The sequence below is a fragment of the Cnephaeus nilssonii genome (genome assembly GCF_951640355.1).
Source record: "Cnephaeus nilssonii genome assembly, chromosome: 8".
NCBI classification, from domain to species: domain Eukaryota; kingdom Metazoa; phylum Chordata; class Mammalia; order Chiroptera; family Vespertilionidae; genus Cnephaeus; species Cnephaeus nilssonii.
Genome location: NC_137079.1, coordinates 40618559 through 40762737, shown reverse-complemented (window position 1 = coordinate 40762737; position 144179 = coordinate 40618559). Strand labels below are relative to the sequence as shown.

Genomic DNA, 144179 nt, shown 5'->3' with positions numbered 1-144179 from the left:
AGGAACTAGGGAAAAGGGACATAATTCTGGAGATATTTTGAAGGCAAAGACAATAGGACCCATTGAAGGAGATGTGGAGTGTAAGAAAAATAGAAGGATCAAGAATAATTCCAAGAATTCTGGTCTGAGAAATTAAGAGAATTGAGAAGCAACATTTATTGAAATGGTGATAGTCTTTTAAAAAATATATATTTTCATTAATTTCAGAGAGGAAGGGAAGGGAGAGGAGAAAGGGATAAAAACATCAATGATGAGAGAGAATCATCGATCAGCTGCCTCTTGCACGCCCCCTACTGGGGATCGAGCCCACAACCCAGGCATGTGCCCTGATGAGGAATCCAACCTTGACCTCCTGGTTCATAGGTTGATGCTCACCACTGAGCCAGTCGGCCCAGCGAAATGGTTGTCTTGAGAAATGCAGTTTGGAACTATAGCACCAGAATCAACTTACTGTTCTGTTACCACAAAGGAGGCAGCAACTAAAAAGACTGAGTTAGGCAGGTAACCCTTCAGAATGGATGAAAAGAACCATTCTCACATTTCATAGTGCTTTCGAAAATTTTGCACACCAGAGTTTACAATGCTAATAATTTAAAAACAACTATTTGCTATTAATATTTTCAAATTGCTCTTTTTTTCCAATTGTTTGAATAGGATCATAATTAAAGCAAACGTAACATTCACTCCTGGGGCCATCTGAACGCCTACACATCCTCAATCGCCATCCTCAAGTGTGGCCCTTCCTAGGAAACTTCTGTAGATTTCCATACAACTCAAGGATTCTTTTGTCATATTTCTTTAGCACATACACTGTATTATCATCACCTATATTTCTAACAGATCAAATGGGCAGGTCCAATTATCTTTGAATACCCCATAGCAAACTCAGGACTTGGCACTCAATAAAAAATGGGGGGAAAGGTAGAGAAGGAAAGTGGAAGGGGTCTGGAATGTATTGTCTCTCCACTACCTGGAGATTATTTTATTGTAACAGGTCCACTTTGGTTAAGCTCAATTAAAAAAAAAAAATCCTCTCCTGTGGATATTTTTCCATTGATTTTTAGAGAGCTTGGAAGGGAGGGGAAAGACAGAGAGAGAAACATCAATTTGAGAGAGACACATCAACAATGTTGCCTCCCACACTTGCCCCGCCCTGACCAGGGCTAGGGATCAAGATTGCAACCAAGGTATGTGCCCTTGACCAGAATTGAATCCGGGACCCTTCAGTCCAAGGGCCGATGCTCTATCCACTGAGCAAAACCAGCTACGGCACTTAAGTTCAATCTTGAGCCATTGGACCAAGTGAGATGTAGGTGTACTCCAGAAATGTTGTCTAGTGTGATCAACTGGGAAGTCAGAACATGATGACTTCTGGAACTATCTTAACATCTTCCCTCTGTTGCAGTTGTATTGAGACTAGCATTACAGACTAGAGCTGCTCAATAGAACTTTCTCTAATGATGGAAAGGTTCTGCATCTGTGTTGTCAATAGAGTAGCCACAAGCTACATACAGCTATCGAACATTGAAATGTGACTTGTGTGACCGAGGAACAGATTTATAATTTAATTAATTTAAATTTAAGTAGCCACACGTCACTAGTGACTGGATAGTGCAGACTCTTAAATTGAAAGTCATATTTTTTAATTTCCTCACTTTACAGATGAAGAAACTCAGCCTTATAGAAGCAATGTTATTTCCCCAACTTCCTAATTCCTTGTATGAAACATGTTTTTGATTTTGTCATTAGTCATTCTCAATATGACCTTTGTGTTGAAACCGACTTTTTCCATAGAAACTTTAAATTTTCAGATAGACCAAATGCAACCCTTACAGACTAGCAACAATAATAAACCACTTAAAAGGGGGGAAAAAACTTTAAGTGCCACTATATTTAGAAAAATGTGATTTTTTTCTCAATAGGGAATTTAAAAAATTATTATGATTATAAAAAAGTACGTACTATGGCACATCTGATGAACACTTTTCTTAAGTGGTATCATTTGTTGAAACTCAGAATTAGCTGCATATACCACTACTCCAGGAGTAAACTGAATAATTGAGCAGAGAACTCAGTTTCTGATACTTTACATAGATAATAATGAAGTGGGGACATATAGAATAACTGAAAAATGACTGACTATATAAAATATCACATCTACCTCCAAAAGCACCTCCACGTTCTGTACAAATATTGTGGGGAGGACAAAGGGTTTGAGTTGTGTGAATAGGTGATGGTGATTGGGCAGGAGTGGTAGAGGGCTGGCTGGAAGTTGGGAATTATGTCTCTTCTCCTGTAATAATAAACACAATTCTTGTGAACCTACTGAGTGCCAGGCCCTATAGCCTATAGAACAGTCTTTTTAATAGTGTAAACCAAAGTCTATTCCTCTTTGGACTTTTCTCACATATTCACCTGACAAATCTCCAACCCTAGATGAACATCTACCTTCTCTCTCTTGCAGCTGGGATGCTGCACCCCCGGGGGAAATCTCACTGGGGGAAGACTGGCTCCAGATGTAAGAACACCAGTCCCAAATCACCACCTGCTACTCTGGGGAGTTTTCTTCCTACTCTCCTCACAGTCCAGCACCCTACCTCTGCCCATCACTCTTTATAAATGACCTCTTCTCCAGTCTTGCTGAGAGCAGAATTTAAAGTGCTTCCAGTATTTACTAGTGAAGGTTAGGTAAAATAGATTAAACCCACTGGGATTTCTCATCAGATGAGAAACTTCTCAGTAGACACTCCATGTTGACAAACCTGTTGACATTGGCCCCAATTTTCTCTTCCTGTTACAATTGGGACATGACTTTCCCCACATCTAAGTCCATTTCCTCTACCCTTTTCAGTGACCTTATGCTCTTTCTTATTCTCTGTCACTTCTCTCTTTTTTAACTTGATCTTTCCCATCAGCATTTAAACATCCTCATGCCTCTAATTTGTTTGAAAAGATACAAAAACGACCTTGCCTCCATTCCACATACTCCCCAGCTACCATCCCAACTATCTTTCTCTCCACAAACTTTTTGGAGGTGTGTTTACTTTCTTTCCTTTATCCTCCTGTCTCAGATCCCTCCAATCTGGTGTATACCCACCACTCCACAGCAATGGTGCTAAATTCACCAATGACCTAGATGGGTAACCTCATAGGCCATTGGCAGTCTCATGTCTTTTTATTCAGCATCCGGCATGGTTGACTGTGCCGCCTTTTTGAAACATTACTTCTGTTGGCACCTATATCACACATTGTCCTGGTTTCCTCTTATCCTTTAGGTTTCTCCTTCTTTGTCTCCCCAGTGGGTTCAATCTATTTTTATCCAACCTTTAAATACTGGAAGCTCTTATGGCTCAGTTCCAGGGCCTCTCCTACTCGCACTCCTCTTTGCTCTCTTGGGTCCATTATACCATTTGGTTATCCTGATGACTCTCAAATTTATATTTCTAGGCCTCTCTTTTGAGTTCAAGACTTATACATGCAACTATCTACCTGCCATCTCCATTTGGATGTTTCCAAAGGTTGAGATCTTCTCTGACAATCTTGCCTCTCTTCCTGTGTTCTCAACACTGACTAATCAGACCACAAGACCGAGTCACTCAAAATCATGGGAATCATCCTTGGCCTTGCATCTACCTCTCCTTATTAATCAGTTAATCCTATTAGTCTACCCTCCACCTGGCTCTGAAATCCAGCTAATTCTTCCATCTGTGCTATTACTGCCCTACTCTAATCCCTTGCTACTCAAGTGTGGTCCATAACCAGGAGTACCACATTCACCTTGGAGCTGGTTAGAAACACAGTGTCTCAGGCCCCACCCCAGACCTACTGAATCAAAATCTACATTTAGTAAGAACCCCAGGTGGTTTGTGTGCACGTGAAAGAATGTTACCCCCCCACCAGAATTCCTTGCTTCGACTTTTGCCTCTTCCAACAGATTCTCCACACAGTGAACCAAATCATGTCACTCAGATACTAAAAGCCTCTCAATAGCTTCCCATTTTTCTTACAGTAGAATATAGCCTGTCTAGTTTTCCTTTTATCTGCTATGATTCAAGATACTGTTGTCCTTGCATTGTCTAACTTTCATCTTTATTGTATCTCCTCTAAGACAAGAAATATTTGTCAGCTTTAGTTTTTAAAAAGAAACTTAAATCAAGAAATGTTTTATCTAATTTTGTTCTTTTGTTTGAATGTTATGTTTGCATTGCAAATGGGACTATTTCTCAGTTCATGTAGTTAGATAATTTATATACTAAATGCACATAAAGAGCCCTCAAGTAGTAAAGAAGTGGTTTTCTTTGCAAAATGCCATATATTATGCTCTGAAAGCTTGAGATAAATCCTATTGGGTGAACAAGATTAAAATCTGAAGGTCATAAGCATGGAAAATAAAACTCATTAATTGTATTTATTTTTTTATGAGGAAGGCAGCATCCTGGTCACGAGGGCCACTTCTTTGAAAGAACATCATCTGATTTATCCAAATATGTTAAAAACAGGTTCTGCCCTCTGTTTCAATTCCCATGTCAAATGCCACTGTGGAAAAAGTTTTTGTTGTCACGGGTAACCTTCAGACCTCTGAAAACAAAAGCACTACTGTTGAGTCATAAAATGCAATTAAAAAAGTATCCCTCTTACTTGTTCAAATATAAGAGAGGAGTTTAGGAATAGAAACATTTCACAAGGCTATGGATTCTAACCCATAATATACATAAAATGCAGTGTGTATTCCGTTTGAAAGCTCTCTACACCTCATAACATGCAATGGGGAATGAGATGCTGCTGATAAACTTGAACTGAGCTGTCTGAAATGTTGGCTGCAGTCCTCAGGCAGCCCTGCTTGCAGGTAGCAGAATCCCAGATGCTGCCAGGAAGACAGAGGGGAACTTTTCTGAATCGTTTGAAGAGCTGGACGGCGATCGTTGGGGTTGATACAGGGAGAGCCACGAGCAAAAGCAGGGTTTCTTAAGGACACCTTCGGGAGGGGTGACAGCAAGGCTTCCGCAGAGCAGGGACTGCAGAACCTGGAGCTTGGAGGTGGGCTTGAAAGGACCAAACCTGGGGGAGAGAAGGAGGAGGACCACAAAACCCAAAGCAGCTAAATGGAAGAAGCCAGCTACACGGGACCACATGTTGCACGATTCCATTTGTATGAAACATTCATAAGGAGCAAGTCCATAGAGACGGGAAGTAGATTATATGCCAAGGCTGGGGGAGAGGGCTGGAGAGGTTGTAAGTCAAAGGCTAAGGGGTCCAGGGTTCCCTTTTGGCATAATGAAAATACTCTAAAATTGTAGTAATGATTGCACAAGGTACTGAATTATACACTTCAAATGTATAATTATTATACACTTCAAATGGCTGAATTGTATAGTATGTGAATTGTATCTCAAGAGAGCTGTTAAAAAATAAATTAAAATAAATTCTAAAAAATACTTCCCTCCCCCGCAAAAAAGATGAAGAAAATGGGTAAGGCATTGAGCAATAATAGTGATGATTATTTCATATGATTATATATAACTATTTCTAGATTTTTTTTCTAAGTTAGCTATCAACCAATGACTCCCAGCTATATAAAATGAACATTTCACTTCTTATATACCACCCCCAACATGCGCGCACATACTTTTTTCTCCCACCTTTCTCCCATTATAGCTGTATTGCAATTTTTGGTAAGATCAATATTTAGCACTGACGACTCTCAAAGTTGTATCTCCAACAGAGTTCTTTCCAGAGTATGAACAATATCCAAGTGCATAATAAACACCTATACTTTACTATTTAATACACACCTCAAACTTAATTTGTCCCAAACCGAGCTCTTAATACTGTCCAAAACGTTCTCCTCTCACTGCCTTTTCCTTCCTAGTAAGTGGCATGCTATGGTCACAGTTGCTCAAGCCACCAACCCCAGAGGCATCTTTGCCTTCACTCTAACTCTCCCATCTTTAACTCTGCCTTCAATATACAGCCACAATCTGACACCTTCTCACCATCTCCTTAATACCCCTGGTCCATCATTTCTTCCTTGAATTGTTGCAGTGGCCTCGCAGTTGTTTTCCCCACTTCTGTCCTTGGTCCTTACAGTGTGCTCTCAACAGAGTGATCCATTTAAAATAAAAGCAAATCACGCCACTCTTCTGCTCCCAAGCCTCCAGTGGCTCCCTTGCACTGCAGGGACATCAGTGGTTATGAGGTTGCTGAACCAGTAAATGCAACTGGCCTCTGGCTGGTCTCTTACCCTTGCACACAAGTCTAATGCCTAGGATCCATAGTTTTCTGGAAGGGTCAGGAAAGTTAAAACTCCACTTGAAACATCAACCACAAAAAACAACTCAGCCTGTGCCTGTTAAGCTTATATTACTCTCCAACGAAGCATTTTCCACGCTGGTAAACAGAAGTCCTCGCCATTGCCCTGCGCGTGGGATGGGGACTCCATTTTTTCTACCCAGTCTAACCTCCTCTAAAGCAAACCTATTTCTGATTTCCTTCATGGGGAAGGGTGGGCATACCCGCCCATTCTTCCTGAACTGCTTTTCATATATACAACCCTCTCTGGTTCCTTACACAAAGCACATGCAGCCTTTTCAGGGTCAAACAAGACTTTTCAAGAACACACTGAGACATCTATTGGGGCCAATCTTGGAATGCCTTAACAATGTTTCTTTCTGTTTTCAAATGGCCCTCTCCTTTATTAGCGTGCCATTCTTGATCCTGTGTTTGTTTTATTCATCCACAACAATCGTCTTAATCTGTGAAATTCAAGCATGTTATCTGGGAAGCAGTGTCACTAGGAATTGAGAAATAGAATTTCCTCCGTGGATGACAGATGCAACACTGGAAGGATTTATAGAAAATTTGCCATAAGCTGGTTTAGGAAGCATGCTTAGTAAAATACTCATTTTTGAGCCTATTGTTTCTCTGAAATGCTGGGAAGGGCGTAGTGGCTAAACCATTTCCTTTTGCTGAGCCTATTAGAGACTCTCCTTGCAGGGAAGGAGGGTCTACAGGGGAAGCCCTCCTCTCTAGGTCTCTTGCTAGTTAAGCTTTCTCAGTCCTGGCCCTACTCACCCATCTCTATTGATTCATTCAGGCTCCTGGGGATTCGATCTGATTTCCTTTTCTCCTCAAGTCTTTTACCACATATCTATCTCTTAGAGCTCTTCTTCCAAGCCCACTTCAGTTTCTTCAGCTTTCTTTTTCCTCGCTGTCCATCATTCTCTTACTTACAAATATTTACTGAACACCTGCTATGCTTTTATCAGACTCCATCCCTGCACTGGTGAAAATCACAAGAGCAAGGCAAACACATGGAAAATGCCAAGACAACCCTGTATACTCACACACAGATGCATGAGCTTTTGTACTTCAACATTGCTGCAATTGAAATGTATCTTACAGGGAGAGGGGGGGAATGGGAGTTTCCAGTCCCCAAGTTAGAGAACACCACAGTATAGTTATCCTTGAATACTTTTGGTTTTTATCTCTCCTATTTGCCTGTGTGCTTCTAAATAACATGTGGAAGTTCCACTCTGATGGTTCATTCGCCTGGGAAGCAGAGCCTGGGGCAAGGGCTTGCATCTGAGCAATTTACTGGGGCCCATGCCAGTGAACAGGAGCGAGGGGCAGGCAGAGTGCAACAGGGGAGGAGCGAGAGCCAGTACAGGTGCACCATGATGGCCAGCACTGTGAGCAACTGGGGTTCAATTCTTTGGAGGAGCCATGTAGAACATGCCTCAGGATTGCCTACCCACGGATAGAATGGGGAGCATTTTCACACCAGCTCCCCATTTCCCAGTGCGTGAGTGCCACAGTGCATGCTGGAGAAGTCCCAGATGTGTGGCGCAGCTGAGGCGAGATGCTGTCAGATGATAAGGGCTAAAAACAGGTTGCTGAAGCAATGCAATGGTTAGAGAAAAAGGTGGGCAGCAAAAATGCCCAATACAACTACTATTTTTTCTCTTTTTAAACAAGAATGTTTATAGCAGTTTTATTATAATAGCCAAAAACTCAAAGCAACCCAAAAGTCCATCAACAGGAGAATGGGTAAACAAATCATGGCATATTCATCCAACACAATCCTACTCAGTGACAAGAAAGAATGGATCATTGATAACAGGCAACATGAGCGAAACCAATCTATGGGTGTGGACCAGAACACTGGCTGTCTCTGGTGAGAAATGAAGATTAATTGCAAAAAGCCCTAGAGAATTTCTAAAATAATAGAAATGGTCTATATCTTGATAAGCGTAGGATTGCATGGATTTATGCATTCATCAAAAATCATTGCATTTGTGCCCTGACCAGCATGCTCAGTGGTTAGAGCATCGGCCCACATACTTGAGGGTCATGGGTTTGATTCCTGATCAAGGGCACATACCTGGGTTGTAAGTTCAATCCCTGGCCCCAGCTGGGGCACATGCAGAGGCAACGAATTGATGTGTCTCTTTCACATCGATGTTTCTCTCTCCCTCCGTCCCTTCCACTCTCTCTAAAAGTTAATGGAAAATTATCCTCAGGTGAGGATTAACAACAACCAAAAAAACCCCAAAACTTATTGCATTGTACATTTACGATGTGTACATTTCACTGCATGTAAATTTTACCTAAAAAAAAAAAAACCCTACAAAGAAATATTTAACTCTCTCTGGTAGATTTACCTCTCACAGTGGTATAGGTTAGTAATTCTAAAATTGCTTTCTGTATACTCAGGTCTTGAGCAAATGAATTGGATATGTTTAGGATAATGAGAGCTAGGCTTCTCACTGTTGGAGAAAGGAATTATAAATATGGACAGAAGGAAGACAAGAATGTGTGCCCTGTGGTGTAGGTTTGGAACTGGAGGTTTCCATGCAGACTCATGGTTTTAGACAGATAGATAGATAGATAGATAGATAGATAGATAGATAGATAGATAGATAGAAATATACCTTCATGTATGTGTGTGTGGTATGTGAGGTTGCATACACATATACACACACAAATACACACACTCACACACATTTCCTAACTCTGTCTGCTTAGAGGGCCCGGAAGCAATGATGCACCAGGAATAATGAGCACATGGAGAGCCCAGATCTTGGTTTCCAAACATCACTCTCTAATAAAAGGAACCAAGACTCTTTGGAGAAAGGGCTGACGCCAGGGCTAGGGCAGTGAAAGTACAAAACGACCCTGAAACATCTTGTGCCATTAAGTAAGAAAATGGCTTAAATACTAATGGGGAGATATCAAGGGAACAGAGGGACCAAGCTGAAGGCGTTCCCAGTGGTCAAATGTGGGGCAATCTGAGCATCAAGATAAATAATGATTGTGATGGAAGCTTGTTGTCATGGAACCCATGACAAACTAAATTGAAAAGGATGTTGATAAACTAACCGAATTAACAAGTGAAGCAGGGAAGGCAGCAGTTGGAGACCATGTCCAACTCAAGACAGTACTGTTAATGCCCTGATAAATAGCATCCTTCCGCTGGACTGCAGGAATGCCAACTATCCAAGTATGCGCAAGTGCTGCCAACTTACCAAGAGCTTCAGGGCGGCCAGCCAGACTTCTGCATAGCACCTGACTTAGAATCTTGTGTCAGTTCTCATCAGACGAAATCTTTCAACCCTCCAGTCTGCCAGGCTGGAGGAAACTTATAATTCCATTGTTATTGAGGTCTCGCTCCTTCCCAGATTCTCAACAGGAGTGGTGCAGAAAGCTTGCAAGTCCACTCTCCTGGGTTTTGTGCCCTCATCTCCTTTTTCTAATCTCATCATGATCTCTTGAAGCCTCTGCTTCCTGGAGCCTTGTAGCTAGGGCCCGGCTTCCCTAACCCTTCCCAAATCTCAACACTTGCGTCAGGGAAGCAGGGAGCAAAGTCCAAAGGCTGAAAGACCCCCCTGCTTCCCTGCCTTTGCCTCTAAGATGCTCCTCTCCCCATGGGTGTCTTCAAAGGAAGAGAGCACGATTTCTCTAATGAGCTCTGGTTTGGGGAAAATAAAGGCCAAGAGGAAAAGCACCTGTTGAGTAATTTTATTTTTAGCACAGTAACCTCCAACTTCCTCTGAGGCACAGGGTTAATGGCAGAGGTGAGGGGGCACAAAGGTCCTACCCAGCTTGGGGGGCTGGGGGAGGATGTGTCGGAAGAGACACCCCAATAAATCATCTTGTCACCTACGTTATGTAGAAGTGACCAGACCCTGTGTTGTGGGTAAAATGAAAACCAATGACTTGTGCTTTAATCACGCCTAAGAATCAGGAGAGAATTTGTATTTTAAGATGAGTTTTTAAGTTCATCGGGGGGAATTTGTGGTCTACCAGTCTTTCATCAAGAATCCTGACTTGGTCCAAACTCCTGTCATGTAGGACACCCAGCACCACCTTGTCAAGGGCGGTCACCCAGCTCCTGCTCCCTGTGTCCAGGAGACACAGCTGCCTCCCAGGGCAAATGATGTCTTTTCTGAACAGCCCTCATTTAAGGGCACATTCTGCCTCTTGAGCTTCTTTTCTCTGATCTTCCACCCTTTGGTGCTACCCTGGATTTGTCTGGTTTACTAGCAGTGGTTCCAGGGACATAATTTTAAAGTTTTTGCAGGACTTTGGGGAATAATCTGCTCGGGCCTGGAGTCTTCAACTCATTTTAAACATCTAGATCTTCTCTTAACTCATCCTCTATCTAGGACTTTATATTCTCTTAAGGATATCTGTTTTCCCAACTCCAGTTGAAAAATTTCTCATTAGAAAAAGCTAAATTAAAATTAAGTAGCTCTTTTCTTTTTTTTCAATTTAACATTATTTTCATTATAAAGACAATGGAAGTTCAGAATTTTAAAAAAAATTTAAAAATATATTTTTATTGATTTCAGAGAGAAAGGGAGAGGGAAAGAGAAACATCAATGATGAGAGAGAATCACTGATAGGCTGCCTCCTGCACGTCCCCTACTGGGGATCGAGCCCGCAACCTGGGCATGTGCCCTTGACTGGAATTGAACCTGGGACCCCTTAGTCCACAAGCCAATGTTCTATCCACTGAACCAAACCAGCTAGAGTGGAAGTTCATATATTTTTTTTTTAATGGGGAAAAAAAGATGGAAGAAAAAGAAAAGAGAAGAAAAAGTTGCCTATTACTCAATACCCAGATCTCCCTCTCTTTTAAATTGATAAATATAAGCCTCATTATACATTTACCAAATATCCCACTGGCTGTACTGTTTTGAACTTGCTTTCTCCACTTGCAAAGGCCTGCGTTCTCACACTATTCATTTGCCATTAAAACCCAGTCTCAAGCAGTGAGTTACACGTTTGTGATTCTTTTTATTTCAAATACATCTATTTTTAAGCTTCTGAATACTTTATTCTTTGGGTTCCTGGAGCTGCTTTTTTGTTCCATAACTTTCATGGACTTGATTCCATATGCATCCTGTTGTCTTGTGTACACAATGACTTACAATCTGCCCATATTGGTGTCACTCATGTACAACCTGACTTTCTTTAGATGGTCTCCCATTTCTTCCTCAAGAAAAGGATATCACTGGTCATTGCTTGTTCGGAATTTTGCTTTTGGTAAGCCCTCATCTCTCTTGAACCAACTAGGCTTTTAGAGCCTCTGGCTGTGGAGTCAGATCTATATTGTCCATCCGGACATTTTTGATATCAGCTTTCCTTAAATCTAGGATATGAGGGTGACTGAGCCCAGAGCAGGGGATCCAAAGCAGAGAACTTGTTGCTCTGTCTACCCTTCTGCCCCAACATCACACACACACACACACACACACACACACACACACACACACACGTGTGCACTAAGGCTCTCTACTCAGTGGTTGACCTATGGACCATCCTTGGCTTTGTGACCACAGTCAGTTGGACTTGGGTAGAGACGCCTGGCCAAACACACCTATAGATTCTCTTTCCTGGGAAGATGGAACCAGGAAGCAGAGACTATCAGTCTCATACAGGCACTTGCATGGGAAGCGGTAGGAAGCAGAGCCTGGAACAGCCACCTCTGGCTCAGATGCACACAGATGGCAGAGAAAGCTGGCTTTGAGAGAGAGAGAGAGAGAGAGAGAGAGAGAGAGAGAGAGAGAGAGAGAGAGAGAATATAGAGCAGGCACAGGGAAGGGAGCAGAGATGCTACAGCAGACATAGTTGTTTCCCTGCCCAAATCCCCTTGAGTTCCCCTTACTAGCCCTGTGCATGCCCATTGCCAGCCTCTGCAAGCTTGTTGCTCACCACCTTCACTAGTGACTTTTTGAGGACTGCCTGGGGTGCTGAAGCCTTCCCATCCGTGTGGAGAGTTAGAAGCCCCTGGGGGGTTGTTTCTTCTTATGCCCCTCCTCCTCTCTACCCACGGACTATAATCATCAACTAATCAGTGTCCAGGTATAGAAGTCCAACTTCATTGATTGAGGCAGAACAAATCTGAGGTCTAATTTGCAATCCTGAGCTCCCCATTCCCCAGCCCTAACTAACACCCGAACCCTTGGTGGTTGGAAGACCCTGATGCACAATAAATGGAAACCAGGCAGCCCAGAGAAACAGATTGGGGCCTCAGGCCTAAGAGATTGCTAGTTCCTGCTTTGGGTCCCTCTTGAATCCCAAAGATTTCCCCTCTGTTGGTTCTGTCCTGCTCCTGAATCTTTGACTCACTTCCCCTTTAAGCTTGAACCAGCCAGTTTCTCTGACTTGTTACCCTAAAGATCCTCCCCAGGTACCCAGCATTCCCTCCCTGGCAGAGGCACTGTCCTCCAGATCAATTTGATTGATTATTTATTTCCAATTTGTCAGCATCTGGGAGATGAAATTGTCAGCAAGACAAATTTAGAATTTATCAGAGGCTCTGCTTTTACTGAAAAGTGGATGCTGGCAGAATTTCTAGACCTTTAAGTCAATCACTGTTATTTTTGGCCATGCTTATGCTTTTAGATATATTTCTAGACCTTGAAAGGCTAAATATACATTATATTATTAAAGAAATATATACTTTTAATATATGTAAATATTATAAATATTTGTATATGTGTCACATTTGTCCTAAAACAAAACTTTTACTGTAACTAACAGCTGTAAAAATATTATTTTAATGGAAAGTTCGTGTCCTTTGCCCTGTTATCCAAAAGTCTATTTCTAGAGTGGAAAAAACAAGCTCATGTTCCTTATTTGGTGTTTGTGTTTCTTCTACTATAGTCTGCCTCACAAAGATATTTTTGTTGCTGACACAGAGTTTCTTTTACTTTTTTTCTTTAAGGTTCTTTCATAAAAGCCATGGACTTCTTTACATATTAGTTATCAAGTTCCTCCTCACTGTGATGAAACTAATATTGACTAATAGACGTTTCTGTCAATGGATTGCTTCCATTGCATTGAGAACACAAACAACAATTTAAAAATAAAAAGTCAGGAAGAAGAGAGAGAAATAACTATGCATCTTCTAGAAGTCATGTCTCCACCAGGTCACCAACACACCCGCTTCACCCTGGTGAAATAATAACCTGGATATAAAATATCTCTACGGTTCCTTTTAATACTCAAAAGGGAGATGTTGGAAGGAAATGGTAGCCACACATTGGTTTGGAGAAGCACAGAACTGAAACTTAGTGCTCATTCATTGTTCAATGCTTTTCTTTTTTCATCATCTTTAAGGCCGTTTTGTGTGTGTGTGTGTGTGTGTGTGTGTGTGTGTGTGTGTGTTCTCCCCAAACTGCTCCTTGGTTGCTTCTTTTGATTCTCTGATCGCCTTCCACCTTTAGACACACCTGAGCAATGCTTAGGGACTCCAAACATTTCCAGCCAGCACTTCCACAGGTCACTGGACTTGATTTGGTTGAATGCTGATCACAAATCTAGAGGGCCCTTTGCATAGCACCGCATATAATATTTCAGTAAATGCCTGCTAAGTGGCTGGGTCAAAGAAGGCAGAGAAGGTAAGGGAAGGACCTAGAGTTCAACTTAATAATCACACATACTGGGGGTGTTTTGGTTTTTTTTTGAGCCCATTTTTGGATCTAAACCTCAGGACCTCTGCCCTTCGGAAGGTCTGGGATTATGTAATAACTATATGTGTAATGAAATAATAACTGCTAACATTTAGTGATGCTTAATACGTGCCAGGCATAATTGAATTTAATCATCACAAAGCTCCAAGACAGAGGTAACACTGATATCATTATATCAATGGGGTTTTTGTTTGTTTTTCCCACTAACATCTCAGAGTCCAGACTGATCTTACAAATGATGGTATTTTACAATCAGTATTGACTGGCAGTGTACATAGACTTGGTCATTGCTGTTAATATTTGCATTTCAACTGGGTTATATGCATTGTTGGGACTACATGAACACAGAAAAGCATGGAGATAGATGGAAATGTGTTGTTGGAGAAATGATTGCCCTTCTGTATTTTCTTGCAAAAGCAACAACCAAGAGCTTCTGGTATAGATGAAAGAAATTTTAAAGCCATTAGAGGTCAGTATGACCAATTTATGTACTCCATAGAGCTAGTTTTTAAACTAAGGCAACATTCCAAAGTTTAATTGGCAGTATTTGTCTTGCTTAGAAGTAAATAAATGATGTCTTTTATCAAAAGCATCTTAGATTTGATTGAGTATATTATCTCCATTTTGCAGATTTAAAAACTGAGGGATGAAGAAAGTAGGTGATTTGCTCATTTACAGTGCTAGGAAATTATAGAGCCAGGGTTCAAATCCCATTGGATTCTAGATCTCGTGGTCCAAACCACATAACTACACTGCCCCTCACAGCACTTAGCGTGGTGTCTGGTAAAATAAATATTTGTCAATACCAACTGAACTATTTATATCCTTGGTGAGAAAATAACCAGCCCGACTGGCATGGCTCAGTGGTTGAGTGTCGACCTATAAACCAGGAGGTCATGGTTCGATTCTCTGTCAGGGCACATTCCTGGGTTGTGGGCTCAATGCCCAGTAAGGGATGTGCAGGAGGCAGCTGGTCGATATTTCTCGCTCATCATTGATGTTTCTACCTCTCCCTCTCCTTTCCTCTCTGAAATCAATTAAAATATATTCAAAAACGAAAAGAAAAGAAATCAAATACATAGAGAATGTCACCAGGCATAGAAACATCATCAGTCTGGTGAGAGCAAACTTAGAGCATAGTTGCTTTCAGAGTGCCAGCCCAAGGATAATGGGAACCTCAGAGGACTGCATTCTCCACGTAGTGTCCTGTCCAGATCCCTGAGTGGGGGGCACGGGGCTGGGAGCTAACCGCCAGGGGCCTGGGTCTGAGGCAGCAGCATGCTCTTGGACCTCTGGCTTGGAGTTTGTAAGAGCCACTCCCCAAGAGGCTAATGTCAACCTTGACACTTCAAAGTTTTATTATAACATTAATTTTTTTTCCTGATTTCTAAAGTTAAGTCATGCAAAAAATTTTTTGAAAAATTCATGAGAAAATAGTAGCCACTATTAATGCTCTGGTACACAAACATTTTCAAGTTTTGAATTAGGTGGCTTTGTAACTTTTATCTTTAGACTTAGTATATTTCATAAATACCTTTCCATATATTAAACATCTAAAATATAGTATTCTATCATGCAAATATTGTCCTTTTGAAACACTTAAAACTTGTAGAAAGGCAAAAGTTGCTTTAATATATATATATATATATATATATATATATATATATATATATATATATATATATTAAAAAATATATATATTAAGTCCTAAATAGAAAAAGGGATTTCCTTAGATAAAATTTAAACGTAGCTGATTTTTTTAAATGAGAAGATGGAGCATTATTTTCTGAGCATCCCCTTGAGACCCTCCTTACCTGTCCCTTCCCAACTTCCCTATCAAAGGCCTCTTTTTTATATTTTATTACTTGAAATATGCTGTAGCGTCCTACGCCCGATGAAACCAAGTTCACAAATTGGGTGGCTTAGAACAACAGAAACTTATTCTCTCACAGCTCTGGAAGCTAGAAGTTCAAAGTCATGGTGTCGGCAGGGCCTGTCCACTCTGAAGACTCTAGGGGAGATGCTGCCTTCCCTCTCTGAGCTTCTGGGGGCTGCATAAGCCCTTGGTGCCCTTTGGCTCATAGAGGCATCACTCCCATGCCTGCCTCCGTCTTACCAATGCCGGCTTCCCCAGGTGTCTCTCTGGACCTTCACAGGGCCTTCTCCCCACTGTGTCTTTTCTTCTTTTAAAATCAGCAGTCATGTTGGATTAAGGGCCCACCCTACTTCAGTAAGACTTCTCCTTTTCTTTCTTTTACTATTATTACTTCTTATTGTGGTTAAACTATGACTAATATAAAATTCACCATTTTAACCATTTTTTGTGTGTGTACAATAGCACCAAGTATATTCACATTGTTGTATCATCATCTCCATGTTCTATTTTCAGAACTCTCCATTAATTTAGGTATTCATTAGTTGCTTTCAAGTTTTTGATTGTTTTTAAATATTTTATTGATTTCAGAGAGGAAGGGAGAGGGAGAAAGAGAGAAACATCAGTGATGCGAGAGAATCATCCATCGGCTGCCTCCTACATGGCCCATACTGGGGATCAAGCTGGAAACCCGGGCATGTGCCCTGACTAGGAATCGAACCGTGACCTCCTGGTTCATAAGTTGATGCTCAACCACTGAGCCACACCAGCTGGGCTATGCTATTTATTTCTATGTTTTGACTTATTGCACTGACTAGGACTTCTGGTGAAATATTAAAGAAGATGCAGAGCTTTTGTGATTTTTGCTATATTTTTTGAGGTTGCATTTATCAATCTCATATGAATTTGGATTTTAAGAAATGATAGAAAAGAGTTTCTCACTGAAAACTATTTTACAACTCTCCTTTTTAATGCTTTTTTGGGGAAAAAAAGATGCTAGGGAAGCTCTGAGTCAGAGATAAGGGAGAAAAAGAGATGTAAAGAGACATTACAGTAGTCTATGTATTTCTTTTTATAATGTTTGAGAATTGTAATGCAAAAACTTGAGTTATTTTGAAATTAATTTTTTATTAGTGGACTCTAATCACACACCACTCTTGAGACAGGACTATGTGGGTGAGAGCTGTTTAAGTGTCATATTACCAAGGACACAAAAGGTATCCACACTCAATTTTAACACATGGGTCTGTTTATTGATGCAAAGTGAGATAAAATTCAAGTGGCCTGACAACTTTAAGTATGATTTCAAGAATGACTGGAGGGCCCTGGCTGGTTTGGCTTAGTGGATAGAGCGTCGGCCTTTGGACTGAAGGGTCCCGGGTTTGACTCCGGTCAAGGGCATGTACCTTGGTTGTGGGCACATTCCATCTAGTAGGGGGTGTGCAGGAGGCAGCTGATTGATGTTTCTCTCTTATCGATGTTTCTAACTCTCTATCCCTCTCCCTTCCTCTCTGTAAAAAAATCAATAAAATATATTTTAAAAAAAAGAATGACTGGAGGGGTGGAAGGAGGTGGCACAAGGTATAAGGGGGATAAATGATGATGGAAAAATTTTTAATTTAATTTAATTTAAAATTACTGGTCATTTCTTCTACCATGCAAGGGACGTGCCCCTCTTCTTTAATTCCTCTCCTCCCAGGTTATGATTTCCGTCCATTTTTTGGAGAAAATTGTTAGATATCCTTTTCCTTGTCTTATAAGATTTAAGCTAAGCCTTGTGGACTTTAAGTTTATAATAAAACATGTCTATTTAGAGATATTGCTAAATAAAAGTGGTTTCTCCTTGAGAAAAATTCTGTAATACACTACTTTTTCCTCTTTTACTCTGAATTGAGAACATAAATCAGAATTAATTGTGAAAACTGTAAAATGTTACCACTTTATATCTGTGTGTATGAGGATTGTGGGTGATCATTGCTTTCTTTTTTTTAGGACTTTATATTTTCAAAAATTTCTATAATGAACATATATTTATAACTAGATAAAAAGTAAATAAACCACTTGAATCTAAAAAATACAAATAAAATTCTTAAATTGAAAGAAAAAAGAATGATTAATAAATATATGACAAGATTCTCATTCTTATTAGACATCATGAATGCAAATTAAAGCTCTAATTTGACACTGTTACATACTCAACACAATGGTTAAAATGGAAAAAGACAAAAATATATTGAGGATTAGTCAGGCTATGGAACAACCAGAACATTCATGTACTGATGTTGGGAGTATAAATTGGCACAATCACTTTGAAAAATTGGTAATGTTTACCAAACACTACCATGCATTTGGGCCGTGCATACCCAAGACCCACTAATTACAGTCTTAAGTAGACGTCCAAGATAAGTGTATACATATGTTTGACAAAAGACATGTACAAGACTTCATAGCAGCACTATTGAAATTGTCCCAAATTGGAAGCTATCCAACTCTCCACTAACAGTAACATGGACCATGAAATTATGGTATATTCACACTGATATATGGTATATGGTATAGTCACACTGATTCCCAATAATATAATGAATCTCAAAAACATAATATCTACCAGATATCAAGCTGTATTACAAAGCCACTGTTCTTAAAACAGCCTGGTACTGGCACAAGAACAGACATATAGATCAACGGAATAGGATAGAGAACCCAGAAATCGACCCAAACCACTATGCCCAATTAATATTTGACAAAGGAGGCATGAACATAAAATGGAGTCAAGATAGTCTCTTCAATAAATGGTGTTGGGAAAATTGGAAAGATACATGCAAAAAAAATGAAACTAGACCACCAACTTACACCATACACAAAAGTAATCTCAAAAATGGATAAAGTACTTAAACATAAGATGGGAAACCATAAAAATACTAGAGGAATTCACAGGCAGAAAAATCTCAGACATATGCCGAAGGAACTTCTTCACTGATACTGCTCCTAGGGCAATGGAAACTAAAGAGAAAATAAACAAATGGGACTATATCAAAATAAAAAGCTTTTGCACAGCAAAAGAAACCATCAACAAAACAATAAGAAAGCCCACTGCATGGGAGAACATATTTGCCAATGACATCACCGATAAGGGTTTAATCTCCAACATTTACAGGGAACTCATACAACTTAACAATAGGAAGATAAACAATCCAATAAAAAAAATGGGCAACAGACCTAAAAAACATAATGTCAAGTGAAAGAAGCTAGACACAAATTAATACATACTATATTCATTTATATAAAGTTCAGAAGTAAACTAAACTGATCTATGGTGCTAGGAATCAAGATAGTAGATACCCGAGGAGAGTAAGAGTGAAAGGGGGCCTGAGAGGGCTTCTGGGATTCTGATAATGCTCTATTTCTTTTTTTTTTTATTTTATTTAATAATGGCACCAAAGGACAAAAGTAGTGATGCTGGCAATTTGGATATCCCAAAGAGTAGTCATCAAGTGTATGTATATATATAATGCTCTATTTCTTAACATGCGCACTACACATGGGTTTGCTCAATTGGTGAAAAATTACCAACTAGTACACTTATGACTGAGACACATTCTTACGTATTTAACACACTTTAAAAAATTCAGTATATTCTTATTTAGGCAGTATGGTAGCTAACGGGTGGAGTAAGATACGACTGGCACATACAACCTTATGGACTTTAAGTTTATAAAGGGTCTGTTTATTGATGCAAAGTGAGATCAAATTCACTTTGCATCAATAAAGTGAATGATGCATTACTTTTAATGTGCTGTTGCTAATATTTTATTTAAGATTGTTACATTGCTATTCATGAGTAAAATTGGTCTATAGGTTTCTTTCTTGGTGCCATCTTTATCAAATACTGGGATCAAAATGACACTTGTTTCATAAAATGGCCTTGGAAATTTTCCTTCTTTTTCCATGCTCTAGACTATGCTAAAGAGCGCCGGGATTATCTGATCTTTAAAGGTAGATAGAAGATAGAACTCCCCTGTGAAAGCTGGACCTGGTGCATTGTTTAGTCCCGTGGTCGGCAAACTGCAGCTCGCGAGCCACATGCGGCTCTTTGGCCCCTTGAGTGTGGCTCTTCCACAAAATACCATGGCCTGGGCGAGTCTATTTTGAAGAAGTGGTGTTAGAAGAAGTTTAAGTTTAAAAAATTTGGCTCTCAAAAGAAATTTCAATTGTTGTACTGTTGATATTTGGCTCTGTTGACTAATGAGTTTGCCGACCCCTAGTAGAACTCTTCACTTATTATTATTATTATTATTATTATTATTATTATTATTATTTATTCACTGGTAATTAGTCTGTTTAGACAGGTTAATTTTGATAAGTAGTGCTTTTTTTTAAAAAAATTATGCCTTAGATCACTACGTTATTGTAGGCTAGTTTCCTAATAACTGGAAGCCTCAGTTTCTCTGTCTGAGGAAAGGAGAGAATGGCAGAACCCCTTCACATGTGAAAAACTCCTGTCTGGTAAGTAGTAGGTGCTTGGTAAATATTAGCCAGTGCGCTAGCAAACCTCAGCTTTCAGAGCACAGTTACTCTGCCTTGGTATTTGAAGAACCAGTGGCACCTCAATCCACTGCCTTGCTAGTAATGTCCATTCTTTAGATAATTTGACACATTGAAAATTTTTGCTTTTTCAATTTTCCTTATAGTTTTCAAAGCAATTTCACCTATACTATATTCATTGTTTTCACATAAGAATTGACACGAAGATGGTTTATAAATATCTTTTAAAAATTTCTGAACATCAAATTCATAGATGCTCATCAAAGAAACTTTACACATTTTGGAAAACAATTTTTTAAAAGTGTAGAAACTTACTATCCTAACACCAAAAACAGGCACTCACATAATGGTGTTTTCCCCAAAAACATTTCCTGTGCATTTAAGAATAAAAGTTGTGATTCAACTTTATATGCAATCTTGTGTCCTGGTTCTTAAGCTTACTATACTGAAAACAACAACTTTATCATCTCCAGTCCAGTCTCAGCACAGCGTCCCACCCAATAACAACTCAGATGTGACTCTAAGAAGCCTGGAGAGATAAGGTAGGACTTTACTCAATGTCTCTTAAGGAGATGGAGATCGAAGCAGGTGAAATAAGAAGAACTCCATAAAAAGTAGAGCAGTGCAAAATGGATTTGGGGATGTTTTGGTGTTTTCATGAGTAGCACTTCTCTGACAACTTCTACATATGGTAACAGGATAACAACTCTTTTCTTGTTTGTCTTCCTTTTGGGCTAATTGTCCATCCACATAGACTCCCCTAATTTGGTAGCAATGGGATCATCAGTTGGGCATACAGTGGCTCTGCTAAACACTACATTTCCCACACTCCCTTGAATGTGGTATTGTGATCAAGTTCTAGCCAATGGGGTGTGCGTAAACTGATTCTCAGACCGTCCAAATTGTAGCCCCAAAGGGTAAGGGTGTTTCCATTCCTTCCCCTTTCATCCATCTCCTGGACTGGGATATAGGAACTGGAACAGTCATCTTGACTGAGGAGATGGAAACTGTGCTGTGAATGGCAGTGGCACATAATAGAAGGAAGGGGTCTCTGGACTGGAAATCCAGTTCCGGACCACCTGCCTGGATTTCCCTGCAAGAAAATTCTACTTCAGTCATGTTAAGTAGAAGGTTCTCTGCTAGAGCACCCAGACCTAACTCCTAACAATACATCTCACATGAGTTTATAGTCGGTTCTCATTGGCTTTACGCTTATGCTGTCCTCTGGCCCACTGGCCTGGCGTCTCTGTGAATGCCTTATACAAGGTGGCTGGTGTCCGTCCCTGCTGCCACCCTCCTCCACCCAAGCTCGTCTGTTCCCATCCTTTCCTTCGACACGGGTGCCTCTCCATCTCTATTAGGGAGGAGACTCTATTAAGCACTTTAATAAAAGTGATTGAAAACTTAAAAGAAACAGGATTTTAATGGCTGAAAATGTTCCATTGTAAAATTTTAAAGTCAATCCTTATCATTGGCTATTTAGGTTGTTTCCAAACGGTTGCTATTACTAACAAGAACAAGGCACAGTGGAAGGAAAATGGGCTGCGAGAAAGCGAGAAAGGTGGTGGGAGTTTGACTTCAGTCCCCCCACCTACCATGTGTAACCTGGGGCAGGCCTTTCTCCTCTCTGGCCTGCAGTTTTCTCATTTGTACGTTAAACACTGCAATACCCACCTCGCTGGCTTGTTATGACGACTAGATAAATCAGTTAGCACAGCAGCACTCACGCACAGCAGCCTTAACAAACGGTAGTTATGAACAAAGGGGTGATAGTATTTTTTGTACATAATGCTATTTCTGCATACCAAAATTTTCCTTAAATGATAAAATTTCTGAAGTGGGGGATTATTTGCTCAAATGACAGACTGTTCTTTAGATTTCCAATACATAGTTGGTAGGACTTACTGACATTTCTCAAATTCAGAAACCAAAGCTCAGAGAAGTTAAGTGATTCAGCTAGGGTTTTAGCAGTCCAGATTAAACCCATATTTCCTAACTTCTGTCTTGGACAATTTCTACTAATTGTTACAGACCCCAAACCTTAATCCTTGCAGCGTGGGAAACTAAATTAAAACCCATTGTGGAAACCAGCTGTGTATGTGCTTCCTCGTAGACATATTGTTTCATTCTGATTGTCCTTCCCTCAGAAAACGTTATGGGCGTGCAATAAGGAAGGGGGTGTGGTGAAAGGCCATTAGCTCTGGTCAGGGGACCAGGAGGCCTGATGTTTCTTCCCAGCCCTGTCATCGGCTCTTCGGGTTATCTTGGCAGACCAGTCAGCATATCTGGATGACAGTCAACGTATCTGTACAGTGAGAGCTCAGTATCTGTACATGTTTCCTAAGGTCACTTGTTTAAAGTCCTATGATTAAGTGGAGTGCTGTGGACCCATCTGGGTCATCAAAAGGAAGCTGCCTTCCTAAATGCCTTCTACTAAAGGTTCTGCCGCCGCTGAATCAATGGTTGCAAATTAGTCCACCTTTTCTTTCTAAATATCTTTAGACACGGAAAGAACAACCCATGCCTGCGTATTCCATAAATGTTCATTAGAAGGTAGTACTGAGAATATGAAGTTGGGTCTACTCAAGAGTTTAATGTGCGAGAAAAACATGTATTCATATGGTTACGGATTAGAAGGAAAATGAAAAAATGAAAGCTATTGGGTTTGATGACTAGCGTAAGAGTAGAATTTTTCTTTTCCATTATCCTCAACGTTGTTCATGCAATGCCAACATCAACAACAAGAATACTTCCTAAGATGCTGGGGGTACATTTTAGCTTTGAGAACTTTAAAAAAGTAAAAGTCTTATTCTTTAAAACATTTTTTTCCACCCTGCTGGTGTGCTCAGTGGTTAGAGTATTGGCCTGCACAATGAAGAGTCCAGAGTTCAATTCCTGGTCAAGGGCACATACCTGGGTTACAGGTTTGATCTCCAGCCCCGGTCAGTCAAGGTTCGTGTGGGAGATAACCAATTGCTGTCTCTCTCTCACATCCTGTAAATAAATTACATCTAGAAAATTTTTACTTTAGAAAATTAACTTTCATTTGTAATGCTAACAGCAAGACACCCAGGTAAAACATACATGGTGTCAAAACAAGCCAAAGGAAAATCGTTTGGGCAAAAAAATGAAAAAGGATCGCAAGTCAAATTTATAGAAAATATTCCTTTATTAACTTTTGGTCGAGAATATGTTTGTATATTTTCAGAAAACAACTCCCGAGACCATGTGGATTCCTGCAACAGAGAGGAATTGACAGGAGTGCTCCAGCCATGAAGTCAGAAGAGAAACAGTCCAGAGATGGAAGACGCTGACCATGCCTTGCCATACTAGCAGTCAGCAGATGTGCGTCACTGCAGATTGCCCAGGACCAAACCAGAGAGGGTCCGACCTGCATTACCACCATTTGTCCACCATCCAGAACTGAAATATCATTGCTGTTATGAACACATAAACAACTGTTGGACATAGAAACTGGGACTCAAAAGAACTGTTGGCCCAGAAAGAAACTCACTATAGACTGATTCATTTGCCTCTCAGCATAACTATTATTGCTTGTCTCATTTTCGGTTCCTATAAGTGTATTCCTAGTATCACATGAGCTCACTCATCTAGGGGAAAAGATGAACAACATAGACTGAAGAACAAGAACAGCATTGATCAGACTGTCAGACCTCAGAGGGAAGGTAGGGGAGGGAGGGGACAAGGGAGATAGATCAACCAAAGGACTTGTGTGCTTGCATATGAGCCTAACCAGTGATCACGGACAACAGGGGGAGGGGGGCATGCGTGTGGGGGGGGGGGTTGGGAAGGGAATGGGGGGGGGTTGATGACAAATATGTGATACCTTAATCAATAAAGTAATTAAAAAAAAGTAAAAGTCTTGTTCTTTAAAACATTTTTTCCACCCTGCTGGTGTGCTCAGTGGTTAGAGTATTGGCCTGCACAACGAAGAGTCCAGAGTTCAATTCCTGGTCAAGGGCACATACCTGGGTTACAGGTTTGATCTCCAGCCCCGGTCAGTCAAGGTTCGTGTGGGAGATAACCAATTGCTGTCTCTCTCACATCGATGTTTCTCTCTCTCTCTCTCTCTCTCTCTCTCTCTCTCTCTCTCTCTCTCTCTCTCTCTCTCCTCCCTTCTCTCCTCCTCCATCCCTCCCTTCCACTCTAGAAATCAACGAGGAAAATATCCTCAGGTGAGGATTAACAAAAAAAAAAATTCTTTTTTCAAAATCCTGTTTAGTTTGAGTCACAATGAGTAAACATAATAGATGTGGGTAGCCTTCAGGGTGGTCTCTAAAACTGGCCAGAATCTATGAAAAGGCAGATTTCTGCACAAAGCTTATTTAATGGGTTTTGAGATAGAGGCAAGGGCCCATCTGAGTCCTCTGAGTCAGGACACACCTGCTTACTCCAACACTTCCCTCACGCCAGTCTCTCTGCAACTACCTGAAATGAGAGGCGCTGCTTTCCCTCCCGGCCTCTTCCCTGTGATTTTGAAAGCACAGGGTCCCCATTACATCTGTGCTTCTCAACCAGGAGTGGTTGGGTCCCCTCCCCCCATACCCAGGATCTTGATCCATGTCTGGAGGTATTTCTGGTTGTCATAAACTAGGAAGTTGTTTGCTGTCTAGACTGGGTAGAGGCCAGGGATGCTGTTAAGCCTCCTACAATGCACAGGACAGTTTCCCACAGCAAAGAAGAATCCAGCCCCAAATGTCACTAGTGCTGGTTGAGAAACCCTGCGGTAGAGATAAGAGAAGTGAAGGCAGGGTGGGGGCTCCTGGCCTAGTCCCCGTGGCAGGCTGTCATTTGCAAAGGGCACGGAAAGTAAGTAAAGGGTCACGGCCAGTCCTGCAGTTCCGCCCGGTGACCTCATCAGCCCCGGGAAATCGGGACCAGGAAGCTTTGTCTGGATGAAGACCGGCCTCACCGGAGTCTAACCACATGTGGACGCAGGAAGCTGGACTTTGACATACACTCCTACACACTCAAGGCTTCTTCGTGCCAATTGCCCTTTCTGTGGAGCCTGTTTCTCACCCAGCAAGCTTCCTGCAAAACCAGTTTCGCAAGCTTGACAGCCTATCCCTGACACGTCCAAACCTCCTCTCCCTTGATTACGTGAACTCAAAGGGCATGTAGGCAAGGAGGCCAAGTACGAGGTGAAGGGGAAATTGGCCTAAAAAGAGAAGCTATCAGAAACTATCACAAAGCCAGCAAGTCCTAGTGAGGAAGTGCATGGAAAGTTGGCACAGACTCCACGCGAAGGATGACGGTGGAGCAAGAGCTGGCGAGTTCAGTTCTGAGAGCTGGCTTGCGGCGTTGAAAAGGGAAAGGAACTGGTCAGAGACCCTGAGCCAGAGAGGAAGAGGGCTCACAGACAGGATAAAATAATACCCAGGCCTCAAGAGTGAGGAACAGGAACTTATCCCCTGCCTGGGTGAAAATGTTCCTTACAGCCTCTGGCTTTTTACTTTAATTCTGTATTCACTGTGCAACTCTGACCTCAGTGTGGTTTTCTAAGATCATGGTTTTCTGTTGATCAGCTGAAATGAAGACGTGACTGCTTTTGCCGTAAGTTAATAAATGAGCATTTGGGCTTGCTGAGCGCTGCCCGCTCACCCTCAGTGAGTCTGAATGGCAGGACCTGCAATGCCAAGGAGCCTGGGAACAGCAGGAGGCCTTTGGCGACTTCCATGGCAACGAGACGAGAGCCCATCTTGCTTCTGGGGGAGTCTTCCTGTATGAGTGGGTCCCTGTGACAGATATGCACAGCACAGCCAAGGCCCTTCCCATCTTTAGTGGTTGACAACATTGAGGGAGGGAAGATGGAAAATAAGGCCTCTGGGGCACCAGGTTACTTGGCTATCCCTCTCCCTTGGAAGGAGTTTGTCCTCCCATCAGTCCAGCCAAGGATATAATCGCATCAATTAACCAAGACAATACGTGGCAAGGGAAAGGAAGGGCCTTTTAAATCCAGAGGAGTGGGCCAGATGGATGAGCCTGAGCAGGTCATTTAGCATAAAAGGTTTTTCCAGCGTGAAGCTCAGAAGAATCCCTTGAACAGTTGTCCAGGCCAATGTGGTTAAGAGAGAAGGGACCAGGCCAGGCAAGCAGGGCCCTCTCTCCCAGGGCCTCCTGACATTCTGAGCCCCGGGCACTTACTCCTGGTGGTTTAGGCCTTCTCCCAGCTGCTCCGCCCACCAGCTCTGGAATTTCTGCAGAAATATCTAGGTCTCCAGTCCCAGTTCTGCATTTGAAGTTAGAGCCCAGGAATCTTAACTGTAACCAAGTTTCCCTGGTGGCTCTTATGACTTTAAAGAATGAGCGCCATGATGGAAAGAACTGTGTGCTTAGGACATAACCGTGCAGTAAGGCCTTATGTCAGATGCAGTGGGATTCTTTTTTATTCTCACCCGAGGGTATTTTTCCGTTGATTTTTAGAGAGTGGAAGAGAGAGGGAAAGACAGAGAGAAATATCATTGTGAGAGAAACACATTGATTGGTTGCCTCCTGCATGAGCCCTGACCAGGGCCTGGGCCAGGGAGGAGCCTGCAACCCAGGTACATGCCCTTGACCGGAATCAAACCTGGGATCCTTCGGTCCGCAGGCCAGTGCTCTATCCACTGAGCCAAACCACCTAGGGCTGTGTATTTTTATTGATTTGAGAGAGAGAGGAAGGAGGGGGGAGAGAAACAGAAAAACATTGATGTGAGAGAGAAACATTGATCTGTTGCCTCCCATACAAACAGGCTCAAGCCCACAACCCTTTGGTGTATGGGACAATGCTCCAACCAACTGAGCCACCCAGCCGGGCCAGTTGTAGTGAGATTCTTGATGGATTTTTCTTACCCCACAATTTTCACTACTGCTGTTTTACCTTTATAGTGTAAAGTGAAGTACTTTACTTTTGCAATCACAGATAAAGACAAAAACAAATATATAACAGGCAGGAAGAAGGCATTAGATGGAGAAGGACCAACAGACAGGGACCCAGGTAGGCATCCCTGAAGAGCCCAGGTGAGAGATGGCAAAGACAGGACCTATGAGATGAGGGTCTAGAAGGGAGGACCTTTAGACCTACTGGAAAACTTGGGTTTGACACCAGCTCTGCATCACCAGCTGTTAGCTTGGGTAAAACATTGAGCCCAGGTTTTTGTGAAGTCTGAATTTAATAACTGCTGACATCGTGGCACACTTTCTATATGCCAGTCCCTGTTCTCGGTGTTTTACATACATGATCTCATCCAATCATCAGGGAAACACTTTGGGACAGAAATTATTATCATCCCATTTTTTTTTGGAGTAGGAAAGTGAGAAACAGAGAGGTTAAGTAACTTGCCCAAAGACACTCAGCTAGAAAGGGGCAGAGCTGAGAAAAAAAGTATGAACGTGCTTTGTGACTCACACAGCTCACTTTGTAAGGCCAGGAGGCAGTGTTTTGTGTTTTTTTTGTTTTTGTTACCTTTGTTTGCTTTTGTTTTTTTAAGTGGCAGAGTAATCCTTTTAATCAGAAGGCAACCTTTTGATCCTTCTCTGTGACTTCACACTTGGTCCACTCTATTCCCCCAGGGTCCCTCTCGTTGAGATCAGCACTACCTGAGACAGACGCTTACCTGGATCTGCTGGGAAATACCATCCTTCCCGTGACAAGTATTAAGTATTGTCACACGGAAGTCCGGTGGAGGCCAGCATCTTCGCACTACACCTGCCTTGCGCCTCAGAGGTGTTACTTACACGACGAGCTCCATGAATTGGCTCTGCAGCAGGGCTTGGGTTTCAGTGTCAGTAGACCTGGGCTCAAGTCCCAGCCCTGCCACCTGCTGGCTGTGCAATGGCGGGCAACTCATTTAGCCCACTGGTTTCGATACAACCTGCTGTACTTGGGGATTACTGGGTTCTTAAAAAGCCCTTCAGGAGATTTGAATGTGCAACCAGCATTGAGAACCTCTGATACATCTCTCCAAGATTTTTGTTCCTTATGTGTAAAATGGGAGTTACCAGTCATAACCAAAACTTACTTTTTTTAATTTTTTAAATATTTTATTGATTTTTCACAGAGAGGAAGGGAGAGGGATAGAGAGCCAGAAACATCGATGAGAGAGAGACATCGACCAGCCGCCTCCTGCACCCCCCCCACCGGGGGATGTGCCCACAACCAATGTACATGCCCTTGACCGGAATTGAACCTGGGACCTTCCAGTCCGCAGGCTGACGCTCTATCCACTGAGCCAAACCGGTTTCGGCCAAAACTTACTTTTCGAGTAGCTATAAACATTTTCTCATTTATCCATTATGAAGAAAACAAAAAACAAAAACACACCCAAAACAGGAATCCAGCACTATTTATCCCTTATTTCACAGTTAGTTTGTGGTTAGTGTCAGAACTGAGCCTCCAACCCAAGTGCCCCGACTCTGGTTCCTTCCACTACCTGACATCGCTCTGTCAACACATTGTTCACACACAGTTGTTCTGAGGAGCAACCAAGAAACTCCTAGCACAATGTCTGGTACATAAGTCACTAACTGAAAACTAATAATAAGTATTTATTGATTTCAGAGAGGAAGGGAGAGGGAGAGATAGAAACATCAATGATGAGAATCATTGATTGGATGCCTCCTGCATGCCCCCTACTGGGGATCGAGCCCACAACCCAGGACTGGAATCAAAGCCAGGACCCTTCAGTCCGCAGGCCAATGCTCTATCCACTGAGCAAACCAGCTAGGACTGAAAAATAATTATTAACTTGAGATTGGAATCTATTGTAATCTATATCTTTCAAGATGTCTTGGAGCACTTCTCTCTCTCTCTCTCTCTCTCTCTCTCTCTCTCTCTCTATATATATATATATATATATATATATATTATTGATTTCAGAGAGGAAAGGAGAGAGAAAAGAGAGAGAGATAGAAACATCAATGATGAGAGAGAATCATTGATTGGCTGCCTCCTGCACGTCTCCTACTGGGGATCAAGCCCGCAAGCTGGGCACGTACCCTGACCAGGAATCGAACCAGTGACCTCCTGATTCATAGGTTGACGCTCAACCACCGAGCCACGCTGGCTGGGCTTCTTTATATTTTTTAAAGGCAAGGCAATGGGTTCCTTCTCAGTGATTACTGGATACATAAGATTAAACATCAGGGCCTTGCCCCAGTCCTGGATTTCTCAGGCTAACTTTGCTCAGCCACCGTCTGCATCTGGTGGTCCTCTGCAGCCACTCCCACGTGGTCTGTTTCCTGGAACAGAGGAGGCGGTGCCTTCCAGCCAGGGGGGGAAGTGTTGGTGACATAATGAAGCTGGTGCTGTAGCACCTTTGTCTTCGTGAGGGTCCTGTTTCAGGAAATCTCTGACTGTTGTCTTTGGGTATCTGGATGACTTACTGATCCAGTCCAGAAATACCAGGGTTGTGGGCAGGGCCTGCCAGCCCAGTGGGCCAGCTGAGGCTGTGCATTCTCTTGGTGACAAGGAGGTGTATGAAGGGCATGCCACGTCAGCAAAGCCTTGCTTGAAGTCCTCTGCCCACTTCCCCTGGGTATCAGAATCACTTGCAGGCTTGTTAAAGCGCCCATGTCTGGGCCCCATGCCCAGAGGTTGTGATTGAGTACAGTTGTGCATTTTGAACTAGTTCTCAGGTGATGCTGGTTAGGAACTTCGAGAACTACTGGACTAGAGAGAACAGCCGTCACGATCACCTGGGTTTTGGGAGGCTGCCTCTTGGGGATTTCATGATGACTTTGAGGCAACCTCACGCCATGCCTGGCCTGGCCCAGGAACTCCCTGTGGTCTCATTGAGGATAGAAGTCCACAGTGAGGTGTGGGGAGCTGTGATGTTGGGCAGATCCAGGACCAGGCGTCTAGAAACTCTTCAGGCATCCTCAAACTACGGCCCGCGGGCCACATGCGGGTGTTTTTGCCGTTTTGTTTTTTTTACTTCAAAATAAGATATGTGCAGTGTGCATAGGAATTTGTTCATAGTTTTTTTTAAACTATAGTCCGGCCCTCCAACGGTCTGAGGGACAGTGAACTGGCCCCCTGTTTAAAAAGTTTGAGGACCCCTGCTCTAGGTGATACCAAGGCTGGTCAGGGACCATCTGGAGTTAAGAAAGTCTTACATGCTAGCAGTGGCTATCAAAGTACAGGGAGAAACAGCAAAGTCTAGGGCCGTGGTCGGCAAACGGCGGCTCGCGAGCCACATGCGGCTCTTTGGCCCCTTGAGTGTGGCTCTTCCACAAAATACCACGGCCTGGGCGAGTCTATTTTGAAGAAGTGGCGTTAGAAGAAGTTTAAGTTTAACAAATTTGGCTCTCAAAAGAAATTTCAATCGTTGTACTGTTGCTATTTGGCTCTGTGGACTAATGAGTTTGCCGACCACTGGTCTAGGGAAAGCTTAATTTGGGTTGGTGACGCTGGTGAGTGGGGATGCTACCACCACGACTGGTTCTCGGGCAGAGGGACTTGATATTCCGTATGCTTACACTTTTGGCTGCAGAGGCAGCAGAAAGGGAGGCGATGTACTGTGCTCGCAGGGGAACAAGTGATAAGGAAGAGAGAGTGAGACAGATGTGCTCTGTGCCTGACCAGGGCCGAGACCCAGGAGCAACCCGGGCTGAGCCACGTGAAATATGCTTGTGATGGACGCGTGCTTGTTGCCATGGGAAACCTAAAAGTAATATTTTGTATGATGCTTAGTGAGGTAAGACGTTGACCTTGAGAAACCGTTTTGGTAGGAAACGTCTACTGTCGATGGCTTTTGCACACTGTAGACAATTAGCACTCAGGTCAACCATGGCTTTGCATCTGCTGGTTCTGTCCCAACCCCTGCAGCGTCACCTTCATTCATTTTGAAATTGCACTGCATTCTGCGACATGATCACGCGTAAGCGCGATGGCCAGGCTGAGGTTAGGAATGGTTAACTGTGTTCCTGTAGTGCGCAGTGAAACGCTGGCAGAGCCCCAAGCCTCTCCTAAGCGTCTCCATTAATCATTCAGGCTCTCTGTGACATTTCCAGACCAAATGAGGACACACGGCTTTAGAAGAGAAAACAACATGACCCAGCCTAGGACTTATAATTATTCTTATGAAGGAAAACGCTGCATGTTGCCTCATCCTAATAAAAACCCGTTTTAAACCAACTGCTCTTCTATCGGTAACTTGTTTTTATTGGAGCATCTTAATAGCATTAGGGCAATCGGCGCGCTGCAGAATGCGCTGGTATCCAGGTCAGGGGAGGCCGCCTCCTTCGCCAGGCGCCACTAATGAAAAGGACGCGAGGGTCTGGATGCTTAGCATTCTCCGTCGGTAAGCACGTTTCAGTTTTGTCTTCCACATGTTTTCTCCTTAATGGAGTTTTAATTTGATTGAAAAGTGTAGTCACTAAAATAAGGGTCAGTGACAGCGAGGAAGTAGTAAGATGAGGAAGCACAAAAATGGAACAGGAAGTGAAAAAATTTCCAGTGTGATGACTGACAGTTAAAAATGAGAAAGACTGAGAAAGTCTCCCAGAGCTGATAATGGCCTTCGACACAGTAATTATACTAAAAGGGATGGGAACGTAATGGGAGACAGCAGAGTTTGACAATGCTCGGCTCATCATCTCTGAGAGCTTTTTCAGAGCATTTTTTTTAAAAAAAGGTCCATAAAGTGAACCTTAGTGCATTCACCAGGTTGAATATTCACAGGGGTGTCATTTTGAGACATTCTCAGACCAAGCAAACTTTACCGCTGTCGCATTCTGACTGGGACAGCTCCTCATCCATTCTGGCTACGCTTTGATGACAAGATCAAACCTAAACATCCCTGTTACCTGGTGCTTTCAGCCACACAGATGCTTGTTAGCATTTGCTTTGTCAGTTCCTCTCTTTTCATCCCAGTGCCTTAATTCTATGAGGCCTACAGGGTTTTTCTGTGGCCAATAGCAAAAACAAACAAAAAAAGAACAATACTGGAGTTAGCAAGGACACTTGGTGTCCAATCTCATCTCTGATCGGTGCTGACATTTGGGGGCTTGGTTATGTATGCTTCTTTATAATCCTTGGATCATCCCACATGGCTGAGTTAACATTCTCTCAAAACATGGGAGAATCAGTTTTAGTAACATCATAGTCCTCCTCCTAAGGGCTTAGCATAAAAGATAAAGGCAAGGGACATCTCTGAATATTTTTCTGGAAAGTTATTTCATTTCATGAAGGAAGAGCTGAAGAAGGTACATGAAACTATCTCAGGAGATCTGAGTCACTATTTCTTTTTTTAAAAAAAATATTTTATTGATTTCAGAGAGGAAGGGAGAGGGTGAGAGAGATAGAAACATAAATGATGAGAGAGAATCATTGATCTGCTGCCTCATGCACGCCCCCTACTGGGGATCGAGCCCGAAACCTGGGCATGTGCCCTTTATTGGAATCAAACCCTGGACCCTTCAGTCCCCAGGCCAACGCTCTATCTACTGAGCCAAACCAGCTAGGGCTGAGCCACTGTTTCTATTGGCAACCTGACTCAGTCTCTGTCTAAACATGGTGGTTGGGATGGGAAAGTAGAGGCTGCCTGGGTCATGTATCTGACCAACGCTATCACCAGGCATCACACTACCCCAAGGCATTGCCAGGCACAGTCCTGCTAATTCTCTCATTGTGTTCTCCTTCCTACCTCCAGCCCTTATCGCCACCTGCACACTGCCTACAGCTCTGCCAGGGGGACTTCCAGTAGGGCCTTTTGTTTGCTTTCCAAAGGAGGTGGGCCAGGGTCAATGCCCACAAACTCCAAAATGATGCCTACAGATCTGATGCCTCAGTAACTGCCCATGTGAGGGAGGTGCTCTCATAACATGTGGAAACCACGCAGACTCCTGCCTCATCCCCTCCCCCGGGGGGAGGCCAGGCTGGAATGAGGGGGCGGGACCGATGGTAGGGTAATGGGAGGACTCTGGAAGGAAGAGGGCCTTTATGCCGCAAGCTGGAAACTGGCATGATATCTTTCACAGCTTCTGCCTGTGGTGACCTTGACCGTCATGCCCAGTTCTGTAAAGCATCCTGGCCTCCTGGACACATCCCCACAAACTTACTTTGGCAGGAGGGGAGGCCATTGCCCCATCATGCTCCCCACCCATTTCCAACCCTGGAAGGAACCTTCTCTCTTCTGAGACAAGCGAAGTTGGTCTTTTCTTTGTGGAAATAAACGAAGACCACCCCAATGAGAAAAGCAGAGGCTACGTATTCAGAGCTTGCCCTAGCAAGAGAGGCAGCTACCATCACTTGTGGTTTGCAGAGACTCAAGGCAGGCAGAGGAGTGGGAGAGCTTCCTAGAGGAAAGAGGGGAGGCTCCCGGTGTGCCCTGGTTGGGGGCTGCTGGCCTGGGGAGGCTGCTAACTGGAACTGGGGTGTCCTGGATGATTGGCTAAGGGAGTATGTTCAGCTTTTCCTGATTGTTCCTAAGTTGGAAGAGGGGACAAAGCTGAGGGAAGCTGTCAGTTATTAATCAAGTCTTAGCCATTTTTGGCCAATTGTTAGAGGGGCTATACTGTTTAGCTTCCTAGATGGGCTGCTAGAGATAGCGTTCTGACTTGCTACAAGTCTGATTTGCAGATAGCTGGCCGGATTCCTGAGCTGGTTGCTGCAACTGCTACTGTTATATCTGGTCTGGCTATTGCCCATTCGTATATTTAGTCTCTTCCCTTCATTTTATTGCCCCAGGTATCCCCCCAAAAGGGTAACAGATTGGGGACCACCAATATCAAGGTGAAGAGTAGAATGGGGTGGAGAGCCCTGTATTCCCAAGCCCAAAGGCCCTACTGAAGACGGATGGCTCTCCTATCTAATCATCTAATGCATCATAATGCATGGCCCGTGAAATGTCCTAAAATACCTGTCCTCCATGGTGCCCTCCACTTACACACCCAGCCCTAAAATAACTTTCTCCATATCCACTGCTGGAGGCTAATTCCAGCAGGTCATAAATGCAAGAAGTTTCATCAAAAGGTTGATGGAACTTGGGGCTTATTCAGCAGGGCTGAATATACTTCCTGCTGGCCAAACAGCTGAACAGCCAAAGACAGTTTCCCCCAATCTGACAATGCCTACTGTATACCAAACCTTAACCTTTGGTATGTATATCTGCTTTGCTTTAGAGCAATTTGTGTTAATAAAGAGCGAGGGGTCCAGAGATTCAGAGAACTTGGTTACTGAAGCTAGGTCTCCTCTGGCTCCCCAAAATGCCTTCCAAATTTATATTTCATGTCTAGTCTCTTTATTAATTTACATGCAGCCCTTCTCCAGATTCCTGAACCCTTCTAGATGCTGGATAACACCCCAGCAATCCACCCTCTTTAGTCCTCACCTTCTTCTTCTAAACTCCATCTCAAAACATGAGGTGTTGGTGGACATTTGCAAAAAGAGGTTAAGACTGTGTGCCTGCAGAGCCTTCCTGGGTGAGGTGAGAAGGGATGGGGGGGGGGGGGAGGGGGGTGGGCGCGGGGAGGGCGGGGGTAGATCCTGGAGCAGGTAATTCTTATCCCGTGGAGTGGGAAGGCCTCTTTAACTTTGTTGGCTTGCTGAGTGAGAGGACAGCCACAGCCAGGGGCAGGCAGCAAAGTGAGGAGTGAGCATGGGATTTGATGCCTCCTTGGGGCCATGCAGGTAATAGGAATCATACCATTCTCCTGGCCTCCCAGGTTGGAGACGGAGTCAAAGCATGTGGACCATCAACAGCCCTCTCAGGTCACTTACAAAATGTTGTTCCTGTAGATTAAAACCCATAGATTCAAAGCCCACAGATATAAAAAGTGGGTGGCTAGGAATCTGGGAGAGAAGCCACAGAGAGCTGGGTCTGAACTGCCTTTGTTGGGTCTACAGAGAGGTTTCCATGTCTTTCTGCTTGTCCTTGACATGAAATTCATGTCCCTGGTGCTGTACAAAGTGTGGGGAATATAATTGAAAACAAAATCCATGCCTAACCCCCCAAATCTCTCCACACGAGTGGAAAAGAAAACAGTTATATTACTGAATAAGCATTAACCTTTTGCACTCGGATGTCGAGATTAAAATTACTCTTTGAATGTATCAATAATTTGAAATATAAAAAAATCCGAATAAATAAGTTTGTATGAAAAGAAACTCCAGTTTTTTATTCTACTGCCGCGCTTTGTAAAATCTGAGGTATTTAAAAAATTAAATCCTGAGGAGAATAAAGGAATCGAGAAAAAAGCAAGCGAGTGCAAAGGGTTAAACCAGATTGAGAGGAGGATCACAGGCAACCTGCTGAAGGGACTGCAAAGACAAAACAATCTTGCTGTTATGCTGCTACATGGATAAATCAATGAGGTAGGTTTCCGCAAGGTGGAGTCAGGTAACAATTTAGGCCATTGGCTCCCAGGAAACTGGGAGATAGAGTGTTATCTTCCTCAATGATTACATTGCAATGAGGTGGCTCCCAGGTCCTTGAGGAAACAGTCCTGAGTTGTAAGATTGGCAAGTGACTCATATGGCCACGAAAAAGATTTAAGTACATTTGAAAAGGACAAAGAAATTCTGAAAGAAAAGGGAGAGGTGGGGTAAGCCCTTTCCCCCTTCCTCTCACCTGGGAGAATTAAGTCTCTTATTTTTAAACTAGAGGCCTGGTGCATGACATTCATGCACTGGGGGTTTGAGGGTAGGGGGTCCCTCAGCCTGGCCTGTGCCCTCTCACAGTCCAGGACCCCTTGGAGGATGTCCCGGGGAGCAGGCCTAAGCTGGCAGTTGGACATCCCCCAAGGGGTCCTTAGCACTGCTGCGGAGGCGGGAGAGGCTCCTGCCACCGCCGCTGTGCTTGCCAATCGTGAGCCCAGCTTCTGGCTGAATGGCACTCCCCCTGTGGGAGTGCACTGACCACAAGGAGGCAGCTCCTGTGTTGAGCATCTGCCCCCTGGCAGTCAGTGTGCATCATAGCAACCGGTCATTCCGCCATTCAGTCGATTTGCATATTAGCCTTTTATTATATAGGATTTATAGTTGCCCTTAGAACAGCCCCACCTGATTCAGGACTCAAGGACTTGGGCAAGTTTAGAGGGACTCCAGGGACCTGCAGCCAGCAAGCCTGGCAGGGACACAGGCCTGTGCGGGCAGTTTCCCTTCCAGATGAGGTTCTGTCTTCCCTCTGCCCCTGCAGCCCACAGTGAGGGAAAAGGGCTCCACATTCCTGGCTGCCAAGCCCTCTCAGGCAAAGGTGGAGAGTTTATAAGGGCTTATGTTCCCCTTTGCTTCTCCCCACTCAGCCTTAACCTCCACCCGCCCCCACCCATTTGATGCTCACTGACTCAAAGATAAGGTTTCTATAATAATGGAAATAAGAACAAAAACAAGCCTCAGGTGGTGAGTCAGAGTCATTCAACAAGCAACTTAAGAAGCCCTGCTCCTAAGGCTGACACAGGGCTGCAGCAAGAAGCAGGAGAGAGCAGGGACCTGCCAGTGTATCACAGTCCTATCTGCACACATTTTCCCCATTTCCTGCTATGCGGGCAAGATGCCTTGCCTTGCCTCACCTCGCCTTGGAGTCCTTTTGTAAATGGACAGTTAGCTCCATTTTCTCTAATACTTTTCCTTATTTTTTTAAAGGTATTAAAGGAGAGTGGTTCATGCATCCAATTACCTTGCTGATCTTGCATAACTGGGCAAGCCAAAAGCTCTCCTTCTAATATAGCTTGCCTGATACATGATCCCATAACTAAGGAACTAGTCGATGAGCAGAGGTGGAGAATCAGGAAAGGGTTCCTCTGACGGTGGGGCCTTAGGTATTATAGGCTCTACTTCAGGAGGAGGGGGCGGTGGTAAATCCTCCTGGTGTTCTGAAGGCTTTTGATCCTCAATATGAAGTGGGCGTAGTGCAGCTCGAACAAGAGCCCACATAGTTAATGATGACAAGGGCTCGTTTTTCCTGGGCCTGATTTCTTTTTAAATTCCTACCTAGTTGTTCCCAGAGATCAAGGCCTAATGTTGCAGCATCAGGGAACCAAGTATTATCCTATATAATAAAAGGCTAATATGCAAATCAACCAAAAGGTGGAATGACCAGTCATTATGACAAGCACTGACCACCAGGGGGCAGACGTTCAATGCAGGAGCTGCCCCCTGGTGGTCAGTGTGCTCCCACAGGGGGAGCACCGCTCAGCCAGAGGCTGGGCTCACAACTGGTGAGCACAGCAACAGTGGTGGGAGCCTCTCCCACCTCCATGGCAGTCCTAAGGATGTCTGACGGATCAGTCGGACATTCCCCAAGGGCTCCTGGACTGCGAGAGGGTGCAGGTGGAGCTGAGGGAGCTCCCCTGAGTGCACGAATTTCATGCACCAGGCCTCTAGTAAATTATAACAGTCTGCAACAGGCTCTTTAATTGTTCTTCTATAACCGAGGCACCATTTGCTTTTAATAACTGTTTCAATAACAAAGAAATCTGTTACTTGGTGAACAGCTGCTGTCCTATTGTGAAACCTTAGCTGAGAAACAATCCCCTCAAACTTGGAAATCCCAAGCGAGCTCCAATGACTTACTGCACAGTTATTTTCATTTCCTTCCTCTTTGTTTTCGAGGTTTCTGCCATGTCTCATTGTGTTCCCTGGTCCTCACACGGGCACCACTTTGCCAGGGCTGACCAGCAGACCCTGAGTGACGGATGAATGATTACTCTGACACAACGTTTGCTGTGAAAGAGAGGGCTAAGGGACTTCCTGGCTAAAGGAACTAGACAGCCTCGATCTCCTGCCTTGTTAAGCTTTTATTGTAAGAGCCGTTTGAGATAAAGTTTATCTTTTAGACACAATCAGTAGGGTAAGTAATCTTAGGAGGGCATATGTGTCTGCAGTGTCCTTTAAGCAAGGACACCTAGAGATTAAGCATAAGGATTCCAGTAAACACCTGGGGGTCTGCACAGGCACGTACTTGTTTGGAAAGGTCAAGGAATAATTAGTGGCACCACCTTCAGCACTCCCCTAAGTTGGAATTCCGATAAACAAGATGGGCCGCTTTCAGCCCACTCATTTTTTTCAGGATGTCCTCCTTACCAACTTTCCAACCAAGTCCCTTGCTTCCCTACATTGTAATACTATATGGAATACTTTAAACAATAAAGAATTAAAAAAAAAAATCCTCTGTGCTCTTCCTATTCATTCTTCCCTTCCCCCAATCCCTGGCAACCACTGGCAAAACTATGGAGACAGTAGAAAGATCAGTGGTTAAATATTGATTTTAAGACACAGCTATCCCATTCAGCCAAAAAAACAAAAATAAAACAAAAACATTCAATGCCTCTGTAGTCCCAGAGGACACCCTTACTTAAGCTGAGTCGACACAGTTCTAAATGAGTGGTCTATGGGGAAAGTGACACGGGATGAGGTGGGGGTGAGTGAAGGACAATGAAGGCAAAGGTCAAAGGGTAACCAAAATAGCTGAAGAAGCTGTGAGTTCAAGAGCTTATGACAACATTAGTCTTGCAGCTCATCCTATATGGATCTCCTCTTCCTCAAGGAAGGGATATCTGCATATCTTTTTGAGACCAGTGCCCTGTTTGGTAGGAGTATTTTAGTACCTGCTTCCTTATCTTGTCTCTACTCCTGTTCCAAGTTCTTTTGTCTAGAGACCTTGTTCCTCTAGGACTGGGATCTTACCTTGTCCCCTACAACTTGAAGGGCCCCAAAGCCTGCCCTTGAAACCTGAGCTTGTGGCTACACCCCTATTGCCCACTGTCAGGTTCTCTTTCCATCTCCCAGAGCTTAACCCTGTGTCTCTCTCACTGCATGTCTCCTCCTGAGCTGAGCCCCTGGGTGGGCTGGTTCTGCTACTGACAGGCATGTGCTAAAATCCTAACAATGGCACAGACGCCCTGTTGTTAAGTATAGAAATGTACTTGAGCAGATCTTTAAGACAGAATGAACTGGAATTCAAGAAATATTTGGAACAAACAGATAAAGGGAGAAAAATATACTACAAGTATAGGCATTTTAAAAAACAGCTCTTATATCAAGCCACCCAATACCCAGCCTTGAATAGATACTGATTATATCAGTAAACAGGAAGTGGGCACCCCAGGAGTCAGATAGCTGAAGTGTAAGTGGGCAGCTCACTACAACAATATCTTACTTCACCTTGATTATATGCCTAAAGCAGTGGAGCAGAGGCTCAAGAAAATTTGCCAAATAATTAAATGAATTGGAAATCTTATGTCTGCCTTTTCAAAGCAGGTTTGTTCATATTGGATTTTAAATTTTACAAAGCTTATGTTTTTTCTTTTAATTTAAACTTTTTCTTCTGAAAAAAAACTGATACCAGAAAACTTACAAGAATAGTACAATGAACTCCATACACCCTCTGCCAATTTTAGCCATTTTTATACATTTGTTTTCTTGCTTTTTTTTTGGTTGTTGTTAATCCTCACCTGAGGATATTTTTTCCATTGCTTTTCAGAGAGAGCAGAAGGGAGGAAAGTGGGGAGGGAGAGAGGAAAATATCAATGTGAGAGAGAGACATCAATTGGTTGCCTCCTGCCTGCACCCTGGCCATGGGCAAGGAGCGAACCCACAACCGAGGCTTGTGCCCTTGACTGGCAATTGCACCTGAGACCCTTCAGGGAGCAAGCCAACACACTAACCACTGAGCAACACCGGCCAGGGCTGTTTCCTTGATTTTATTCTCTACTCTCGCTCTTCTTTCTCTAATAAGAACAAAGATATTTTCTTATCTAAGTACAATTAATCAAAATCAGGAGATTTCACAATGCCATTTTATTATCTTACCAATTATCCAGTAATATCCTTTATAGCAATTTGTTTTTCTCATCCAGGATTGCACTTTGCATTTAGTTGTCATGTCTTTTTGAAGAGTACAGGCAATTTGTTTTGTAGATTGTTGTTCCATTTTAGCTTTGTTTCCTCATGATTACAGTCAGCTTTCTTCTTGATTAGAATTGGGTTGTTCATTTTGGGCAGGATTTCTACATCGATGATATCGGGTCATTCTTAGTGCATCGCATCAGGAGGCCTATGATGTTGGGTTCCCCCATTATTGGTGATCACTCTGTGAAGGTGATACCTTCTATGTCTCCACTGCAAAGTTCCCTTTTTTGCCCTTTGCAATGAATAAATGATTCTTAGGGATATATTTTGATATATATAATAGCTGGTAACCCATTGTATTAAGGTTCTCCAGAGAAACAAACAAACAAACAAATAAACAAATCTATCTATCTATCTATCTATCTATCTATCTATCTATCCATCCATCCATCCATCCATCCATCCATCCATCCATCTACACTAGAGGCTCGATGCACAAAATTCATGCAAGAGTAGGCCTTCCTTCCCCCGGCTGCCGGCACCAGCTTCCCTCTGGCACCCAGTACCTGGGCTTCCCTCAGGCCGCTGGTAGGTACCCAGGACCTGGGCTTCCCTCGCAGCCCAGGCTTCTTCCAGAAGGACATCCGGTCTAATTAGCATATTATGCTTTAACTAGTGGCACAGCGCACGATATCGCGTGCAGTAGGCCGCCCGCCGCTTCGGCGGGAGCTGGCGGGAGGGAGCCACGCTGCTTCCGCGGGAGGCGTGCCGCTTCTGTGGGAGGTGGGAGGGAGCTGCGCTGATTCCGCAATTCCGCAGGAGGCGGGAGGGAGATGCATCGCTTTTGCGGGAGGAGGGAGCCGCCACCACTGCCTGCGGGGGGCGGGGGGGAGGGCAGGGGGGTGTTGGGAGGAGACCTAGAGGTGCTCCATGTGCGTGCAGCCTCGGTCATTACTGTGACACCATAACAGACAATTTGCATATTACCTCTTTATACATATAGATTATTAAAGATATAGATACTAGAGGCCTGGTGCACAAAATTTGTGCACAGGGGGGTGTCCCTCAGCCCGGCCTGCACCCTCTACAATCCGAGACCCCTCGGGGGATGTTCAACTGCCTCTCGTAATCTGGGACTGCTGGCTCTTAACCACTCGCCTGCCTGCCTGCCTGATTGCCCCTAACTGCTCCCCTGCTGGCCTGATCGCCCCTAACTGCCTCTTCCTCATCCCCCACCTGGGACTCAGGATTCCCTCCTCTGGCTGGTCACAGGCACCTGGGACCCAGGCTGGCTTTGCCCGGGCCGGCTGCAGCCACAGGGGACTGTGGGTGGGAGGCTTTGCCCAGGCCGCAGCCACAGGCACCTGCTTGTCCCTCTCCCAAGCCCCAGCCACAGGTACTGGCACACGGGACTGTTGGGACCATGGGGCGTGCAGCTTGTCCCTCTCCTGGGGTGCAGGCACAGCTGCTGGCACCCAGGACCGCAGGGCGGGCAGCTTGTCCCTCTCCCGGGCTACAGCCTGGCTGGTCCCCATTCCTCTCTTGAGAGCACATTTGTGCCTGGCTGGTCCCTATTCCTCTCTCCCCAGTGTTGAGTGTCTGAGCAATTACGGTGTGATGGCGTGAGGGCGTGACAATGTGAGGGTGTGGCAGCCATTTGCATATTAGCTCTTTATTATAGATATATACATATATTTTCTATATAGAAAATAGAGAAATATTGAAATTGATTGATAGATTTTTAAGAGATTGGCTCACACAGTTGTGGAGGCTGTCAACTCCAAAATCTGTAGGGCAGGCTGGAGGCAGAATTTTCTTTTTTTTAATCCTCACCCAAGGACATGTTTATTGACTATTTTAGAGAAAGGGGAAGGGGGAGAGAGAAACATTGGTTGGTTGCCTTCCATATGGGCTCCAACTGGGGATCAAAACTACAACCTAAATATGTGCCCTGACCAGGAATCACACACACAACCTTTTGGTGTACAGGATGACACTCCAACCAAGTGAGCTGAAAAGTCCATGTTTTTTCCAACAATTTGATAAGACACTTTTATCAAATTCTAATTCCCATATAATTTGGATTTATTTTGATCTTTATATCTACTAGAGGCCCAATGCACGAAATCCCTCAGCCCAGCTTGCACCCTCTCCAATCTGGGACCCCTCGGACATCCCTCTCACAATGTGGGACTGCTGGCTCCCAACCGCTTGCCTGCCTGCCTGCCTGCCTGATTGCCCCTAACCTCTTCTGCCGGCCAGCCTGATCACCCCCTAACCACTACCCTGCCAGCCTGATCAACACCTAACTGCTCTCCTGCCAGCCCAATTGCCCCCAACTGCCCTCCCCTGAAGGCCTGGTCACCCCCAACTGCCCTCCCCTGAAGGCCTGGTCACCCCCAACTGCCCTCCTCTGAAGGCCTGGTCACCCCCAACTGCCCTCCTCTGAAGGCCTGGTCAACCCTAACTGCCCTCCCCTGCTGGCCTGATCGCCCACAACTGCCCTCTGCTGGCCATCTTGTGGTGGCCATCTTTGACCACATGGGGGCAGCCATCTTGTGCGAGGGTGTGATGGTAATTTGCATATTGCATCTTTATTATATAGGATTCCATTTGTTTGTCTTTTCATGACCGGTGTTAATTATAGAGGTTGTATAATATGCTGTGCTATCTGTTGAGAGACAATTGTCTTAGGGTTTCTTGCATTTTTTACATCTTTTGAACTGAAGATGCCTTTGTTCTGGGCTATTTTTTCAAGGGTATGTGTGTAGCAAACAGCCTTGTAAGTGAAAGAGTGTCTCCTGAAAGCAAAAGTTATGAAAGATTTGGGCTTCCTAAGCTCAGTGTCTGCCTCTTAATGTAACCCAACTGGCCCTCTTGGTGTCACCTGTTGGAATTAGGGCTTGGGGAGCCCATACAAACAGTAAAACATGCTGCCCCAGCCAGGTGGTTCAGTTGGTTTGGAGTGCACCAAAAAGGTTGTGGGTTCAATTCCCAGTCAGGGCACATACCTAGGTTGCTGGTTCGATCCCTGATCAGAGAGAATCCGGGAGGTAATGGATTGATATTTCTCTCACATTGATGTCTCTCTCTCTCTCTCTCTCTCTCTCTCTCAAATTCACTCTCTCTCACTTTCTCCCCCCCAATCTCCCCTCTCTAAAATCAATAAGCATATCCTCTGTTGAGGATTTAAAAAAGAAAAGAAGGTTGATAATGCTGACACTGACTTTACCCAGCATCTCATGTCTCCTACAGGCCATGTAATGGTGCCAGACTAACTTTTAGCTTGTAAGAAGGGTACTGTCTCTGATTCTTCCCAGTTCTTTTATTTTTAAAAAAATATGTTTTATTGATTTTTTTTTTACAGAGAGGAAGGGAGAGGGAAAGAGAGTTAGAAACATCAATGAGAGAAAAACACCAATCAGCTGCCTCCTGCACATCCCCTACTGGGGATGTGCCCACAACCAAGGTACATGCCCTTGACTGGAATTGAACCTGAGACCCTTGAGTCCGCAGGCCGACACTGAGCCAAACTGGTTAGGGATCTTCCCAGTTCTTGACAATCACTTAGGGTAGTCCTTTCTCAATGCTTTTCCTGTTTAGTGTTTTCCTGGTATTCCTGCATGTTTATTAATTTTAGAATTAGTTAATCCCAAAGAAGTCAATCAAACAAACAAATATTTGTATTTTTATATGCAGTGTGTTAATTTCTAAATCAATTTAGGGAGAACATATAACTTCATTGTTAAATGTTCTCTTTTTCTATTTTCATGGTCAACATTTTAATCCAGGTCTTATTTATTTATACCTGAATTGAAGCTTTTTTAAAAATCAAAACTTGGATTTGTTTTAAATAATTTTGGGGAAAGCCCTCTTAAACCCTGAGGATGAAAAGCATAGCGGACAAACTCAGCTTGACACTTAATAGAACCTGAGCTTCATCTGTAAATGGGTGACAGAACACACCCCACAGGCTGCTGTGAAGATGAAATAAGTTCATCCATGTGGGTCAGGCATGGTAAGAGCTCAATAACTGGTAGTAATTGTAACTTTGTTATTATAACTATTTCTTTTTTTTTATAACAGGGATCTTTTATTTCATTTGTTCAGAAAAATCCCAGCTCTAACCACTTTAATATGTACAAATCTGTATGGTGAGAAAGCCTGAGAGAATTCTTAAAATAAGAAAATACGATTAACTGGACACCAACCTAACATGATTAATTTGACTATATGATTGTGATCATCTATAAATAAAATCCTCTTTCTCAAATGTATCTTTTAATTAAAAAGCATTTCACATGCCTCATGGAGGCCACTACTCCATCATTTTTACAGTTAAATGAGAATGAAAGCCCTGCTTATTCAGGAAAGTGATCATAATGGATGGCCTTTTGTTTTGTATCAGAACTATTATGATACTTCTGAGTCCTCTGTCCTTGGAAATGGTTGGTTCATAGATGAAAACTGATAGGAGACATAGCAATCTCAAGAGCTTTTAACTGGAATTTGGTTATTTGCTCTATTCTAAGGCATATTTTTCCAATTCTTATTATTTCATTTGGATATTAAAAGTCATGCCTTTTATGACATAATAAAGTACCTGGATGGTTTCTATAATAATATGTTAGCCTTTTCTTAAAAAAAAAAAAAGCCTAAATTCAAAATGCAGAGGGAGTTTTGGGCTGTTAAGAACAAGCAGGGTAACCTCCCCAGATGCAGGAACACAACTGAGGCAAGGCCTGCGTGGGCATTTGGAGCAGCTGGTGGGGTCTGAGGCCTGGTCTCCAAGCCCAATCCCACCATCCCCCAAATCCTTAAGACCCAATCTAATGGGGGAAGGGAAACCAAGAAGCTAGTTGAACATCAGCTGGTTAGCAGGGATAAGAAAACCCGATTTTTGTGTGTGTGTGTGTGTGTGTGTGGGGGGGGGGGCGGGGATAAAAGGGAGGGGTTGACCAAAAAAAAGGTTTTTTGGTTGTTTAATTTTATTGATTTGCAAGGGAGGAAGGGGGAGGGAGAAAAAGAGGGAGGGAGAAACATCGACTTCTTGTTCCACTTATTTATGCATTTATTGGTTGATTCTTGTGTGTGCCCTGACCAGGGATTGAACCTGCAACCTTGGTGTATCAGGATGATGCTCCAACCAACTGAGCTACCTGGCTAGGGTAGTTAAGAAGTTTTAATTTCAGACATCCTATGTGGTTACCTTAGGTCTCTGTGTTGTGAGGCTGCCATGCAGGCCTCCCCTGAGCTTGTCAGGGTTCGTATGTGGCCCTCTTTGTCCACACTGCCCTGTGCACACACACTGAGCATGCCTCTGGAAGCACTGCTACGGGCACAGCCTTCCATCGCCCACGAGGGGACCTGGTTTTAGAATGAGACAAGCACAGTGTGAATGGAGAAAAACTGGAAGGAAAGGAAAAGCTTGAAACAACTGGGTTGTTGATGACACTGTAGAACAGCTGGATCGACCAGCCCAGAAGGCTATCCCGCCTTCGGACTTTCAACTATGTAACTTAAAACAATGTTCATGTCACTTAAATTGGTCTCGATTGGGGTTTCTGTTTTGTGCAGCCAAAGGCAAGCACACGACTGGGGGTTTTCCTCTTTCTAAATGACTAAGCAGATGGGAAAAAATGAAACACCAATCAGAAAACAGGTGTCCTGGACGCAAGGTGGCCGCATGAGAATCTGAGGCCGCCTGGTTCTCAGTGAGGAAGGTGATGGGGACCATGTCTCCTCTTCCAGATCCCCGGGTGTTCAGCCCCACCGGCCTGTCCTGCTGTCCTGACTGCGTGCCGCACTCTGGCTTACGGCTTGAGACCCCAAGGGAAGGAGAGCGGGTAGCCGGCTGGCCTCTGCGGGGTCCATCAGACGGCTTTGGGTTTGGGAAGGACAGGTTGGCAAGCTACACCTGGAGGGAAAGGCAGCTTTCCCAAGCATTTGAGCAAACTGTTGGGAAGAGGAGAGATAGAAAGCATGTTTCATATAAGGAAGGCTGCACTGGGACTTCTGGATAGAGATGAGAACGAAATATAAACATTTACATTTACTTCCTCCTTAAGCTCACTAAATGACAGCAAAGATGGTAAAATATATTCCTTTAAACGTATAAGCCCACAAGAATTGGAGAGGAGACAATATTGACAATTTTGGAAGCCAAAAAGCAGTGGTAAGTAACTTAACTGATTTCAGAAAGCTGGATCAAAAGCTTGTTTTACAGGCAAGCCATAAAACAAGTCAGATTGCGCGCGCGCGCGCACACACACACACACACACACACACACACACACACACGCACACACACCCCTCCCTCCTCGGGATCAGCAGCGCTGGTACCTTAGGAAGCAGGAGGAAGGTGGAGCAACAAGCAGGGATTTGATTCTTAAAGGCCCTCCTGCCCGGGCGCAGTTGAGAGCTTTTCCTGCCCCACCACCTCGGTGGCAGCCAGTCTTTGGGGAGGGTAAAACCAAGGGTCACCGGCTCAGGAGACAGCTGGCACCACTGGGGGCAGGGTACTAGATGGCAAACAGAGTGTACACGAAGCTTTACACCCTGAATGCTAAGCTCTTCCTCCTCTTCCCCGACCTGGAGCTCAGGACAGTCATACTTTCATCCTCCCGTCTGGATTAGCTGAAGGGAATCAGATCTAAAAGTGCCACCTTCCGGGCCTGTGCATAGAGATTCCAATTGGCTTTTTAGATCCCTCGTCTTCACTATGAGCAGACAGCCAAGGATCATCGGACATTGGAGGAAATGCACTATTTGGAAAACAGAGTAAGAAACAAGCAAGCCAGAAAAATAGCAACTTGGAGGGAATAGAGACTATACAAAGCACCCATAAGAATAGTGTACAAGTTAGACTGGAGGATGCTGTCATCAGGAAATACAAGCTGGGTACTGCCATAAATAACAATTCAGAATTAAAAAAGACTCTGGATCAAAGACATGATGGTAGAAACTTAAAAAATACATTAGAGAGTTTGGAAAATAAGTTGAAGAAATCTCAAAAGTAAAACAAAAAGAAAAAATTGGGAGAGAAAGGATAAGAAAATTAGAGGGCTGGGCAGGAGGGAATAACACCTAAATAACAGGGAGTTCTAGAGAGAACAGGAAATGGAAGAGACAGAATTTTTTAAAATTCATGAAAATGGCCCAGACTCCAAGGACATGAGTTCCCAAATAAAACAGGCCCACTGAGCATTCAGCAAAGTAGACAAAGTGGACCCACACCAACAGACATCACCGTGAAATTTCAATTACTAGAAGCCAAGAAACAATCTGACCAGCTTCTAGAGACAAAAACAGTGTTCATACAAAAGGTTGACAATCAGATTGTTTGGGGCTTTCAATAGTGACACTGAAAGCTAAGAGACGACAGCTTTCACAGTCCCAGGGAAAATGGCGTCCACCCGGAATTCTATACCCATGCCAATCAAATGCGAAGGGAGAATAAAAGCATTTCCATGCATGCACGACCCTAGAAAAAATGGACCTCCCGTGTTCCATTTCCCAGGGAGATATTACAGGAAAGTGCCCAACCAAAAGGACACAAAAGGAATAAATCAAGAAAAAGGTGACATAGGATAGACAATGCAGGAGGTGACAAAGTAGAGAGGTAAAGGAAACCCCAAGAAGGATCCTCCTGGCCTTTAGAAGGTTCTAGACGAAACCTCTTTAAAATGATGAAATGACCTCCCCTAAGCTCCCAGCCTTTAAAACCCTCAAAACGAAGGTCCCAACAAGTGCTCTCCCTCCCACAGGGACCCCTGGAGACTTGTAACCAGGAAGCAATGGGCAGCAGCAATTCATCCGGGCCAACGCCCGGGACCTGTCCTCAAGGCCCCCTGTTCTCTGACTTCTTAGTGAGCCAAAGCAGCCAGCCTACACTCATTTCCCTGCCCCGTCTCATTCCTGTTGCTTCTTTTAGCCTAAACCCTTCCTTGTTTCACTGTCCCAAGCTTTAATAATTGTCTCTAATAAAAAAAAAAAGTTTGAGTGAATGAAATGGATAGGACATTTAGTGTCTGTGATTATACTGAGAGAAGATTTACTAAACCAAGGGAGATTTGGAGGTTGAATTAGTAAAAATATGTAGAAAGTAAGCAACATTGTAAAAGAATGCCAGGGAAACCAAACTAAGTTATTGTGCAGAGAAGAAAAAATGTTGTAGTACACTATGTGGCTTATGTGAAAAAAGAGCTCACAGGAGCATAATGATGTGACAGTGAATATTAATCTAACAAAAATCACTGTATAGGGATATTGGGGAACGGGGACCTCCCCTCCCCCCCCCACACAAACAAGTGTGCATTTATTTGTAGCTGGTGTAAATGGCAGCTGTGTGCAAAGAAACAAATTCTCACCCTCTGTAGTAGGAAGTTAACACAGAAAGTTTAAAACTGGAAACCAACAAGTAGTTATAGAAGAAGGCTGCTTAGAGATCAACAATCAGATGAAACAATTCAAAGTGGTTCCTAGAGAGAGGGAATTGGGCGGGGCAGGGGAGATGGAGGGCTGCTCTTTTTAAAAACAAGTCCTGTAGAGATCTTTGCCTTCTTAGATTTTGCATATAATGATTTGATCAAAACACTGATGCAATTAACTTAAGAAATATACTACATTAATACAGAGTATTTGAAAGAATGGATTGGGTTGGACAAACATTTTGATTCGGGTGGGTGTGGAGAGATTTCATGCACCCAAAGCTCTAGTGAGAAGCTGACTGAGGTAGCAGGTGACTCGGCATGCGATCTTGCCCCGCTGTTGATTAAGGGCACCTGATCTGCAAGCCTAGCTGTGTACTGTGCTTTTGCACCTCACTAGGTGCTCTGGAGAGGAACAAAGAGGGGCCAGCAGAATGCTCTTTCCTATCTCTGCTGCCAAACCACATTGCTGAGGGTGCACTATTCTTTGTGGGTTGTGTGTGTGTGTTTAGTTGCAAGGAGGTAGAAATTTCAGAGACCAGTCAAAAAGTTTCATTTGATCTCTATTAAATGTTACATTCAACTGATATTTGATTTTGATTCACATGAATTTCAACCTTCAGCCTAAATGTGGGAAACATAGAGGTCAACATCTACATCTAAAGGCTTCCTGGGCCCAGGGCTGGTGCGGCGATTGGAGGAGTCGGGTGAGGAAGGAGATGGTCGAGAAGAGGGCTTGCTGGGTTCAGGAGAACTCCTGGAGGGAGTTCCAGCAAATGGAGGGATGTCCAACCTGTTGGTTGGTAATCGGTTATCTTTCCAGGGTAGAGATGGGAGCCCAACTCAGGCCAGGAGGGAATCTCATCACACTTTATTTCGCAATAAAATGGGGTCCAAGCAGGGCATGTGTATATAATTGTGGTCGGCAAACTGCAGCTCGCGAGCCACATGCGGCTCTTTGGCCCCTTGAGTGTGGCTCTTCCACAAAATACCATGGCCTGGGCGAGTCTATTTTGAAGAAGTGGCATTAGAAGAAGTTTAAGTTTAAAAAATTTGGCTCTCAAAAGAAATTTCAATCATTGTGCTGTTGATATTTGGCTCTGTTGACTAATGAATTTGTCGACCACTGGTATATAATATTCATACTTCCTCTATGCAGAAGTCTTGGCTGACATACCTTGCTGGAGAAAATGATCTAAAAATTGCACACGTCTGTACCAGGGTCCCAGGCACCACTGATGTCTGTTTAGGAGACCCCCCAATGCAATGTTTTTCTCCAGCTCAAAGTCAACACGCTCACTCAATTCAATTAACATCCTTATTTCCATCGATTCCTTCAGCAGATCACATGTGGACAGATGAAAGAGCAAGGGCCCCCGAAGAAGGGCAAGGATGTGAGAAGGTTTTACACTTTATGGGGATGTGACCACCAGCACCTCATTATGCTTGTTATTAACCACGGCACCACGACTATCCAAACCTTGCTTTGGAGAAGTTTATATCTAAACTTCACGTTCTGAAAAATATACAGGAAAGGAAATATGCCTGGACTTAGCTCTATCACCATGCTTATTACGCCAGTCATCACGGCACTGAGCGACTCTGATGCTTTAGAAAGTGCCTTTTCCCGGTAAAGATTCACCTGGGTTGATGGGAGGCAGGAGTTCCCCCTTAAAGTGCTTCGCTTTGAAGGGCTGCCTTCCATGACCCAGGCCTCATTTCCATGCATGACTAGATCTAAAGTTGTCTTTCCAGAAAGGCACATGATCGTAACCACAGTGTTCGCGTTATGTTTTTGCAGTTTTTATTTTGGTTTCAGACATGATATCGAATGCTGTGGTTTTGAGCCGGGGCTGCTTCTTAGAATCCCTGGGAGGGGATTCTAGGAAAAACCAGCTGCCCGGATGCAACCCCAGAGTTCTGATTCCAGGCACTAGGGCGGGGCCCAGGCATTGGAATTAGAGCTCCTCACATGGTTCTAATGAACAGGCAGCAGGGAGAGTCCCTGATCTGAGAGCTTCCCAACGGGCAGAAGACAAAACCCAAGGTCCCTGTCATGGCCCACAAGGCCTTGCGGGGTCAATCTGGGTCACCTCTCCGTCATCCCTTGCTCACTACACTCTGGACACAGGAGCCTCTTGGCTATTTTCAAACACACCAACCAAATTCCCATGTCAGGACATCTGCCCTTCTTAGGACCCCTTCTGGAATGTTCTTCCCCTAGGCATTTTTAAAAAATAGATTTTTATTATTTAAGAGAGAAAGGGAGAGGGAGAGAGAGATAGAAACATCAATGATGAGCCTTAGCCAGTTTGGCTCAGTGGATAGAGTGTCGGCCTGCGGACCAAAGGGTCCTGGGTCTGGTTCTGGTCAGGGGCATGTACCTTGGTTGCAGGCTCCTCCCCGGCCTGGGCCTTGCCTGCAGGAGGCAACCAATCAATGTGTTTCTCTCACATCGATGCTTCTCTCTGTCTTTCCCTCTCTCTTCCATTCTTTCTAAAAATCAATGGAGAAATATCCTTGGGTGGGATTAACAAAAACAAACAAACAAACAAACAAACAATCCTCTCTAATAAAATGGTAATATGCAAATTAACCATCACTCCACTACATAAGCCACACCCACCAGCCAAGCCACGCCCACCAGCCAATCAGGGCGAGTATGCAAATTAACCCCAATCCAAGATGGCTACAGCCACAGAGAGCAAGGTTTCCCAGGTAACAGAGCAAGCCAAGCTTTCCATAGCCGTTGCAGGCCTAAGCCTCCAATCAAGCTACAATGTTTCAATTATAGAAGGTAAACAAATTCAAACAAATGGCAACAGAATGGAGCTTGAGAGAGCAGGCCAGGGTTGCCGGCGGCAACAGGGGAAGCAAAGCTTTCTGAACACCCTGGCCGGGCTCACCCGCTTAAGGCTACAAAGTTTCAATTGTAGAAGGTGAATTAACTGCCCCAGAAATGGCTGCCGCCCCAGGCTACAAAGTCTCAATTGTAGAAGGAAAATAAATTCCAGATACCAGGGCCTCCACTTGGGTTGCCAGGGGGCGTGGCTGGCCTGCAAACCACCACAGGCCCCTCACTCAGGCCGCCCCACACCCCAAGGGAACCCCCACCCTTATCTGTGACACCCTTCAGGGCAAACCAGCTGGCCCCCACCCGTACACCAGGCCTCTATCCTATCTAATAAAAGAGTAATATACAGATTGATCATCACTGCAACACACAATATAGCTGCCCCCATGTGGTCAAAGATCCTGCCCCCATGTGGACACAAGATGGCCACCACAAGATGGCCAGCAGGAGAGGGCAGTTGGGAGGCACCTGGCCTGCAAGGGAGGGCAGTTGTGAGGGACTAGGCTTGCAAGGGAGGGCAGTTGGAGGTGATCAACCCTGCAGGAGAGGGCAGTTAGGGGTGACCAGGCTGGCAGAGGAGGGAAGTTGGGGGCAAACAGGCTGGCAGGGGAGCGGTTAAGCATCAACCAGGCTGGCAGCGGAGTGGTTTGGGGGTGATCAGGCTGGCAGGCAGAAGCGGTTAGGGGCAATCAGGAAGGCAGGCAGGCAAGCAGTTGGGAGCCAGCAGTCCTGGATTGTGAGAGGGATGTCCGACTGCCCGTTTAGGCCCGATCCTGGTGGGATCGGGCCTAAACGGGCAGTCGGACATCCCTCTAGGAGTCCCAGATTGGAGAGGGTACAGGCTGGGTTGAGGGACAACCCCCCGCCGTGCACGAATTTCGTGCACTGGGCTTCTAGTCCTATATAATAAAAGGCTAATATGCAAATTGACCAAACAGCAGAATGACCAGTCGCTATGACGTGCACTGACCACCAGGGGCAGACGCTCAACACAGGGAGCGCCGCTCAGCCAGAAGCCAGGCTCATGGCTGGTGAGTGCAGCAGCGGTGGCGGGAGCCTCTCTCATCTCTGTGGCAGTTGGACATCCCCCAAGGGCTCCCAGACTGCGAGAGGGTGCAGGCTGTGCTGAGGGGACCCCCCCCACCCAGTGCACGATTTTCGTGCACCGGGCTTCTAGTAAATAAATAAAGGTGATTAAATGTTAAAAACAAACAAACAAAAAAAACCATCAATGATGAGAGAGAATCATTGATCAGCTGCCTTCTGCATGCCCCCTATTGGGGATCGATCCTATAAAACCCCAACCCAGGCATGTGCCCTTGACTGGAATCGAACCTGGGACCCTTCAGTCCACAAGCCAATGCTCTATCCACTGTCCCAAACCAGTTAGGCCTTCCCCTAGGCATTTGCCTGTCTTGCTCCCATACTCCATTCAGGTCTCTGCTCAAATGTCACCTCTGAGAAGACCTCCTTGGTGACCCCATCTAAAATACCAGCCTTCACCACTCTCTGTCCCCTTACTCTGCGTATTTTGGCTTCATTGCACTTATTGACACCTGACATATATTAGTTCATCTGGCCTACATAAATACATGTAAACAGTAGAAGCTTAATAAATATTTTTGAATGAATAAAGAGTGGACAAGGATAGATGTAAAATAATGCAAACTCTGGCATGTAGGCAGTGCTTCATAAATATGAGTTTCTTTCCCAAATCACATAAAGCCAGTAGTTCCACATGCTGCCTGGTGACATACTGAGAAACAGTGACCCCTGCTGGAACTTGTATCCGAGTCCCATAGAGAATACAAGTCCACTAATCGCCAGTCCCAAGAAACTTTTAGATAGATACTCAGCATCTGATGAGGCCTTCTGATGTGCATTCACGAGAAATTCCTAATAAGACATTTCTGACATTTGCAAAAGCTTTTGGTGGGCACCACATTTTCCAAAACATGTTCTCTTCTGCTGTCTTGTGGCCAAGATGGGGAATTTCCAGGCTGTGTGATGAACCTGCTTAGTCAAAAGGAAAGTTCGGGGCCGCTGGGCTGGCCCAGAGCCATTTGGCAAAAACACCTGTGATCCTCTGACCAGGCCCCAGCGCTACCCAGCTTCTTGGGCTTCCATTTTTTAGAAACAGGAAACAACGGAGGTGTCTGCCTCCTTTGGGACTTCTGCAGGGTGACAGCTAAGCGCAGTGCCTAAGGGCCACCTCCCGGGGCCCAACCCCGTCCGAACTTTGTCCTTGCATCCTGACACAGCCCCCATTATCAACCAGTCGCAGCCAGGCCCTGATCATAAATTCTCATAAACTCCACAAGGGCAGGCTTTATCTATTTTGTATGCCCTGTGTATTAAACCACACTTAGCACAGAGCAGGTTACTAAATAGTTGTTGGAGGAATGAGATAATTGCTAGCACTTATAGAGCACTTTCTGTATGCTGTGTGCTGTAGGAAGCCCAAGCACTTTACATACACCCGATCATAAATTTGGGTTCATAAACTCGTCCTGGTTTGCTCAGAACCGCCCCTGGAGCTCCCTCAGCCCCTGACAAATGGGGCCAGTTGGTCCCTGTATTAGTCATATCGGGCTGCCATTATCACTACATCACAGCCTGGCGGGGGGGGTTGGGGGGGGGGGTGGAGGAGAGGGGCTTAAACAACGCACAGGAAATGAATATTCTCACAGTTCTGGAGGCTGGAGTCCAAGATGCCATCAGGGTTGGTTTCTGGTGGGACTCTCTTCCTGGCTTGTAGGCTGCGGCCTTCTCACTGTGGGGCGAGGGGGGAGCTCCTTTCCTCTTCTTACGAGGACGGTGATTCCATCACGAGAGCTTGCTCACTCCCTCGCTCCCGGCATGCCTGCTGCGGGGCCTTAATACTTATTGGACACACATGGGCTGCAGCTTTTAGTAGCTGAGTGAGACATACAGGTGCACCTTGTTTTATTTGGCTTCACTTTATTGTGCTTCACGGAAGTTGCAGTTTTTACGAACTGAAAGCAGTAAGACCGTGGCTCGCTTTATTGCGATGCCTGCTTTATTGCGGAGGTCTGGAACCAAACTCACAACATGTCTGAGGCAGTGGTCGGCAAACTCATTACTCAACAGAGCGGCAAACCGTGGCTCGCGAGCCGCATGTGGCTCGCGAGCCGCAGTTTGCCGACCACTGGGAGGTATTCCCTGTACAAAGAGTTCTTTCCAGGCTTGTAAACCAAACCAAGACCTAAGAAAGACTAGTGACCTCCTGAAGTTTAGTTTGAAGGTCAGTCTTACCAAAGACTAAAATCTGGGCTGAACAGCAGGGGGCAGCAGAGAATGTCATCTCTGCCCAAAGGCACAGTTTCGGGAAGGAGGGGCTCTTGGCATCTTTTGCTGACAACTGCAAAGCTGGGGAAAGCCGCCAAGCAGAATTCTGGCAACCCCCCCTCTCTTTTTCTTGCGGGGGGGAGGATGAGAGGGTGGGAGAGAGAAGAGAGTGTTGTAGGAGCTTCCTATGAAATGGAAACCTACGGGAAACTTCATTAACCTAGTGCGTAGGATGAGGCAGTGCCCAGGCACAGCGGCCTGCAGCCGGGACCAATCCTCTGCCTCCCCCCCAAGTAGGAAGCTCTTAGGGCCCCGCACTGGCCTCCAGAACATTCAGCCTTAAGAAGTACAAGGCTCGTTGTTCCAGGGTCACCAGAATGGTGACCTAGCAGATCCGACCCATGTTCCTTTGGAGTCTTTAAACACATGTATGGATTCTGCAAGTCTCCTTAGAACAAGCCAGATGTTACATCAATAAAACCTCTGGTGGCTTTAATCGCCAGAGGTTAGTAGAATACAGGAAAGTGAGATGGACAGCCATCCTGGTCAGACCGCAGTGGATGGAGTAAACTCGGGTCCTTACCCACATACCTCAGGGCGCCGAGAGGCCTGGCTCTCTCCTGTTTATTGCCTTTGGTCAGGTTGGAGATGGGGCCCCTGATGCACAGGGCTCCCTCTGACATCATGCAATGGAGGCAACTGGAAGGAGAAATGCTTCTTGTTTCTCTGGAGGCCCAGGCGGTGGCGGGGAGGGGGCGGGGGGGACGGGGATGGGGAGGGGGTGAAGGGAATGGGGTGTTGGTATGAAGTTTCAGGTTTGCAAGATGAAAACAGTTCTGGAGATGGATGGAGGCGATGGTTGCATAGCAACGTGAAGGCTCTTAATGCCACTGAACTGCACACTGAAAAAATGGCTACATGGTCGATTTTGTTATGTGTATTTCACCACAATTAGAAACAAAACAATGGGGCCTGCACTTCTCTGCCGTCCTGTGTGGTGGCTTCCTGCCTCCTTTCTTCTCCTGCACCGCCAGGGCCACTCCTCCTCACACCCACCCCGGCCCCTCAGCCAGCTGCCCCTCAAGGTGAGACACTGGCCTCTGCATGGCAAGCGTCAGAGCGAATCACCACAACCTTTAAGGAGCCAGCACTGGGACTCCCACTGGCAGCGGGCATGTGCGAACCTCAGACCCGTGGGGGCGGGGTCCAGCGTTGTCAGGACATCATGAGGTCCTTACAGGGGCCCTGGCTCCTTCTAAGGTGGTACATGTGTTGAATCTTTTCTGTTTAATCCTTTGAGAGCAGGCCTTACCGGCCTCTCCTCCCTACACACAGCCCCTCTTGTCCTTCTAGGCCAGCCCTGGGGTGTCCACCCTGGGTTTCAAGTGGACCGTCGCCTCTCTGAGGCCCTCTAGCATCCATTTTGCTCTTGGCCCCTTTATATCACTCTCACCATCACATGTTTGCCTTTCACTGTGTGAAAGGAGACAAGTATAGGCTGGTGGTTAAGAGACAGGCCTTTCTGTTCAGACATGCTTAGGTTCAAATCCTGTCTCAGCCAACTAGGTATATGGCCTTAGGTAAATTGCTTAAGCTAGGTATTTCTCAGTTTTCATATCTTTAAAACAGCCAGACACTACTTGGTTTCTCTGTGCCTGCTTTCTCCTCTGTGGAATGGGAATCCTATCTAATAATAGAGTAACATGTAAATTACCATCACTCCGCTACACCCACGATTGGGCGGTGGGAGGCTGGGGGGCGGGACTCGGGGTGGCCTATCCAGCCATTGAGAGGCACGGATCTGCTGCCATTGAGGGGGGCTACCCTGCTGTTGAGAGGCGCAGGGGGCGGGACTCCCGCCCCCTGTGCCTCTCAACGGCCAGATCCATGGCCGCTGAGGGGGCCTGCCGCGGATACCCAGCTGCGCCTCTCAATGGCAGGGTAGCCAGGTGTCCGCGGCAGCTCTCAACAGCAGGGTAGCCCCCCTCAGTGGCCACGGACCATCAAAAGCATGGGAGCTGGGTGCCTGTCCACTCAGGCACCAGGCCTTTCAGAAGCCTCCGCCGCGCCAGAGGCTTCTGAAAGGCCTGGTGCACCAGCGAACAGGCACCCAGCTCCACCGCGAAAAGCGAAAGCGTGTAGGGGACCCTACACGTGCATGATTCAATCATGCACTGGGCCTCTAGTAATAATAATAATAATGATAGTGATCTATATTATAGAGCTGTTACAAGGGTTATATGCTTGTAAACAGAGTGCATAACATGCTATCTACACATACTCAGTATCCAATAAGTGTTAACTACTACTGTTTGTCATTAAAAAAATGAAGCTGCAAAAAAAAAAAAAAATCGCAGAATGCATGACAAAATCTATGGCTAAAATGTCAACAAAAATCAAACTTGAACATACATTTAATGAAGTCATTTTGTGAAGTCTAAGATAGACTGCAAAACAAATATTTTGTTACCCGGAAAGAACTAAAGAACATCCACAAAATTTAAAAAAAAACATCTTATAGAGAAATGTGGAAACAAAACAAGAACAGGTTGATATGAAAATGACTCATATGAACATTATAAACACTTCTCACAATGTTCTGGCTTTTTGGTATAAGTAATGAAGCCCTGCTATTTTCAATGAAAGCATTTCCATTCTCTCCAACCCATGTTGAATTGTACTTCAACCGTCAGCCAGTCTTTCAAGTGTACTATTTTTGTTATACCCTGATCAGCCCAGAACTTAGAGGAAGGCATCAAACACAAAAAAATGGGGGCTGAGGAAAGGGAAGAAGACCAGAAGTTATTGACCTGGCCTCACGCGTCCCCTCTGCCACCCCTACCCCATGACATTTGCCATTGTCTTATGTCTCACATCTAGAACACCCATGTTGGCACCCATCAGTCTTAATTATGCTTGGAAGTGGTCAAATAATAGCCAGAGGGAAGATTACTCTGAAAACTCTACCCTCATGACCCAAGTGCCCCAGTTCTCCTCCGTGCCTTTATCATATCATTTAAAGGCCTATGAAGATGAGGTAGGAGTCATTTCCATCCATATGCAAAGCACTCTATAGTGTTAACGTCAGAGTCCATACAGGGGCGGGTCTTCATTCAAATATTTGGAAGCCCATTGTGTGCCAGACACCCTCAAACAAAGGATTTTTGAAACTCAGATAATCTAGAGTTCTCTCTGTTTCATAGAAGAAAATGAGATCTAAGAGGTCCAGAGGTGCCCAAAGTTACCCTGAGGCTGCAAGAAGAGTTAGAAGTAGCATATCTTTTGATTACTGACAAGGGAAGTAATGAAAATTGAATGCTCATCACTGTTAGCTTCCCCCCTCAAAGGCATAAAATAGAAGTTAGAGAGTAGAAATCATCAGAGAGGCAAAATTAGCCGTCCTGTACACTAGTACCTAGTCTTTCACACTAGACTTCATTAATTAGGCTCATTCAAATCACTACTGAATGTTAAGTTCTTCATCTCTTCCATCTCACTCCTCCAGCCTGAGGTTCACATTTATTTAACACGTAGAGGCCTACTGTGTTCTAGAGAATGAAAGCAGAACAGGGTGCATGCAGAAAGCTTCGGTCTATGGAAAACTAGATAGTTACAATACAGTGAGGGTGTGTGCTTGGAGAGACCTCAAAGGAGACACAACCCAATGCAGGGGAATGGGGGCAGGGAAACTCTTGGAGGAAGTAGCCTGAATCCTGAAAATGAAGAGGACCTAGCCAGATGGAGAGGTTGAGTGAACAGTAGGTAGAGAATAAGTGTCTCAGGATTTGATTTTTCTTTAGCCTTTGACCTGGAAGTGAGAACCTGATGCATTCCAGGAACTTGAAGAAACTCACTGTTGGTTAGATCAGAGTGAACAGAGAGCAGAGAGCTATGTCCAGAGAAAAAGGAGCCTCATGGGACCCAGTTAAGGAATGAGCACTTGATCCTAAGGGTGGAGCAAGTCTTCAGTGAGGTGTGGTCATCTCATGTGAATTTCTCTCTGGATTTAGAGTCCCCCCCCCCTTTCCCCACCAGCTTCATTCTGTGTCCACAGTGCAATGACAAGCATGTGCATGAAACACCTCAGAGGTCCAGCATGGGCCCTTCTTGCCAATCCAGGAACCAGTTCCAGCATTCAGGGCTGTGTACAAGTTTGTCTAAGATCAGTGGCTTGTTTTTAGAAGAGTGCTAATGTAGACTTGTTTTGGGTCTGAAACCTGGGAATGGTTAAATGAAATGTATCTATAGAATGAATTAGGCATTCAGTGTTTGTAATGGTTTAGAAGAATTTTTATTTAAGCAGAAAAATGCTTTAGTACTGAAAAAATCACGTTGAGATGGTACATAAATATGTACATAGAAAGATCTTGGTAATAAAAGGGTAATATGCTAATTAGACGGGACAGGTTCTGGACGTCCTTCCAGACAAAGCCATGGTGGCAGGGGCCGAGGCAGAGGTGGTTAGGGGTGACCAGGCTGGCAGAGGAAAGCAATTAGGGGTGACCAGGCTGGCAGGGGAGGGCAGTTAGGGATGATCCAACTGGCAGAGGAGGGCAGTTAGGGGTGACCAGGCAGGCAGAGTGGTTAGGGGCGATCAGGCAGGCAGGTAGGTGGGTGGTTAGGAGCCAGCATCAGTCGGACATCCGGCAGTTGGACATTCCCTGAGGGGTCCTGGATTGAAGAGGGTGTAGGCCGGGGTGAGGAACCCCCCCACCCCGTGCATGAATTTCATGCACCGGGCACGAATTTCATATCCCTAGGGAGAATAAAACCAGGAAGAAACAAACCTCCATATTTCATGTTCCTTTCATGTATTAATGTGGGCATTTCTTTTGTTCATGCTTTTATCAACCTCTGATGAAATTTTAACGTGTGTCCAGCTTTGATAATCAGGAAACATGTTTAGAATTGCTCTACCTAAAGACATGCAGACATTTATTCTTAAGAACAGGAATTTATTTCATACCATTGAGACTCTAAAAATCATTATTGACTTTTACCTGAGTAGTTTTTTAAGTTACACATAATTTAAAAAGAGGTAGGGACTGGAAAAACAAAACAAAACAAAACAAAAAGGGTAAAGGTATCAGTTAATACTAGCTTATTATATACCATCCGTAAGCCTATAAATTCACTTTCACATTGTCTCTGGACTCGTTTAACATTGTTTTCAGATAGTGTTAGAATGCAAACCATATGGAACTTGGTCACTTTTTCCAACAATTAAGTTAGTCCCAAATAACTTCATTTGTGTGACAGGAAAAGAGTTGAATGCAGGGAATGCTCATAGTGCTGTAAAAATGTGTATGTGCATGCATGTGTACTTTAAATAATATTTCTCTTAAAAAAAAAGACTTCTTCAGAGTTTTAGGTTCACTGAGGGCTGCTTAGAAAATTGCTTTGTTGGCTTGGTTCATAATGCTGGTATCTTCCCCATTAGGGGCCATCCAACGGCGTCCTGCCACCTGGAGACACAAGTCAGGGCACACTCTGGGCCCAATTCATCCTCCACTGGCTTCCTGACATTCACATCTTTGTCTGCAACGTCTGTGAGGCGGGATCTATTTCGGCATATATGTTTTCTGGCTTCTTCTTTTTTTCATCCTGATCAAACTGAGCTTCAATTTCTGCTGGATTGATGTAAGTATAGAATCGAGCCATGATGGCAAAGATTATGCAGACAGCCAGAAGCAACGAAGCAAACAGAACGTACTCGGCCCACTTTGAAGAAATTGGAGTTGGAGCAGGAAAAAAAAACACCAAACAATCTCAGTTATAGTAGTGAATATAGCACATGTATATTTTCTTGCTATGCCCAGATGGAAGGTACTTTGACATTAAATTGTTAGGGAACATTGGTAGGCTTCTGCCATAGATATAGAATGGTCAGTAATTGCCACAGATACAGAAGGGCCAGCTTTTATGAATGCTCAAGTACCAAGATAACATTCTTTCTTATAGCACTGGAAAGTAGAAACACAAGACTTTGGGAAGATGAGGGAAAATTTCTGAAAAACCCAAGTCGTAAGGCACATAGCTGGGCCCTGGGAGACCAAAGCAACACCAGGCAGTACTCTTGAAAGAAAAAGAATATGCTGAACTGTTTGAAGGGAAGAGCCCCATGCTATCCTTTGCAGTACCTTGAGCCCATGAGCTCGCAGCCATAGCGCATGCTCTGAGGGGACCCGGTCGGGGGAGTAATGAAACTGATGGGGCGGGGTAAGGGCCAACCCCCTTATGAGGATATGCTGATGTGCTGAAGGAGAGCGTTTAAAGCCCTTACTTTATTTCAGTCGGAGAAATTACAACCACCTTTAGGATGCCTTTAACTTTAGGAATAATGCCAGTTTCTGGATAACATGCCTAGTTTGGGGCCATTACGTTGCATTCACAGAAGCCAGGAAAGACCTGTTCTTTGATAGTAAACGGCATCAGGGTGTATGTATGTTAGCTCAATCTGGTTATTTTGGTTGTTACTTTTCAACTGTATAACACCCAGTGGAAGTGAGAAGAATCAGCACATACTTGGCCATAAGACCATTTGGTAACCGCCCCATCTGGCCGGTCTGGCGGTTTTATTCCGCCGCTCACTGGGATGACCGTGCGTATGGAGATGGCTAGGAAGGGTCAGCATGAGGACCACTGATCGATGAGACAAAGGTAGCTCTCCTCCCCCACCCCTACCTGTTCCTTGATCTGGCCTGCTCCTGCCACGATGAGCACGATGATGTTGCCCACAGCCACTGTCAGCAGCCACCCTGCTTGCAGCACCGACTTCATGTTGGAAGGAGCCTGAGGAAGCAGAGCAAAGAGAATGCCAATCTGGGTCTCCACCTCAGCAAGAGAACACAGCCAGCGATTCCTTTATGTAAGCGGTCACCCTAAAAATGCACATTAAAGGCCAGGCTGGTTTGAATGTAAAAGGGATAAACTGCTTGGGTAGCAAGATACCCCAAATCTTCAAGTGGCACGAACATACAAGGAACCCTCAAGGAACCTATATTTTTCACTCTCCACGTACTTGCAAAGTTGCCATCTTAGTTAGACAGACAAAGCTACAGGTGAACGAATCCTATTTCTACAGAAGGGCTTCCAGGCAAAGCCATCCCATCACCTTCCCGCCCCTTCCTCCCCCCACCCCGGCCTCCTGTCCCATTCCCCCCACCCCCCATGGCGGCTGCGCTCTGAGCTTGCTCTCCTGTGAGCTTCTCTGCCACATCACCAAAGCCTCTCTTCTCACTTCTGTTATCTATGTTATATCATCTCCTGTGAGGTCACCACAGAAAGGGATCATCCAGCTCATATTAACAATTTTTAACTGCAAAACTTGAAGGTACTAGATATGATGGGCATACACTGACTATAACTGTAGCTCTGATAAAATCATTCAGAAATTAAGCCCTGAGTCAGGTATTGGCAAACGTTGCCTCATTGATGTAATATACACTAAGCAATGTTTTTTTTTTAATGTTTAAAATCTAGGCCCTAATCTGTGTGTTGACTAGGAGCTACAGAGAGACCATGACTGAACCATACGATAATGAGGACACAGGCCTGGAAGTGAGCACTGCTAGGAACCATTGATACCATTTGTTTGTTTCAGAAAGAAGAGCCCCTGACTCTCATGACCCTGGTGACCGTTGTTAATATAGTTTTTCCTACTTAGGACTATAAACCTCTGAGTATGACTGTGGGAATATAGACACAGATGATATACACACTCACAAAGCTAAATAGTAATGCTATCAGTCAATAAAGACAAGGCGTGGTGACCTCAAAAACCTGGTTTGGTGGAATATACCATAATGCTTTCTAGAGCTTTTCTGAACTATAAATATACAGCTAACACCGATTTAAATGAAGTCCCAGCAGTGTTTTGAAGGCAGAGTAGAGGAAGGGTGGTAAAAAAATGAACAAGAAACCTGAGAGTATGAGAACTCCAGTCCGGTGACAGAGAAAACCACCTCGCCGCAGGTCATGAGGAAATACTGTGGGATTTGCAGGGCCATGTTAACTGTGTTGGGTGCAATATCTTCAAATACATTCAGTTTAGGGCATCCATCACTCTAAACCAATAAGGCAAAAGTGAGAAAAAGAAATGAAAATCAAGATTGCTGCTAAAGTGAAAATTGCTCAAATTGGAAAATTAAGTTTTGACTTCTAGAGTTACGTCAAATGATTTGCCAAGTAAGCACACATTTTCTTTTCTTTAAATTTTTATCTATCTATCTATCTATCTATCTATCTATCTATCTATCTTTATTTATTTACTAACCCTCACCTGAGGATATTTTTGTCCCATTGAATTTTAGAGAGAGTGGAAGGGAGGGGGAAAGACAGAGAGAAAGAAACATTGATGTGAGAGAGACACTTCGATTGGTTGCCTCCCGCACGCTTGGGGATCAAACCTACAAAGAGGTACATGCCCTTGACTGGAATTGAACCAGAGACCCTTCTGTCCACAGGCTAATGCTCTAACCCCTGGGAAACACAGGCTAGGGCAAGTAAGTACACATTTTCAATGTAAATATGTAGCATTGCAATTTGTACTCGTGATGAGATAGCTATGGTGGGATTTGAAAATATGTCCCCTTGTGTATTCCTTTTTAAATAAGAGAGTAGGTTGGGAGTCAGGTTTGTTTCAAAGATTGTCATCTCTGTGTACTAAGAGCATCAGATACGGGTCAACATGAAGTTTTGGTGAGAGTAAGTCAGTCTGCTCAATGTTATCCTAACAGTGAACTTAAGTCAATGACAAGTTAAAGACTTGGTGGTGAACTTGATTAATTCTAAGCCCATTTAAAAATACAGATCCTAATATCACTCTGGTTAAAACATGACTATGTCCTAAGTGTCTTCAGGATTCAGATGAAGACCGTTTGAGTAGCACTTCTGGCTTGATGGAATGGGCTACTAACCGTGGTGATTACATAGGTATATGCACTACCGAATCCAAAGTTGGTTGATTCAAAAGAGTTATTGCAGCGCCCTGGAATCTCTGCTGAGCTTAGCGTGATGTTTTTTCTATGGAAAGAAAGAAGAATATAGGTTACATTCTGGGTATTAAAAGTTTCAATGTACTGTTTAAAGAATGAGACTTGGAATCCATAAAGTTTGGAACAAAGTATTCAGTATAGGTACTCACGTGCCGTAAGAAAAAAACTTATATGTGCTGGCATTGTAACTGGTAATGTCTTCGTATAGGATCCCATCCATTGTGACGTTGAAGCTCCCACCGAAAGCATTTACAAATCTGAAACAGAAAACCATCTTTCTTGTGGCTGGACTAGGGAATGATTTGCTCTCAGCCACAGTATTTGCACCTGGAGCAGGGCTATGCTCCCTGTCAGAGGGAACCGAAGATGTCTAGAGTAAAGGCAGAAGGTAAGCAATGCCAGGCTCACCCACTCCTAAGGACACACCGAAAGCAATTTACTCAATACAGTTAAATGCCAGGAACTGTTCTAAGTCCATTGTGACTAGGAACTATTTCAGTGATGTTTGGGATAGTAGGTACAGGCTGAACTAGGTGCTGATCCCTTCCTCTTTAAGAAGGTAGCTATGCCTTTGCGCTCCTTGCTTCAGAAGCTTTAGAGCTAATGTGGTGAAAGACCAGAAGTTGCTGAGAACGTATGAATTAAACTCAGGTCTGACATCCTTAGGCATTCCACTTGGTGTAGTTTGATAGGTGATTAATATAGAAAATGGAACCCGGTGTGTCATAATAGGTAGAATGAATACTGCTCCAAATGGTCAAAGCTGCTTTTTATCAAAGATTAAGAGGAACCATTCAAAAGCGAGACAGTGGGCAGAATATGAAGTTAGGAAGTAGACCCTTGGGCCTGGGCCCTGGCTTTATAACTTACTAGAGGCCCGGTGCATGAAATATGTGCACAGTGTGTGTGTGTGTGTGTGTGTGTGTGTGTGTCCCACAGCCCAGCCTGCACCTTCTCCAATCTGGGACCCCTCAAGGGATGTCCTACTGCCCGTTTAGGCCTGATCCCAGTAAGTTAGACATCCCTCTCACAATCCAGGACTGCTGGCTCCCAACCGCCTGCCTGCCTGATTGCCCCTAACCACTTCTGCCTGCCAGCCTGATCATCCTCTAACCACTCCCCTGCCAGCCTGATTGACACCTAACTACTCCCCTGCCGACCCAATTGCCCCTAACTGCCCTCCCCTGCAGGCCTGGGACCCCCCCCCCCCAACTGCCTTCCCCTGCAGGCCTTGTCCCCCCCAACTGCCCTCCCCTGCAGGCCTGATCGCTCACAATTGCCCTCCCCTGCTGGCCATCTTGTGGCGACCATCTTGTGTCCACATTGGGGCAGCCATCTTTGACCACATGGAGGGTGCATCTTGTGTGTTAGAGTGATGGTCAATTTGCACATTACCTCTTTACTATCCTATCTAATAATAGACAAATATGCAAATTGACCATACCTCCGACACACCCACAAGCCATGCCCACAAGCCACGCCCACCATCCAATCAGAGTGAGTATGCAAATTAACCCAAACCAAGATGGCTACAGCCACAGAAAGCAAGGTTTCCCAGGTAACAGAGGAAGCCAAACTTTCCATAGCCGTTGCAGGCCTAAGCCTCCACTCAAGCTACAAAGTTTCAATTATAGAAGGTAAACAAATTCAAACAAATGGCGGCAGAATGGAGCTTGAGAGAGCAGGCCAGGGTTGCCACCGGCAACAGGAGAAGCAAAGCTTTCCGCACACCCTGGCCTGGCCCAGGCCTCCTTTTAAGACTACAAAGTTTCAATTATAACCCCAACACAAATGGCTGCGGCCTCAGAGGGAGCCCCAGGCTTGGCTTTGCTCCAGGCTACAAAGTTTCAATTGTAGAAGGAAAATAAATTCCAGATACCAGGGCCACTGCTTGGGTTGCCAGGGGGCGTGGCCGGCCTGCAAACCACCACAGGCCCCTCGCTCAGGCCACCCCACACCCCAAGGGAACCCCCACCTGATCCGGGACGCCCTTCACGGCAAACCAGCTGGCCCCCACCCCTGTACCAGGCCTTTATCCTATCTAATAAAAGAGTAATATGCAGATTGATCATCACTGCAACACACAATATAGCTGCCCCCATGTGGTCAAAGATCCTGCCCCGATGTGGACACAGGATGGCCACCACAAGATGGCCAGCAGGAGAGGGCAGTTGGGAGGCACCGGCCCGCAAGGGAGGGCAGTTGAGAAGGACCAGGCCTGCAAGGGAGGGCAGTTGGAGGTGATCACCCCTGCCGGAGAGGGCAGTTAGGGGTGACCAGGCCGTCAGAGGAGGGAAGTTGGGGGCAAACAGGCTGGCAGCAGAGTGGTTAGGGGGTGATCAGGCTGGCAGGCAGAAGTGGTTAGGAGCAATCAGGAAGGCAGGCAGGCAAGCAGTTGGGAGCCAGCAGTCCTGGATTGTGAGAGGGATGTCCGACTGCCCGTTTAGGCCCGATCCCACCGGGATCGGGCCTAAACGGGCAGTCGGACATCCCTTGAGGGGTCCCAGATTGGAGAGGGTACAGGCTGGGCTGAGGGACAACCCCCCTCCGTGCACGAATTTCGTGCACCGGGCCTCTAGTATAGGATAAGGCTCTGAATAAATCCCACCCTCAGACTAGAGTACTAGGGTACTATTACCTGCCTGACATATGCCTCAGGCTGGTATAAAATACCAACAAGAATGAACATAATCTAAAGAAAGATACAACATCCTACATATCAGATGTGTTTTCACATGAAAACACATAGAAAAGATAGAAAATAGTTGAGCATAAGCAGCAAACACTCTGAGTGTTTTGAAGGGTGAGGAGAGTCCCAACCCATAATTTACTGAGCTCTACTAGCTTTGATCAGACACAGCCAGTCCTAGGCTCAAGGCACCTTGGACCTCTTAGAAGTGCCAGGATCGAAGGCTACGAAGTGAATATGGAACGAGGTATGGAGAATGGGAACCAGCTGAGAAAATGACAAGATGGGACCAGTTCCTTAAAGAATAACCAAGGTGCTGAGAGACTGGGTCCTTCTCATTTTTTTAAAAAACAGCTTTGTGAATAAATTTCTATACCACCAAAATTCAGGCCAATTTAAAGTGTACAATTCAGTGGCTTTAGTATGTCCACAGGGTTGTGTAACCATCATAATAATCTAATTCTCATCACTCCAGAGAAACTCAATGCCCATTAGCAGTGACTCCCTTTGCCCCTGCTCAGTCCCTGGCAACCACTAATCTGCTGTCTCTATAGATTTGCCTGCCATTTCATGTAAATGGAATCATATAAGATGGGGTATTTCCAGTTGGCTTCTTTCACTTAGCATAATGTTTTTAAGGTGCATTCATGTTATGTAGCATATATCAGTACTTCATTCCTTTTTATGACTAAGCAATATTTCATCGAATGGGTAGACCACAGTTTATTTATCAGTTTGGGCATTTGAGTTATTTCCACATTTTGTCTATTGTGAGTAATGCTTCTATGAACATTCATCTACAAGCTTTTGGGTAGACATATGTTTTCATTTCTTTGGGGCATATACCTGGGATCATATGGTAACTCCATGTTAAACCTTTTAAAGAACGGTTTTTCAAAGTGGTTGCTTCATTTTACATTTACACCAGCAGTTTATTATTGTCTGTATTTGTCAGAGCCTAGTGAGTGTGAAATCTCATTGTGGTTTTGATTTTCATTAGTCAAATCACAGTAATTCCCTAATGACTAATAATGTTGAGAGCCTTTTCATGGGCTTTTGGGCATCTGTATATTTTCTTTGGAAAAATTTCAATTCAAATATTTGTCCCTTTAAAAAACTGGGTTACCTATCATATTATTATTGATTTGTAAGAATTCTTTAAATATTCAGAATATATCTCATCAGATACATGATTTGCAGACATATTCACTAATTCTGTGAATTGTCTTTTCACTTTTCTGATGATATCACTTGTAACACAAAAGTTTTCAATTTTGATGAAACCCAAGTTGTTATTATTTTATTTTGTTGCTTGTGCTTTTAGTTTCATACCTAAAAGACCATTACCTAACCCAAGGTAACAAACATTTACGCCTGTTATTCTTCTAGAAATTTTATTGTTTTCATTATATTATGTTTATGATCCATTGATTTAATTTTTGTGTGTGGTATCAGGTCGGGAAGGTCTAACTTCAGTCTTTTGCATGTGAATTTCCAGTTGTTCCAGTATCTTTAGTAAAACCTTCACAACTTTTTAAATGAAGGTTTCTTTTTGAATCTACTTGAGGCCACTATGTCTCTCTCTCATTTCCTCCTTAAAGTATTTTTATCAGTATGACAGGGTTGAAATAAACTGAACTTACAGCCAGACCTTTGCATAGCTTTTTTTTCAAATTTTAAGTTTGAGATTTTTTTAGAAACTAAGGAAGCATACAATCACATTATCTACATGAATGATTTCTGTACCTATAATATGACTGTATTTGAAGACAGGATCTTTAAAGAGGTAAAATTAATTAGGGTGGCCTTAATCCATTGTCAGTTTAAAAATATGTTATAGCCATCCAATAGGTGTCATGAACTCACTGTGGTTTCAATTTATATTTCCTTAGTGGCCAAGGATATTGAACATTTTTTCATGTGTTTCCTTGCCATTAGTATTCTTTTCTGCTGAGATGTCTGTTAAAATCCTTTGCTCTGTTTTTTAACTGGGTTATTTTCTTATTATTAAGTTTTGACAGTAATTTATATATTCTAGATGCAAATTCTATGCCAGATATATGATTTGTAAATATTTTCCACCAGTATGTAGATTATCCTTTTATTCTCTTAACAGTGAGATCTATAGAACAAATGTTTCTAGTTAGGATGAAATCTGATTTATCAATATTTTCATACATATGAAAGTTTTTATTATGTATATAACATATGTTATATGTAATAGAACATGAATCATCCATAAAAAGAGAAAAATCCTGCCATTGTGACAGCATGGATGGACCTGGAGGGCATATGATAAGTGAAATAAATTAGTCAGAGAAAGACAAGTACTGTATGATATCATTTATATGTGGAATCTTAAAAAAAAAAAAAAAGCTGAACTCATAGAATAGAGAGTAGAATGGTGGTTGCCAGGGACCAGGGAGTGGGAAATGATGAGATGTTCAGTAAAGGGTATAAACTTTTAGTTCTAAGATGAATAAGCTCTGAGGATCTAATATATGACATGGTGACTATAGGAAATAATACCGCATTGTATACTTGAAATTTGCTAACAGATTAGCTCCTAAGCATTCTTATCACAATAAGGTAACTGTGAGATAATGGATGTATTAAATTAATTGTGGAAATACTTCACATAGTATACATACATTAAATCATGATATTGTATACTTTAAATATATATACAACATTGTCAGTTATAACTCAATAAAACTGGAAAAAATAAATGAAAAATAATACTATGATTTTGATAAGAATTTCAATAAACCTCAGATCAATTTGGGGAGAACTGACATCTTTACAATGTTAAGTCTTCTAATTAATGAACCCAGTATATCTCCCCATTTATTTAGCTCTTCACTGATTTCTTTCCTAAGCCTTTTGTAGCTTCAATTCTCAAATCGTATATATGTTTCCTTAGACTTATAACTAGTATTTCACCTTATTTTGGAGCTACTGTAAATGTTATTTAAAGTTTCAGTCCAATTGTTCACTGCTGGTGTATAGAAATATGCTTGTTTTCTGGTTGGCCTTGTACCTTGGACTCTTTCTAAACTCACTTATTGATTCCATGAGATTTTCTTGTAGAGTTCTTGGGATGTTCTATGCAGATAATTATGCCATCTGTGAGTAGTGAGTTTTATTTCTCCCTTTTCAATCTAGATACTTTTACTTATTTTTATTGTCTTATTGCATTAGCCTCTGGAAGGATGTTGAACATAAGTAAAGAAAATAGATGATCGTACCTTGTTTCTGTTCTTATGGGGAGATCACTTTGACTCTGACCATTAAATATAATGGTAGCCTGGGGATTTTTTAAAGATATCCTTTTTCTGAGTAAGAAAGTTCCCTTCAATTACTAGTTTGCTGGGAATTTTTCTCAGAAATGGATACTGAATTTTATCAAATGCTTTTTTTTCTGCATCAATTGATATGGTTTTATGGATTTTCCTCTCTAGTTTTTAAGATAATGAATTATATTGGTTAATTTTTTAAAAACATTGAACCAGCATATCCTCTTGGGATAAAACCATATTCTCATTTTATATCCTTGTTACAGTTGGACATTACCATGGGTATACATTACTTCCATAAGAAGCTGATACAACTTAATTTTTAAAGACATACACATACCTGCCCTAACTGGTTTGGCTCAGTGGATAGAGCGTCAGCCTGTGGACTGAAGGGTCCCAGGTTTGATTCCGGTCAAGGGCATGTACCTTGGTTGTGGGCACATCCCCAGTAGGGAGTTTGTAGGAGGCAGCTGAATCAATGTTTCTCTCTCATTGATGTTTCTAACTCTATATCCTTCTCCCTCTCCATTCCTCTCTGTAAAAAAATCAATAAAATATATTTTTTACAAGAAAAGACATACACATACCTGACTCCATTTTCTCCTTTTTCTGGCTTCTGGTTAAGGCCATCCTTTATCTGAGAAAGAAAATGTGTTAAAATCTAATTCTTTAGAATACATTTAGATGACCATTTCAGCCTCTGAGAAGAATGATGACATTTATCCTGGGAGCTAAGGGCATAATGATTACATTTGCAGGGCTCCATCCTTCAGCCCTAGTTTTCCTTGAAGTTAACATGTATCTCTACAAGTTTTGATGCTTGCTTTCCAGTGGTTCTGCAGAACACTGTGCTCCAAGAATTCCAAACAATCCATTCAACAGCTCCCTAATTAAACACATGACTCAGAAGTCTTAATTCAATATTGCAGTTCTATAGAAGCTCACTTACATTCACCTTGCAGAATATCCACAACTCCCTCATTTAGTTCAATGACACCTTCACAGCTTCTTTATATGCTAAACTAGTAGCCCATTTGCAGGAAGAATCCTGCAAGCGGCCGCTGTGGCCGCGTGCGCTGCCGCTGCCGCTGCCACCACCATTGCGGCCACTGAGCCTGCACCCGCACCCGCACGCCGCTGCCGCCCGCCCCGCTCCTCCCCGCTGCCCGGCCCCGCCGGGGCTTTCCCTCTGGCAGCCACCTTGCTTTCCGCTTTTCCTCCCTCTTCCTTCTAAGTTGTCTTCAGTCTTCACTCCTCCCTCCCTCAGTGTATGCAAATTAACCGCCATCTTTGTTGGGTAATTTGCATACTCACCCTGATTGGCTGGTGGGTGTGGCTTTGGCTGGTGGGCGTGACTTGAGCGTAGCGAAGGTGCAGTCAATTTGCATATTACTACTTTATTAGGTAGGATGGCATAGCTAGATCCTATACTTTGTCATGATATATTTTATGTGTATTTTTATTGCTTTTACCTGATATGTATTTTTATTGCTTTTTCTATAAAAAGTATATTTCTATACTTTTTATAGAAACTGTACCAATTTCTCAATTACTCAGGGCAAGGTTTTAAAATTAATACAATTAAAGATATATTTTAAACTTTATTTCAAAAAGTCACTGAGAATGCACACACATACTCTGTGTGACTTATGTATATGTATACACACACACACACACACACACACACACACACACCATGCTCAAAGGTTCTTTTTCTTTTTTTAAATCCTCACCCGAGGATACATTTCTATTGATTTGAGAGAGAGAGAGAGAGAGAGAGAGAGAGAGAGAGAAAGAGATGAGAGAGAAACATTAAAAAGTTGCCTCCCATACATGCCCCGACAGGTGATCAAACCCACAACCTGGGTATGTGCACTGATTGGGAATCGAACCTGCAACATTCCAGTGTATGGGATGGTGCTCCAACCAACCAAGCCACCTGGCCAAGGCACTCAAAAGTTCTTTATAGATTTTTTAATGTTAACCATTCACATCCACCAGTCAAACTTTTATTGAAAGTCAAATGACTTGTGTGATTAAAGAAGCAAGAAATTGAGGGTTATCTAATATATTATGACATGGAAGTAAAAGTCACACCACTAAAAGATCATGTCTTGAATAGCACATATAGTAAAGAGTCAGCTGCAGGTGTCCAGCTACTTACCACTCGGTAATAATTGGGGCCCCACACTAGAAGGGTATGGCGATGGCCCTGCTCAAAATCAGGCATTACTGGAGTGACTGGTGATCCAGGAGAAGAAATGTTTATACTTGTCAGTTTGTTCAAATCGAAAGTCCTAAATTCATTTGTCTGTAACAGGGGAAAAGGAGTCATAGTTAACACTGCAGTCTTGCTCTGCACTGTGTAACTGAACACGGTCATGGCATATTATTAGACATTCCCAGTGCACATTCACACACATCAAAAAGTGCCTTTGGGGAGCTGGCACGTCTTAGCTCCCCACCCTTACAGACTCTGTCATGAAGTTGTTTAGTATTACCACAGGAATTGCACTTTTCATCCAGCATTTTACTTTCATTTTGTTTTATGAAGATAAATGCTATAGGAATCATTTCTATCATTGGGCAAAGAACAGCATCAGCCCTGGAGATAATCAATACTGGGTTGCTCCAAGCATTAGGAGTCAAACTTTTTTTTAATTTTAACTTCAAGATTATTAATTTGGCAAGATCTAAGGTAGTGATTTTCAACGGTGTCTAAATAAGAATGAGACAAGTTCAATCAAAATCTGTGGGGGTGGGACCCAGATAGTATTTTCAAAGCTCTTCAGGTGACCAAATAAGGACTCAAGATTGAGAACTTTAATCCAGACCAATGAATGTCCACATTAGGGTTTTCTAACCTTGGCACTATTGACATATGGAGCTAGGTAATTCTTTGTTGGCGGGAGGGACTGTGTGGTGGCATCCTGGCTTCTACTTAGGAGAATAGCACACTTCCAGTTGCGATAATAAAAAAAAATGTCTCCAGAGATTGTCAAATGTCCCTTAACCACAGAACACCTGATTTCTGGAACCTGATCTTAGACTAAAGGCATTAGCAGTCAGTGTGGCTCCATTGTGGGTGCAACAGGCATGTGAATTAGCTTGGAAACTAACCATTATTAGGAGAGTTAGAATACAAAAGGGAAGAAGTCCATAAAAAAAGATAATTTACACACTTTTGAAGTATTTTGTGAGTGCTGAATTTCTTCTAACTAGATCTTTTAGGAGTTCACAAAAGAGCAAGTTTTTATAAACTTCTCTCCCATTATATTGCCCCTGCTGGAGGACTACCGATGCAGATCTTGCTATTTAAAGTGTGGTTTATGCACCAGCAGAGAAATATCACTGAAAAGCTTGTTAAAATGGAAGGTTTCAGACCTACTGATCAAGAGTCTGCATTTTTAACAAGCTTCCCAGGTGATTCATATGCACATTAAAGTTTGATGTGCACTGGTCCAGAGTGAAACCAAAAGGAGATCATGATATTAAGACATTTCCCTTCTGGGCTTATCTTGGAATTTATACCAGGACCAAGAAGATCAGATTCTGCAAATCCTATTATGACCCAGGCCAGATGATGAAACATAAATTTCTGTTCCGTCTACTTACTGCAGACATTTGGCCAACGTGCACCATCTCTTCAGGAAAATATACAGTCATGTTATTGCTTCCTATATTCAATACTTTAATTTGGACTTGGTTTCCTTCGGGGAAGACCGGAAGAGTTTTCTGAACAAAATAAAAGACAATTGGCAGTGAGGTCTTCAGTTTGTACAGCATATACCTTCACCGGAGCACTAGAGTCCCCTTCCCCAGCCACGGAAAGCTGTGCTGGCTGAGGCGCACCACCTACTAGCCCCCAAAGCCTCTAAGCACTCACTTCATGGCACCCATGGAAAATGATGTTTGTACAGAACATGGGAGTAATCAGAAGGAGGCTTTCTGGCTCCTACCTCCAGGCCAAGGGCTCCAGGTTACGAAGCCTAATCACTGAGGGGTCAGAGGAACCATAGCGTAAATGAATGCTTATCTTGTGGCACCTGAGAGCTGCTTTCTCAGGATGTCTCCCCTCCAACTCTGGACACCCAGGCCTCAGCCCTGGACATGGTGCTCTAAACAGCCTCTCACAAATGTGTTATGCCCCCCGGCCTTCACACCTTTTCTCAGGGTTTCTGCCTTTTCCCTACATGTCCTCTCTCAAACCCCACTGTCACTAAAGCAATCTATTTCTATTTCAGCTCCACAATTAATTTTCCACAAAGCTAGCTATGTTCAAGAGAAACTGAATACACCCACGATCATAATAGCACTATTCATAATAGCCAAGAGGTGGGACAACCTAAGTGTCCATCAACAGATGAATGGATAAACAAAATGTGCTATATCCATAAAACAGAACATTATTCAGCCTTAAAAAGAAAGGGCATTCTGATACATGCGCCACATAGATAGACCTTGAGGTCATTACGTCAAATAAAATAAGCCAGTCACAAAAAGATACATACTGTGTGATTCCACTTAATGTGGTACCTAGAATATTCAAAGTCATAGAGACAGAAAGTAGAATGGTGGTTGCCAGGGGTTGGGGTTTGGGGAGGAGGAATGGGGAGTTGTTGTTGAATGGATGTAGGGTTTCAGTTTGGGAAGATGAAAAGCATTCTAAAGATTGTGTGCACAATAATGTGAATATATTTAGCACTGCTGAACTGTACACTCAGAAATGACTGAGATGGTAAATTTTGTTATGTATATTTTTATCACAATTAAAAATATAGATTAAAAAAGAGAGAAGGAAAGAGTGAGTGGGGGAGAGAGAGAGAGAGAGAGAGAGAGAGAGAGAGAGAGAGAGAGAGAGATAGCTCTTCTACCTCTTACCTTACATACTATATAACACCAGGTTCCCAGGACCTGATCTTAGACTAAGGACATTAGGAGTCTAGTTTAGCCCCATTGTGGGTCCAATAGACATGGGAATTAGCTTGGGAACTAATCATTATTAGAAAAGTTAGAATACAAAAGGGCAGAAGCCCATCAAGAAGACAATTGACACAGTTTTGAAATACTTTGTGAGTGCTGAACTTCTTTTCACTAGCTCTTTTAGGAGTTCATAAAAGTACTAGTTTCATAAACTTATCTCCCATTCTAAAAACTGCAAAGGAAGCTCCTTATGTAAACGTGGTCCAGCTTTCCTCCTCATTAAGTGTGCCTGTTGACCCTATTCCTGGCTGCATCCTTTGCAGAGATAACACCCAGCAGTCCATGCTGTCAGAAAGGGACTATTTTGCCCCTGGGGTGCATGGTCCATAGTTTCAGGACAGTTTATTAGCAAAGATCCTGACCTCCCCTAATTCTTCTACTCCCGGAGAAAGAAGACTTCTGAACACCCCACCTGAATGCCTGAGCCCAGAACGGCCACTGGAGAATCAGAGGACAACTCACATCAATTTCCACCTGCACAACTGCAGCCACCACGAAAGACATGGAAGCCAGGAACATCCCGACCGTCATCTTCTTCAAGGGGCTGATGAGACAAGCAAGAGAGTGACTCCCAACCTGTCTCATACACACAAGCTAATGACATGCCCCCCAAAGACACACTCCTCTCCCACCATCCCCAAACAAAACTAACTTCCCTTCCAAAACACATGACATTGAAAGAGCCTCTTCATTTGTTATTCATGACCAAGACTAGGGACACTAAATGGAATAGAGAGTCTCATTTGTGTTTTTACGTTTACTTTCTAGAAATTATAATTTCGGTGATACTCTGGATTATAGTTAACATTTTATCATCTAGATTATGGGGGAGGAAGACATTTTCCTCTACCCTTCTAGGTTCCTTCTGTTGGTCTAATAATTAAATTGACATGAGATAGATTAACAAGCGAAAGTAACCCAATTTAATTGCATACGTATGAATGGGAACCCCACATACATGAGAGGTTCAGACACAGAAAGGGAAAATGGGATATAGATAGCATCCTGAGTCAAGATGCCTTGGGGCTTCAGAGGGGAGGAGGGCAGTTTGTAAGATAACAAGAAAAGCAGTTGTTTAGTAACTTAGATGTTTACCCTGCCATTTAGATAAGTCATAAAAAGTTATTTCTGGTAATGACTCATTATAGGCAAGCCCCCAATTTAAGTTCTTCAAGGGAGAGATAGACAGTTTTTTTTTCATGAGCCCACAGGGTCTAGATTGGGTTCAGCTCAAAATACAAAATACTCTATGGGCCAAAGTGATACATCCTGGGGACGCCTGTTCTGAACAACCTTCAGCATATCTGAGAGAGCCTTAATGAGAGGCTATTTCAGGCTGCTGGTAATAACATTTAATTTTAAGGGAAAGTTTTCAGAAACATCAGCACACAGACATCTAACTCAAATGTATTTCTTTTTTTTTTTAATCCTCACCTGAGGATATGTTTGTATTGATTCTAGAGAGGGAGGAAGGGGGAGAAAGAGAGAGAGAACATTGATGGGTTGCCTCCTGCATGTGCCCCAACTGGGTATTGAACCCACAATCTTTTGGTGCGTGGGATGACACTGCAACCAACTGAGCCACGTGGCCAGGGCTCAAATGTGTTTCTTTAAAAGCCCCCTCATATAGACGGTGTTGTGGGAGAGGAGACAGGTTATTTTTTTCCACGGAGGCCTGGAAGCTGAGGGAGTGCAGCCCCGTTGCAAAGTCCTAGGACTAATGGAGCCTCAACCCCAACCTGCCGGTCACCTACGTGAAGTTGAAACCGCATTTTGCAATCAGAGGGTACACCACAGCGTCCACGATGGGGACCATGACAACGATCAAGATGGCATTCACAGTCTGCAGATGAAGTGGAGATGGACTGTTACCATTGGCTCAAAGGTGACTTTGATCTCTGAAAGCAGCTTAATTATTTTCTCTTACCTGCATCTGATCCGGCTGAATGTCAAGAAGTCCCTAAAAACAGAGGGGGGAGGAGTTTCATTGGTAAGTGCCCACAGATGATCAACTGGGGGGTTGGGAATGTCATGAAAACGAAGGAGAAAGGGGGCAAAGGGACTAAAACAAAGGAACAGTGACAGGGGATGTCTTAGACTTACAATTTTCCCATTCATCGTTGTTGCTTGCAGGGTCCACCTTGAGCCCTTAAAAACAAGTAAGTAAACTGCATCATTTGGGAACATGGGCTTTTTAAACATTTTACAAGTCAATGTTGATTTTTTTTTTTTTTCCAAATCAGGAATGAGGTCTGAAATGTTATGGGATTTAAAATTTTTTCAATGCTGAGTTCACCTCCCAGCTCCATGTAATACTGGGTGAGGAGAAACAACTTGCATTTCTGCTCTGCAAGTTAACATAACATATAATACCCCTGACCCTGACAGAGCACCTACACAGCTCTGCTCTGAGATAAAGCTGTCCTGAGGAAAGACAAAAATGCATTACTGAGGTTGGTGGGAAGCGAGACATTAGCTGCCAGGCGAAAGCAGCTTTACAGCCTGAGGATATTCTATATTCAGTGGCATCACAGTTTCGAGAGCATTGTTATTGCTAAGAGCCATTTTGACAGCCCAAGCTGTCCTACAATGTGATTCCGTGAAGAGAGTGACAAATTTAAACCTGAGCGGCCTCGTTACGTTAAACCTATTTCCTAGGAAAAGACGACTCAGGACTGTACAAGTATCGTTATTCCCACAGAGGACTAAAGACGTACATGTTTCAACGTAACGGATCCCCTCCACTAGGAGGACATCATAGTAAGGCGGGAATAGGGCACTGTTCTAATTCTTAACACAGGGGTGTATGCCCTAGTTCCCATGTGGACCCTCACAGCCTTGCCGCGGGTTACTATCCTTTCAGAAGGGTTAAGGGATTGCCCCAAGACACACAGCTAAAAGGGGGTGCGTGTGTTTCTAGTGCAAGTCCACATCCAGTAACAGGTTCGTATCAACGTGCAAAACTGCCTCCCTGGTGTTTCAAATGCTGTCCTCAATTTCACACTTACCAATAAGGAGACTAAATGTGTACACTCAACTATTTTACAAGCGATGGTTTACTCATACAAGAATCCTCCCTGAACCATAAAATTACACATGCTTGTGAGCTTTTGAAAAACTCCAGTTTCTAAAAGGAATAATATCTTATTCCTTTGACTAGTAGGCATCATACATTCAGTTATCTAACTCTGCGTTGAAACATTCCGAGGCCAGCATCTGACAGCTGTGGGAGAAAGAGCAGGCGACAAGGCAATGACCGGGGTGTAGTTCCTGCTCTGGTTAGACTGACTTCGGGGAGTCATCGTGCACCCCTGGATGGTGCTTCTAAACCACGCATCCCAATTAGATGGAAAGATGTCAAGTTCCTGTCAGTTAAAATAGTCTGTGGATCCCAGAAAAGGCACTACATCTGTTTACCATGATGCATCAATGGGAAAACTCTTTATTCTGTGTTCAGTTTTCTTTTTTTCTCAGTTTTTCTTTTCTCAATTTTTCTTTATTCTCAGTTTTGATTTGAAAGAGTGTTGGGCACTTTGATCCAGTCTCTCCTAAGTCTCCTTTACTTGAACACACCTAATTTCTTCCTTCTTTGGCAACAGAGATGTGGCTAGAACCACCTAGAGTTGGTTTTTTAAAAAAAACCTGAATGTGATTAAGTGATCAAATAAGTGAATAAAAGAGAAACTGGAAGAGAACATTTTAAAGAACCAGATACTATGGCTTGGTACATGGCAGCACCCAAAGAACGCTTGCTACATGAAGATGTACGAAAACATAGTTTCACCTTACCTGCTGGTCGAACAAGGCCCAGAACATGGGGAGTGGAATATACAGGAACATCACCTTCGTAACCATCTTAATTTGAGAGATAAGCCGCTCCTGTGGTTGGAGTGGGGGAGGGACTAGTCAGACAGGGTTATGTCACCAGCAATGTTAGGTTCAGTGTGGACCGATCTGCATCTGAAGACAAGCTGGGAGGTGATGAACAATTCCGAAGAACCCTACCCCAGGTTCCTTTTGAAAACGAAAACTTCCTAAGCTATTTAAAATATGAGTGAAAATGTCTGTGTAGGAGGTAAATTACTCAAATTTATATAAATTCTACTAAATGTAAACTCCACCACCATCACCCTTTAACTCTTCTAGATTCAAGCTAAAGTTATGTGAGCACAATTACACATATTAATTGGCAGGTGGTACCAAATGCACATCTATGACAAGATAATATTGTCTCCAGGTGCATTGTATCTATTGTTAGTCAAGTTCTTCTCGATAGAAAACAATCACACTCCCAGAGTCTTAGTTAACATGCTGTTAAAGGTTCCGAGGACACAGTTGGTGATCTCCTCCAGGAAGCCTGAACAGGAGGAGTTGTAACTGTGGGTGCTCCCTTCCTAGAGGACGGTCCCTGGGTGGGACACGGCAGCAATAGGGTCACTTACGTCATACTTCTCCTGGGCCCAGTCCAGCCAGTGCTCTCTTTTGGGAAAGTCCTTACTCCGGTGCCTAAACCTATTTTTGATGGCAAACTGAAGGAGGGGAGAAAAAGCAAATTTCAGAACAGAACTGATTACTTTATCAGGGAAACACATTTCAATTAAACTCCTTTTAATGGAAGACTTGTGAGAGACGCAAAATACAAAATTGTATACTAGTACACTAGTATGACATTGCTAAAAGGCATGATGCATTTATTTCTAAGCTCCTGCTATCTTCAAGTGAGTTGGGGTAAACAAAGTCACACTGTTACTACTGTACTCTCCAGAGCAGCAGTCAATAGAAACATAACATGTAACATTTGTGTTTTCCGGTAGCCATATTAAAAAGCAATGGTAATTTATTTAAATAAATAAATAAATAAGTAGCTCCAAAGGTCTGATTCAAAGAAAAGAAAGAAAAGCAAACGGGAAACAGGTCAAATTAATTTTAAATATATATTTTTAACCCAACAAACCTAAGACATGATCTTAATATGTAATCAATATTTTAAAAATTCATAAAAAGTTTTACATTCTTTTTTATACCAAGTCTTTGAAACCCAGGGCATACTTTACCCTTACAGCACATTTTAATTTGAGCACTAAATTTTTATCAGGAATATTTGATCTGCATTTATATTTCATAAAATTTATGTTTGAAAAACTAGAGTTACATACTTAAGCTTTTCCAAAGATACTTTAAAATTTTCCAATAACTGAATTAAGTATCGGTTTTTAGATTTAAAAGGACCCACTCCATAGAAATACATATATAAGGAATTATATAGTTTAAATTACTTTAAGGGAAATTTAAAATTCTGTTCCCCAGTTGAACTTGCCACCTTTTAAATGTTCAATAGCCACATGTGGCTGGTGGCCACCATATTATACAGAAGGTCTATAATAAATGGTACAGGCATATAAAGGACAGTGAGAACCCACTACACAGAAATGGGTTTATAAAAAATAATGGCTACAGTTAAACATATTTTAAAACACGGTAACACTGATTAGAAAAATATACTGACCCACCATCATACAATTAGGGGCTTCTAAGATTCCTTGTCAGTAAGAGGCCTTCAGGAAAAGCCAAGTGCATTTGTAACTAAGCAGCAGCAAGAGAAGCTGGTGGTGGGGCTTGTTGGGGACATGCATGACTGAAAGGCAGTAACTCAAAGCTGTGGGCCGGTTTTGGATGCAGGGTAATACAAGTCTCATGATTCTAAACAGCATGAAGTTTTTCTTTTGGAATTTGAACCAAATTGTCAGTTACTTGGGAAGGAAGGACTTGAAGAGATCATTGGTAAGATCCCCTCCTAGCTTGGAAAAAAATTTGTGATGGGATCAATGTAATTAATGTTAGAGGAAAGTACGGAAGGAAGAAGGAATAGCTGAAAGGAAAGAGAACAAAAACGATTCTGAGAGGACACGTTAATTTCACAAAGTAAAGTGCCCATATATAATTTAATGCAATAAAGCCAGGCAAAGAAAAAGTAAGTGACCTAACATTATCTTTGAGGATTTTTTAAAGTTGATGTTATTTGGAGAGAGAGAGAGAGACAGAGAGGGAGGAAAGATTAGAAAGAGAGAGAGAGAGAGACATCAATTGGTTGCCTCCTGCAAAAATCCTGACCTGGGATGGAACTAGCAACCTTTTAGTGTATGGGACAACCCTCCCACTGACTGAGCTATTCAGCCAGGGCCTAACTTTATCTTAAGGCTGCCTTTACATCCAAAAAATTATCCACAATTATTTTTTTATAAAGTGACACATTTTCCCCTGATTATACAGTAGGTCCTCGGGTTACGTTGGGGATCTGTTCCTACGGCGCCACATAATGCGATTTTCGCCGTAAGTCGGAACCCACCTACATAAGCACCTACGTCACTCACATGGAGCACACACACAGCAGTAATGAAGTGAAACAGTATAAAAATTTAAAAGAAAGAAAGCAATTCCTGACCTTTACTTGTGGTAAATAAATAATAAAAAACATAAAGCACATATGTACATATATCGAAATGACAGAACTATTTTTTTTTATAAATAAATGGGAGATGGCGATATAACCACGCAATGACGTACGTCGAGTCCGACGTAACCTGAGGACTGCCTGTACAATATACATAGTCACTAAAAATATGGGGCGTAAATAGGGGAATAAAATTATTTGACTCCATTACTTATTCCTGACTTTAAATGTGTCCATATGTGCATACACCATGCAGCTGTGTATGGAAGAAACCACGTTCTGCATGTTCTCATCACCAAACAGTCTCTGAAGATGAGACCTCTGAGGGCTGCGTGACGCGGCACAGACGTAAGTTAGCCGTTTTCTCCCATTTTTGGTGGACTTACATGTTTGCTGCTGTAAATATTTGTTTTGTTTTGTGTTGCCGTTTTTGCTGTTGTAAACATTACATTGATAATCTTCAAATGTGAATTTGTGCTGGTTTTTAAAAGTTATGTTTTTAGCCTTGATTCGTGGAAGGAGGATTAAGGACACTCCATGCGTCAGACTCCTGACACGTAGCACCAAACCACGCCTCTTCGTTGTCACACTGCTGCCTAGCAAACATCAGACACTGCTTGCCATTTTGATAGGTGAGGGGTGGCTTGGATTTGATTTTCCATGTCTACTGATCTCATTTTATAAGTTCAAGAGTCATTTCTATCCCTCTTTAGTTGAGTTCTGTTTTGTGTCCTTTTCCATGTGGCGAATTTTACAAGAAAACTCAATTTATCAAAATACAGGTGTGGGCAAAAGTAGGTTTATAGTTGTGAGCATGCAAAACAGTTTATCCTTGTATTATTATTTATTAATTATTGTATTGTTTATTTGTATTATTTGTGTTATTATTATTGTTTTTATTTCGTATCCTTACTTGTGATTTACTTTTTAGGTAATGGTGGCTGGTAATTTAGCCCACTTTTGCCCACCCCTGTAGTAAAGAACACTAATACAACGCTTAAAGGAAAGTCGATACTTCATTGACTTCTAATTCGAAGGAAGTGAAAGGTTCTGGGGTGACTAAATGCCACTGAGAGAGAGCTGAAATACTTACCCCGATGCACTTGGCCACCTCACCCATGATGTTCCCCTGGGGCTGGAACTTCTTGTACATGCTGCTGCCAGCGATAAATACAACTGCAGGGCAAAAGAAACTATGTAACAGGGTGCTGTCAGAACTGCCTGGGACCCAGAAGATGTGCTTTTATTTGAGTTATAACCTTGTTTTGGACACACCAGGGTTACTCATAGAATGGGGGTACCTCCCTCCCTCCCAGTGAAGAAAGTGCTTTTGATTCTAACAAGCCCAGGAGCTTCTGAGTACTGTTATATCTGTGTTCTCACATACAAACAGTGAAGTCTACTACTATCTATGTCCCCAAACTTGGGGCCGCTCAAAGGCTTATAAAGTGACAAATTTCTTAGTTTAGCTATTTAGGCACAAGTTCTATCACTATGTAAAGGGAGACAAAGAAATAAGTGCTTTTACATATTAGGTTAATGTATTACTCTATAAAGACAAAATCAGCTTTAATTTTTCAGTTGCAATGACAAGACAGAGTTCTTTTTTAAAAATATTGTTTTATTGATTTCTGAGAGGAAGGGAGAGAGAGAGAGAGATAGAAACATTAATGATGAGAGAGAAGCATTGATTGGTTGCCGCCTGCATGGCCCCTACTGAGGATTGAGCCTGCAACCTGGGCATGGGCCCTGACTGGGAATCAAACCAGGACCTCCTGGTTCATAGGGCCACCCTCAACCACTGAACTACACTGGCCGGGTAAGTTCTTCTTTTAATCATCAGAAAGAAATAAGGACTATCTGTTGGAACTTTTACTTGCTCACGTTAACAGAATGTATTCTGTGGTCATGGTACAGAATCACAGTTACAATTATTTGCATCTGCAGCTCCAGTTTTACACAAGTAAAAGCACTTTTACAATGAAGCAACTCTTAGGAAAGACATATTGTAAAAAGAATGCAGGGAAAAAAAGCATTTCTGGAAGAAACTCTGAAAACACAATCCTTATACTAGGATTTCTGATTATTCAATACCAGAATTAAAAATTTTTTATAACACTAATTGATCATCTGAATTAGACTTTTTTCCCTCCATTAAGAGAGGGCCTAAGATTTTGATAGGTGCCAACTCTCAAGCATTATCTCCAACTATGTGCCTTATTTAGATGTTCTTTATAATTAAAGAAAGATGAGTTTTCTTGTAGTCTAACCCAATGCCAATTGCCCTTAATCAAACATGGTTGGAAGAGATGCGCAACAGACTAAGTCTACACTTTTTTAAAATATATTTTTCATTGATTTCAAAGAGGAAAGGAGAGGGAGAGAGATAGAAACATCAGTCCCCTTATTGGGGATTGAGCCTGCAACCCGGGCTTGTGCTCTGATGGGAAACCCAACTGACCTCCTGGTTCATAGGTCGATGCTCAATCACTGAGCCACACTGGCCAGGCCAGTACATTTTTTAATTAGCTAATATTTTAATATTTAAGCTTCTGATTAACTGAAGCCTAAATCAAACATAAGATTGCTGCAGATAGAAACTTCTAGAGAGGGTGTTGATACATAGGATTTGGCTTGTTCTCAATTCCTCCACAAGAAAAAGCATAATCTTTGATGTAAGAATGACTCATACGGACTAAATGAAAATTTACCTAATGACAACTTAATATAGTGTCCAGCCTAAAACAACAGTTTCTGAAGTTCTCTCTATCTCCATTTCCTCACTCAGAATTAGAGAGAGAAAGGTATACATGAGACTTTTAGGGGAGTGTGGCAGTAGTTAAACAATTATGGAAGAAAATGGACATATATAAAGGGGAGAATTCTGAGCTTGAGATGGCAATTGGGCTCTGTTTCCTTCTTGTACCCAAAGATGTTGAAGTCCTCATCCCCAGGACCTCAGAATATGACTTATTTGGAAATACAGACAATCAAGGTAAGGTGAGGTCATTATGGTGGCCCTACTCCAATATGACAGGTATCCCTATAAAAAGGGGACATTTGGACACAGATGTACACACAGAGGGAAGGCCATGGCAGACTGACATTCTGTTGCCACAAGCCAGGGCACCATGAGAGGGAGAGAGGCCAGAAGAGACCCTCCCCAGGGCCTTACGTGGGAGCATGACCCTTCTGACACTTGATTTTGGACTCTCAGCCTCCAGAACTGTGAGACAATGAATACATTTCTGTTGGTAAAGCCACTCAGTCTGTGGTATTTTGTTATGGCAGTCCTAGGAAACGAAGACCCCCACCATCTCTCAAGCCAAACTATCCCATGTAGAAATCTCTTCACACTTCCTAAAAAGCCAGTGCCAAGAACTCATGTGTGAATGAATGCGTCTAGCACACATATATTCATCCTAGAGGGGAGATATTCTAGTAGAAACATTTTGAGATGCTACACTATGGAAATCTAGATGGAACTGGAAGTATTTAAACAACTGGACCAGGTTGTCATGTCTTCAAGTTGTAGATGAGCACATGTTGATAAGAAGGAAAGCCTTCAGCTATGGGTTCAGCTAGTCCAGCAGATTTGCCATCTTCATCTCAATCTGCCTAAATAGTTTAGATGTCCAACTCAGTTGATCCCTTTTCCTGTAAACACTTTTTTGATCTTATTCTTTCTGAAAAAATGCCAACTCTACATTCTTTGACTTCTCAGAGCATGTTTAGCATGGGTTGGCAAGTCTTCATACTATTTACCATTACAATTTGTTACATGACTTTTAAAAAAGTGGTCACAGTGATTAAGTAAAGACTTGATCTGATCATAGGATTGAATTAATTCAACCGATTCTACTTACGCAGAGCAACAGCCATGAGAGCAGCAGGAACCCCAAACGCCAGTGGGTAACAAGCTTGCTTACTGTGAATTCCGCATTCTTGAACTGGGGAGAAATTACCAGATTAAAATTCATTATGGCATTGGTAATGCCCATATAGTCCCCATTTTCTAACAATCCCTAACTGGTTATTACGTATTGTTCTTCACTTAATGCTTTAGACATATCCATTTCCCTCACTGGTGTCAGTGCCAGAGGAGAAAAGCAGCTTTGTAGTAGAAAGAGCAGGAGATGGGGACAGGTCTAACCTCAGCCCCTATGTAGATGTCTGATCCTGGTCAAGCCAAAATCAGTTCTTACATTTAGTGGGTTTTCTTGGTGGGGGAGATAAAAATGACCTGAATACTCAGTAAATAAAATCAAAAGTGGCTTGGAAAATTAATCTTGTATGTCCCTGAATTCATGCTAATTTGAAAATACTTAGATGACACAGGGCAGGGGTCAACAGACTTTTCTGTGAAGAGCCAGAGAGCAAATATTTTAGGCTTTGTGAACCATTCAGTCTTTGTCCCAACGACTCAAGCCTGCTTCTGTAGGATGAAAGCAGCCATAGACAGCACACAACTGGATAGTCTTCTCTACATTTCTGGATTGGGCCTAGAGGCCAGACTTTGCTAGCTCTCAAATCCTCGGATTGGCATACAAAAAATTAAGACATTGGAAGGAGCAACAAGGGAATTCTGGAAGTCCTTTTAATGGAATGCTGGAGCCTCCAGGAATCTGATCCTAAAGGGGTTTTAACTTTGTCTTTGACTAGCTATTTCACAGTTCTGTAGAGAAAGAAGTTAATCAGTAGAAAACATGCAATGACTTCTGTTCATGGCAAAGCAAAATAAATTCCCTCCCTGAAAAGAATATAAATAATCTGTTAGTCAAATCCCTATTGACACTGACTAGTAGCTTTCCAGTTTCCTCATTAATTATTAAGTTATATAAAATCATTGTCACATGCTCATTTCATATTTGTGTGAGAATCATGATTTCACCTTTAAAGAAGTTATCCTGTAACACATTCTCTGATGCACCACATGCATAGTGGATATTCTAGTAGGAGGGAAGGTGGGGGGAGGTGAGGAAACATAACATAAGAGTAAAAACTACTAAATTTTTATACAAAACAAGTTGGAATGTGTTTTAAGTATCATCTCCAAACTACTAGTTTATGCAGAAATACAGAAACCCCCACAAAATACTTTATTTCATAATTTAATCTGATCCCATGTCTAATTTGACCCCAAATATCTCCTTCAATGTGGGAAATCCACAAACTCTCAATGGATTCTTAGCAAGCACAAAGATCTGAGTGCTGTTGCCAGTTGCTATCTCCTCTTTCTTGGGCAGTTCTTTTTGAAATATCTGAGATGATAGGAAAGCAAAGAATAAAACCTTGCCCACAAAATTCTCCCTAACTCACTGAATATTACCCGGGAGCAAAGCTGGAAGGCAAAAATGTGTTTTTCAGAGCTTCTACTGTCTTATCTCTTACATGAATAAGGACTTTGCATTAGTGATCATTTAGAAAAAGTGACTGCTGTGCTAAGGATGCTATAGATCCTCCAGTGGTCATTAGGACAAGGGATTCTAATAAGATTGAAGAGGAGATACAACTGGAAGGAAAAGAAGCCCATACTCTGGATTTCAATGTGTACTCTGTTATGTGTCTGGTGGCTGAAGTATAATGGAGGAGCAGAGGACAAAACAAGCAAAGCAAGGACAAACTTTCCACGTGATTTTCTCCCCAAAATTAAAAAACAAACAAACAGAAGCCCCCCGCCCCTGATGTTTTTTACCTCTGAGAATGGGAGTGACGATAGTAGAAATCAAACTTCCAGCATTAATGGCCAAATAAAAGATGGAAAAGAATCGGTTTCTTTGTTTTTCCTATAATAACAAAGATAAAATTAAAGTATAATGAAGTTGGTTATGTAACAACTGATCGAACCTGATTATATAGCTGATCATCTGACCTTGCTTCGAACTTAGTTTTGGTCAGTATCTCACTTTCAAATCTACTTGAAAAGAATCCAGTGGTGCACAGACCTAGTGTCGGTGGAATTTGATTCCTGGAAGTTTAGAGTCCATTTATGTGGTTTCTGTGAAGGCATGTGCTCTTACCTGGCCCTCTTCAAACTGATCTCCACCGAATGCAGACACACAGGGCTTGATTCCTCCAGTACCGAGAGCTATCAGGCCCAGGCCAATCATGGACAGCGCCCTACAGGAAGAAGGGGGTGGGAGTATTGCTGAAATGGGAGATTTTAAAAGCAGGAACCTCCTGTTTCTTAGTTTTCCTCAGCAGAACAGGTGCAGCGGTAAGCACAGAGAAGGGATAGCAACCTCTATGAGAAGATAATGCGCAGGGATGCAGTCTTGACAGGTGAAGGGGACTTGATCTCATGGGCCTTCATGTGTATTCCGTTATCTAATAACTTACTAGCTAGAAAATTTAAAGCAATAGCTTGAATACTGAACAAGGATTTTTGTATGGGGTTCTTCTGCAGCATTATCATTTTCAATAAAAGAATAGGTAAGTGAAATGTTTAAGCATTGTCTCTGTGTAATCTTAATAGACTCATACTAGTCATTAAAAGACATTAGAAAACATGATTTAATGGCAAAGCAGAATATCAGGTTAGTTAGTATGATCTTAACTTGTTTACAGAAGACTGTAAAGTAAAGCAAAATGCTTATTATAATACTTTACAATATTAAAAGATTATTTATAATAATTAGAAGGGATTAAGGATCATTTATTTTTATTTACTTTTGCATTATCCAAGTTATCTGTAAGTGTTTTACTTTCTGAATTAAAAAAAAATCACTCATAGAATTCGCCAACCCTCATTTGTAGTTTTGTTAAATGATAGCAGGTACTACAAATTTTAGGTTTTATGTGTGTGTGTTTTCATATCTCTTGATTGCTATGTTGCTTTAAAGTGCTAAAAAGTGTTTTCTGAAACAAAATCTAGAACTACTACGCATAGAAAGAATTCTTTAAAAATATCACATTCATCTTCCTGAATTAGCTGGTTGAAGCACCTCTTTCATTGTTTGCTTCTTAAGAACTTAAGTGCTGCCACTCTAAGCATTTTAAAAGACAACAAAACATGGCAGTTGCCTATAACACACCCAGCACTCTTGTGAGGGTTGTGGGTGTGCTCTAATAGGAACTCCATGAGCAAGGAAAGTAGCTAAGCTTTCCTGAGCACTTGTCACTTGCCAGGCAGTGCTCCAGGTGCTCCATCTGGATGAACACACACAGTCCTATCGTGGGCAGGTGCTATTACAAATGAGGAAACCTAGGCACAGAGGTTAAGAAACAACTAGCGAGGAGCACAGCCAGAATTTGAACCCACAAAGTCCATGTTCTTAATCAATATTGTAGATTAGGAAATTGAGGCGTGGAGAAGATAAGTTGCCCCAAGCCTTACAGCTGCTCTGTGGAAGGGCTGGGGGTCAGACACTGGAAGTCTGAGCTGCCAGACTGAGCTTATAGCCACCGCCCTCGACCAGCAGTTTCCTGTGGGCACCACGGGTGTTACAACAAAGGACCTCGTCTGGACAGCAGTCTGACTGGTGAATAAACCAGAAACTCGGGGGCTGCAGATAGGAATTCAAATTTATTTCTCTTTTGAAAAATATATTTTTATTGATTTTAGAGAGGAAAGGAGAGGGAGAGAGGGACAGTTCAGTTATATTTTCCCAGCCGATAAGATGGTTTACTTAGAGATCAAGGAACCGAAGCACATGAACAGGAAACAAAATAAATCTTGGTAACATGTCTACTAGACCAGACTGCAGTGAAGGGAACTCAATCTCACAGAGAGCACTTGTCAATGGCAGCATCAATGCCAGCGTCCATCAAGGACGCAGAACATACGGCTCGAACAAATACTTATGAAACAGAGTTAATGGGAACTCAGCAAAAGTGTAGTACAAGACAGAAAACCAAAGGTACAGAGTCTTGAGGAAACCTGGTCCAATTGAGGATCAAGATCAGTGGCAGTAACGTCTGTCCCTCCAGGGAACATGATGATTAACATACTAGTAAGTATCCCGTGCACTGACCACGCACCACGTGACATGTACCCCAGACAACAAGCCTTCAAGTGAGCAATGACTCCAGACAACTGTTAGGATGGCGACGTAATGAAGACCCAACACTTAAGTCAATTAAACGGCTTTCTCTATATCGCTGTAAAGCCCTCCTTACACTACGGTGAAGTTCAAGGTGAAAAACTGGAGCACCAAAGAAGCAACCAGTGGGAGGGGGAAGGGCAGCAGGTAACATAACTCACACATGTAAAGGAAGATTGTCGGGGGTCCCATTGTGGTCGAAGTCTGAGAGGTCGTGAATGGAGCTTACTGCGGTGACTGCCTGCCCAATTGTGTAGACGATGGAGAGTGACACGATGGTCCTGTGTATAGAGGGGTTAAGAAAACCCAAGTTAATTGTACAATCCGCTTCCTACTCCACCACAAAAAGGCCCCCGGCTTCAAACTTTCGAGAGCCCGGTCATGAATGTACTTGTTTCTCAAATTGAGTAAAATCGGTAACTCTTAGGAAGGCAACCTGCTGAGGAACTTGTTGCCCAGCCTGCAAGCTCAGAGCAAAGACTTGCCCAGAGGAGCCGGAGCAAGGGGGGAGATGCATTTTATCTTTGAGCTCTTTGAAAGACGCAGTGTTTTATTTTACCTAACCACTGACATCGGTACTTGTCTTGTAGAGGGCCCCCTGGGAAGGCACATGAACATTCTTTAAATTGTTGTCAGCTGAGCCCGAGGTGACTGGCAGAGCCGTCTCTCGGTTACACCCCCCCAAGAAGGCGGGGGGTGTGGTCAGTTCTGACTTCTTACCTTTGTCCAGGTGTTGGCAGGGGCGGGTCTAGATATGTAAATCCAGTAATGCTAGGGCCTACTTAAGAATGCAAATAAGCTCCTTTGATCCTAAGTTTTGGTGTTACTTCCTGGTAATTGGAGGTATAAATAAATGTGCTGCGTTGGGCTGTCAGCTGCTGCCTCTCCATCAGAGAGAATGGCGTCCCACCTAGCTCCAAGCTTGCTTCTATTTCTGCGTCTTTCTTTCTTTCTTTCTTTCTTTCTTTCTTTCTTTCTTTCTTTCTTTCTTTCTTTCTTTCTTTCTCTCTCTCTCTCTCTCTCTCTCTCTCTCTCTCTCTCTCTCTCTCTCTTTCTTTCTTTCTTTCTTTCTTTCTTTCTTTCTTTCTTTCTTTCTTTCTTTCTTTTATTTCTTAATCCCCAGCTCCGCCACTCAGCAACCGGACCCGTTCCTTTTCCGTGCTGGACGCGGAAAAGAGAGAACACCTCTACATGTCTCTTTAGACAATGAGAGATACTTACCTGGTGCCTGGTAACAACATTTGGCCAGGAGCAGACCACTGCTTGTTTGTGTATTGAGTTAATTTGAGAGAATGAATTTCCCTGCTTCTGTCCACATTGTGCCTTGGCCTGGCAGAGCCTTCACTTCTCTGCTGATTAAGTCCTGGGACTTCCTGATAACCCCCTCTTGAGTGCACTTGACCAAGGGCTGGGTGGGTGCCCCGTGCCCTCTCTGTCCATGGAGCAGTGTGAGCCTTTTGACAGCTGGGACATCGGCTGGGGAGCTTCTTTGTTCTCCCTGCCCTTAACTCAATGCTTCCCACATCATTAATGAGCGATGGTATCCCTGCTACTATTTCAAGATGAGACAAAGATGTTACTGCTGCTTGAAGGAGGACGGGAGAACCTACAAATGCCACTTGCACTCACTGCTGAATGCCAGGCACTGTGCCACGCTCTGGGGGGACGCTGAGGAGCAGAAACAGGGCCTAGCATGCTCTCCCAAGAGTTTTAGGTTTCCGATTCTTTGTTCCCAGAACCCATCATCTCAAACCTCTAAGCTAATAATTACTTTTTGGCTTGCCTGGGAACAAGGGAGTTGCAACTACTCACGAGAATTTTCCCAGCCAGGAGTCGGCGATGAGAGCGCCGAGAATGGGCGTCAGGTAGCAGAGAGCCACGAAGGTGTGGTAGATGGCGGTGGACAGGTTGTCGTCCCACTTAAAGAACCGTGTGAAGTACAGGATCAGGAGTGCTTTCCGCAGCAGACAGGGCAGGGGAGGGAAAGCACGGTTAGGAGTGGTCGCGGCAACTGGCGCTCTGCACGCAAGGGGGTGGGTGTCGAAAACAGTTACCTTTCATGCCATAGTAGGAAAACCTCTCGCAGAACTCATTGATCACGATGAAGAAGATGCTCAGGGGGTAACCGAAGCAACTCTGACAAAACAACAACAGTCCAGGGTTAAAATATGCTCCTCGCTGGCCCATTGTCACAAATGAGTGCCAATGGCATGAAAAGCAACCTGTGCCTATGTAGTCAGTTGTCAGTGACTATCCAGAGGTAGACTCTTAGAATTAAATTTTTTTTATTCCCTTACACTCCACACAGAGACGACGATGAAATGAGGCGTCTAGTTTTGTTAGCCTGAGAAGGGCTGCACAAAGCATTTCCTAAAGAGCAGGAACGTCTCATAGAAACTCAGGACTGCCCTCTCATGAATGATAGATGCACGACACACATTTGTTATGTGAATGAAGCACACATGTGAACATTTTGGAGCAAAACAGACTAGAGTCTATAAGGTGAAGTTACACAGAAAAGAAAAAGGGGATACTTACATATGATTTGGACGTTCCTGAAAGAAAAACAAAAATGCCACTATTAAAGTCAAATAATTAAAATGCTTTCTGCTGAGTCTAAACTCAGCCCCTGTGACTTTTCCTGACAGTCAGATGTGTTGCCCAGACCCCTGCAGCCACCTCCAGGATCCCAGCCCTAGCCACGCCTCTTGTCCAGAGTCGGGCCTGGCAGCTGCATCTGCTCTTACTTAGCTCCAGACAACTCTCCTGTGGGTCAGAGTAGAGAACCAGAGGCACAGAGAATGGTGCCAAACCCATTTCCCCTTAAAACACTTCAAAGGCTGCCCACTGCCCACAGGATGAAATCCAGACTTTTAGCATGTTCTTTACTATCTCACAAGGTCAGCAGATTTGGTGAGGATTAAATAATGGAAATATAAAATGCTTAAGGGCACTTAAAACACAGTGAGGGTTCAACCAGCATTCTTGTTACCTGGGCCCACCCTCCTTCCAGCCCCTTCCCCAGGCAGAGAGGGCTCCCACAATTGGTTCACTAAACCGGTGTGTACCCACCCAAAGTCCTTCATGCACAAAACAGCAAATCCTTTGCCAGGAATGCTCCTTGTATGCCCTCCTTCCCTTCATGAAGCCTTCTCTGACCTCCTATGCTGCCATAATGCAATAACAGCTTATATTTCTGCCTCCACTTTAGCGGAAGAATCATGTGCTGTCCATCTCCACTTTTCCAATACCTACCAGAGCAGGGCCCATTGTTAGAAGAGCAAAAAGACAAAGGGTCAGAATCCAAGTAAGTTGGTACAAACCACGTGCCGTTGACCATCTTTTAAACTTAGTGCCCTTCATCCCTGTTGCCCAGACCATGCTCCTCTGTCTCCCCTGAATTTTGACAAGATTTAACCCGTAGTCTTGTCTCAAGTCTTAACATTTCCTCGTGCTTCTTTCTATACTAACGCATTGCCCAGTGTTTGTATAGAAAGAAGTCTGTGTCTGTCACATGCTAGGCCCCTTTCCATGGGGAATCATCTCCCTCCTCCTCTCAGCCCCCTTTGACCACATCTTAGAGTTCTTTGCTATTAGGGACCCCTGAGCAGTCCCCCCTCCTCTATTAGGAATCAGTGACCCCCCAGCAGTGGTTCTCAAACTGAAGTGTGCCTCAGCATGACCCTGAGGGCTTATGAGAACTGGTTGCTGGACCCCACGCCCAGAGTTGCTGTCTCTGTAGGTCTGGGATGGCCCATTGAGTTTGCATTTCTAACAAGTTCTAAGGTGATGTTGCTACTCAGGTCCAGGGACCCCACTTTGAGAACCACAGGTGAGCTGCGATGTTGAGTTGCCCGATTGATCTACATAAATAAGTTTTGCCACTTCTCTGGCCCTGAGACCCAGACAGATCCTTCGGTGCCAGTTCGGAGCAGGAACTGAATATAGAAGCTGCTCAGCACACAGAAGTCTCCACCAAGCCTCCCCACCTCAAGCTCTCACACGGTTCCCCATTCAGGGCCCTGCCTCTCCCACCTGCCACCTTGTATTTTCATTCTGTGCAAATGCAGGGCCCATCCCACAAGAAACAAAACTGTGAACTCTGCCTGAGGAACTCTGCTCTTGGCCCAGACCCACGTGGTCTTCCAGGCCTTCACCCGCTCACCTGGTGGGGCCTTACTTCCCGGTTCTGGTCATGCTGTCTGTGGGCATTGGTACTTCTCCACCTCAGCATGGCCGCACACCAGATGGTCTCACTTTTGCCCACGTAAGAACAGTGATGCTATTTTAGTCCTTGTCCCAAGGAGGGCAATTAACTGTCTGGTCTCACGGGACTCCGATTCCGAGCTCTTCTTGCCCATAAAAGTTCTGGAAGGAGATTCCTCAACCCTAAAGTCTGTTTTTTTCTCCCCAGTTAGACTTCCTTGTGGGGATGGGCTGCTTTGAGGGGCATCATGTGAAGAATGCGGGCATGGGGCCAGACATGTGATTGAATCCCTGTCCTGTTACTTTCCAGCTGTGAGTCTGGGTGAGCCCATCTTTCCTCGGACAGGCTGCCTATCCGATGAAGATAAGGCCACCCACCTCACAGGACCGCTGTGCGTGCCCCGCGTGAAAGCCCCGGCCAGGGCATGACGAGGCATTCAGCAGGAGATGCTGCTACCTAGGCATCCTCAGCACCTCGCACGCTGCTTTCCAGAGGGGATATTAGCCCTTTGCACTCGCTTGCTTTTTTCTCGATTCCTTTATTCTACTCGGGATTTAATTTTTTAAATACCCCAGATTTTACAAAGCACAGCAGTAGAATAAAAAACTGGAGTTTCTTTTCATACAAACTTATTTATTTGGATTTTTTTATATTTCAAATTATTGATACATTCAAAGAGTAATTTTAATCTCTATAATTTTTCATGGTGTGATATTTTTTGAAACATTCACCCACATGAAGACCTGGTTTACATTCACATGTTTTGCAAATATAAATCGTCTCTCTTCTTCCTCCTTTGATTTTTCTGTTAGAACAAACAACACAATCTTTGTGTTTTTTGTTAGGGTGAGGTGTGATTATATGGAGCTTTCCATCTAAATGTTGCTCTAAGTTAGTGGATAATAATCTACCCCTGGAAGTTAGTGTACCATCTCTGAATTCTCCAACAAGATCATGTACTAGTTTCCTAATAAATTTCACATGCATTATCGGTTTTTCATTTTTTCTTTTTTGGCATTCTTTGTACAATATGTAGGAATTTACAACACTGACCTCAAGCCCCCAGAAAAACAATTTACGCCACCATTTTAGAGTCTTCCTCATAAAACAGTATGTGCCTGTGTAATGATCAGCTATATCAACACCCCCCATAAACTTTGTATAGTTGGTCATGACCTTGGATTTGAGAACTATTTCCTTCCCACCACCACGCACTCTCCTTTCCACAGACTCAGTCTCTGAAGTGTTCCATGTACTGAGCATTGTGACTATCCTATTGTCTTTCCACGCAAGAAGCATTACATTTTCATCCCTGAAAGCCACTATCTCTCCTTTCATTAGCTTTGGATGTTTGATATCAGGTGGATTATCTTTCCTATTGAGCATTATTGTCCCTGTCAAGTGTGTTTTTTCCTTGAACAATTCCTTTGCAAGAGTGACACTAGTGTAATACCTGTCAGTGAAGAAATGATAACCTTGAGAACCAGGTACTGAGTTCTTCAATCTTTCATGAAGCTCTAAAACTATTCTGCTAGTAAAAGGGAGATCAGGTCTCACCAACGTTTCAGATGTTATTCCTCCATAATAAGGGACAAATGAATGTACGTAAGCACATTTTGAATCTGAGAGGACATATAAACGAATACCCCATTTTGTTGGCTTTTTAGGATTATATGTGATGAAGTGGATCTTTCCCTTGAAACCAACAACAGCCTCATCAACAGCAATCTCTCTTCCAGGACAGAATCTCTCCCTAAATTTCATTTCAAGGTATGACAAGAAGCAGTTTACCTTCTCGGTTCTTGTTCTCAAATCTTTACTTGACTTTTGGTCGTTTTTCAAGTGTAAAATCCAAAATATTTGCAAGAACCTTTCTCTTTTGAAAACAGATTTAAAAAATGATATATGAGACTCAAAATCCATGGACCAATAACTCTGCAAGTTGGGGTGATTCAATACACCCATATTTAGTATTACACCAAGAAAAGCCTTCATTTCCTCTATCGTCACATCTTTCCAATTATTCCAAGTGGATCGCTGGGATAGTTCTTTCTGGCTAATTTTATGCCTAGCATACTCATTTGTCTCATCCGTTATATTTTTTTATCAACGTCTCAGTAAAAAACAACTGAAAAAAGTCTATTGTTGTGGCACATCCAGAAGGAACTTGAGGTCCAACATGTAACTGACCAGTGGAGAAAGGGATTCTGCTAGGCTCTTTGTCATCCACAGATGTAGATGTCCACTTTTCTTTTTCCTGTTTTCCCCTAGAAACGTAACTTTCACTGGGTCTTATACCCGAATTCTGAATGATATCACCTATATCTCCATCACTCTCACTCGAATAAACAATTGTGCGTCTTCGTTTTGCCTTTATGAATTCAATGTCACTGTCACTGTCAGTACTTTCAGCCAGATCTTTGGGCAAAGCAAGACTTTTTCCTTTCTGTAGTTCCCCTAGGACCAGCGATTTGTTCATCATCTCCACTCGCATCCTTGGAGAACTCACTTTCGTCACTATTACATTTTTCACTTTTTTCTTCGTTTTCAAAGTAAAATTCATCATTGCTGCTTTCTATGTCTTTGGAAAACTTATCCATCCTGAGGAGGGGAAATTCACTCAGAACGTGTGACTGCTAGGGGGCAAACCAATCATCCAACTAAACCCTGTGTCATGACAACATCTGTGATATGCTAATAGAAACCTAAACAAACCTAGGAGACGAAAAGATAAGGAAGGTTCTTTACCAAGGGAAGATGATGCAAGCTCAATAAGGCATGATGCAACTCATGCCTTGGACCCTCCTACTCAAGATTGCTGCCTATGCAAAAGATAAGCTTAGGTGGTGGCATCAGTTAAGACGGCATTTACATTTTACTTGTCCTTTCATGCTAATGAAAACAAGAAAAGATACTGGAAAAATAGACAGATATCCCCCTTCCCCCCGCGGTGAAACTACGTGTCGAGTGTGGCTCGACATACGAGCTGCTACCGATGCTAACTGTGTCGAGTCACACTCAACATCCGAGTGCAAAAGGTTAAATGTTTGTGGAATGAATATGTCCCCCAAAGAACCAGTGGTATCGGTCATCAAGCACCATGTTCAGATCCTGGCTCTGCCACTCGCTAGTTCCATTGGCCCCTCCAGGCCCGCTAGCCACCCTCTGCCCATGAGGCTGACCTGCACGGATTTCATCAGTGTCCCCCCTTGTCCTCCCGATTCCCCATATGGTTTGGCCGGTGGGGAGCCCCTGCAGGAGACCAGAAGGTCAGGTGTCTCTTTTCCTGGCTCCTTCCCGGAAAGGTCACCTGAGACTGCTGTGCCCTCAAGTGACCGACACCGCTCCTCTGAAGTCGACACTTTCCACGTGGCTCTCTCCTTCCGGGGCTTGGTCACTGTTTTGTACCACTTTCCAGGGGTGGTAGCAATGGGGTCGTGACTCCGGGTTCCTACACTATCATGTATGGTTCCCATAATCAGTCTTTCCTAATTATTCTTTTTAAACGAATGCTCCTATTTTGAGTGTGCCATTTGTTCCTGGTGGGACCATGACTGACACAGCCCACAAGTCAGATTTCATCCCCGGACTGGGGAGAGCGCCACTCCCAGGGAAATGAAAGGACCCGTGCTTTTGGAAAGCCCTCTGGCGGTATTCGGAGCCCAGTTCATTGCAGTGGTGCCTGGTCTGCTCGAGGACTTACAGTATATGCGGACGTGGCAGGACCGTACAATGCTCCGCCTACTAAGGCTTCATATAATGTGGTCTTACCACTGTCTCCCACAGACCAGGCCCAGCAGGGAGTGACACCGCATGGGCTCCAACCTTCTCTAGGGAAGCAGGAGGGAGGATGAACACCCAAACTCAGCAGAGAGAGCCTGGGGCTTCCCTGCAATCCTTCCTTTTGCAGATTTCTCGGAATTTTGGTTTCCAGGGAAAGACTTTGCTAAATATTATTTAACACTGACTACTGCTAAATAATAATGGCAAAGGTTTTGTTTACTTCAAACGTAAATAGTGTTATAGAAAAAAGACCAAAACAATCAGAGAGCCTAGGACTTGTTGCAACCTTCGCACCCAGAACTACATGATGGAAAATGAAATTTCTAAAGTCCCGCAAGAGAAAATCTGAGTCCCCAGTCATCGCTCAGGAAGCTTTCCAATCTCTGGCAGGTGTGCATTCCAAAGGTGTGCACTGCCGGGCAGAGGTTGGCAAACTCTTCTCCTGCAGAATTCAGCACTGTTTCCTGGATATGATACTGCGGTCAGCATTTTTTTTTTTTTAATCTTTATTCACCTGTGTCAACAGGATTGCTATCGTAGAAAGTGGATGTCATGCGTAGGGTGAGTCTTAAGTCTGAACTCAAATTTCAACTCAGTCACAAGAGTCTGTTTACTTTGGTGCAATTGGGTCTGTTCTTGGCATCGAATCGGCATAGCGGGGTGGTCTGATGTTTCTAGCATCCTTCACGGGTCACCTGGATTTAACTGCTGGTCTGAGTAAAACAGGCTCGCCATGAGCTCGCTTGGTCAGCACGGGCACAGAGCAATCACTGAGCCAAGGCCTGTTCTTCTGGTTTCTAGGCCAGCAGTGCTTTTGTCTTTCTTTTGGCTAAAGAAACGAATAAAATAAATGTACATGATAGATTTCTATGATTGCTGACTTAGGGGCAACAGCAGGAAAAAACAAGAAAGACCATCTAATCACTTCCCATTACTTAATGAAATCTCTCCATTATGGTGAGCATTTCCTACTGCCTAACAAACAACATTCCATATTTGGAACCGTTTAGGGGGGGAAATATGAACTTATGGTTTGTTACCTAGGTATTAAGGACACCCTCAGCGCCACAATGGGTGTAAAGAGTGAGTTTCTAGCCCTTGGACTTGGGAAGAGAAGGGATGAAGCACTTTGCTGAAGTCTAAGAGAGGAGAAAAGTGTTCCCTATCAGTACCAGGAATGAAACGGAGGGAATACTGTAAGCGTTGCTGGATGTGTTAGAGACGATGTTTCTGAAGTTGTAGGGTGTGGTAGGCAGTGGTGCCCCCGAGCTGTCCATGTCCTACTCCCTTGAACTTGTGGCCCTGTTACCTTGCATGGCAAAGGGACTTTGCAGATGTGACTCGTTTAAGACCTTGAAATGGGGGTTCATCCTGGATTGGCTGTGGCCCCAGTGCGATCATGAGGCTCCCTGGAAGAGCCAGAGGAGGAGATGTGAGGAAGGAAGCAGAGGCCGGAGTGATGACCATTGCCGCAGGCCACCATGACAAGGAATGTGGTGCCTCTAGGAGCTAAAAAAGACAAGGAAATGGATTCTCCCCTGGGGCCTCCAGAGGGAACTCTGACGCCTTGGTTTTAGCTCAGTGAGACCCATGTCAGCTTCTGACCTCCACAACCTTGAGATAATCAATCTGTGTCACTTTAAGCCACTAACTTTGTGCTAATTTGTTACAACAACAATTGCAAATAACACACGGGTTTGCCTTAAGCTTTGTAAACAGGATTTTAATCACTATTTACATAGAACCGAGACTCAAACTTCCTAGCAGTTTTATTTGTTGGCAGAAAAATAAATAGTAACACGCGCCCCGCCCCCCGCTCTCCCCACCCCCCCCAGCTACATTTTCTACCTGGGGCCCTGGACGTCCACACCTGGCGGCTGCCTTGTTGATGCGATTTGGCAGAACCTGTGTGAGCGCTGCCACCTTCCGCAGGTTACCGACTCTCCGCTCTCCATCTCTAATGCTGCTGCCAAGCAGGAGTGGTCTGCAAATGGTTCCATCAACCAGGATTAAAATAGGTTGCTCGTTGTTCCTTTAGGTCAGGGGTGGGGAACCTTTTTTCTGCCAAGAGCCATTTGGATATTTAGAACATCATTCTCGGGCCATACCAAATCATCAGCTTAAAAATCAGCCTGCTATATTTGGTCAAACATTAGTTAACTCACCCCTAATGCCTTGGCAGGGCCGGACCAGATGATTTTGTGGGCCTTGTACAGGCCGGGGGCTGGACGTTCCCCACCCCTGCTTTAGGCCACGCAGGTGCCTTACAAAGTAGGTTGTGTGAGAGCCCAGAGAATGCAGTGGCCTCTGCTAGATTATAGCCTCGCTCTCAGCCTGAGTGGTTTCCGTTAGATACATCGCCCCTGTAGCTCACAGGAGGAAGGACGTGGGCCTTGGAAACAGGGAGGCTGAGCCGCAGCGTGGAGACATTCTTCCGAGCCACGCGGCTTTGTTCAAAGCACTTAACCACGGGACCCCCACTCCTTCACCCAGAGAGGCTAACGCCTTCTTTGCAAGTTGATTTATCAGACAGAGTCTACGTGAGGTTTGCTATTCACTGAGTGCCTTGAAGACCGCTGGGTAGGATGGATGGATGGATGTTTGGAATGAATTGACTTAAAATGAAAATATAGACAAGAATTTTCCAAGGAGAGCTTTGGCCGGGGTGAGAAGGCTCTCAAAGAAAGATACACTCTCCTCCAGGGTTGCTCACATTCAAAAGCAGAAGGTCCTTCTGATGTCACCCTGGGAACTTCAGGCAGGGAGATTAGGACAGAGAAAAGCCAGTCTTCTCAAGTACAAGCCATAGCAGTAGGCGCAGCTTCTCAATCCAGCTGCTTTTCTGACGGGCAGACTACAATGTGGGACTCCTGGGTAGCTGGAGGGGTTGAAGGATCATTTTTAATTCCCCAGGGCAGTGGTTCTCAGAGTGGGGGCTCTGGACCAGCAGCTATACCTGGGAACTCATCAGAAATGCAAACTCTCAGGTCCATCCCAGACCTACCTAATTAGAAACTCTGAGGGCGGGGCCTGCCTCTGGGCATGCTACCAAGCCCTCCTGCTGACGCCCCACGTGCTGTGGTTGGGGGTGTGGGAGGACTCTGCTCTGGAGTGACACTGGGGCGCAAAGAAAAGGGCCTGATGCGAAGGTGTGCACACCAAGTGGTGACTGGTGATCAGCTCCCCTGAAGTGACTCTGCTATTCCTTCCTGCTTTCTGAGGCTCCGTCTTGTCTTACTTTCTGGTGTCCTGTCCCCCTTGAGCTTCCCGAGATGGAGCCTTTCAGGACTGCGCTCTAGCCTGGCTGGCTCTCTGCTGCCTGCAGGGTCAGACCTGCTGCTCGGCACCGCATGCGAAACCCTTCGGCTCCTGCCTTCCGCCTTCCTGCACCCCACGCGGAGGAAGGCACGGGACTTCCTGCCCCACGCCAGGCTCTTCACAGCTGTCTGCACCATTAGGGCAGTTAGCACCCCACCCGCCCCCTCAGGCTCCCAGATACTCTCTTCCCCCTCTTGGCTCTCTTTAGCCTCTTTACCACTGCCCCTGACAGAGCAAGTTGTTCTGATTTGTGAAAAATGTTACAGAGCTGCATATACTATTTTTCTTTTTTGGAGAAAATAGTGTGCACCACTTCAAAAAGAGCCTACCAGGATATGCCCGAGGCGTACCTATGGCTGACCTGGGGCGAGGTGACGGGGTGGGGGTGGGGGGCAGGGGGAAGAGGAAGGAGCTTGGGTGGCTTGTACTGCACACTTGGTTTGATTCCCGCCCCTCTCCTCCCCCAAACACACACACACACACACACACACTTGATCAGCTTCGATTAAGAGGAGCAATGTGCTTTTTTTCTTCCAGACCGGCAGTCAGGTTAACTCAAGAACCAGTTCTGGGCTTGTCACCAGCCCTTGGTTCTGCAGTGGCTCTCCTTGAGGCTGTTTCTTGCCTGACTTGGTGACTTTCCCCCTTATGTGAATGTTCTGCCACATTTCCCACCTCAGGGTTCCTGCTGGTCCATATGGCGCTTTTCTAGGCATTAGGGAACTGTGATGTTGCAGGCCAGCTGCTGCCCTGGGAGGTGTGGCTGACGAGTGGACCGTGGCTTGGCGCCAAGAAGCAAAGGTGTCCCGGGTGGACGCATTGCTTGGCAATGGAGCAAGGGCTGCATCCCAGGCCCGGGGCCCTCTATGGACGGTGGCCCTGCCCATCTTTCCATTGTGGGAGTGTAATTTTTTTTAATAGAAATGGACCCCTTTCCTCAACCACCTTCTTCCCCACCACGAGAGAATCTATTTTTTCCTTGATACATCAGCAAGTAGCTACATAAACAGGGAACACACTGGTGTATGGTCATCAGAATGCCACATGAATCCGGCCACAGGCTATCTTACTGCACCGTGGCTGAAAGCAAATGAATGATCGGTCCTCTGAGAACTAAGAGCGTCAGCTAAACCCCAACAACATGAAGCTACTTTAGAAATGTGGGGAAATCAGTGCTAACGGGACAGCATAAGTTTTATTAAATGGCTTTGGCATGATGCCACTGCAGGGAATGGCTGGGCTCTGGGGCACTGGTGACCTTGCTTTACCCACGCAGGCCGTGCAGGCAAAGGCGCGAGCCCTGCTGAGGAGGATGGGGCTCTCTGTCTTGCCCGCCCCCCCCCCCCCCCCCGAGAAGACAGATACAGAATGTAAAACCATTTGGCTACAGTCTGACATAGGCTTCTCAGCAACGAGGTATCTCATGATGGGCTGTGGGAACAGGGCCCACAGCGAGGGGGCACCTTTGCCCAGCTTTCTGTTGCTGTGTGAGTAACAAACTGCCTTGAGTGTCTGTAGCCATCCACCAGCCAGGCCTTGCCCTGGCCTTGTCCTGCGTGTGTCTGATAGCCACGCCTTTGCCTTTCTTTAACCCACCTCTTCCCTCAGCTTGGGGCCCACTGGGCAGGACTGAGGGAGGCAGCTCTTGGTCGGCACATGGGATTGCTGGGGCTGCCAGAACAACGGACCACAAACGGAGTGGCTGAAAACAATGGAAATGTATCGGCCCACAGTTCTAGAGGCTGGAAATCCAAGGTCAAGTTGTGCGCAGGGCTGGTTCCTCCCGAGGGCTGTGAGGGAGAATCTATTCCAGGCCTCTTCCCTAGCTTCCGGGGCTTATTGGCAATCTTTGATGTTCTCTGACATGGAGGAACATGCCCCATCTCTGCCTTCATCCTCATGGGCCTTCTCCCGTGTGCGTGTTGGTGTCCAAATTTCCCCTTTTCATGAGGACACCAGTCACATTGGATTACGGGCCCACCTACTCCAGAATGACCTCATCTAAACTGATTATATGTACGGTGTCAAACAAGGTCACATTCTGAGGTACCAGGGGCTAGAACTTCAGTACATGAATTTGGGGGGTCGGGGGGGGGGGCACAATTCAACCTATAACATCCAGAGAGCACCTGTAGTGCTCAATCTATGGCTGTGGTTATAGATATTCTCCTTTTGAAAAGATTTCTACACAGGATTGTCCAAAGAGATAGGCTTAGAGGCCCATATAGCCGCCTCTGATAGTTTTATAAATAACTATGACTTTTATCATTGCTTCCATAACCAAAGATGTGCATCACTGACCGCCATTTCTGTTCTCTTTCAGAAAGAAATGATCCTCACGGGCCTCAGGATCCGACTGGCTTCGGACATGCTCAATTCGGGGAAAGGGCAGCCAGGCTAGAGGGTGCTAGGAGTTAATATGCAATAAGCTGTCATGCAAAACAGGAAGATCCAGGCACAGGCTTAAGCTCTGCCTCAGTTACTTCAGCAAGGTGGGTGTAAGGAAGGCAGCCCTTGCTCTCCAAGCTAAGTCCTTTATCCACACCTGGACATTCCTTTATTCAGAACATCCTTTATTCTGAACTTCGAGCTAGGCTTCCTTTAAATGCTGTGACTGCTGGGAGTGAATAAACAAATCCATTCCCAGGTCAAGGAGAAGCCAGCCATCCTCAGAGCCGGCTCTGAAGGGAATGAGAGAACAGAACCAGAAGGGAAGCAGCTGTCAGCCTCCTGAACAACACCCTCCCACCACAGCCACTGCACACACCCAGCACACAATACCGACAAGGGAATTCGTAGCAGCCCTGGTAATATTGTATATTGGCGGAGAAAACAATACCGAGACACGCAAGTGCCACTAAATCAAAAGGAAGCAATCTCTTGGTCCTTTGAGGGGTTGTTTTGGAGGCAATTAAGTTGAAGACCTAAATATCAGAGACAAAGATTTTTTTACTCTTAGATGTGAAATCGTGGCTAGAAAATTTGCTTTATGATATCAGTAAGTGGGAAGTTAGACTGCAAAGCTATGCACGGAACGTACATTTCTCCCCAGTTGATATTTAGACTGCACATGCCTCCTTCCTATTATGAGTCTTCCTATAAGACATTTCTAGAAGCAGAATGCTGGTGAAACATTTGCATATTTTAAATTTTGTTACATATTACCTAACAACTCTCCATGGAAGTATTAGGTGACTAACTTTTTCCAGTCTTGTAAGTTTGAAAGGAGCATACGTAGAAGAAAAAGCTATAAAAAAAGTTTAAATATTATCCATAGCTAAGTGTTGCCTGGAAACTTTATCCACAGATCCACACTACAATACCAACAGAGCATGCACGTAAGTTTTGGAATTAATTTGAGGTAAATTACCCGAGTCTATAACATCGCTGTGAGCATTTCTGATTCACCTACTATTACACATGGGGGAGGGGTGTGTTTTCCACACACTTATTATGTTATTAAACAGACTGTTGTTTAGGATGCATCAGAACTATCAGCAGATAAGTCTATCTGCCATGCTGAGGGAGACACCAGTCACCAAATGTAGCCCCAGAGCTGAGGATGCTGCCACAATACGCTCATCCTTACACACTAAGAATGTTTCCCACCTAAAGTTATGTGTAAGTGATGCATGTATTTCAGAAAGAACCGTTTCTATTACCATGTGTACTGGGTTGGAGAGGATGTCCCTCCCCAAAACTCATTTCCTTCTCAGAATCTCAGAACGTGACCTTATTTGAAATGCAGTCATTTCAGGCAAATGACCAGAGTAGAGTGGGTCTCCAATCCAATAGGACTGGTGTCCTCCTAAGAAGACAGCATATGAAGGCAGATATGCACGGAGGGGAGACGAGGTGAAGACACACGGACAGGAGGAGGTGGCCAGGTGACCATGGAGGCGGGGATCAGAGTGGTGTATCTACAAGCCAAGGAATGCCAAGGATGGGCAGCAGCCCCAGAGGCTAAGAGGGAGGCATGGGAACTGATTCTCCCCTGGAGCTTTCAGAGCCAGCATGGCCCTGCCAACACCTGGATTTTGGACTTCCAACCTTCAGAATTATGAGAGAATACATTTCTATCGTCTTAAACCACTCGATTTGTGGTACACTTCTTACAGTAGCCTCAGGAAACACACCATGTGAGCTTATGCGTGTTGACTAATTGGGAAAAAGGTTTGTTCCTCCCAGAACATCTCAGATGTACCTCCTGATACGTCCGAATAGCTTTTATAACAAAATCTTCCCACTGGAGGCAGATTGTAGGAGTTTTAAATGTTTGGCATGAGAGCTTTCAATGACTTGCGTTATGTAAGTACATTTTGTGAATTTTCCCATCTCAAGTCTGATTCTCAAACCATATTTTCCTTTGGACATGTGCTCAGTTTCACAAGCCCCACGCAGTAACTGATGACTTTACACCCTCACCCAATGACAGACTCCTTTCAGCAGCCCAGTGGGAGGCCTTGGCTGGTTTCCAATCTGGAGTCATGAAATCGTCCTCTCTTTGTAGGAGCATCTGTGAAGATCCGATCCCTTCTCCTCGACTGTGGTTACTTCCGACCGCTGAGACCGTCTTTTAGCTCTGAGCTGCCTGTGGACTGTAGCTGCACTGGTACCCAATCTTGGCAGCGAGCAGAAGCATGGCCTGGCCCGCGTGACACAGCCCCGTTCACATCAACCGCATGAGACGACCCCGTGGTTTCCTCAGTGATATATTTCTGGCCTCTGAAGCCAAGGCACGAAGTTGCGAAACAATGATTCTCTGGTTCTTTGTGTTGCAACCCCAGTCTGAGTCAATGTTCTCATCTGCTGACAATACTGCTCTCCTTCTTTCACCATCCTCACGGAGGAACGTGGAATGTCCCTCCGATTCCACCCTTGTTTTTATTTCCCTGTCAGCTCACCTGGGACACCTACCTACTTCCTCTCCTGCCGGGGATGAAATCAAGATGCAGCTGTGTCCTGGAGCTCCCTGAGAGGGGACACAGCTGGCTGTGGAGTCCCAGTCCCGCGCTTCCATTCATTCCCCGACAACCGCCCCTCTCACTCGTGAGCTTTCCTGCTAGCTCAGCTAGCCCATTGACTAACCTCTCCATCTCTTCTCTGCTCTTCAGAAACTCAAAGGGCAGCAGGAAAATCATTCATCAAAAAATCCACGTAAAGCAAAAATTGAATAATTCCACTCAGGACATTGTGCAAAGGTATGAAGGACCATGGAAAAATTTAGTATTAAGGTGGCAAATCCTCCAACTCTGACAAGCCACTATTAGCTGCTGCTTTCACTGGTCTTATGATACATCATGCACCTCAACTATAACACAGTGTGGAAAAAAGTGTATGGGCCCTAACCGGTTTGGCTCAGTGGATAGAGCATTGGCCTGTGGACTGAAGGGTCCCAGGTTTGATTCCGGTCAAGGGCATGTACCTTGGTTGTGGGCACATTCCCAGGAGGGGGTGTGCAGGCAGCTGATCGATGTTTCTCTCTCATCGATTTTTCAAACTCTTTATCCCTCTCCCTTCCTCTCTGTAAAGAAATCAATAAAATATATTTAAAAAGAAAAATGTGTATGGGTGAGGGGGTTTCTACCCCTGAGGATATGTGTTTCTTCAAGGCAGGACTATTTTATACCTTCACATGATAATTAAATACCTGCACACATATTTACGGAATGTAGGCCTGGCCCCTGCAGCCTTTGCTGGGCCACATGATTCACCACTTCTATGCTTTTCTACCCTATGTTCTTAGCCTCTGCAAGCTAATTTTCACATTCTAGCTGCTAATTTACCCCCAAACTTGATCATCCTGGGCAAGCCAGGGGCCAGACTGCACGAGCCATGATTTCATTTGGGGGCACAGTGGCAACGTTTGGATGTGGGGAGAGCCTGTCATTTAGAGCAGTGATTCTCAAAGCGCGGTCCTGGCCCAGCAGCAGCTCCTGGGAACTTGTGCAAACCTAACCCTGAAGCCCTGCCCTAGACCTACTGATGCAGACAGTCTAGGAATAAGGCCGGGCAACCGGTCAGAATAAGCCCTCACTCAGGGGATCCTGATGCATGCTGCAGTTTGCCAACCACTGACAGAGTCATACCAGCACGGAGGAAACAGTGTCAGTCCTCTCTTGGTGCTGTCTGGGAGGAAGGTTCTCCCAGGGACCGATGCCCAAGGCCACCGTTGGTGTGGAGCAAGCTCAGCTTCTAGCTGTACACGTGCCACCTGTAGTAGGAGTGCCAGCTGCCCTATGACCTCAGCATTGTTCTTTGGTTTACCCAAGAACCTTAGAAAGAGGAGAGAATGCGGAAGGATTTACAAACGGCCAGGTTCACAGCACCTTTCAGGCTAGTCCATCATTTTATGCTCAGGCAGGAGGCCCACTTGCAAAACTCACCAGAATCCCATACAAGGCCAGCAGGAGGCTGAGAGTTGGGGTGGGGGTAGAGGGAGAGAAGGGGAGTGCGAGGAGCAGGAACATAATAAAGTATCCTTCATTAAGTGAGTGAATTTCTCAAATCAGCCTGGAGGCCCTGGGAGAGGGAGGCAGGAGCTTGCTTCGTAGAACTTGAGTCCTCCTCCTATTTAATTTTCAAAGTCAAATATGTGGCAAGTGAGAGCAGGATCTATGTTTTTCAGACCAAAGTAATTTGCTATAGCATCAACTCGAACTCTGGGTAAGGGAATGGGGTGGGGTGAGAGGAGAGATCGAATATTCGAAATCTTCAATCAAAGCATCTCAACGCCCACAAAGGTCTCTGCGGTGGCTCTCAGTCACCTGAGAGGTTCTCGGCCATCCTGAGACCTGACTGCACAAGACAGCGCTTGGGAAACGGACCCTCTCTCCACCCTCAGCTCCGATCAGCACACCCATACTTTATTTTTTAAAAATATGTTTTTATTGATTTCAGAGAGGCAGGGAGAGGGAGAGAGAGATAGAAACATCAATGATGAGAATCATTGATCAGCTGCCTCGTGCACGCCCCCTACTGGGGATTGAGCCTGCAACCTGGGCATGTGCCCTTGACTGGAATCGAACCTGGGACCCTTCAGTCTGCAGGCCGAGGCTCTATCCACTGAGCCAAACCAGCTAGGGCTGCACATCCATACTTTAAAGCAGGGGTCCTCAAACTACGGCCCGCGGGCCACATGCGGCCCGCCGGGTGTTTTTGCCACCACTGCCTGTCCTGCTTAGCAGCCACTCATCCCGGGCCGCAGTGCGCATGTGTGGAATGTGTGCCGCACTCTCCGACTCCCCTCCTTCTCTCTGAGGGACAGTGAACTGGCACCCTGTTTAAAAAGTTTGAGGACCCCTGCTTTAAAGCAAGGGTCAGCACACTATGGCTTACAGGCCAAATCCGGCTCACTACCTGGTTTTGCACGGCTTGCAAGCTAAGAATGGTTTCTACATTTTTAAATAATGAAGAAACAGTTTTAAAAGGCTATATTGTGACACATGAAAATTACATATAATTCAAATTTCTGTGCCCATAAAGTTTTATTAGAACACAGCTCCTCCTATTTCTTTACATACTTTGAACTACAAGGGAGGAGTTGAGTCGTTGCCATGGAGACTGTAAGGTTCCCCAAAGCCGAAAATATTGACTCTCTGGCCCTTTCCAAGAAAGGTTTGCCGACAAAGGGTTGGTTGGCAGTTTAAGATTCTAACCAGATCCTGCAGCCAGGCTTAGCTATGTGTCCTCACCCCCAAAGCAACTTTCTATCCCGTTTATTCTTGTGTATCCCTGTGCTTGTGTTACTAAGTCTAATGAATGCCTCAATGGTACAGTTCTGACTCTTCGAATCCCTCACTTTCCTATTCGGTCATAACTCCTGCCTCTCCATTTCCAGGGCGAGTGAAAGAACCTGGCGCCAAAATTTGTTCCAATGACAGGAGAGGAAGTCAGCTCAAAGCAAACGTTTTTCTCTGCACCGTTTCCTGCTTTTCTCCCTCGGGCGGCGCTCACCAACCCTTCCAGCTGTTCCCCTTTCGGGCACCACGGGATCTGAAACCACTTGGCGTAATCTAAGCCCCAAAGGTCTGCTCTTAAGAGGGGAAGTTACTGCTAGTTCTCTACTAAAAACATTTTCTAATGATCTGTTTCCCTTACTAAACCCAGATATTGAAAATTTAGGACTTGAGTAAGCTGGTGTCTGCATGTAAACATTTTGTAGCTACTCACACGCGACGCCAAACTCAGTTGCAAAAAAAAACACCCACTTAAGGACCAATTTGCAAACTGGAAAGAGTCAATTCACTGGGGCTACGCTTCAAAAGCTGTGCTAATGCCCCAACAATCAGCTGTCCTGATGGGAACTCTGAGGGAAGTTGCAATGCAGGACAGATGCTTCGCAGGTATGAGCCAGCCACAGATGGAAACAAACGCTCAGAGCACCTCCCAGAAAAGTTCACCGGACTGACAAGCGAATGGTGGTTGAGTTGGGGTCCAGAACTCTAGCCCAGGAGGCAGCGGCCTGGGAAGCGCACCTGCGGACCGCCTGCACGGGAGAGCAGAGAGCGCAGCCTCTGGAACAGCTGTCAGTCACACCCCAAGCCCCGGTGGGAAGCGCTCAGTACTGCCACTGCAGGACCAGGGCCCTGCCGGGACCCACACCGGGGCTGCGCTCCTACACACCTCAACACAGCCGCTGAGTCGGCCCTGGCACTGATACTTCTGTTTGATGGCTGAGAATTCCGGCCCAAAGAGCTTAATCTACTGATGCAAAGTCACAGAGGTAGCAAGTGGTAGAAGAAGAACATCAGCGCAGGCAGGTGGAAGTCGGACTCCCAAAGCCTCCCGGTCTGCCTGGGCCCATGCACAGCGCCACTTAGGGGCAATCGCTCCACTTGCTCCCCCATGTTGGAGGGAGAAGGGGGCTGGCTGACCTCTGGTCTCTCCCAGAACCTGCTCTCTTGCTCCTGTAATCATTCCAGCGCGCTTTGTTCTGAAGCGGGCAGCGGTAACTTGTTTCCTAGTGTCCTGCCGACACTCCGAGCCCACGGAGAAACAAGCCTCCCTCCTCGGTGCCTTCTCTTGGAGGTTAAGGATGGTGGCAGGGTGCTCAGAGGGGCCACAAAGGGCCAGCCGCAGTTCCTCCCCGGCCAGGCAGCACTCCGGGGGGTAAGAGAAGTGGAAGGCAGGCGCTAAGCGCCCACAGCGGATGAAGTTGCTGCGCGCCCCATCAAGCGCACGACCCAGCCAAGCCCAAGCGGAAACCCAAGGACTGAGACTCCCAACAGGTGCGGGCCGGCAAAGTGACTGCATTCATTCCTGCAACCTCTAAGTCTGGGCGCGCAGGACCCTCTGTCTCTGCAGCGAGGAGACCACCTGGCAGAGCGACGCCTCGCCCGCCCGGTAACTTCCCCGGAGCCACTGACTCCCCGGTCGCTTGCAGCCCAGGCGCCGCGTCCCTGCCCCGCGCCCGGTGCCCGATCGCGGTGCCCGCCCTCCTGGCTCTGCGCGCAGGTCCGCGAGCCGCCGACAACTACGGGGACCAGCGTCGCAGCCCGGCTGGACCCCTGACACCCCCTTTGCAGCGACCCGATCGCGCAGCCCATGCTCCCTGACGACCCCCCCCCTCCCCCCGAGCCCGGTCACCCTTGCCTACCCATGGTGGCGGCTCCAAGGGCTTCCTGCGACTGGCGACTGGCGAGCGAGGAGTCCAGGCGGGACTCCTTTCCTCTGACAGCAGCCCTGCCTTAGCTCACTCCTCGCTCCTCTGACTTGGTTTCCAGGCCCTGCCCAGCCACCTGCGCAGCTGGAGGTGTGCAGACTGGGCGGCCGGACTCCACCCTTGGGGCCGGGCGGTAGGATAGCAGGGAGCGGAGGTTAGCGCCCCTTGCGCCGCAGCAGAGGGACACCTGTCCGCTGTCCGTGTCCAGCCCGGGGCTCCTCAATTCCGCCCCAGGCCCTTAGGGGGAGGCGGCAAGGGGCAGGGCCGCAGGTGCAGCGGGAGACCTGGACTAGGGACGCTCCAAGGTGAGCGCTCAGCTGAGTCACCTGGAGGGCTTCTTAAAACGCAGGTTCCCCGCCTCTCCCCTATTTGCTGAGTTGCTGGTTGGGGGTGGGGCCAGAGAATTTGCATTTCTGACAAGTTCTAAGGTGATGCTGCTGCTGCGGCGCCGGGGTCACCCCTTTGGAAACCACTGCGCTGAGAAAATACACTGCTGGATGCGAAAGCAAAAGTGGGCGGGGCATTGATCAGTTTCACGTGTGCGCACGTGTGGCTGTACCTGGAGTGTGAGCCCAGGAAAGCTTTTCTGGAGGGAGGATTCTACCTACCATTCGAGGGAGGTGAGTGAGAAGCTAGGGAAATTCCTTGGCACGTGGGATGGGGAAACTGAGGCAGATAGCTGAAGAAACTGGTTGAGCAATTTGTAGGAGATACAGAAGGTCACCAGGGCAGAAAGCCCCAGTGCCTAACAACAGGCAAAACTGGTGTGGGACCTCCCCCAGGCTGGCCTTTCCTCCATGGCATATCGCTGGCCATGTGATTTAGAGCCCCTGTCCTGGTGCTGGCCAACCAGGGGAGACCACAACCCTGAAAGGGCAGGCCTGGAAAAGCTGGTGAATCTTCTACTGAGATCCTCACCTAAGACTCCCCCTAAACTCACGGTCTCTAAAACCTTCCAGATGAAGGGCCCAGGGCCTGCTCTCTCCACCCCCAAACACACCCACGCCTTCCCCTCCTCCTTCTGATTCCCCCACTGGTGTGCATCTCCTAAACTCTCAGGGACCCAGTAGACTTGCCATCAGGGGAGCAATGGGCAGCGGCAGCTCTTCGGGGGTAACCCCCTGAACCTGTCCCCAAGGCCCCTTCCCTCTGACAGCAGCCCTGCCTTAGCTCACTTCTTTCCCATAACGTTTCTAGAGCCAAAGCAGCCCAGCTGAAGTGGAACGACAAATTGATGTTTCTCTCTCCGCCCCTCCGCCTTCCTCTCTCTCTAAAAATCAATCAATACATTTTGAAAACAATAAACAACAAAAAAAGCAGCCCAACCTAGATTCATTTCCCCACCTAGTCCCTCTCCGGTTGCTTCTTCTGTCCTAAGCCCCTCCTTATTCCATCTTTAATGAATGTACTTTCAAAATCACCTGCACTTAATGTTATGAAATCTTTCCTACATGAAGTCAAGAACCTGCACACCGCTCTGGGCCCAGTCCCCTTTCCAGTAACACTTTCTTTAAAATAACAAAAACAGCCCTGGCCCATGTGGCCCAGTTAGTTGAGCAATGTCTCAGGAACCAAAAGGTCCCTGGTTCAATTCCCCATCAGGGCACATGCCCAGGTTGCCAGGCAACCCATCTTTCTCTCTCTCTTTCTCCCTCTCCCTTCCTCTTTCTCTCTAAAATCAATAAAAATATATTTTAAACATAAGAAAAATAAAAATAACAGTGATATAGCAATTATCTCCAGATAATTTTTCTGTGTTTTTTGTTTGTTTGTTTGACTTGAGAGATTTGTGCTCTACAAAAGCTAGGAGGAACATTAAAAATGGAAATGAAGGTGAGTTTCTATTGCCTTAAGAAAATTGTGGTAAAATATACATAACATAAAATTTACCATCTCAACTGTAAGTGTTCAGTAAGTGCCATTAAGTACATTCATATTGTTGGACAACCATCACCTCCACTCATTTCCAGAACTTTTTCATCTTTTCAAATAAACTCTATTAAACACTACCCATTAACCACTAAGTCTCCACTCCCCCTTCCCTGGCGCACCTGGCTGTCACACTTCTACTTTCTGTCTCTATGAATTTGACTACTCCAGGTACCTCATATAGCTGGAATCAAAACGTATTTGTCCTTTTGTGTCTGGCTTCTTTCACTTAGCATAATACCTTCAAGGCCCATCCATGTTGTAGTGTGCATCAGAATTTCCTTCTTTTTTAAGGCTGAATATTATTCCATTGTATGCACCTACCACATTTTGTGTATCCATTCACCTGTCTCTATTTACTTTTGAGTCTTAGCAACTCCCCCAGCCTGACTGGAAGACTGTGGTGTGGCGAGAGAAACCCAGCAGCTCTTCACAGGAGTGCCTGAACCTGCCCTCCTCAGGCTTTCTTCAGGAGGAGAAACCTCATCATGTAGCGGCTTCATCGATACACACAGGGCTGCAGCTGATGTTACCTAAAGGCCTGGGGCTACAGGTAGAAAGGTTGCATCAAGAAGAAAAGCGCAGCATTGACTGAAGGAAAGAAAACTGGCTCTTGAAGGGCTGGAAGCATGCTTCATAGTTGTCCTGCTATCAGATAAGCCAGGGGTAGAAAGGGAAAGCTTGTGCCTGGCTGGTGTGGCTCAGTGGTTGAGTGTCAACCTACAAACCAGGTTCAATTCCTGGTCCCCACTGGGGTGTGTGCAGGAGGCAGCCAATTGATGATTCTCTCATCATTGATATTTCTATCTCTTTCTTCCTCTCCCTTCCTCTCTGAAATCAATCTCTATATATAAAAGCCTAAGTGACCGTTGTGACCGAATGAGCAGAACGACCAGTCGACCAATTGCTATGATGTGCACTGACCACTAGGGGGCAATGCTAAATGCAGGAGCTGCCCCCTGGTGGTCAGTGCATTCCCACAGCCAACCTCCCGCAGTGGGCCATTGGCATTGGCATCCAGTGTCTGTTCCTTCCGTGCCCGGCCCGGCAACCATCACCTCCTCTCCCGACCCCTTTGGGCCCCAGGCTGGGATGGGAAACCGAGGGTGGGTGGTGGTGGACATGGCCCCTTTCCCAGGGGGTCCGAGGGCCGGCTCCCTCCTTAGGACCAGCGGCCAACCTCTCCCCGGCTGGCAGGCCTCAATCGACGCAGCCCTGATAGGCCCTGATTGCCGGCCAGGCCTAGGGACCCCACCCGTGCATGAATTCATGCACCGGGCCTCTAGCAAAGATATATTTTAAAAAAATAATAAAGGAAAGAAAGGGAAAGCTTGTGATAGTTTCTTTTGATTAAAGTTTTCGCTACAAGGTGGTACTTCTGTTATTGAGCTCATAAAGCCTGGAATCCTGGCATTCTTGTTCTAGGCCATGTTAACCCCCAAATAAAAGGCCTTTCAAAGTGAGAGACAACAAGCATTTATTTGAGATCAAACAGCTATGGGGAAGCACTGATTCAGATAGAAGCCCAAATACTGTTCTGATTAAGAGACTAAGGCAATGGGTATTTGAGAAAGGGAAGGGGAACAATTACATCAATAGAAGGAAGGCATTTCTGTTGGTGCAAATGAACTATCACAGCGATGCTAATTCCAAACAATGTTTTAACTTTCACTCCAGTAGTCAAAATAACTGCTGTCTTGTTATCTTTGCAAACGGTCTTTGAGGCACAATGTTGCTTTGGGTTCACTCCAAAGGGACTGCCCTGTTTTGACATTCTAAAGACTTGAGGCATAAGACCTGCAAGGTAGTTCCTCTGGGATGACAGCTCCAGCTCCATTTTAAGTGTGTGTGTGTGTGTGTGTGTGTGTGTGTGTGTATATATATATATATATATATATATATATATATATATATATAATCTCAAAGCCAGTGGTTCTCAAAGTGAGGTCTAAGACCAGCAGCATCAGTATTACCTGGGACTTTGTGACAAAAGAAATTCTCAGGCTCCATCCCAGATCTACTGAATCAGAAACTCTCTGATAGGGTGCAGTCCACTTTTCAGTGGTCATGAGGCAAATGCTATTTCTTCCATAGGTTTATTTAAATTCTTTGTTACCAGACAGGAGACTGGCCCTGAGTGGGTCTGCCGAGGGCCTGGCAGTAGTGTGTGGGTTCTTGATTTCATGCAGGAAAGATTTCACAACACAATTCCAGATGATTCTGAGAGGACATTTATTAAAGCTGGGGCCGTGAGACAAGGATGGGCCTAGAGTAGAAGAAGCAACAGGAGAGAGACTAGGGGGGGAAATGAGCCTAGGCTGGACTGCTTTGGCTCACTAAGAAGTCAGAGAAAAAGGGGCCTTGGGGACAGGTCAGGGGGTCAGCCCAGGAGGCGCTGCCCACTGCCCATTGCTCCCCTGAGATGGGTGTTTGTGGAGGAAGAAGGAGGGGGCAAAGGGGGGAAGGGAATGGCAGGAACATGCCTCCCCAGAGGGAAAGCGCAGAGTCCTTTGACTGGAGGGCTTTATCCCTTTCAGGAGGGAATCTTAGGGGAGGTCTCAGGGGAGGGATTTTGCAGAATACTCATCAGTTTTCCAGGTCATGGCCTTTCCTGATTGGTCAGCACTCATTGCAGCTTGTCATGGCATGTTGTCCACCTGGTTTTGCTGCTTTTCTGGGCCTGGAGCTGAAATACAATTGAGGCCTAAATGTTATCTCTAGGGAAGTGACCTTCTGTATCTGCTAGAAATTGCTCAGCCAGTTTGTTCAGCTGTCTCAGTTTTCCCATTCTACTCGCCGAGTAGAATTTCTCTAGCTTCTTACTATCTTGCCTTACCCTTCATTCAGCCATTATTTATTTACCACCTCCAAAGGCGAAGTATTGTGCTAGTGACAGTATTGTGCTGTCACTGTTGGAAGGTAATTGTTTATGATTTGAATCATGATCACAAAGGCTCATATTGTCTTGTTCTTTCTGTCCCAGCTCTGCATTCACAGAGCTTATACTTGTTATTTTTTAAGCATGACGAGAAGAAGCATGTTACTCAAGATGGAGAAGCAAAAATGAAGAACAAAAACTGAGGGTACAGAGACAGCTCTGCTGACCCTGAGTCCATCGGCCAATCCCACGATCCCACTGGAATTCCCAGGGTAGTCTGGACTAGGAGCCGGTGCTCTCACCGATGCACCCTTGTCTGTGGTGTATGTAGGGAGTACCTTGGACTTGGTGCTTCCACCTACTCCACCTGTCTCGAGTGAGTAACACCGTGTCAGCCTCTATTTAATTCCTCCCTTCCCCTCAGCCCTCCATGCGCTGACTTCCTGAGGCTGCCGTTACCAAATTACCACACATTGGTGGCTTAACATACAGATATTTATTCTCTCACATCCTAGAGGCCAGAGGTCTGAAATCAAGATGGTGTCAGTGCACTCCCACGGAAGGCTCGAGGGGAAGACCCTTCCCTGTCTCTTCCAGCTTCTGGTGGCTCCAGGTGTCCTTGGCTTGTGGCTGCATCACTCCAATTTCTGTCTTTGTCTTCATTTCCTCTTCTGCTCTGTGTCTCCTTAGGACACTTGTCCTTAGATTGAGGGCCCACCCTAATCCAGGAGGATTTTACCTCAAGATCCTTAACTCCATCTGCGAAGACTCTTTTTCCAAGTAAGTTCAGGTTCACAGGTTCCAGGAGAACGGATCTGGGGCAGTGGCGTGGTGGGGCACCAGTGACCCCACTACACATCACTGAAGTGCCCCATATGCGGAACTGGAATGTGCAGAACTGGCAAGCTGGTCCTGGGTGCACAGAACTGTCACTTGGCCTCAGAGGACTGTCCTCTAAAAACTACTGGGGGAGAAGTGAATGTTAGTGATAACGATGAGATCAGCACAAAATGGTTGCATTAAGATCATTCAAACTTAGACCTTTCATTATTATCTTTCCCCAAAGGCATGGACAGAGGTTTCACAGAGTTTATTTCAGTAAGAATGCTACCTGGAAAGGTGGCTTGTGAGCTTTTTGGAGTGATAAGAGTATCATTTTCTCCAGCGCCGTCCCTCAGATTTCTTGGCTGTAAAGACCTTTTAATTTGGTCTCAGAAGAAAACTGAGTAGAAGTTTTGCTAATAAAGCAACTGGAATCGAAACAGGAAAAAAAAAAAAAAGGTGGGTCCCACTGCTATCTATTTGAGAAGAGCCAGAGATTCTGCAAAGTGGCCTGGGATGGGGGAAGCAAGAATTTGAGGTATGAGGATATACCAGGGGTCATTTGGAAGACAGGTTCCAGGAAAAGAGAATCAGCAACGGGCTCATATGATTCACAGATATGTACTTGTCGCGTTTTGTGACTCATGCCATTTCTGCTCACGGCTGCTGAGACTGAGACTGTTGTGCAGAGCACCTTGTTGGGCAACGTGGGAGGCATGTGCAGGTGTATCGGATTTCCTCTCTTTAGACTTTAGCTACATATATTTGTATCTGACCAAACTCTTTTTTTTTCTTTGTTAATCCTCACCTAAGGATATTCTTTTCATTGATTTAGAGAGAGTGAAGGAAGGGATGGGGGGTGAGGAGGAGAGAGAGAGAGAGAGAGAGAGAGAGAGAGAGAGAGAGAGAGAGAGAAACATTGATGGGGGGAAGAATATAAGTCATTTTCCCCTGGTCTGAGGTGGCTCACACCCAATGTGCCCATCTGTCCTGACTGTCCTGTAGAACGCCTTAGCACCTGCCACAGGGTGCAGAGGATATCTACATGGTTTTGGCACCGCCCAAGTTGCACCTCGTAGGAAAGTTTCCTTAAACTCTTAATGTAACTAACCATGGAGTTGTCAGCCTCTTTGTTTTGGCCCCAGGAAATTTTACAAGTCTGAAGTCAAAGCGTCAACAGGGCCATATTCCTGGAGGCTCTAGGGCAGAATCCTTCCTTCCTCTTCTAACTCTGGTGGCTCCAGGAGTCCTTGGCTTGTGATCACATCACTCCAATCTCTGCCTCTGTCTTCACACCACCTTCTCTTCTGTGTGTTCTCAACTCTCTCTCTCTCTGCCCCTTTTTATAAGGACATATGTGATTGCATTTAGGGCTCGCCCTATAAACCAGGCCCATCTTAACCTAATCACATCCACAAGGTCCCTGTTTCCATATACTTAACATTTACCCAGTCCAGGGATTGGGACCTATCCTCGGGAGGCCATTCATCAACCCACCACACCTACGGGTCTATTTTCTTTTTTACTGTTGCTGGTCAGCCTCTAAGACCCTCTCCTCCTTTGGGCAAGGTCATTGGTAGAGCATATTTCACCTCAGTGAAACATGAGAGAGGCTGCCACATCTGTGATGATGGATATGGTCTCAGAGTCAGTCCATGGCAAGGAAAAATCATCCTCGGTGCAAAACTGTGTGACTCTGGAACTGAGTTGAACTGATGAACTGATCTTTCTTTGAAATTGGAGATGCTCCTGAAATTTCCAAATCCCAAAATATTTACAATATAAATGTACTGGTAAACTGGACAGTTGCTCATCAAAACTTATGTTTGCACATTTGTGTGTGTGTGTGTGTATGTGTGTGTGTGTGTGCGTGCTTCATTCAGGGCCGGCTACTTAATTTGTGGATGTGGGTCCATTGCAAAATGAAAACAGAGGCCTGCCTCTTGTTCAAAAAGCAGGACAAATGTGCCATTGAAGGTGCTAAAAAATATTTTCTTTCCTCCACAGTTTCTCTCTTGACTTGTCACACTGTTCATTGGCTATTTAATGTCATCTTAAGTAAAGAAAAAAATGTAAATTATTAGCCTCAATTTTACTGTTCATCTTTATATTATGTGATGCCAGTTTAAATGCAAGAATAAGTACATTTAACTCATATGCAAAATCATCAAAATTGTATAATTCATATTTCATAGCTCACACATGCATGTGTGCTTTGGTCTCACCAGAAGAGTGGAAACACTGGGAGAAACTAACTTACCGTTTTTATTTAAATTCTTGCTACACACACATTCTACCAACACTCTTGAACTTTGGTTTACTGATGAGTAAGGAGATCAGAAAGGAAAGGGAACTGAGTTGCCCTATCTTCCTTTTTCCTTCTATGTCATCATTTTCAGTATAAGACAAGGGCTAACAGGGAGTAAGAATACAGGCATGAGGAAGGATATGAGAGAGTCCCTTGGCTGTGTTTCTTGGAACATCATTGCCTTCTTTCTGCATTGGAAGCAAGTTCTGGTTGGGATGGAAAGTGTGATCTCTCATGGACGTCAGAGCTCCTGCTTACTAAGTTGTAGATGTAACTCTTTGCCTTGCACTCACTCTGGATCTTGCTGAACTCACACTCATCACAGGTCCATTGGGACCTCAGGGACCACTGTGAATGCGATAGGTCGATGGGGCAGCGGGAATGGCAGCAGATGATGCTTATGAGCCTATCTCCACTGCTCATGCTCCAGTGTCCCATCAAACTTCACTTACAAAACACAAACGCAAGGATAATATTATTAGGAGTTTCAAGATGGTGACACAGAGCATTAAATGAGTACAGGGCCCTTCTGAGCTTGTGGCCCTGGGTGACTGCATGGGTCGTTGGCCCATAAAGCCAGCCTTTGCAAAGTATAAAAAATGTTTAAGGATTGCTGGTTCAGTTTAAGTTCTTTTATACCCTCCTAGCCCCAACCTTTACTGTCCCTGTTAGGAACACACTGGAAATCCCTCAAGCTCTGGAGTCAGACGTACCTGATTTGAGATCTCTGTTTTGTTGCTTATCTTGTGAATAATTGGGCAGGTTGTGTAACAAAAAGGGAAAAATGCAGATAGTAATACTTAACTGATGGTGATGTTGTGGGGATTAAGGGCATATAAAATGTCTAGTCCCAGGAGTCCCATAAACAAGGAAGCACTCAAAATTGGAAGCACTATCTGTAATTATACTAGTAAAAGTGTAATATGCTAATTAGACCAGACGTCCTTCTGGACGACCTTCTGGACGAAGTTGGGGCTGCGAGGGAAGCCTGGGTCCTAGGTGCCAGAGGGAAGCCGGTGCTGGCAGCCAGGGGAAGGAAGGCCTACTCTTGCACAAATTTCGTGCATCGGGCCTCTAATTCATTATAAAGAGAGAATGATTTGCATAAGTATACCTACAACCTGCTCCCTCTTAGTTCTTCTTGAGAAAACACAGTGTTGAGGAAATGCATGGAATGAGTAAATCTGAAAACCTAGGCCTGATTCCTGCTTAATTAAGTGGTAGCTATGTGAACTTGGGTAAGCCACCATCAAGTTTCATGTATGGGTTCCCTTTTTGTAAAAGAGTAATAAAATTACCTTTCTCACAGAGAAGCTTAATTAAGATAGCGTATATGAAAGTAAAATAAGCATCCAATATTATTGTTGAGGGTGATGGATGAGGATCATTTAATAGAAGCTGGACTTAAGAGAGACACTTTGCTCATCCTTCAATTTCCCATCTTTCTAAATCACTTCGTTTTGCATGTGTCTCTTACAAACAGCATAGAGTTGAGATTTGCTTGTGAGCCAATCTGAAACACTTTTATTTAATAGGTGAGTTAATCGATTTATGGATGTTTGATTTTAGTTCTGTCATATTATTTCATTTCATATTTTATGTTTTCATAGTTTAAGACTTTTTATTACGTGGTCAATTTCTTTGCAATTTTAATAATTTTATAGAGATATAATTTATATAACATAAAATCTGTCCATTCTAATGTAGAGTTTGTTGAATTTTATATCTTTGTATTTTGGGAACTTAGTTTTTCCTGACATTTAGGGAAGAAGACTTGTATTTTTGCACTAGTGGTCAGTTTATAATTATAATCTTATGTAATACCCTTAATTATCTATTTCTTTAGATATTATTAATTGTTCCCTACTATGAGAAATAACATGAAAATATTTCTCTTCCTCTTCTTGACCACCCAACTTAAGGGAGTTCTCTTTCTTGGTGTTTGTGTTTGTACTGTTACTTGATTTGTCAGCCGGAAGGAATGTTTTTGACTCCCAGCTAGTGTAGATGAGGCAACCAACAAACCTACTCTCCTCTCCACCCCATCCCATCCCTCTTTCCCCAATGAGTTTTATCAGTTGTGTCCTTTCTAGCTTGTCAAGGCTCAAAACATTTACACTACGACCTGTTACGTTTTTTTCTCACATTTGTTTTAGTCTTCATTTTATTTTTAAATATATTCAGTGCTCCCCATTGGTCCCTTCACCAGAATTTCCCAGTTATCTTTTAGTGAATACATTTCATTCATTCATAGCTCCTGTAGGGTTCATGGGGACAATATTGCCTGAAAAATATTCTATGATTCTATAATCACTTTAGTGGGGATAATATGAAACCAGAAAGCATACTTTTCCTTTCATGCGAGAGTCTGCAATTATACAAGAAAAGCAGCTTCAATGAACTGAATGTGCTACTGATCTCTGAAAATAAGGCTTTCTGGGACAAACATTAGTGTCGTATTACTTAGGGGGTCCTACTTTCTAAAAGCCGACCGACAAGCAACAGGGCCAACACAGTGGCCAGCAACTCAAAGAATAAGTTCACTGATTTTATTGAGCAGGCAAGTCCAGAGGAAAAGACGTAATTCTCTGCAGGGAAGTTTTCTTATCTGTAAAACAGACTAATAATGCTTTCTCATCGTCCAGGAGAGTGTGTCCTAAGGTCACCGTGTGTCCTTCAGTGAGAACAGACTGGATCTGCAGAGATTAGATATGCTTTAACCCTCCCTGCCTCAGTCATTTAGTAAGTAGTTTGCTCTCTGCAGTAAATGTACTGGGAAATTCTCGTTTTAGTCATAGTTTCTTTAAACCTACTCACCGAGAAGAGCTAACATTCTCCCTGAAGATAAGAAAGTTACTTCCATGTTATCAATAAAATCATGGGGACAATTTTTTTTTATATCTTTTTTCTTTTTTACCCCTCTGAAGGTAAAAGTAATACATCTTCACATAAAATTTGTTGGAAAGTTCTTAAAAGTGTTTCCAAGAAATCTATATATAGTTAAAACTAATATTTATTGTACTTTTCTGCGGACTTTTTCTTTGCACATAAATTAATAAACTCGGCGACACTGGATTGTATCACGCATGTTGTTTATAACCTTCTATTTTCACTCAACCTCGTCTCCTGGACGTTTGCCCATGGAGTCTTAAATTTCTATTATTTTTAATGGCTGTATTTCATTTTAAGTAGATACCATAAATAATTTAAGTTTTTCCCTTTTATTTGGGCCTGTAAGTTGGTTTCTCATTGCGGCTCTTTTAACAACACTGCAATAAAGACTGTAGTACTGAAATAGTTGTGTGTCTCTCCAACGCTTTCCCAGTATAAATTCCTAGAAATTGGAATTTCTTGGCCGAAGGGTATGGAAACAATTTTAGGCTCTCTTTAAACACGTTGCCTTCCAGAAATACTTTTCTCTCCTCAGCAGTGTATGAAAGTAATGGGCCAAATGTATTGAACATGAAAAAAAAAAATCTCATACACGTAAGGAGAATATTTAACGTCATTACTTCTTCAGAGGACCTGTTTCCAAGATTGCTGCGGGCACCTCCTGATGGGGACGGCCTGTGCAGCGTTTTATAGGCAACTGCCAAGGGTTCGCCCACTCCCTCAGGTTAGAACTCACTCAGCTTAGAATCCCTCCTCAGCCAGGTGCGGCTCAGCGACCATCTGCCTGCTTCTTCCTTCCTCCTGCTCATCCTGCGGCATCTGCTCTGCGCCCACCTGCCGCCCGCTGCTCCCTGGAGATGCAGCCCACTCCAAATGTTAGGATTTGTGCACAGCACACAGCTGTAGCTACGTGGGTCCTCAGATTCGGCTCTCAAGCTGGTAACCTCAGGACAGGTGGTAAGTTAGTCATTCCTCGCTGCAATAATATGTGACTAAGGCTGAGGAAGGGAGGCCTCTGGTGGGAGGACCTCAGGGGGAGCCCAGGTGCACCCTTGGGCCTCAGGGAAATGCTTTTAAATAAGACGGAGAAGGGCGGACGAATGGTACGTTTGGCTGGAAGGGGAGCACATAAGCAAGGCCTGGTTACCTCATCTCCCCAACCCTCAGTTTCTCTGTTCTGTAATCAGAAAATTACCTTCTTGGTTGTTGTAAAGAGGAGAGGCAGTCTCTGTTCGGTGTGTGGCATATAATAAGAGCTCTATCGGTGCTGTTTTTAAGAATTATCATTAGTTGAGTGACGCGAATATCAACTGAATTGAGCTGAGCATCCGTTTTCGGAGGAACTGAACTTCTGCCTGTCCTTTTGCCGACTGGATTTCACTAAATCTAAGATGCCGACTATCACAAGCAGCTGCGTGGATTACTAAGGAAGAAAAAAACCCCACAGCTAACCGGTGACGCAGGCTTTCTTACTGGCTATAGGAGACATCTGATTTCAGAGATGTTTACATGGGAAAACACATCTTAGACTCAGTGAGTGATGGTTCGCTGTGCTTCAATAGATAAGCTCTGTGACCCCTGGACTCTACCTGGGCAGGGAGCAGGGGAAGGAGCGGGCACGGGCGCGGGCAGGTGAAGAGCCTCTGAGAGTACAGCCAGGACCAGAGGGTGGGGCCCGGGACGACTGGGTGACTGTAACCCTTCGCACGTGCGCGAATGTGCCTGGGCACAGGCCGAGTACACACAAGTTACTTATACACTAGCTACACTTGCCAGTGACACACCTCGGAGGAGGCTGTGTGCTCAGAGATGGAAGCAAGAGGCTGTCAGATAACTTCTGGAGATCAGAACATTTTGTCTCAAACTTCCTGACTCTTAAACCATCAAATAGGGTGTCTAACCTTTTGAATGTGTTTTATGTCATTTTTCAGTGTGACCTGAGGAAATACAGATTTTACAGCACAGTGCAAAGAGAAAATATTCTGAGGAGAATTCATTTGTTCACAAGAATTTACTGAGCACCTATCATGTGAATCCTATTAAAAATGAGAAGCTCGCCCTCTCATTAAATTTCCAGTCTTGTGGGACAGGCTGTGCACACTAACGAGTGACCTTTCTTTTTAAAAAAATCTATTTCTTTTATTGATTTCAGAGAGGAAGGGAGATGGAGAGAGAGACAGAAACATCAATGATGAGAGAGAATCATTGATCGGCTGCCTCCTGAATGCCCCACACTGGGGATCGCTCGAGCTGCAACCTGGGCATGTGCCCTAACCAGGAATTGAACTGTTGACCTCCTGGTTCATAGGTCGACACTCAACCACTGAGGCACTATGTTTTACTGGCATTGTCAGTATTGTGTCTGTTGCAATTTCTAAAGCAACCTCTTAGAAAATAATTTAAAAGATGTAGTTAAAAATCAACAGGATTTAAAATATGTCATAAAATATTTGTTTAACATGGAAGAAGGCAGTGATGATTAGAAAGAGGAACAAAAAAGGACATGAGATATACAGAAAACAAATAGCAAAATGGCAGATGGAAATCCAATCATATCAATAAGCACATTAATGGGAACTGAATACCAACACTCCAAAGACCAGAGGTGGTCAGATTGAATTTTAAAAGCAAAATCCTTCTGTATTTTGTCTACAAAGGACACATTTTACATTAAAATCACAAGTAGTTTCAGAGTGAAAAATGAAAAGAATATATATCTTGGGAAATGGAAAAAATATAAGAAAGCCCAAGTGGCTATGTAAATATCAGACAAAATAAACTTTATGACAAGAACTATTTCTAGAGGCAAAGAGGGACACTTCATGATGAGAAGAGGCTCAATGCATTAGGAACATATAACGATTATAAATGGAGTTCCAAAATATATGAAGAAGAAAACCAACCAAGTTCAATAAAAAAAAGATAATTTAACAATTATTGATGAAGACGTCAATATCCCACTGTCAATCACTTGTAGAAGAACAAAGTTAGTAAAGATATAGAAGATATGAGCAACACTGTCAATCAATCAGACTTAATTAACATTAAATAACACTACACCTAAAGGCAGAATATCAATTGTTTTAAAGAGCACAGGGAACACAACACACTAAAATTTATGGGATGCAACTAAAGCATTTCTTAGAGGGAAATTTTATAGCTGTGAATCTCTATATTTAAAAAGTGGATTGATTTCAAATCAGTAATTTAAACTTACACTTTAAGAAATTAAAAAAAAGAACAAACTGAATCCAAAGCAAGTAGGAAGAAAGGAAATATTAAAACCAAAGTGGAAAAAAAAGAAGAAATATAGAAAAACAATAGAGAAAATAAATGAAAACAAAAGTTTGTTCTTTAAAAAAAGTAACAAAATTGACAAATATTTAGACAGAGAGAGGGAGAAAGGGAGAGAGAGGGAGAGGGAGAGGGAGAGGGAGAGAGAGAGAGAAACTCAAATTACTAAGATCAGGAATAAAAGAGAGAACCCTGGCTGAGTAGCTCAGTTGGAAAGAGCATTGTCCTGATACACCAAGGGTGTAGGTTTGATCTCCAGTCAGGGCACATACAAGAATTAATCAATGAATGCATAAATAAGTGGAACAACAAATCAATGTTTCTCTCTCTCTCTCTCTCTCTCTCTCTCTCTCTCTCTCTCTCTCTCTAAAAATCTACAATAATAAAAGCATAATATGCTAATTAGACTGGACATCCTTCCAGACGACCTTCTGGATGAAGCTGGGGCTGCGAGGGAAGCCCGGGTCCCGGGTGCCAGAGGGAAGCCGGTGCTGGCAGTGGGGGGAAGGAAGCTGCTCTTGCACAGATTTTGTGCATCAGGCCTCTAGTCAATAATAAAAAAAGAATAAAAGAGAGAGAGCATCACTACTGAACTTACAGAAATTAAAAAGATTATAAGGAAATAATATACAATTTTATGAGAACCAGTTTGATAATCTCAATGAAAAGGACAAATTCCTAGAAAGATACAAAATGCTTCTACTGATTTAAAAAAAGAATAAAAAATCTGAATAGACTTATAACAAATGAAAATGTTGAAATAGTAAATAAAAAACCTCTCCCAAAGAAAAGTCTAAGTTCAGATAACCTCATGAGTAGATTCTACCAAACACTTAAAGAAGAATTAATGCCAAACCTTTATAAACTCTTTTAAAAAATGGAAGAGGAGGAAACACTTTCCAATTCATTGTATGAGGCCAGCATTTCCCTAATACCAAAACTAAAAAACACTGCAAGAAAAGGTCAGCATGCCTTATGAATAGAAGCAATTTCTCAACAAAATAGTAACAAATGGAATCTACCAATATGTAAAAAGCATTATACGACATAACTAAGTTGAATTTATCCCAAAATACAAGGCTTAACTTACAAAAATCAACGTTACATGCCATACTAATGAAATAAAGGACAAAATCACATAATCATTCCAATAGACACAGAAAAAGCATTAAACAAAATCCAACATCTTTTCATGTTAAAAACACTCAACAAACTAGAAATAGCAGAGAACTCCTTCAATTTGATAAAGACTACCTTTCCCCTAAGATCAGAAACAAGGCAAGGATGTCTAATCTAGACACGTCTACTCAACATTGCATCCAGCAATTCCACTACTAGTTAAATCAGGAGAGAACTCACAAAACTTGTACTCAAATATGCACAGCAGCATCATTCACAAAAGACCAAAAGTGAAACAACCCAAGTGTCCATCACCTGGTAAAGGATAAACAAAATGTGGTCTATCCAGACAATGGAATATTACTCAGCCATAACAAGGAGTGAAGTAATGACACATGCTACAACATGGATGAAGCTTGAAAACGTTATGCTATGTGAAGGAAGCCAGATCCAAAAGACCACATCCTATCTAATAAATACAGAATATGCAAATTGACCATAACTCCACGATAAAGATGATGGCACCCACAGCCAATAAAGAGGGAATATGCAAATTGATGCGACAAGGCGAGAGGTGGAAGGCGGCTCTGGCTGGAGTGAAGGCGGAAAGGCAGCTCTGGGCCGGAGTGAAGGCGGTGCCAGCAGCCAGGGGAAGGAAGGCCTATTCTCGCACGAATCTTCATGCATCGGGCCTCTAGTATTGTATAAATCCATTTGTATAAATATCCAGAATAGACAAGTCCATAGAGATAGTAAATAGATTAACAGTTGCCAGGAACAGGGAGGAGAGGAGTTGGGAGTGACTGTTAATGGGTACAGGGTTTCTTTTTGGAGGAATGGAAATGTTCTGGAATTTCCATATTTATTGAACAACTACGGTGATAGTTGTTCAATAAATATACTAACAACTACTGAATTGTATACTGTAAAGGGTAAATTTAATGTATGTGCATTATATCTCAATTTTAAAAATCCATGAGTTCAAAAAATTGTGCCTAAGGTTCTAACCAGATCATAAGCTTGAGGAATTTTCACCCACATGAGCACATCCACATAACCATCACCTAAATAAAAATAAACAGCCCCACAGTTCCAGAAGCATGCCTATGCTCCTTCTCATCACTACTCCGCCCTAAAGTGATCACTCTTCTACCTGCTAATACCAAAGGTGAATTTTGAACTTCATACAAATGGATCATACAATACGTACTCTCTGTGTCTAGCCTCCTTCATCCAACATTATATTAATGAGAGTCATACATCTGGTTGTGAACTTGAACAAAGGGAATCACCTGCCTGGAACCATGTAGACCACACCTCCCTCCTTCAGCCTCTGCAGTTGATCATGTCATTGTGAAGACAGACTTCCAGGTCTTCTCCTGATATTAAATATTTTTGTGTTAGCTGTGTCAGTAGATAGTATTTCTTATGTAGGATATTCTCGCTGTGTCCAGTTAATCTCCCCATGTTTATGGGGCCCTGTTTTGATTTTAGCACCATGTTAGGAACCATGAATGATCCAGGAGGGGCCAGATGTCATTTTCACCCTTGGGATTAGCAGCAAGTTATGATCAAGAGAGCTGGCTGGCAGAGATTAAGTAGCCCTGTGGATGGTGATCCAGTCCCAAGTGTCCCAGGAGAGCGTCTGATTGGAATTTCTATGTGGGCCACATCTCTGCCCTGCTCTCTAGTCTCTGAGATGGAGAGCAGACAGACAGTGTCACTCTCCAAATAGATGTGAATGAAGGTGAACCAGATGCGTAGACAGAGAAACATTTATAAATGTGCAGTGGTCCAAACAGTCTGAAAATTTCTTAGGGAGGAAATGGTGATGTCTTTTGAGAGCCCACCTGGGCCAGGTGCTAAGGCAGGTGGCTTCACAGACTCTTACATGAGCTGCCTGTGGGGCAGGAGCTACCACCTCCATCCTCCAGGTGAGCACATGGAGGGCAAGGACTGTTAGAACAGCCAGTTGAGACGCCTCAAAAGCGGACATTGTCCCCCCGCCCCCCACCCTCACTCCAGCTTTACTAACGCAAAATTTACACACAACAAAATTCTCCCATTGTAAGTGCGCAGTATGATGACTTCTAGAAATTCTGCTCTAGGCTTCCAGGATAACCACGCCAAAGAAATGTGCACTAGATTAACTTTTTTTTTTAGACCACACACATTTATTGAAGGGCAATTATATACCAGGCACTTGCATAGGCTCTGAGAGTACAGATGTGAAGAAATAAGAATGGGGTTAATATCTCTTGCAGTTCATGTGTAATAGTAAGAAATACATGAGACTCTGTGCAAAATACCTCACAGAACCCTGGCATATTCCAGGCCCTCAGGAGGTGCTGGTTGAATTGAAATTTGAAGGAAAGTGATAAAGGTCCATAAAAAATGTAAATGACCTGGCAAAGGCAGTGGGTAGTGTCCAGTGACGTCCCCTTTTCCTCAGGCACACTGCTGCCCAGAATAAAGACTACATTTCCCAGGCTCCCTTGCAGCTGGGTGTGAGCATGTGACTAAGTTGTATGAGGGGATGTATGTGGATGTATGTGGTGGTGGGGAGTGAGTAATAGTGGAGGTGGGGTGATAAAAATCTATTTTAGTCATCTATTTAAGCAGTTACATCTTGAATAAATAGCAGATCTTGGGAGAGTAGGGAAATAAAGTACTTGAAAAACGAATTGTCCTTGATGCACTGTCTATTACAATAGTTGAACTAGGGCCCTCTTGATGACAGAATTTCCTGGTCTATGGACCAAGTGAATACTCTGCAACTGGTAGCCTCCAATTCAATTTCACTGACCTTTGAACTCTTCTGTATTGATATTTAACAATGTTACAGTTGCTGTAACATTTCCGTTGCTCAATTCAAGACCTTCTAATGACATATTTGAGCAATGTAAAATATTTCAAGTGGAAAGCTTAGGCCTCAGATTTCATTTTCAATCATAAAGCTGGACTATTTCTTCAACGGATTGTCAGTTTACAGGATGAGAGCTCTCTAGAATCCTAAAAGGCACACTCAGGGGTCAGTTAGTCTGAAAATAAACTCTAGAACAGAAGGTGTTTTACTGTTTAGATGACCAAACGTCTTTTTTGGATGGTTATTACTACTAATCCATTCCATAAAATGACTCAGGTAAAATTATTTGAATGTCATGATGGATCCAGCCCACAACCCCTCTCCAATCCCTCCTTTGATCTGCTCTCAAGTTATGTTTCAGACCTCAGAGCTGGTCATGTCTCCCTCTTCCACATCCATCCACCACCTAACAAGACCTTCTGGGACTTCTTACGGGATAAATCCCAAATTCTAATCCTATATAATAAAAGGCTAATATGCAATTGTCCCCTTGACTGGGAGTTTGGCCAGGAGTTTGACCAGGGGCAGGCTGGCCAGCCAACCTCCCGCAGCCCCTTCCCTTGTCTGCCCCCCCCCCAATCGGACCACCCCACCCAGCCAGCCAACTGCCTGCAGCCCCTCCCCCCCCCCTGCCCAGCCTGATGGCCTTGATCAGGGCGGGCCGGCCGGACCCCACCCACGCATGAATTCGTGCACCGGGCCTCTAGTCTATATATATAAAAGGCTAAGTAACCTTCCGACTGGCTGACTGGCTGATCAGTGTACCTATGACATGCACTGACCACTAAGGGGCAGACGCTCAACGCAGGAGCTGCTGAGCTGCAGTGACTTGGCAGCTGCGGTTCTCGGGTGATGCACCCCAGAACCAGAGAGGAGGAAGCCCGATATTAAAATATTTCTTCTAATTAATTTCCTTTCAATGTGCACAAATCTGTGCACTAGGCCACTGGTAGGCACATAAGATCCTTCAACTCCAACGCCAACTTTGTTTCCAGCACTGGCTCCTGTCATCTCAAACTCCATGTGTGAAGGTCCCCAAACATAACTGTGTTTTCTAGGTCTTTTTAAGAACACAGGCTGCTCTTTCTGCCCCAAATACCCTCCTCTACTTTGAAATGTCTGCCTTTAAGTTGGCCGGACTCTCCCTTGGTGCTGTATACATTGTTTTGTTTCAACACTGATGACATGGTATTGTCATGAGGGGTTCCCCACAATGCAGCACAGGGCATGGCACACAGGGGTTGGCCAGCATGTGCTAGTGTAATGAGTAAGAGGACCAGAGGGAGATTTCTGTCAATTTTTGGTCAACTTGTGACTGCTTTAGTATGGGTGGTTCAATTTCACAAGGACCTAGGTTTGCTTCTCCTAGCTTCCTTGTTTGCTTTGTGAGAGGGTAGAAAGACAGGAGAGATGCCAGAACAGAATGGATTGATTTCAGAAGTGTTCCTCTGGCCTTGATCACAGAATCATGCTTTCCCAAATTACCAAAAATGGTGAAAACTTGCTGGGTTTGTTACCATTCATTAACGATAAGGTATGTCTCATAGCCGCCCAAGGAACTATGAGCTACTCAAATAGCATGACTTAAAGTAAATGAGTTCACATCCAAAGTCACAAATTCAATGACCACGATCGCCTATTGCCCTGCCAAAGTTTTACTGGGTTACCTATTATTTATGCAAGCCAAGTAAACAGAAGATTACACACAGTGCCCTGTGCTAAGATGGGGAAGTCCAAATGCATTGGTGGACTATCAGAGGAGCGCCTAGCACACACTCAGGAGTCAGGAATTTCTGTTCAGGAGAAATAACATTTATATTACATATACTTTCAAGAAAAGGAAAAGTGGCCAGACACCCTGTGGCACAGCTGTGTGAGGCATGAGGGCTTTGTGTGAGGAGGTAAGGAAGCCAAGGGCAGAATGGAAGATTTTGCATATTTTCTTAAAGCTGTTAATAGGAGTCAGCTTTTCTAAAAAAGCAGGACACAGCATGGTCATATTCACATCGTAGAACATGGAGGCAGCTATTTACAGAATGACATGGACAGAGGCAGCTTGGAGATAGGGAACAATTGTAATATTTCAAGAAAGTGGTGGGGAGACTAAAAACAAAAGTACGGTTCATGAAGAGAGAAGGAAGAAGAGGGATTCTGGAAATACAAAGGAGACAGAAGCGACTCGATTGGATAATCAGGGAGAGGAAGACTCTGGAGCCAAGGACAGCTCTTAGTCTCCCAGGGGATCTCTCTTTCCAGAGAGAGGTACAGGTGTAACGGTCTGGAAGGGAGCTGATCCAGTCTTGCTAAATCTTTGTTTCTTTGCTTCTGATCTTATTAATTTGGTTGCTTTGGGCTATAGGTGACAGAGACCTAGACTGAAACCAGCTTAAACAATGAAGACATTTATTTTCTTGCATCAAAAGGAGTCCAGACAGAGGGGCTGGTGGTTCTCAGGGCTCGGCCCTACTTCTCTGCATCTCCTGGTTCTGCAGGCATCTTGGAGAACTTCCCCCTCAGTCTGGGATCAGGCCAATGGCAACTATCCCAGATGAACAGGAAGCTTTTCTAGAATCTCCCAGCAGCCTTTCTCTTGGGTTTTACAGGACAGAATTGGGTCACATGCCTGTACCTGAAGTCCTCACTGGCCAGAAGCCTGGCATTGGTATGAGCAGTGTAGACTAATCATGATCCTCCACCCAACCAGGAACAAAGATGGGGCTTACCTTGCCTACTCCCTGGGGGGGAGGAAGATACTTGAATACACTCAGAATTCCATGGGCAGGGGAGCAAGAGGGGGAAATGGATGTGGGGTAAGCTCTCAGCTGGGTTGGCCCTACCAAGGTGAACGTCTCTGTCATCACATAATTTCCCCAGGTCAGATTGAGCTAGCTCCTCCACATGTCACTAACACCCTGGTCTCCACCTTCACCATCAATTCATCACCTGATTACAGCATGCTTTCTTTGTGCTATCTTTTTCTCAGATTTTGTCTCCTTATGGGGATTGTGAACTTTGAGCGCATGAATCAGGGTTTCGCTACCTCTCCAGTGACACTACTCCGTTGTCCACCCATCCTCAGTTACCTGACTGATAGAAACAAAGAAAGATGTTTCCTGTTACCACCATTAACTAACTCCTTCTCAACAGCACTGAGACAGCTAACATTTCTAAGTATATGCCAGACACTGTTTCACATACACAAAAGAACTGTTAGGTCCCACAAGGACAGGGGTCTTTATCAGTTTTGTAGCCTGATGTATCCCTAAGGCTTAAAATACTGCCTGGTACATACTAGGAGCTCAAGAAATATTTGTTGAATAACTATATAATCCCATTTACTCTTCACAGAAAACCTGGTTGGTAGATGCTATTATTACCCTCCATTTACTAAGGCAGAGATGAGTTAATGGCTCTAAGTTGCAGTGTCAGGAAATGGCAGAGTCAGAATTCAAGCCCAAGCCCCTTGACTTCTGAGCCTAAGAGCTCACCATTCGCCTCTACAGCCTCTCGTGGACATTGCCCATGCTTTTATTTCTAATGGGGATGGACAGGGAAGGAGGGATGCTGGAGCCCTTGGAAAATATAAAGTTAAGGAAGAGCTGTTCTTGGTAGCTGGGAGATTCAGAGTCTTGGCCAAGACACTCAAGAGTGGGGTGCTGGGCAGGGGTGGTGGTCCTATTTGGAGGTAGATCTTTGGTGACTCAGGTCTACCCCTGAAATGAACCAGACCTGCAGGGATATGTGCCAGGACTGTGTGGTGGTGCCCTTTGTAGAACTGCTCTATTGAATTGCCCTTCCATATGCCACCCTTGGCTTTTTGATACAAGGTCTACTGGAAGCTTGTTGTCAAAATGACCATTCTTTAGGGACGCTAAGGAGAAGTTCATGTCCTATCTCGGTTTCAGGACCACTTATGTTTTCCTTCAGCAATTGTCTTAGTCATCTATTGAAAACTGAGTTTCTTTTTCACTGACAACTAAAGATCCAAATGTGTGCTTTCCTGTGGATAAATATCTAGGTCTTTAATGATACACATTTTTGTCTCAGTCCCACTCTTGCCTCTATTTTATATTCCTGGTTTTCTTCTTTCCACACACCTTCCACTTCGCACCTGAAGTTATTTAAGGGACAATGTGAAATACAAATAAATTAGTTAAACATGTTAGTCTTAATATTACTAAAAAAAGAGGGGCTCTCTTTTCCTGCCTTGTCATCTCTTTAGCAGCTCTATGAGCCACTGCTGTTTGTTCTGGCTCAGGGAACACTGGCATCGGGGAGTTGGAGTTTTGGTCCTGACTCTGCCAGCAAATCACTATACCCTTTGAGCCTCCTTTTCCTGTTATGGATCTCACTGGGAAGTGGTGAAGAATAATAAGATAAGCACCAAACACGTGGGCCGGGTGCTTTATCAGCACAGTAACAGACATAATCGTGGTGAGAGTTCTGCTGAAACGGAACAGCCCTTGGGTTTCAATGGGCAAAGAAGGGCAATCAAGAGAGGGCAGACAGCTCAGGGGGCAGGTCCAAATTCTTGCTAGACTATGAACTCTTGGCCAGTCAGGGAAATTATCATTCTGGAAGTGATGTGTTGTTGTGGGTAGAGAAGGAGAAAGCAAAGGCTTCAAACTGATGACTTTCAGCTAGAAGAACATCTGGAAGCAATTCTGAAGCCGGAGAGGGGACTAGTAGGAGTTGACGGGCTCTGGTATCTCACTGCTTTCCTCAGCCCCCCTTTCAATGGTCAGGATGACCACCATGAGAGTTGTACTTCAGGGAACTTCATTCTCCTGGACTTACAATTCTATGTCTCGGTGTCTTATGGAGGTGACTTCTCTCCTTCCTTCCTCCCTCCCTCCATCTTCCCACTCCTCTCAATCCCATTAATCGAACATGTGAAATACAGTTAGCCTTCATATCTATGAGTTTCATATTCACAAATTCAACCAACCATGATCGGATTGAAAATATTCAGAAAAAAGTTGCATGGTTGCTGACATGCCCTATGTAGCTAGACCTACGATGGTTGCTGGTTTCATTTGTACTGAACATTATAGACTGTTTTCTTGTCATTATCCCCTAAACAACACATATAACAATTATTTACATAGCATTTATATTGTATGAGGTATTATAAGTAATCTAGAGATGATTTAAAGTATACAGAAAGATGTGCACAAGTTATATGCAAATACTATGCCATTTTATATAAGGGACTTGAGAATTGGCAGGTTTTGGTATCTGTGGGGCTCCTGGAACCAATCCCCTGCAGATACCGAGGGAAGACCATATTTACTAATTGCCCAGCACCGTGCTTGGCAACTTCCTTGTGAAGCCCACTTTCTGGGCAGGTTATTCTGATACTTAGGAAATAACAGGGGGTGGGAGAGTGAGTGGAGGGTTTCAAGACTGCATCCTCTGTAACTGACCAGCAGTTACTCAGACCAAGAGCCTTATGGAAGCTTCACAGCACTGGAACATGCAATTAAAAGGTTTGTGGGATCTTCTTATTTTGAGATTAAAAATCAAAATTATTGGACACAGACAATAGGGTGGTGAAGGCATGGGGCAGGGACTAGGGACAGTCTAGAAGGGGTCAATGGGGGAAAAAAGGGGACATATGTAATACTTTCAATAATAAAGATTAAAAAATCAAAATTATAGTTGTATCTGTCTTCACACATTGTACAGTATATATATATGTATATATATATATGCACATATATATGTGTGTGTGTATATATATGTGTGTGTGTGTATATATATATATATATATATATATATATATATATACACATACTAGTATTCGTGCCAGAATGGGCTTTCCTTCCCCTGGCTGCTGGCACCACCTTCGCTCCGACCCGGAGCCGCCTTTCCACCTTCCCACACTGCCCAGAGGCCCGGAGCAGCTGTGATGGTGTGGAACACTTGGGTCATCACCATGGCGACGACGCAAGCATTCCGGCCCCCCCCCCCCCCCAGCCGCTCGGTGCCTGCGTATACAAATTAACCTTCCATCTTTGTTGGGTTAATTTGCATACTCACTCCTGATTGGCTGGTGGGCGTCACAAAGGTATGGCCAATTAGCATCTTACTCTATTTTTTTTTTTAGTGTAGATATATATATCAATTAGGCTAAATCATTCCTTAAAAAACACCTTGAATTTGTTAGAAAGAACTGGCTATTTGGACAAAACTGTGTACATTTTGGTAGATTGGTCTTTTGCTATCAGACCCCTCTTGGCACTGGGCTAGAGGTTGGAGATAATTTAAAACAGTGATTCCTAAACCTTAACAGGTGATGAATCACCAAGGGTCTTGTTGCAATGTAGGTTCTGATTCAGTAGGTCTGGGGTAGAGGCCAAGACCCTCTATTTAACAAGCTTGTGCACTGTCTGCTTGAGGCTGCTGGTCTGTAGACCACATCTTGACCAAGGATGGATTAATTAGACCAAGGCCTCTCAACTGTGGCACCACTGACATCCTGGGCCTGGCAATTATTTGTTGAGGGGGCTGTCCTGTACATGAGAGACCATTAGCAGCATCCCTGGCCTCTGCCCACTAGATTCCAGTAGCACCCATACCTCCAATTGTAACAACTGAAAAATGTCTCCAAACAATGCCAAATGTCCCGAGGGCAAAATCATTCCCAGTTGAGAACCACTGGATTAGCTGACTTTCAAAGACACTCCCAAGTCCACGTTTCTATAATCAAAAGGCCACATCAAAACCTCTTACTTTGAAAACACACATGCCACTAAGCCTGGAAAAGATGCCCCTAGGACTGGTCTCTCATTGTCCTTATAAAGGTATAAGGTCACAGATAAAACTGTCTTCATAACAGCCACATGCAGCAGCACCACCCCCACCCCAGCACAGGCTGGGCGAAGTGGCATTTGCACCCTGGTGTGTGGTGTGAATGTGTGGGGGTGACAGGGAAGGCATGCCTGTTTTACCTGCACAGATGCTCCCTGACCAGGACAGATTTGAGCCTACTTGCTGGAACAAGTGCCCTTCAACCCTGCTCAGCAAGGGAGCTCTTCCTCAAGAGGCAAGAAGGCAATTCATCTAAATCAGCAGAATGTGTTCCTTTCTTTATAAGGGGACTTTGCTCCCATTATCTGAGGGACCTAGGGGGTGTGTGAGGGCTTTAAACGGGGCTGGCTGAGCGGCCAGTTGCTCAGTGCACATCAGGACCGTGGCAGAGGTCCAACAGTAATTGAAAGACAGGCACTTGGGTCCCACCCAGGATGGCGGAGAGCCTGGAGATTGAAAGCCACAGCAAGATGAGCAGAGAGGATGATTATGAATGGCTATTGCCCGTTTATTTGAAAATGCGCTATTAGCTTTTATGGCTCTGAAGGAAAAATGAGACAGGATTTCAACAGTTGGATAAACTACTGTGCTTTCCACGTAATGAAAACAAGCCTTCAGGTGGCAAGTTCCATGTACAATGATGATAGAGAAAGCTCCATAGAGAGCCCTAAGTGGGAATAGTGCGCATGTGTGTTATGTTGAAAAAAAAATGGGAGGATGATCTCAAACGCTTAAAAGGGTTTTCTTGAAGGAGAAGGAAAGACTAGAAGCTAGACTTCTTTAAATGTGTCTTTTTTTTTTTTCTTAGATATTTGACCTTGGAACTGTGTGAATTAAAAAGATAATAGACTTTATTTTTTAGAGTAGTTTTATGTTCACAGCAAAACTGAGGTGAAAGCAGAGAGTTTTCACATACTTCCTACCCACCCCACACAAGTACAGCCTGCCCCATTACAGACATCCTGCACCAGAGTGGGACAACTGTCACACGCCATGATCCAACATGTCATTATCATCCAAAATATACAGTTCAGAGTGGGGTTCATTCTTAGTGTTGTATGTTCTATGGCTTCTGACAAATATAAAATGACATGTATCCATCATTATAGCATCACACAAGATAGCTTCACTGCCCTAAGATTCCATGTTCTGCCTATTCACCCCTCCCACCCCTGGCAACCACTCGTGCTTTTCCAGAATGTAAAATAGTTGGAATCACACAGTATGTATGCAGTCTATCAGGTTGGTTTCTTTCACTTATCAACGTACATTAAAGTTTCGTCCATGTCTTCCATTGCCATGTAAATATTTTACAAAGTCATAAACAAGATTAAATTTGAAAGGAGAAATCTTTACAGAATGAAAAAGCAAAATGATACCAATGAACTTAACTTTCCAAGTGACTTTAAAGCACAGCAACTTGACTGGACATCCCTAGTTGGATAAACCCTAAGGACAAAATAACTGCAAAAAATTGTTTTTAACAATTTCAACACTTGGTATTATATAGTGTTGGTTTTTTGTTTTGTTTTTTGAGGTAGTGTTGGTACTGTTATTCTGAGGTTGTCAGATATAGAATGTGGAGGAAAGCAAACAAGTTATTAGTGATAGTCTATCCTTCCTGATGTTCTGAAAGCCAGGATTGTCAGTGTGGAAGAGAGGGGGTAGAAGTGGAAGATAGACAAGGCTAAGTAAACAACTACAATTCCGGATATGAGTTGACAGCATTAGGAGCTCATGGGGTAGGAAGTATTTTATAGATGTGTGTTTCCTAGCTGTTCCACCATAAAAGCCTAAAGCCAGTGACCAACCCAGAGCAATGAGCATCCCTGGTGTCTACATTATGATTTGCAAATGTCTAACAAAACAAAAACCACCCTAGGGATCCTTGGAAAATGGGCTGATTCCACATCTGCCCCAGGGAATATACAAGATGAGTCTGGAACATGTCATTATATCAAATAGGGAGAAGTTACCAAGTTTGAGGGTCATGACAACGGGGCTCTGCTGCAGCCCGGGGAAGCACCACTTGCCAAGGTGGGCCAAGCTGAACATCAGTAAGAATAATTACTGCAGTGCAACATCAATTATGTTTGAACCTGTGCATTCAGAATGGCACTAAAAAGAAAACAAACTGGTCACTGTAGGAGGATGGATGCAAGTGATCTAAGTCATTATTTTGAAATATGGTAATTAAAGAAGAAGAGTTAAGTGTTTAACCACTTTTCTTATATGAACTGTACTGAGGGCTAATGAAATGGTGGATGAGGGGCATTGTTCCTTATTAGAGGTATTCCTGTTTGTAAATAAAGAACATCACCATTTTTGCAGACTCTAATCAAGTAATGGAATTCTTAACAGGTCCACAAGACATTATCTACCTCAGGATGGAAGAACACACTGCCACCCGCAAAATAGTCTCACCAAAAAAATAAAAATAAAAAATCCATATTTAAAATTGATCCAGGCTCTGGATCCCAATTCCCACTGATGGGCCACACAAAGGACAGAGGAACACATTAAGGGACATTACAGGGATGCAATCTGCATAATCTAGTGGGAAACTTCACAGGACAAATGCCTTCTTTCTACATTTCAAGGAACTAAAAGGTAGAGGGGAAACCTATAAATGAAAAAGGCTCCAAAGAAATATCTACTTCTCAAAATGTGGATAACAATAAAAAACTATTTTAAGAAAGTCTTATATTAATGAGACAATGGGAAATAACACTGACTGGGTATTTGACGATATTAAGGAATAACTGTTAATGTTGAGGTATAATAGTGGTACCTTTATCTTTTAGAGATACATCCTGAAATACCTGGGGATGAAAGGAGACATGCCTGGGATGTGTTTCTAAATAATACAGGAGGGGAGAGAGGTGGAGGTGAAGTGGGGGTGAAGGTGAAACAAGATTGGCTGTGAGTTGGTTCATCGTTGCTGAAGCTGGGAGAGGGTTCATGGGGAGTCATTAAACTGGTTTGTCTCTTTTGTATACGTTTGAAGTTCTCCATAATAAAAAAGAAAAGGAAAAAATAAATGTAGATGTGGGCAAAATAGGTCTACAGTTGTAATACAAACAAATAAGACAATGATTAATCCTATCTAATAAAAGAGCAATATGCAAATTAACCATCACTCCGTGACAAAAATGGCAGTGCCCATAGCAGACGCTGGTGGTGTCTCCCCGGCAACGCAAACCCAGCATCTGCTCCTTGGCCGCGGAGGGAGGGGAGGAGCCTCTGGCCAGAGGACTGGGTGTGGGACGCGAGCTCAGTGTCAGTGCCCTGGCAGCTCCACACGGAGGGAGGGGAGGGGCCTGTGGGGACGCGAGCCCAGCGTCCCCGCCCCAGCTGCATGGAGAGAGGGAAGGACCCAGAAAAAATGGATCTTTCCAGTTCCTGATGCTGACGGAGCCCTATGGGTGCCGGGGTCCTCCGCCTGCAGCCCCCAGTCACAGCCCGGCAGCCCCAGTCACTGACTGGAAGCCTCCTGCCCGCAGTGTGGACGCAGCCAGCATGGCGCCGCGGTGGGGGGGGTGTCTGGCGGGCACGCTACAGACATCAAATCACTGCCGCCGCGGCCGCCCCCCCCCCCCCCCCCGCACTTGCAAGTAGTATGGTTCAAGGGGGAGACTCCTGAGGCGCTGCTCTCATGGCAGCTGATGCATACCACGCCGGGTGGGGAAGCCGGACCTGAGAGCCCAAGCCCCCGAGTACCCGAGCTGCCAGGCATCATGGGCCGGGCCCCTGAGGAGGCCTCAGGACAAGCATCTTCCCAGAGGCTGCGCGGAAGGAGGGGAGGAGCCTCTGGCTAGAGGCCGGGGTGAGGGATGCTGGCGTCGTTGCAGGCCAGGCTGAGGGACACCCCCCCCCCCCCGCACCCCCCGTGCACGAATTCCGTGCACCGGGCCTCTAGTAAATAATAATAATATAAGAATAAACTCCGTGTTTGGCACACTCACAAATGTAAGCCTACCTTTGCCCATCCCTGCACATCAGAGTCCAGTGCATATGGAAACCACAGGCCCCAAAGGAGGATCATTAGTAATGGCTCTCGTTGCGCAGAACAGCATGATGGTTAAGAGCATGGACTTGAGCCAAGTGCATAGCTCCAAACACTAGCTCTGCCATTCCCTCACTGCATCATGTTGCACCGATTAGTCATCCTCTCTTACCCTCAGTTCCCTCCTCTGGGAAGTGAGGCTAATAGAAATACCACTGTATTGTTGGTTGTTGGGCAGATTAAATAAGCTCACATTTGTCAATCACTAAGGCAGTGCCTGCCACATAGTAAGCATTAAATATGTGTTAGCTTCCTCTCTTGCTCTTTCACTATTTCTTCAGCTCCAGCTCAGGGCTAGGAGAGTAGAATAAACAAGCACTAATTAAGAAGCACAGAGCACTATGTGGGTGCTACCTCTGCTTGTGCGGGGGTGGGGGTGGGCCACACCCTAAAGAATGCAACAGCTAACCAGCACGTACATTATGGAAAACTGACCCACAAAGACGGCTGTGTTGGGGCAGGGCCTCCCAGGCCAATGCTATTTCACGTGCAAAGGTGCAGAACGCTGCAAGGCTGGGGCAGAGCTCAGTGGGTCACAGCGGGACAGAGAGGAATTCCATGGGTCCCCAGGATGTTTCTGAAACTGCACCCTCCGGGCAGTGCAGGGACAGATGAAAGGGCACCTTTCCTAAGAACTTCCTGGGTGCCAGGCCCAGTTCGTAGGGGCCTGCAGCAGCCCTGGGATGTTGGCAGGGTAAGGGAGTATGAGTCATCTGCCCAAAGCCTTGCTGTTATTAAGTGGCTAAGCTGGAATTAGAACGCACAGGCCTGTGTGATTCCAAAACCTTCTAGAGATTTGACTTCTATCGGATTCTCCCTGGGTCTGGGAAAGTAAAAAAAACATTGATGGCAGTGATCTGCATGGAGCAGGGAGGACTATGGCTATTTTGATTCTCATTTATATTTTTCAGTATTTTATACATTTCCTACTAGGAGCACGCATTGCTTTCATACTTAGAAAAAAAAGAATAACTACAATTTTTATAAAGAGAGGAGTAAAAAGTTGATTGTGTTTGTCTTCACATGAGACTGTGAAGAGATTAGAGATACATTCATCTCTTCTAAGCTAAATAAATCTAGAACATCTAAAATGTTTAGAAATGTAGAAATTTGAGTTTAGAACCTAGGTGGATTCTGTTTTTCATGACTGCACATTGAGATAAGTTATCATTTTAAATGCTGTATAATGATTTACTTTAAAATAGAGTACAATAACTAAAAAAGCAGTATCTTTGTATATGTTATTGTCATAAAATACATACTGTTGATACAAATCACTGTGAACATTTTTTTTTTTTTTTTAGGAATTTGTTTCAAAGGGATTGCTTATTTCTCTCATTGTCTTGTCATGTACAAACTGGTTTTTATAGCTATCAACATTAGGAGTAACTTTCAACCTTGCCAGCATCACTGGTATAATGTATATTTAATTAAAGCACACTTTCCTCTACCTTATACTTTTAAAAAAAGCTTATAGTTTTCTTTTTCCTACTGTTAAAAATTTTTTTTATTGATTGATTTTGAGAGAGAAGAAGGGAGGAATGGAGAGAGGAAAGGAAGGAAGGAAAGCAGTAAAGAGAGAAACATCAATTTGTTGTTCCACTTATTTATGCATTCATTGGTTGATTCTTGTATGTGCCCTGATCAGGGATTGAACTTGCTACCTTGGGGTATCGGGATGATGCTCTAACCAACTGAGCTACCCGACCAGAGTCATCTTCCTACTTTTGCAAGTGTTGTATTTTTTTCTTTTGGCCGCCAAGATGCTCAAAGCTAAATTTTGGGCTTAGTCCATGTTGTGTAGTACAGACGTATCTTGGATATAGTACGGCTTTAGTTCCAGACCACTGCAATAAAGCAAAGTATTGCAATAAAGCAAGTCATAATCTTTTTGCTGGTGGAGGGTCTTGCCTTCAATTTGTAAAAATATGCAGCATCTGTGAAGTACAATAAAGTGCAATAAAATGAGGTATCCCTGTAAATATTTCCTCCCTCTATTCCTTAATTGACATTATGTTATGCTTACTTGGATGATTTTATTTAGTATGTCTTTATAATAATTTTCCTACCATCCTTTTGGAGAGGGTGTGGGTATCCTATCTAATAAAAGAGTAATATGCAAATTGACCATACCTCCACTTCAACCACCAGCCACACCCACCAGCCAATCAGGAGTGAATATGCAAATTAACCCAACCAAGATGGCTGTGGCCACAGAGAGAGCAGGAGGGAGGCTTGGGTTTCCCCAGCGATGGAGGAAGCCAAGCTTTCCACACACCCTGGCCGGCTGAGGCCTCCACTCCAGGCTACAAAGTTTCAATTATAGAAGATAAATAAATACCAACAAAAATGGTGGCAGCCACAGAGCTGGAGAGAGCAGGAGGTTAGGGTTGCCCCCAGCGATGGAGGAAGCCAAGCTTTCCGCACACCCTGGCCTGGCTTGGCCTCTGCTTAAGGCTACAAAGTTTCAATTATAGAAGATAAATAAATCCCAACAGAAATGGCTGCCGCCAAGGAGGGAGCAGAAGGCTTGGCTCCACTACAAGCTACAAAGTTTCAATTGTAGAAGATAAATAAATCCCAGATACCAGGGCCTCTGCTTGGGTCGCTAGGGGGCGTGGCTGGCCTGCAAACCATCAGAGACTCCTCGCCCAGGCCACCCCATGCCCCAAGGGAACCCCCACCCTGATCCAGGACACCCTTCAGGGCAAACCAGCCAGCCCCCACCCATGCACCAGGCCTCTATCCTATCTAATAAAAGAGTAATATGCAAATTGACCATCACTCCAACACACAAGATGGCTGCCCCCATATGGTCAAAGATCCTGCCCCCATGTGGACACAAGATGGCCAGCACAAGATGGCCAGCAGGGGAGGGCAGTTGGGAGGGACCAGGCCTGCAAGGGAGGGCAGTTGTGGGCGATCAGGCCAGCAGGGGAGGGCAGCTGGGAGGGACTAAGCCTGCAAGGGAGGGCAGTTGGGGGTGATCAAACCTGAAGGGGAGGGCAGTTAGGGGTGGCCAGGCTGGCAGAGGAGGGAAGTTGGGGGTGACCAGGCTTGCAGGGAAGGGCAGTTGGGGGGGACCCAGGCCTGCAGGGGAGAGCAGTTAGGGGTGACCAGGCCCGCTGGGGAGGGCAGTTAGGGGCAAACAGGCTGGAGGGGAGCAGTTAGGCATCAATCAGGCTGGCAGGGGAGTGGTTAGGGGGTGATCAGGCTGGCAGGCAGAAGCAGTTAGGGGCAATCAGGAAGGCAGGAAGGTGAGCAGTTGGGAGCCAGCAGTCCTGGATTGTGAGAGGGATGTCCGACTGCCCGTTTAGGCCAGATCCCGGTAGGGTCCCAGATTGGAGAGGGTGCAGGTTGGGCTGAGGGACACGCCCCCCCTTGCACGAATTTCGTGCACTGGGCCTCTAGTAATATTAATAAATGCTCTTATTTGAGGGAAAACTTCTGTGAAGTCAAAAGGAACAGGCTTTTTCTCATTTATGGATGATGAGACTGATGCTCAAAGATGGTGATATAACCCACACTTACCGCACTTGAACTAGAACCCAACTTTTCAGACTCATCCAGCATTCCATCACTGTGCCAAGGTAACTAATGGGGCATTAGGATGGCTCCCTGGGACACTTGTCAGGGATGGTGACAGGAAGGGCCACATGCTGCCCACTCCTGGTAACTCCCCATCTGAAAAGGTGCAAAGTAGATCAGGTGACATACACACATTGCTGTTTATCAACTCCTAGGAAGCACATTAAGAGCCAGTCAAACAAGACTGCCCAAGTCAATGGTGACAATTAATATTTCCCAATCTTGGTTTCAGAGCAAGGGTTAGTTCCTCCAAACACCTACTGCCCTCATTTGTCCTGGTTCAGTGACATTTTTTATTCAAACTGCTGTCCCTCTGTGGGTCCTGAGTCTCTGGTACACGTCCCTGGGGAAGCCTTTGCTCTGTGCTCCCTCATGGACCGGGAACTTGCTGTGCTAGTACCACAGACTGGGGCTTAAGCAACAGAAATTCATTCTCTCACAGTTCTGGAAGCTGGAAGTCCGAGATCAAGATGTCAGCAGGGTTAGTTCCTTCTGTGGTCCCTCTCTTTGGCTCATAGATGCCATTTCTCCTTGTGTCTTCACATTGTCTTCCTCCTGTCCAAATTTCCGCTCCTTATGAGGAAGCCTATCATACTGGATTCGGGCCCACCCTAATGACCTCATTTTAACTTGATTACCTCTATAAAAGAGGTCACATTCTGAGGTGCTGGGGGTTATGACTTCAACATAAGAATATTGGGGGACATATTCAGCCCTTCTGAGGTTTGGGCCACAGCTTCTGCAGAGGCCCGGGTTGCCAGGTGGTCCCAGGCTGGCCAGGGTATACCCACTCTTCTTGAGCCAACAGCTGACCAGCCTTCCAGTCAGACAAATTAGAACTCCAGCTCCACCACTCACTGGTGGTGTGACCTTTGGCAATATCCTCCACCTGTCTGAGGTTTGGTTTCTTCATATGAAACCACCACCTACTTAACAGGATTGTTGTTAGGATTAAGAGTGACAGGTCTGTAAAGTGCTGATACCTGGGAGGAGCTCGCTGAGAGGAGGCTATGGTTGATACTTAAGCAAATCATCAGCTTTTGCAAGGAGATGCCAGGCCTGTTCTAACTCTGAGCTGATGGGTCAGTCACACATAAAACAAAATTTGTCCAGAACAGTCTTTGGGCCTCCTCAGTCAACATTCTCCTCCACTGAGCAAGTTTCAGAGCTCAGTTCAATGTCTATGTTCAAAGAAAGAAAGAAGTTCTCTCTCAACTTCTCTCCTGCCTAGTGACTTCAAATCCTAATAGTGGGTTTGGGCCCTAAATCAGGAGTTATGCTGCTCTGATCTCTAAAGCTTAGTTAGCAACTCAGCCTCCTTTCTTTTTCTTTCTTCTTCCTTCCTTCCTTCCTTCCTTCCTTCCTTCCTTCCTTCCTTCCTTCCTTCCTTCCTT

The 144179-nt window shown here is 44.3% G+C and overlaps 1 protein-coding gene across 1 annotated transcript; it reads right to left on the bottom strand.

Annotated features, from left to right (window-relative positions):
• Positions 1–59171: 59171 nt before the first annotated feature.
• Positions 59172–110612, bottom strand: SLC15A1 (solute carrier family 15 member 1). The gene is made up of 23 exons (XM_079779108.1): positions 110145–110612; positions 91777–91793; positions 91293–91374; positions 91051–91192; positions 89400–89519; positions 87217–87316; positions 86892–86982; positions 85063–85146; positions 82290–82372; positions 79188–79274; positions 78535–78624; positions 76849–76893; positions 76673–76705; positions 76500–76588; positions 75208–75289; positions 73378–73497; positions 71927–72073; positions 70350–70399; positions 63927–64034; positions 63700–63805; positions 62704–62847; positions 61466–61573; positions 59172–60502 (listed from the first exon to the last, which is right to left on the bottom strand). The coding sequence occupies exons 1-23, from the start codon at positions 110146–110148 to the stop codon at positions 60308–60310; spliced, it is 2127 nt and encodes a 708-aa protein (XP_079635234.1). The 5' UTR covers positions 110149–110612; the 3' UTR covers positions 59172–60307.
• Between the last annotated feature and the right edge of the window lie 33567 nt (positions 110613–144179).

What these genes read in the sequence shown, in the direction of transcription:
- SLC15A1 (XM_079779108.1), bottom strand. An exon ending in ATCAGTTTGAAGAGGGCCAG is followed by an intron (nt 86,983 to 87,216) that starts GTAAGAGCACAT and finishes TTGTTATTATAG; the next exon opens with GAAAAACAAAGAAACCGATT. An exon ending in ACGTTGGCCAAATGTCTGCA is followed by an intron (nt 72,074 to 73,377) that starts GTAAGTAGACGG and finishes CCCCTGTTACAG; the next exon opens with ACAAATGAATTTAGGACTTT.